Here is a 144179-nt window from a genome sequence, read left to right as displayed (position 1 = left end):
AGCCTGGGGCTGCACATCCTCAACAGATGCTGCAGAGTTCTAGAACCTTTCTTTTCCTTTTTTTAATAAAAAGCAAGCAATCAGGGCTGCAGTCATACTATGTTTTCATTTCAACCAATTTATCTAAGTTAAATTAGCTGTTATGCACTTGAATAGGAAATAACACTGACACCATAAAAAGTGCAAAATAACTAGAGAATGTGGGACGATAATAGCAGCAAGCAGTTTGTGTGGGGCTGGAATTCATAGTTACTGAAACAGTGAAATAGCAACTGACTAACTAAAATCTGTCAGCAAATCACAGACTAGGTAATTTCCTATTGTTTTATTTACCATGTCTGGGTGCAATTTACTGTGGTAGCACTATTCATTTGTAATCAGCATGCCATACTTATTATACATAAAGCCTTGCCAAACATTCTGCCTTGTGAAAGCAGAATAGTTGCTCTTTTGAGGCTAAAAAATAAACTATGAGGAAAATGCACCTCTTCCCAGGTGTGAGATGCGGTTGGCTGTGGGCCTGCCATCATAATGCTTATTTCAGATACACGGCAGGTTTTTTAATACACTTACTTTAATACATGGAGAGGTAGGATCCAGAGGAGAAAGAGTTCAAGTTCAAACAAAACTCTTAGCCTAAAACCAAAACCCAAACCCCACACAATTATGAATGCCCTCAGCTGAAATAGTTCAAAATATTTCCCCCACACATACACTCGAAGCCACAAAAGAAGGTCCTGAGCACACACCAGGGTGTTCATTGCTAATGGTACTTGCGTTCCGACAAGCTGAATACCCCAAGCACAGCTCTGGGCCTCGCACGCCCACGGTGCATGGACGTGAGCTGAGGACCGTATACCCTGTTCAAAGTTACCTCAAAGCTGAAACCAAGCCAGAGAAAAGCCTCTTCCACCCCACAGCTCACCACAGCTACGCACTGCGTGCGCCACTTCAGACACAGCCAGACGAGTCTCAGAGGGCTCCCTGTTTACAGGGAAATGGCAAAGTTCAGAAGGTTCCTCATCCCACACACACCTATAATTATCCTGTTTTCTGCAGTGTGGTCAGATGAGGGAGGAATGTTAGTGCTTTCCCGCAGTGCTATTTTCATCCTAGCATCATGTTTTGGCAGTAAAATATGTCAAAATTGGAAACCACCCTGTGTCAGATGACATCTAACTCGCCCTAAACAAAGGAGAGGAGAACTCGTTCACCTTTCCCGCTTGCTTCTGCACGTCTTGTCCTCACAAAGGCTCAAGAGCACAGAGCTGTGCTCGCTGGCATTAGCTGAGGATCCAGCCCAGAAGATTCACCTCCTCACCTCCCGTTCCACCTGAGCACTGAGCCAAACACTGAAAGACAGACACATCCTGGAGACGAGACCCTTTTGCAAGCAATCCTGCCTTTTTTTTTTAATACAGAAGGAATAATACCCCATTTTCTTGGGGCAAGAAGAATGTCTCCTGTTTCATTTCTGAAAGGCATGTTCCCAACGGTGGCAATGCTTGTTCTGACCATCTCCTCAGCTCTTCTGGTCCTGCTTCCTCCTCTCAAGATACACTTCTCATCTCCAGCGCCCAATCTCAGTTTGCTCTGTTAGCCCAAGGAAACGTCTCAAGCCCCCAGACCAAAACCTTCGCTGTGCTTCGCCATTTTGTGCTTTTGGCAGCAGCCGCTATTGTTTCAGCCCTCACTAACGAAGACATTTGTAACTGCTCCCTCATTTAGCTTGAATGGAATTGAGTTGTTATGCCCACCAGTCTGAAAGAGGCTCACAGCAATATTCACATTTATTAGCTGGAACGAATAACAAACGAAACACTTGTCATTTTGTACTGCAGCTCTGAAGTGATTTTCCTCCTTCCTGAAAGAGGCTATTAAAAAAACCAAAAATCAGGTGTTCGAAAGAAAAGTTCAGTAATGGCTCGTAATAGTGATGTCCACAAAGGCCTTTTCCAACCCAAATGATTCCATGTTTTTATTACAGGAGATACTTCGTTCTGTGTTCGTGCTTCTCTGTGTGGGTTTTCGGTCGATTTTGTGTTGTGGTTTTTTTGGTTGTTCTTCCTTGGTTGGTGTTTTTGGTTTGTTTTATTTTTCTGCGCACACCTTTTCTCACTCTCACTGAAACGGCTGACTGCTTTTTCATGGCTTTAATTGATTTTTTATTAATTTCTCAGATGTCCCTCAGAATGCACGTGGGGCGCTGCCAAACCACAAAGGAAACCGGCAGCAGAAAACAAAAAGGCCATATCCCAGAAAAGGCCACGGGGGCTCAAAAACCCCAGAGCAGCCCCCTCAGCCCCTGCTCCGCCAACGCCTCGACACTGACCCCGGGCCGGGCGCATCATCCCCCGGCTCCGTCAGCCCGTGGGTATCACCCGCTCCTGCTGCACAGTCTGGCCGCACAAGAAAGCAACCGAAACTCCTGGGGCAGGAAGAGCAGAGAGCTCAGCCATATTCAGAAGTACCATATGTCTGTCTTGTGAACCTGCCCCACAGATCGCCACATCAAAATGGAAAGGTTTGGCATTTGTATCCTCATTTTGAGAACTGATTTGCCGTTTCTCTGCTAACTTTGTGCTGCGGGAGAAGCAGGGCAGGGTAGGGAACACATCTCCTGCAACTCAAAACTGGCACGGGAGCTAAAAGCCAAGAGAAAAACTCAAATAACTGATGTAAAGGTAGATTTTAAAAATTCTTCCTTCATCTCACATGTTCCAGAAAAAACAGTTTTTCTTTTAATTGATGCATTTCCTTCCTTTATTTTTCCCTTTCTTTTCACCTGTGAAGTTGGCAGAACTGGGAATACTTCTGAGGAACTGTCCGAATGCCTCCCAGAAGTATTGAGAGCAAGAAATACTAACCATTCATTTGTTTTGTTTAGTCAGGCATGAGAGAAATATTCCTAGTTTGATGTATTGTATTTGTTCTCGTGGAAAAGAGGCTGCTCTGGAAACAGCAAACAGGATGGTTGTTCCTTAGGCACTAAAGGCAAATACACCCTCGCTGACGTGCTGAAGTCCGCGCTGCGGCCTGGCGGGCGCTCTGCGGCGCCCGACGAAACAAGCAGCCAACGGGAAACGAAACAGCAGTCAGAAAATAAACGTTCTTCCCGAGCGGTAGCATGTACTTCAGTAAACCACGTAATGATATAGATGTGAAGATGAGGAAAGCCCGGGGTAAGAACAGGCCAAGAGTGTGGGATAATTGGCAGCCTGAGGGATATGTGGCACATAGAAAAAGGGTTCAATAAAAAAGGCGATTTGCAGACCTCATCCTTCAAACGCTAGCACTGCCTTTCGCCTGTGAAAGGCTGTTTATGCACACTCTCGCACACCGAAAGCGCCTGTGCTTGCACGTATTAGCATCCATGCGTGAACCAGCACTTGTTCCTTAAAACAGGATTAGACCTTGCACCATCAGAACTTTCAAGTCTCAACACACCCCTTTGATTCAGCTCAGATTCACACGTGCACAACAGACCACAGAAAGCAACGACTGCGTTCCAGGCAGGAACAGACAGACACGCAGGTTCCTCTGCATGTATACCTGCATGGACCCCTGCACGGAGCCTGGAAAGAGGGCTGGATAAAAGTTTACCAGCAAACAGGCAACATTTTTAAGCATTTTCAGTCCACACTGAAAAATGACTGTGGAAGTGTTAATAGTAACCTCCCTATAGCTAAGTCGCACTGTCTTAGGTATTTCTGAGGGATCTATTACACTGGTACCTAAGCACCAGCAATGAAAACACCAATTTCAAATAACATGAAACATTTTAAAGCTCATTTTCTTGTCTGTTGTACAGCTAATGAATATTTTTCTACAGAGCCCATAGGAAAAAGGGACTCTTGCCAAAGGACTCTTGCCTCCTGCACACAAAAGGAGCCGCTCATATCCCGACAGCCAGTCAGAGAGTCTAACAGGAGAGAAAGAAATTCAAAAATAAAATAATAACTAAAAAATCAACTCCTATGTGCTGCGTTTCTGCTGCAGGTGGGAGGTTTCTCTCGAGCAGTGGACGATTTGCCCGCTGCCCCTGCCCGAGCGCTGCCAGCAGCACCCAGCCAGCCTGACTGCCCAGGCCACAGCACGCCCAGCGTCACCAGAACAGCCACATCAACCTGCAGCGCATTCCCTGTTGCTCCCTGAGGAAAAGAACACAGCTCTTCAAGCAGCACTGTGGTCTCACCGTCAGGTCACAGCACATAAATTGCTGCATTTACGAGCAAACCACTCAAACAGGTGGCCATTCCAAATGTTAACCCTAGACTGGCTCGCAGACGATGGACCACTGGACATCCCTGAAGTGAAAGAGGCAGCAAGAGGCCCTCACAGGAAAATACAGGCTTGTGAAACCTTATCAGAGTCAGGCTGAGCTGACTCTCACGGTCAAACTGGCAGTTCTGCAACCTCCATGCTTTATTCTGGGTCTTAAATAAAAACCGAACTGGGTGTGAACTGGATGTGTTCACAATGTAGCATTCACTTTGGTCCCCAGCAGGGCATCTTGAGGACTTCTGTCTGCTCTCTCCCTAAGCTGTCACAGCTGTTCATTTAAAGGAATGCATTTTGAACTACTGTGTCTGGAAACATGTGACACAGATGAAGCCAGAACACAGCCCGCCAGCTGGCCAGAAACCACCTAACTGACCTGCTGCCTCAGCCACCGTGCCGACACCATCTCAGCACCTCTTGCCATAGGACGCAGGCACAAAACCAGAGGAGTGAAACCAGTAGCATCCTTCGTATCTCTCAACTTGCCCTCTGGCAAGAGGCAGCGAAAGCACGTGCTGGGGTCTGCTCAGCCCCTCTCCAAAGCCGGGCAGGGCCCCGGCAGCCAGCGAGAGCAGCGCCGGGACGCGGGCGGCCGCCCTGCGCGCTGCAGTAACACCGTCTGCGCTCCCAACGCGCGGCGGGCCGGCTCGGCCGCGCGGAAGGCGTGAGCTCATCTGTTCTCATGGCCGCCGGGCCAAGGACACTTGGCTGGGAGGCGGCGGGAAAGGAGGCGAACACAAAAAGGAGGAGAGAACTGCATGGAGATTACCATTAGTACACGGAGGAACCGATTTTGTAAGGTGTTTTGTCATGTGTCTGAGGTTCGGAACAGCTGCTCAGCTAATAGCATTATACAGGATCATGACAGAAAAGAGCATTACCAATATTGTAGTGTAGGAAGGAAAAGAATTATGGGCGGCATATTTTTTCCCAAAGATTAATACAATGAAAAGGGTTCTGCTGAAGCCACTAAGGCACCCTTCAAATCACAGATACTATAAATCAGCAAAGCCCCGAGGCATCATGTTTATATAGACACTTAAATTTAAAATAAAAATACTCAATCTTCATTTCTGAGTAGAGATTCAATTACTTTGAGCTTTAGAGTCTGAATAATATGAAGCATAAAACTAAGTTTTATCCCCAAGGTATCTCTCACTTGTGGACCATTTAAATCACCTCGTTGCATGAAGCAGACAAAACAAATTAAGCCAAGAAAAGCAACAAAATTAGTCTTCTGTCTGTGAAATCTGATACAAACTGTGAAATAGAGAAACATGCAGTACTGGGGGTATCACGAACCCATCGCGAAGCCCTTGTCAACTGTCCTTCTCTACCTTTGCCCTAATTCTATACAGCTCTCCACAGAAAAGCAGGAAATATTTTATTGCTGCAACTGTTTGACAAGCTGATCTTAATACCCTCACACTGCTCAGGTGAATCAGTGCCAGAATAGAGCATAATGAAATTTCAAACGTAATGCAATAGAGGTTATTACGATAACAGCTAGAAAGTTCATTGAGACTGTTCGGTAACTGCAAATCTTTTTTCCTTTTCTTTTTTCTTCTTTTCCTTTTCGTAATCCAATCAGAAATTGGCCGCTAAAGCCTTGACTCTAGAGCTGAGCAGCACGCAGGGCTGCCCCCGGGGAGCTCCGCTGAGCTCAGCGCAGCATGCTGCACCACAGCGAGTAACAAAAGGAGCCAAAGGACCCGAACGTCCCAGGAGTCCAGGCTGGCAGACCTGGGGCTGCTCCCGGCCCTGTCCGATGCTGCTGTATCAGCGTGGCATAAATCCAGCTGCTCTCTTACCCAGCCCTTTTGCAGCAAATGCTCAACTACTGCACTGTCATACCAGGCAACCCCGCTACACTTGTGCGAGTACCTTCTGGAGGGAGAGGAAAATGGTAGAACTTGTTTCATGAGTAACACTGAACCAGGTAAAATCTGGTACCTGAGCTCCTAAATCCCAAGGCTACCCTAAGAACAATAACCGTTCTCTGCCTGCTTTGCCCCATGCTGTTATCCCATGGACTTCACACAATACCAAGCAGTCCCCCAAGGTCATGAGGGCAAACCGAGGTAAAAACTGGATACTTCAAAGTGTTTCCCCTTCAACCTCAGTTGCAGTTTGGCAGGTGAAATATTGAGATTCCTAAAGAAAACAATGCACTAAATACAAACTGCCATCTGAGGTAAGGAAAACATAACGTCAGGTACAGCTGCTGTATAAAAAGTCCAAATTCTCACTGGTTTGTCTTAGGATGATGATGTGTGGGTTTTTATTTTAGTGATGCCATTAAATACAATCCCGAAGCAAAACACCAGACTACAGCACACAACCAGTTCACAGGTACTGAGTCCATCTCTCTGTGTCCTAAAACGTCAGGAATGAAAAAAAGGATATTAACTTTGGTTTAATCAGGATTCCAGACATGACACAAAGAAGCTGTTGGTTGCACATGTGCACACTCAGCTCTGGAATTTCTGAGAGCTGTCTGGATCCTTTAATCCCTGTTGGAAAGTTCTCTTCAGCAGCTGGACCCGGACCGCACTCCCTACAGATTTGTTTCTGCTGGGGACAGGTCACCCCATTCAGATCCTTCACTCGCTCCTCCCGCCATATGGGGAAGAAGAGGAGCTCTCTGATACCAGAGAACGCAACGGCCAAACTCCAGAGCCGGGGGTCTCACAAAGCCTTATGAAACACCCGACCAACGGCTATTGTCACCCTGCCGTCACACACAACAGATACTGCCTTATTTGTTGAGTAGTGCTCTCTCTTTCATGGCGACACGTGAAATAAAACAGTGTGCAGGCACGTAGAGGCTCTTCTGCACAAAGCAACCTGCCATTATAGGAGCAGATTTCTAAACAGAAGCAGGACAATCAGTCTCCAGAAGGCAATTGCCTCTATGATTAAAACCAAACTTTGGTCAGTATTCCTGTCTATACTACATCAACCATAAGAACTGTGTCTGTGTACAGAAATGCCTACAAGTGCTGCAGCTTAATCATCTCAAAAAAAACCACAGTTCAAAACACGCCTGGTTAAATGAAGTGGGGCAGAACATCAAATATCCTTCACCCACTTCCTTTGGTCAGTCCCGGAACAGATGAGCAGCAGAGCTGTAACAGCCACAGGCCACTTCCTCTGCCCCAGGTTTTGCTGTCAGCTCTCCTGACCATGCAGAGAGCCACCACGTTATGTGCATACGTCTACTTACGTCTATCTTTGGAAATAATAAACTAGAGCTCAGTTGATTAGACTGTTCCTCACAAAGACCATAATCAGGCTCAGACCTATTTCCTGGCTTTGACAGATGCAGTACATGGCATGTCTGAAAGCAACAGCTACAAAACAACCATGGTCACAGTTTACTAAAAGTGCCTCAGAGGAAAATGACATTGCCAACTACCAAATGGAAATGATACAGGCCTGATTTGTCTCTCAGCTGGAAACATTTAATGGGAGAAGTGAGTGGATTTTTAACTAGAGACTCCATTTGTGGTGAACACAAGGGAGAAGTGGGACTACAAGAATAGTTCATGCAAACAACGAACCAAAAGCTACTGGTACAAAGCAGCGATAGAGCAACAACAAACACCAGAAGAGCAGTAGACACCACCTCCTGCCAGATGACAGATGAAGAGTGTGGTAGGTTTGACATTCCTGTGTAGTCACTGCACAGTTAGTAAGTCAATAGGCTGATCTACAGAGGCCAGTGTGACAGGGGACCCAGTCCAGGGACTGACAGTCCTGCTCTGCCCGTTCTCCCCGCAAACCACATTACGTCGACGTTAGGTACAGTGGTTTGCACCTTCAGAGTCTGGAAAACTATGCATAGTTTCTGAACTCTCAGAAATTCAGACTATCACCCTTGCAATCTGAAGGCACAACCCACCACACTTACACACATAAGCAAGCCCTCGCTTCCACGGCTTGCCCCAAAGGAGTAAAGGGAGCTGGATGACAGAAGACAGGCCTGAGTCCTAGATCATGCACAGCCCAGCGGAGACAGCTTTTAACTTCTCAAGTGTCGCAAGGGTGAAAAGAAACATCCCTTCTGTGCAGACAAGAAGCAGAAGGTTATAAACTGTTCTGTTATACAACTACAATCAACACACATCAGATGCGTGAAGCAGAGTGGCACTTCTCATAACAATTAGCTCAATGGTGACTGCAAATATTGCATTTGCCAGAACAGGAACAATAGTGAGTCAGAGCTCCTACTGCTGTGTATCGGCAGCTGGTACTCCCAGCGCAGACCGACAGACGTAATGATACGCTCTCAAACCTGCAGCCGTGTGTGGCTGTCGCTCTTACCTCCTTTAGGACGTCTACACACTCAGGACTGTGGGGTTGCTGGCTTGTCAGATACACGTCCCACCAAGCTCTGCTGACACACAGGAAGGACAGCCAGGCAGGCGATGCGACCTGCATGTGCCACAGTGCGACTCAGAATCCACCAGAGTGGATCCAGGAGTATGAGGACTGGTAATAAGTGGGATGTGACCGCCACAGGACAGACAAGAGAAACACACTGTGGATTAAATCCCGCACTGTTCCTACCGCCAGCACTGAATACGTCTCCACTGGGGATAAGGCTAACCTTCAGGCCTTTCTTAATCTCTCTCCTAGGTCTCTGCCTGCTGAAGAGGAAAATTCTCTCCTGCTGGGAGATTACATTACAGAAAAGAATCCTCTCTAGTCTCTTTGCCTCTTGAATACCAGTGGGACAGAGAAGAAGGCTGAGGCACAGACTTGAAAATCTTTGGTCTGTTACTCCGTTTCATTTTGCAAATTCCTCTTGTTGCACAGTTACTTTTCAGTTCTCTGAAGCGATAAATAGCCCCACACTAAGGCCTGGATTTGCACAAGGCCTGCGCATCCACAACTTGGGTCAGGTATTTGGAAACAATAGTTTTGATAGCCTTGACAGCCAAAACATTGCAGCCCATTACCAAATTCCATTAACGAGCTAGGTCTGTAGGTTCTCGGCTCTTGCTTACTGCTTCAGTTGAACCGGTAACTGTACCTCCTGAACAAAATTCCGCCTCCTGCACTCCAGGCAGGAAGTTCCCTCCTGGAAGGAGATTTGAATAGCAAGATCTCACACAAAGTCCTGAACCTGCAGGTGTACCTGGAAATATCTCGACCCAGACACTTTACAGAATGCTATGAACATGATCACCCGGAGACAGCTGATGTTACCACGGCAGCGCTGGCCCATTTGCTACTTCTCATTCTTTCTGTCCTCTAGCCTGGACATGGAATTTGTCATTTCCTTCCTCCCTTTCCACTTCCCCACATTAGCACACACTACATATTTCAAGACCAGATGGGCATTTAGTGCAAGCACTGGTTTCAAAGAAGCAAGTGTGACTCGCTAGCTGGTACAACATATTTTACACCCTGTTTTTAAGTATCCGGCACACCAGGGAGTGCTCAATGCTGGGAATCTGATTCACTAAGACTGCTTCTGATTTGAGAGAAAGAACAACGACAACCTTGTGAGAAGATTTTGTTTCTTTATCTTCTGTTCATGTGCCTTCCACAAAAGGAAGAGCCTTGTATTCTCAGACAGTACAAGGCTAATGACTGCTGCTGCCTTGCATTATTCAACAGGAAGTACACAATTACATTCTTATGTTCAATTTGGTATTCGCATTAGCACCAGGTTATCACAAAATATAATTATGTGAAGATGTAAATATGTGCTCATCTTGCTGACAACCGAGGGCAGCGCTGGCATTTCAGAAGGGTCGCAGCTCCCTAACAAAGCACATCAAACTCCTGCTTAAGCAAGTTCCCAGGGCATGTTCGCAGCTGGGGGGAGCTGAAAAATATCTGTAACACCCCATAGAAAAGGGACTGCAACAGGCCACCTTTGAGCAGCGAGGAACAACGGAGTAGCACACAATACGACACACGTTGCAACAACACAGCTTATTTCCTAGCAAGTGAGCGTGAGGACAAGACAAGGAAGGAGCCTTCGCCCTTTATAGAATGCCCTGGGCCAGAGACGGGCACTCGGTGCCTCGGCACCCGGCTCCTCACAGTAATCCTCGTCAGCTCACATCATCCTTTTCTAAATCAGGTTGTCCACCTGTGAAATTAGTGACACGGTGACACTGTTTGAAAACACTGAGTCTGACCACTGAAAGGTGATGATGAGAGTGAGTCCTTAGCAGCTCATCACAGGTCTGGGGTTTAAGTTTGGCCAGACAGCCTCTCTGCCCTCGCGGATCACTCAGATCGCATCTCCTTGTATGGTCTTCCTCCCTGATGATAAAACAGCATCTACCTCCCCCTTGTGGCCCACTGAACAGAACAGCCCAGCAACACAAGTCCCAGGAGAGACTGTCCAACTTGCTATCACATGCCAAGAATAGAAAGGAACAAAACCATGAAACAGAAACACTGCCCCATCGGATTCAGAACACGTTACCCACCTCCATGGTTTTGAGATGTAGGTGAATGAGCAGAGCTAATAAGAGGATAGAAGCGAGGAAGCGGCTTTTCCATATACATCATTTATGTAGCACTTTCCTCCCAATGTGTCACTCTGCAGATTCTATACAGTCAGAGCGTGTAAACACCTCCTCCTCAGAGACTCCATCCACGACTACTGAAGGTCCTGAAGGCCACCTCCCATCACAACCAGGCTGCTGAATCCAGAGCCGACCAGAGCACTGAGGAGCTTTCCACCTGCACAGCAATAGCAGAGACCCACCGAGATGCACCTCCTGCTTTTCCTTCTTTTGAGGACAAAAACTTCCTGGGAATGAAGTCTTACACACTGTGGATTAAATCCCGCACTGTTCCTACAGCTCTGCCATCGGCCCGCACTGGACAACGGCCAGGATCCCATTCTCACCGCCCAACATGAGCACACTGGAACCACTGAGAGCCTCCTGCTTATCCCAGCATGTTCGGCCTCAAGTCCCTAACAATTTGCTTTGTACTAATTGTCTTGCAGAGGCACGTTTGAGTTCAGCTCTGAACAGCACGTAATAAATCGCGGAAGTCCGATTCTTCTAGCAAATTCTCCAAGGCTATTTAAAGAATGTTCTCTGATTTTCTTTATTGTTGCAAGTTCCAGAAAAGAAGAGAGCCTAATAAATACTATATTTAAAATCCATACTTCCTCTTCACTATAAGACATTGAAAACAAATAAGAGTTCTTCAATATCTTCGATTAAGAAAAATGAGACTTTTTCTTCTCTCCACTCAGGTCATTGAAGTATATTAAACTGATTTTATTGAGCCAAATTCCAGAAAGGACTTTTTAGATTGTTTTCAAATTTTCACAGGCTTTGACTATTTAATATAGTTGAAAATATTCTTTTGTGTGACTTCAACTGCTCTCTTGCTGCCTTCGGTGTAACTTCACCAGTCATTTCATAACTAGGGCACTGGGCATTTGTAGACTCTGTAAACTTAATGCACCAAAATCTCGATTCAGAAAATGTTTATGTGCACAAGTTCAAGCAAACGTTTAAGTTGAAGCAGCAGAACATCATTTCCTTACTTAGCTCTTTAGGAGGTGAAGTCTTGCCGCAGATACCAGCAGGCGCTTTGAGAACACTGCAGTAAGCACGCGTTTGGCACTCACAGCATTGGTTTCTGAGTGAAAATTGAAAAAAGTTGAGATAATAGTTAAGCAAGAGCCTATTGAGCACCTATAGCATTTCCTACAGAGCCGGCAACAGGAAGAAACCCCAGCAGTACTTTAATCGCTTATATGATTAAATATGCAAAGCAGACATTCTCATCAATTCAGTAATGAATGGCAAAATGGATGATAAGAGAGTGTAGACACCAGCCTATTTTTCTATTACTCCAGCTTTCCTTTTTAAAACAGATAGGACAGACCAACTGATTAAAATCCCTTTAATTTCCTCTTCTTTTAATGTCAATTAAACTACTCTGACATGAAGGGAACATAGGGAAAGGCACAAAGCAACAATGCAATACTAATTACCTAGCAAGGGAACAAGATGATAATGATTAACCATGAAATTTTTTATCTCGAACAAAAGGATTCTGAACGAAAGAGCATTTTGATTTGCCTGTGTGTGCGGCTTACGGCCGCAGACCAGAGGGGTCCTGCCCAGACACCCAGCTTGCAGGTGCTCCTGTGGCACTGTTGCACAATTCCAGCTTCTCACCACACAGAACTCCTGTTTTCTGGTTGGTTGTATGCCTGATCTGCATAACTGTCCCACAGCCAGGCAGAGCTGCACACTCTGAGCAACTGACAGCAACATTCAACCTAAGGTCAATTATCTCCTTTAATTATTGTAATTTTCTCTTTCCAGTCAGCCACATCCCCTGTGGTTCTCTGCTCTCCCTGCTGGAACGGATACGCTTCCCCAGCTTACAATCTAAAAACACCTAGGACAACCCTGGGCAAATACTCTTGAAATGACCCTAACCGTCCAAAGGCACACAGGAGAAGGAAATGCACAGAGAAAGAAGGAAGAGTTCAGCTAACCCATTTCCACGCGGTTCTGTTCTCCCCGCCCTGCCTACCAGCATCCCCATGCCCAGGCCCCCTGCAGCGGCCGCGGAGCACTGAGCGCACACTGCCGGCTGCTGCACAACTTCCCACAGCAGAGAGGAACCTCTCAGGTTTCCCTCTCGCTCTTTCCTCTAGAACAGTCCTTAACAGAGAAGAGCACTGAGTGGCTGCTATTCTGGAAGCTCTGCTTCTCTTGAACTCGCAGATTATAGAGTTCTCCCTTGAGAGCCATTCTCCTCCTGTAGCAGCCGGGAGTCTTCCCCCAGCAAACAAACAACATCTCATCATACCTTCCCTTTGCTGGGCCATGGTACCCAGTTTAGCACCGGGAGGGTTCCTGCCTGTGAGGTGACAGCAGATGGGACCTAGAGGGAGGTAAATGCATTTCCCAGCTCTACCACCTCCCATGTGCGTTCCCATTTGGAGATCCCAGCATAGCCCAGATGGGTGCTGTGAGAAGCAGCTTCCCCCTCGTGCTCTACACAGAAATCATGAGGGCTCCCGCGGAGGGGCAGCGTGCTGGGACAGGCAGGCGGAGAGAGTTTTCTCTCTTGGAATTTATTCAACCCAGGATACACTTATTATTTCCTCGACAGGAAGCCCCTTCCAGTTATCATTATAATAATGTGTGTCTCCATGGATACATAACTTCCCTTATAGTAATTCACCCATGGAAAGGCAAGAAAAACAGACAGAGAAAGCACTGAGCTCTCTTATTTTTGTTTCAGTCTCAGCAAATAGGAATTCACTTCATGTTTCAGGAGTCATTAGGAGCCTAAAGACTATAGCAGCTTTTAAAAAATTGACCACTTAAATCTGAGTTGCAGTGACATGGCTGGTGAGACCGAGTAAAGGTGGCTCTGCATAAGAATGAGCGAGTCCCCTCCCAGAGGTAACCATGCAGCAAGCACAACGAGGCAAAGCAGAAACGTCCACCTCGCGCTCACCGCGCGGGCAATGCGCTCAATGTGTCCAGGTACCCCCGCGCTGCTCCAGCCAGCGGGGTCCCCGTGCTGGGGGCAGATGCTGTGTCCATGCTCCACAGCGCAGCAACTCATGTCCACAGGAGACAGGCAGCTGAGCTGGCCAGACACCATCTTCCTTCTTTCTCCCGAATGCAAATCCAGAGAAGAAACAGCTGTGTATAACATAAACCAACTCAAAATCTGCTCAGATTTGCAAAGGCTGCTACAGAGTCAGAGGTCTGACTCGCCAATAAATGTGCTAGGGAGAGAAAGCCAATAATCCAGGAGAACCCATGCCTGCAGATGACAGATTTTTAAAACGCCCCCAGAACCATTCCCCACTCCGGCCCTGCAATCACCTCTAGATTTCTTGACTTCAGAGAGCAGATCCAATTCCTTTTCAAACTCTAATTAACCAGGCCCATCTTCTAATACATAACAAATTCTCTCACTGCAGCTCTTCCAAACGGCTGTTACAGTACAGGCACTTTGAAGTGGGAACCCCACGAAGAACTAAAGGAGCAGGATGTCAAATAACATTATTTTACATGAGGCAGTAGTTTCACATACACTTTACGCTGGCTCAAGCTAGGAGAGGCTCCAGGAGAGGCGGTCCTGCCCTCCCCTAGGCTCCAGTCACTTGTTCCAGCTCCTCGCCTTCACCCGCGCGGCCATGTGGCAAAGTCCATCAGGCAACTTATCTGAATGAAAACAATGTAGGTCACCAAAGGGGTCAATTCTGGGATGGGAAAAAGCAGCCAAGGGCGTAGGGAGGTTTGAACTGCTACTCTTGGCAGTAGCATCTACTTATGCTGGCTCAAAGTGCATGTGAAACAACACTTACTATCATTTAGACAATTAATGGTATTGTTACAGAAATACAAGCTCCTGGGCAAAACCCCTCCGTCCTGACTGCTCCCCCATCGAATCAGTGCAACAGTTATCCCCTGAAAGCTATTCTGAAATATGCAGGTTCTTGAATGATGCAAACCCGACGGTGAATTCAGGACCAGAAAGCAGTGACAGGAAGGCAGGTGCTGTATCATAAGGAAAATTCTTTAATTAGGGTCAGTAAAAAACTTTTAGCTGGAGGAGACAGATGAGCTTCGTTTCTACATGTGTTCGTAGGTCTGGGGACAACACAAGCAGCTGGGTGGGCTGCAAAGTCCCTGCTGTGTCACAGGAGCAGGAATTAACGGGGCGGTTACAGAGTGTCTGCTCAGCCTGTTTGCCGGTTCATCTGCTCTCGCTGCACACATCCACAGCGCCAAAGCAGAGATCCGCGCAAATGAAAGATCGGCTTCCAACCACAGCCTGAGCAGAGCTAATGAGGGCTTTGATCCTACAATTGGATCCATGCAAACATGCTTCATCCATGCCCAGAGGTCTGTTACACACAAAAGCAGTTGGACTTTCACCACAGGCAACCACTACAAGAGCTTGGGCTTCATCCAAATGGCCGTCGGGAATCTCCATGGGTCTATGCCAGGGAAAGAGTGTTTCTCATCCTAATTGATATATTAGGGTTAGTTTCTAAAGCTCAGCAGACCAGGGAGGAATCGAAATACCAAGTTTTCTAAAGTCAGAAAAGAAGGGAACGTGCACTACTGAAAACAACCTGCACAGAACTGGACCAGGGCAAGGAGGAAGACTTGGTTTCTGTTGATTTCTCACAAGTTTCTCTTATTTAGCTAAATCAATATTAAGAGTGGTACAGTTGCTATCCATTCTCTTCAAATTTCAAATTCAAGTATTTCCAGAAGTCAGAGTTCAACGGATTTCAGAGGATCCTATTTGGACACTGACATGTCAAACTGAAACATTTTGGAAAATAACTTGATGTGAGCCCCTGCATCTTTGAATGGGAAGAGGAACTTTCAAAAAATGAAACCACACGACAGAGCTTTCTGGGGCTGCACATCACTCAAGCAACACAAGGCAGCAAAAGACCGGGCAGATAAAGCTACATACCTTCTAAGTTCAGATATTGAAAGAAGGTGCTTAACACATAGGAAAAATGAGCCAGGAGAAACTTTTAATTTGAGGTGTATCAAAAGCATTTTATTAACTAAGGAGAAGTTGAAAGGACATTCTAGAACCAAGGTACAGACACAGCATGTTACAGAGTGCTGCTTACCGAGCGCACTGTTAGCGGCTGGCGCAGTCTGAGACTGCTGCATGAGAAAGTCTCTTACGCAAGATGCTGATGGCCTAAATAAATTATCCAGGTTAGGAGCTAAACTTTGGAATCCAGCAAGGTACCTAATGAGCTACTGGCTCTCTGGATGACTGGAACACCAATGGAGACAAAAGAACAAAAAGCCACGAACCTAAAAGAAACCAGTACAAACCAGGAATGAAAAGCCAAAAAGTTCTTACGGAACTCACAAAAAGAACCGTTTCCCATGGACACGCTGTAACAGCCCTGATACAGCTGGAGATGATTGGCACCACAGTAATAACACTACCTAGAGCTGCTATCCTTCATCCCCAACGACCCAAAGCAGCTTCATTTATTACAGAATTTTCACAGAAGAATAGATCCAAGCCTGCTGCAATCAATGGAACTATTTCCAAGAGCTCGAGAGGGCTTTGAATCAGGCTCATATTTCACACCAAGTACAGGCCTTTGCTTTATCAGATTCACAAATACAGTTTCTGGCTGACTCAGAAAACACTCCCCTAGAGTAAACCAGAACTCACCAAAAAGACAATGAAAACTCAGCAAATAAAGAGCTGTTCTGTTACGGTGTGACGTTTCCTGAGGGAAATCAACGCAGCAGGATGATCTGTGGCTGTTCACCTGCACCGCAGGGAGCGGCGGCGCAGGGACGCTCGCTGGCAGCAGCCGGGGGACGGGCACAGGCGGGACATGGGCACAGGCGGGACACGGGCACAGGGACCGCACGGCACAGCACAGCGCGGCACGTGTTCCACGGCCTGCGGCACTGGCACCTCTGCTCACGGCCCCGCGTCTGCAGCGTGACAGCCTGGGGTCAGGCCTCCCTTGGCCACGCACACACAGCCTCTGAGGTAAGCATTTCTCACCAAGAGTTAAACTGCGAATAGCGCTACTCAGAAAAACTCTTATGGCTTTAGATAGGGGAAAAACTATCTTTTTCTTTACTGGAATCACTTGCCCAACTCTGGAATGTGGACTGAATTCTTGCAGATGTAAAAGAAATTCGCCCTGAATTTATTCTTACAGCATAACCACAAATTGGTCTCTTCCACATCTCATTAATGCACCAAATACTGCTCCCCACAGAGTAAGCTCCTGCTTGGGCCACAGCTCAAGGGGGAAAAACAGGCACAGCCAACAGGCACAGCCAACAGGCACAGCCAACAGGCACAGCCAACAGGCACAGCCAACAGGCACAGCCAACAGGCACAGCCAACAGGCACAGCCAACAGGCTCCTTTTGGTGCACTGCGAACACAAACCTGGGCCTGGAGGAAGCGACTCCCGTCCCTCTAAGGTCTGCACAGCTCTAGTCATTTTCTCTACACGTGCATTCTTTTTTTTTCTTTCTACAACATTAAAAACACACTCGTCTTCCAGCCCAAGAAACACACAAATGAACACAACACTTGATTCCAAAGAGAGGAGGTTTCCAAAGCCAGCAGCATCAGCGTCATTTTGGGTGCATTTCATAATTACACACTAAACAAACTTCTGCTGGAGTTAAATGACCTGTTTTCAATCACTCTGATATGTAGGACTAAAGAGCATAATCTCTTATTAGTATGCAGACATGTCCAATGCTTTTAAGAGAAAGATCCCTCTCATAAATTGAATCCCAGCAGAATGTTTACCTGAAACAAACACATGGGTACAGTTTAGCTATTCATATCTTGTACTTATGTAAGAAAAATAATCCTTTAAAACATCAGTAATAAGCTTAAAGCATCACTGTGCACCGACCTTATTTCTTCCTATTCAACACAACATAAAATTCTATGTGCAATAATAATGCAAGACGGGGAAGCATTTGAGCTCTGCAGTTATATGTTGTGACAGCAATCCTACAGCTGGTTGGAAAAACTTCTGCACACAACTGTGTTTTCCTTCTCATTACTCAAAAACCATTATGGCACTTTCTGACACACTCTGTACACATGGATGTACAATATAGGTAGAATGATCACTTTAGCCAAAGTGCAGAAAAAGCTACAGGGAAGAAAAGGAAATGCTCTGATCTGCAGAAAGTCTTTTCATAGCCCCAGTGACTGAACTGGCTAGTAACTGGTATCCACAGAGTCCTCTGCAGGAATCTACTCTTACCTTTCCCCATAAGCTGCACTGCGAACAATATTTCTTTGATGGCATCGGTGACAATGACATGCCAGCCCGATGCCACATACTGGGTGAGAAGAACAGGTCAGCTTTCTGGGGCTGACACAATATTGCTGAAGGCTTTTGTGCCACTTTGAAGAGGAGCCAGTAGGGGCTAACGTAAATTAATTCAGAAATAAAACCAAACTTGGTTTGTATCGTTTCCTCTCAAATGTCTTAGTTCAGTGCTCAGCTTGAAACACTGGCAATGCAGGGCAGGACTGCATGGAAAAGTCATTAATAAAATTAAACTTATTAGAAGTGATAACCAAGGGGTACAACTTTACCCTGCACAGGGCTGCACAAATTGTATTACAAAGGACCTCTTTAAGGGGTAAGAGACAAGTCTTGGCTCTTTCTCTCTGGGGACCACCGACTTTTAGATCTCTTTGGTCTACACACACCACCACTTTTAAAAAATAACCTTTAATATATCTGAGAGCAAATAAGGATTTTGCAATAGACTGAAATGCCTTGGTGTTTTCTAGAATCTGAAAGCATGGTGAAGAGCAAAGAGCCAGATGGAAACAGGAGGCAGGTGGAGAACCCAAGAGGCATCACCCTTTCTGCGCCCCAGGAACGCGCTCTCCACGCGCAGCTCGCCCTGGCTCCCCGCTGCTCTGGGTCGTGTCCTCCAAGAGCGACAACCTCACAAGCGCCTGAGCAGCAGCCAGCTGGCTTGTCCACATCGCTGCTCGCCTCCACCCACAGGAATTCCCCCAACAGACCAAGGGTCATGTTCAACATCCATTCACATCAGTGAAACTCCAGTGATTTTGGGTGAGTGGAGAAATTTGTTCATATAACAACTTTACACCCAAGATCAAGGCAACTATAAATAGGCTTCCTGGGTATCTGATTAATGGTAGGTACCATCTGATCTTAATTAAGAGTCAATCTGTTAACTCTATGTATTGAGAGGCTTACCACCTTCCCTTGGTTTGACATATGCACCATATGGTTCATTTTCCAACTGGGAAACCTGCTCTATAAACCGATAGCAGTTCTCCCAGGTGAAATACTGTGTTTACGATTCTATGACATAACACAGCTAAATTACTTACATGATCAAACACTGAATATGGAGAAAGCTTTCCATCTATCTTCAGGTGTGCACAGCCTATTTTGTCAATTCTGCATTATCTTTTTCAGCAGGCATTTCAATCTGTTAACCTGCTCACCAGTGTTCAGACACACACACAGAATAAGAAGTTTTCCCACCTCCCTCCTTTCTAAACGCTAAAACACAGGTAAACAAGCTCAGGGTGGAATTCGGTCTTAAAAGTCATCGTATTGCAAAGTTCTTGTTGCCGATTAAATGAAAACAAGGTTTACGAAACATTCCTGTCATTTTTCGTGCTAAATACAAATCACTGTCTAATTTTGGGCATCCACATTTAGTCTCTATCACAACTTCTGAACTTCAGAAAGTTCCCAAAATGCCAAAACTCTCTTCCTGTCCCCCTGTTCGGAAGTGTGTATTCGTGTATACATACATGAGAGAACAAACTTTTAAAAATACTTCAACACTTCAACACTGAAAGGAGAACTGAAACACTGCTTCCAGAACAACGTACCTGTCTGCTTTTCTGAGCACTACTACCGTGATTCCACTGGGCTAGGACAGAAATAAATCCCATCTTCATCTTCTACTCCAGGTGAACCTGCTTTAGGAGGTGGGTTGGACCAGATGATCTGCAGGTCCCTTCCAACCCCAACCATTCTGTCATTCTGTGATTCATCTCTATACTAGTACTGTTATCGAGATTGTTAATTAGCGAGTAATTCGCAGTATGGATGTTTCTCTCCAGAAACTACATAGAAACAATCAAACATCTAATTCAAACTATTCAGCACTTGTACAAATCTTTGTTTATCTTCAGGAGTATTACTACTCAGTGTAAGGAAGAGCAGCGGTATCTCTCTCCAAAGCACCGACCCCTCCGCATACAGTGAAACAACACATCGCGAGATGAATTTGTCAAACAGGCTACAATGGCTTCGAGTTGGCATTCCCAACTACCCTATAGACATTTAGGATCTTTAAGGACCTCCTATGTCAGGTGAAAGAGACAAATTACCAGCACATACCCCTCTCCCCTGTGTAGCGCGGAGGCAGAGACTGCAGCCAGCATTCCCCAGATGAGCTGGGTTATTCTGCGTTACTGAGGGGTTTTGTGTTCAGGTGATAAACTGTGCTCAGTGACATTTTCTGTCATGGTCGTTTGCACTAAACTGAGCTCTGAAGAAATCAGCTCAGCAGTAGCATTTGGAAGAGCGTAAGCTGTACAGAGAGTGAAGACACAAATTACAGCTGAAACGCTTGTATCTGTAAGTACCTGTCTATACCTGCAAAGCTGCAGAGAAGTTGACCAGCTGCCTCAAAATAGGCACCAGGACACGTTACCTATAAACCACAGTGTCACGGGGGTGTGCGAATCAGGGAGTACTGAGAAGGAAAAAATATGTTCAAGGTTCTGTCTTTGGTACAAGCTTCCTGCTCTACCTGCAGTTTTATCACGTGTTTTTCTCTCAGTCTTTCAGTGATATTCCTTAATTACACAGCACAGTAATGAAATACACTCAAAATCAGTTGGAAATCTACAAAGCAAATAGACTGTGTACAGCACATGGGGAGAAGGGAATCAGCTCAGCTCACACTATTCAAACAAAAACCCAGGCGCTTCCAGGAGCCCGAACACTCCAGGCTGCAGCACGGCGAGGTTTAAAGTTAAATCACTGCATAATACGATGGTAATGGGTTTCTCAGCAATCATTATGTCTCTGTCAGATGGTAATAAAATAGAGTATTTGTCTCTGTTCTTGGTGAGCTTGGAGAATATGCAGATATGCCAGTCCTCATTATATCTTGATAGAAACAAAACCCATTAGCACAGGTGCTATACGTTTTAACGAGGGAGACATGTAGAAACTAATCCAGGTCAATTACAATGAAATGGTTACACCTAGCTGAAACTGATAAAAATCTAATTATGTCCATATCAATGGACTGTTTCACAGATGCACAGTGTTGATCTACACATGGCAGGAATGTATAATGGGCTTTCAATTAAATGATTCCAGGTAATTGGTAGGTAAGGAATGATGTTTGTATGTAAGTGCCGTTTTTCAAGTGTGTATCAATTTGGATTAGAAGATTAATCCTTCAGGAAAAAGTATTGTCAAACTGCTTTGTTCCTCACACTCTAAAAGGAGAGGCTTCCAAGAAAAAGACAAATCTTACTCTGTTGATAAGTTATAATAGAAACAGTTTGCAGCTTTATGCACATCATCGATCCTTAAAGGTAAGAGTCATAACCAAAATAATAATTACAATTTTCAGGACTAGATCACAGAATTCTAGAGATACACAGATATCAATGTATCCACTCTTTTCAACCGCACTACAAAAAATCCAGCAAACGCCACATTTTGCCTTTGTTCTAAGCCACCCTGCCATGCCAAGCCCACCCAGGGCTTGGCTGTCCCAAGCCACATTTGGGACAGGCTGGAGAGCAGGTAGCTGTGGAACACAAGATATGGACAGTGAGCTCAGTCCCGGCAGGAGGGATACAACAGAACAAGTTCCTATGCTACATCAACCCACTCATGGCACTCCCCATGTGGGCAGGAACCCCCAATTTAAAGAACCTCTTTCTCAAAGCTTAAGGATTCTGCCCTCAGCAGCCATCCCTGTCACTAGCACCAGGCTCGCCTGGCCCTATTTCCCAGCTTTGTCTTCGCAGGCCCTGCAAGCTGCTGAAGCATCAGCCCAAGACGACCAGGCCGGGAGGATAAGCGTCTCCAGGCTAAGCACGTTAGCCTCCATGAGCAGCAATCGGAGTACGCTTTGTCTTGAGCGGGTGATGTGGAGGGGTGAAATGGCTGCCTAATTCTTTCTTCTGTTAACGACTTCCATCCTGAAAGGAAACACAAGCTCTGCTAGGAGACTGCGCCAAATGAACTCCAGATGAAATCTCCACTGGCCCAAATTCCCACCGACTTCGGTGGATGCTTTGAACGTGCACAAAGAATGAGAGTCTGATAGCTCTGCGCTTGAAAACGTATTCACAGATGGCTGCCCATTTGTTCCTAAGTCACTGAGAGCAGTGGAATTGCTTCCATGTTAGAGATGTGTGCAAGCATTTTTCCAGATCACAGTCATAAAGCACTAGATAAAAATACTTGTAGAGCCTCATATCTTTGACAGTTGTCTGTACTAGATGATTCACAGAAGTACCTTCCTCCAGTTATTCATTTACGTACTTCCTTTACCTGCTTTAATACTTCTTTCCTTCTTTTTGCCTTAAGAGAAGTTGCTTTAAATTTGTATTTTCATCTCTTTTGCTTGCTATGCTTCAGAGAGTTACAACATTAAAAAATATATATTCTTCCCACTTATCCTACAAGCCTATACCTGATACCAAATGGCACCAGATTTATTTCTGCCATTTATAAATCATCCAAATACATCCCCTTTCCTTCTGCAGCATAACTGGCAGTTTACTAAGAAGGCCTTCAGGTTTCTCCAGGCATACCACGTACTACTTGCCTAAAGGATAATGATGGGGAAAAGAATTGCAATCAAGTTTACGTATTTCTTTGGAAATGGGTTATTTAGAATTCAAATTCACATTAAATTATAACTGTTAGAGTAATAAAAATTCCCTTTTGCATAAGGAAATTTCCTAAACAGAGATTTTAAAGTCATTTTTCAAGGCAGCTACAAATAAGAGTTTCAAGGAAGCATGTGTATTTTCTCACAGACTAGGATTCTCATTTACTCCCACTGGAATCTTACAGCTTGTTTTTAGAAAGCCTGTCTTCATCTTAGAAGACGTGTCCTCATCCCACCCCGCAGGAGTGCCTGCAGCTCACTGGGGGACAACTCAGACCCCCGGAGCGGCTCCGCAGCAGCTGCGCGGGCAAACAGAGCAGCGGGTCACGGCCGTCCCGTCCCGCGCGGAACAGCCCGGGCACACCGTGCTCAGCCCTTCCCATCATCACAGTGCAACTCCCCCTGCGATGGCTCCGCTGTAATTCATTTGGCATTAGCACAACACCCTCTATGTGCTCTGCTTCATGCTCAAAGAAACACAAAGTTATCAGGAAGGATAGGGAGGCTTTAGCTGCTCTCATTTCACAGTCCCCTGACATATTCCCAGCAATTTGCACATTCTCGGCTGCTGAGTTTGTCTTAGTGCATCAAATGTGAGAACTGCAGAGAAGCTGAGCTAGTGCAGCAGGGAATCTATCCCGAGCCTTTTCACATGATGCAACAAGAGAACAAGAATGAAGGAGCAGAAAAATGGAGGGGAATAACCACAGAGGTGGAGATACATCCAACACCCAGTGACTCAATAGCAGAGCCAGCATTTAAATGGGTGCTGTACTTGCAACCAGAGGCAAAACCCACATGTTCCTCACACTGTGGGCAGTTATAATCCCACTCTCACAGAAACAGACAGGTTGACCAAGAGCTTGTCATGTTACCTCTCTGACCCAAATTTTTCTTGCTTTCAGGTGTTATACAGGGGCCATACCACAGGAGCAACAGGTTAATTAAATCTTAGCTGTGCTTAACATGAACGTGGTGCCATTTGGGTGTGCAGTCAACAGAAGAGGATGAAAATCACAGCATACATTAAACAAATTCCTCTTCTCTGAAATATTAACCTTCATTTGCTCAGTAGTGATCACAGTTGTAACAATCCTTTCTCTGTGTTTTTGTGTTTCAAGCTGCTAAAACCACCAGAAGAAGACAGAAGCAGACTCTTGGCAACAGTGGAACACGCAGCCAAACTCCTGCCACAACATGAACACGAAAAACGTTACAGTACAAGACTTCATGTTGCCAACAGCAAACAGAGCTATAGGTGAGCCAGAAGCGACACCACGTTTGCTGCTTGTATATGCTCGTTTGCTGCTTATGTAGTCTCTCAAACTAAGAGAGAATCTGTGAATGGGTTACTGCTTATTATATTGGTTTGCAATTTAAAAACCAGACCCAGGGCTCCGCACGTCACTGTGATTAGATCATGTCATTGCATAATACCTGACAGTCTTTGCAGAGCCGGGTCTGCAGTGGCAAGCTTAGCACAACACTGATTAAAAGATCATTTATAGATTTCAACAATCGGTAAATAGCCTTACAGATTTACTCAATACTTTATTTTCTCCAGCACAGCCAACCCATACATAAATTACAGAGGTTCTTGTCTTTTTCGCTATTATTATTTACTTTAAAAAGAGCTTATTTAGAAGTTATCAAGAATCCACACACACTTATTCACCAGTGTAATTGCCTGGAAACTTTTCAGCCGTTCTGGTATGACATTTTTCACCTTGAAAGGGACATTTGCATTGAGAGTTGAAAACAACTTTAAAACTCAAGGCTGAGAACACCTAGGATTGCTATTACTCATCTTTACCAAGCACTGACAGTTTCAAAGCTCCTGAGTACGGAGATAGCTGTGTAATTTCCCAAGGGAGTCAACTATTGTGCCACACCATTGTTTTCATGTGATAGCACTTTGAAATCGTTAGTCCGCAGACTTCTACACGCACCTGTAAACAGGTAAGATTTATAGCTTGTAGGATGGAAAAATCAGACTGAAAATATCACATTTTAACAACAAAAAATTGCACTAAAAATCCCCTCTGGATTTCTGAGGAAAATGCATCATCACTTTACTGTTTATACTATTTATCGCACATATAAGCTATCAATAGCATAGTATTTGCTCGCAGTTTTCAACAATAAAAATATATGGTTTCGTATTAAGCTGACATGGAACGCTTGTAAAGCTGAGAACATCCCAACTGCACTCCATCAAAAAGTCACAGTTCACTTTGTGTCTGGTTTAAAGTTTGGAAAAAAAAATGAAATTAATTTTATTTGAAATGGTTAAAAAAGAACAACCATTATATTGTTTTCTGAAAATAATCCCATAAAATGTGAATGAACTAATGAAATGCTTTGATGTTGGTGGCTCCGTATCTCTCAGCAGGTTCTGCTGACATTGTACACGCTGAACTGCGCAGGGTCAGGACACTGAAGTTATCAAGTGGACATTCACTTTAAAGAGCAGAGCTTCAGAAAAATACATTAGCCCCTATCAATAACAAAACTCTCTGAAATACTTATCACACTCGAGAAATCACTGATGACAAATTGAGCCATGGTGTATTCTGCTAATAACAGTGCCATAACCCAAAGATTAGTTTGTCTAAAGGACAGGGCTTATTCTGTCAAACCTCAACCAGTCTTTTTCTTATTTATCCTACCTAAAGCAGCAGAAGAAAAAATATCCCCCTCTGCTGCATTAATCAAAGCGATTATGTTTCACATCAAAAACATTTATTTACTGCATGGATTAAAGGATTAAATTGTATAGGAGTACTTTGTACAACATTTTGTGCTTGTGCTAGAATTCCACTGCCCTTAATCTCCACAGAACTGACACAGTATATTGATAAAATGGTTTTCCCGTTACGGCTAGCTTGTTTGTGATGTATACAGTTTCCAAAGGCTAAAGCAAGAGCAACACATCTCACACAGGATGCATGTAGCTACGCATCTGGAAACCAGATACAGCCTGCAAGACTAATTCATCTGACTCTTACTTTTCCTATTGTGATCTTGCCATCTTCTATATTATCTGTGTATGTCCACACATTCAGTCTTGGCTAGTTGTTGCGAGGCACGTGCAGTAAAAGGGAGAAGAGGATAAAGGGTCTTTGGGAGATCATATAGTTTTGGACACTCTCACAAATGCTGCAAAAGTCCTTTAATCCCAAGAAAATTGAGTTTGGACCTCCCAGATTGCAGTATCTTAACGAGAAACATTATTTGAACTGAGAGCAGCGCTCTTCACCCATGGGTTACAAAGCAAATATGTTTTACACCCACTCCCCAAAGTATCCAAAGTACAAAATCTTCTTTTCCCCACACTTACTTCATATTTAGAACGTAAATCACGTGCAGAGTCAGACCGGGAGTCTGAAGTCCCCAGTGTCGGTCCTGTGCAGAATCTCGGACAGCACTCCCTTCACGCTCATACTGAAAGAAAACAATGAAGGATATTGCATGAGATGCTAAAAAAAATAGCTTTTATAATAATGCACGTGCTTAACTTACAGAATTTTACTATGGCATCTTCCTCTACTTGATAATGGCTATTTTTTATTATAGAAAGGAATGGGGACATCTATTACACAATGAAACAACATTTAAGCAACACGACCAGACCCCAATTAAAAGTTCTGTGCCACTTGTACTGCTCCAAGGGATGGTTAAGCAATACTGACCCACTGTAAAGTGGTTTATGAATTGCTACTGATGGGAACTCTCGCTGAATAAGCAGAATAGATTATTTAATGCCAGCTTCTTACAAACAGCAGCAAGGACTGAAGTGAAACAATAATTAATGCGTTAGTATCAGAGAAACAAAGCGCTTGCAAAGGTCTCTGTCCTTTCCCAGACACAGACTGAGAAGGCTCCACACAGCGGGTCCTGTCCCAGCCCACAGAGGCTGCACTGAGGCAGCACTGAGGCAGCGCTGAGGCTGCACCTGAGAGCACCTTAGAGCCCGCAAAAATACCCTTTCCTAAAAAAATTCCAATAGGCCATAGGCAGGAAGTGAGGCCCGGTATTAGGGCGTAGGGCACATAAATTTTAAAAGTCAAAGCAAATATAACTTCTAATATAACAAATATCTCTACCATGTAGTGGAGCACAAGAATCAGGTGGGTTGGAAAAGGGCTTTTATCAGCACTTCGTTATGACAGCTGATTTCTGGGGCAGTTACCTGTTCTTCAAAGAAATCCGACCACCACTGATAAAACGGCGAGATACATATTTATACAAAGCGCTAATGAGGTTCACATTGTTGAACACGAGAAATAAACAGCTTCTGCCCTCGCAAATCCAAAAGAGTCCACTGCCAAAACATGGCGCACAGCTGCTGCTTCCCCTGGAAACACGGCCAGCACCTGAAACTCCACCGTGACTGCAAGACGCGCACTGCACTTCTTACAAGCTCGGGACAAGTTTTATTGCTCCCTCAAGAAAGATTTCCCAAGAGCATGTTAACCACCTGCAGAACCTCAGTGCAGCCGGAGGGAAAAGCACCAGACAACGAAGAAAAAAGGAAAAGAAAAAAAAAAAAGAAGCAATTGCTTTTTGTAGCATCGAAATCTCCCTTAATGAGCTTCCATGACAATGTTTCCAAAGTCCTGGCTGTACAAGATCCAGCCATCAAAATTACCCCAGCTAGAAACATTTGCCAGGCTGCTTACTGTCAGCAGCAGAACTGGGGGCATTTCACTCAATTTAATTTATTGCAAATTAAAATAAAACTTTAATTACTGACTCAGTTATTGAGAGACAAACAAGGAAACAAACCCGTGGGAAGCACCTTCCCTCCCCTCCGCCAGGCTCGGCCGCTCCCGCCGCGGGCTCCCTGCCGGCCGCGGGCCCTCAGCCCGCCCGTCCCCGGGCGCTCCCCTCACGGGGTCCGGGCGCTCCCCTCACGGTGTCCGGGCGCTCCCCTCACGGTGTCCGTGCGCTCCCCTCAAGGGGTCCATGCCCTCACCTCATGGGGTCCGTGCGCTCCCCTCACGGTGTCCAGGCGCTCCCCTCACGGTGTCCGTGCCCTCACCTCATGGGGTCCGTGCGCTCCCCTCAAGGGGTCCGTGCCCTCACCTCACGGTGTCCGTGCGCTCCCCTCAAGGTGTCCGTGCCCTCACCTCATGGGGTCCGTGCGCTCCCCTCAAGGGGTCCGTGCCCTCCCCTCACGGGGTCCGTGCCCTCCCCTCACCGGGTCCATCAGCCCTTCCCTGCCCCTTCCTCCCCGTCTCCACAGCTCTCGCCTGCTCCCGCGCCCCTGCCCTGCAGGGGTCACCCAGCCGGCCCCGGCACCGCTGCCGCTTCCGCCCTGCGGCGCCAGGTGCTCCGGAGCGCCCCGAACCGGCCGGAACCGGCTGGAACCGGCCCTGCAGGGCCGCCTTGCAGCCCCTCTCACAGGAGCCCAGACCCGGGCGTTTACACACAGACGTGGTGTTGGCTGTGGGGTAACTCCAAGAAATGAAGGATTTATGCAATAAAGTATTAGATTTTAAGTGGGAAGGGAGAAGTTTGAAAGCGGCGAGCGGAGGCAACATGGCTGACACAGAAGCAGCATTTCCTCTGCTCCTTTCTTGAAACGCTCAGGGAAAAGCGGTGCTGATTTAGAGCAAATGCAAAGGCCTCAGTCAAGAGATGAAATTCTGAAGTTAACAACTTCACACCTTTTTGTTTGTTAGTGTTTCCCGCGTTTGCAGCAGCTCCTTCGGCGGCCATGCCGCGCAGCGCCAGAGGAGCCCGCGGCGCCGCGGACGCGAGAGCGCACGAGCACCGCGCGCACGAGCACCATGAGCACCACGAGCACCACGCGCATGAGCACGAGCACCGCGCGCGCCGCTTCGCACGTGCGCTCGCGAACCCCTTGAACGTGAAACGCACCCACACTGAGCTGATTAAAAGCTCCTGTGAGTGTGAATTCTTCTCCCTGAATAGGTTTCTGCACCACAAAAGAACATTTAATACATCATATTTGAAACAGATAGCAGCCTTAAAAGCAACATTATTCTACTGCCATTATGAAACAGAGCTTTCATTGTCTGCTGCTGAAATGCTTTGAGTCATCTTCTTCCAGTAATAACTAATCTCTCACTTGTTCCCTTTGTATCTGACAGTTCATGGACAGCCCAATTACAGGAGAGGGAAGCGGCACACCAGTTTCAGAGGGTGGACTCAAATACCCAACTAAAGTCAAATGATTTTGTTTTGGAGCATAATTCACTTAAATGAATTCTGATCATTTACTTTGAGAGCAGACTGTAATAATAAATGGTTAAATTGCAGCAGCAGCATCTAATCAAGATGGAGCCAAACATGTTTACAAAAATCAGGAGACTGAAATAATACAGTATAATTTGAGAAACCTGGCAACTATTTATTCTCCACATAAAACCCACAGCTCACATTTTTGTCTACAGTTTTTCCACGCCAAATCTGCTTCTTAGTTACTGAAATTTCTGTCACTCAGGTTACATACCATAAAGCCCATTTCATACCAATAGAGGTACGTGTGCGAAACTCCACCGACATGTATAGCTCTACACATTTCATACTGACTTAAAATCAGGCTGGCACAACTTGGGTGTCACGGGCTGGTCACCAGTTACCCTCGGGAAGATGCAGCCACATCTGCCCAGGACTCAGAGGGAAGAGGAGAACAAAATCCAACCAGCCAAAGAAACCAGCCTGGAGGAATTTTAGGAATGACATAATGCCCATGCACACGATTTCAGAGACAGTTTTAAATTTGATCTCTTTTAATTCTCAAGCATTTGATTTTACAAAGTAATAACATGGGGATTTTTTGTGTAATATCTAATCTGAAGGAGGAAACCTTAAAGGGAATACTTAGAGTGAATCGACAATTAATGTATTTCACTTTCAAGTATCTGCTCAGCAAGATGCATATTGAGCATATATCTGAACTAATGAGACAGAGGAAAACCTTATCTACAATCATAAAAAATTGAAAGCAGCTAAGATATATGGCACATGTTTGTGAAGATAATCAGGAACTTCATATACTCTACGACATCAAACCACTTACCTGCTAATGGACGCTGCTGCTGATACAAGATACATCAGAAGATTTCCTCCAGACTCTGAGCATGTTCATGTATAACGAGAAGCTTTCAGGATTTAACTCCTTGGAGGCAGTGGTAAAACTCTGGGGTAAGACTCTGTAAATCCATAGCATATATTCATGAATAAGGGAACCAAGTATTAACATTTGCACATTAACGCTGTCAGGGACCTCATTAAAATAACTCTTTTCCCTCTTAGCTCTGCTCCCTCAGCCCCCAGGTTTTCTTTCAGGAGTACATTTGAATAGATAAGAGAGATGCCACAAATCTAAAACCAACAAAATTTGTCTCTTTTAACTTGAATTCTCATTTTTCCATTATGATTTCCATCATGAACAGCCAAGCGGCTCAGTTATCTGATGATTTCCTGTCAGGGAATGCTGTCATCTCCCAGGATCGGACATATCTAAGACATGCAAATGATTAAGGAAAAAATACCACAGCTCCTCTGATGCAGCATGTGTCATATTCACAGCTACAAACGTTACAGTCTCTAATAAAAGGAAGCCAACAATTCCCCCCATGAAAGCACTAAGCTTCGTTGTGAATGACTGCGTGCAGACGGTGTTGTGACACATGCAGGAAGCGTTTTGTTTTATAAGAAGTTCAGATTCTTCTTGCCAACATGATTTCAATAAGGAAGCGAGTCTTTGCCAAATACAAAAAAGAAGATATGTTGGTTTTCTAAATCCTTATATAGTCCTTATCATTCAGGTATTTGAGCTTCCACTTGTATATACTAAGTACAGCATGACTATCATCCTCTCTTCGATATAGAAGCATAGCAATAAAGGGGCCATGATTAATTCATCATACAGGGAAAAAGAACCATAATCTAGAAGAAAATGTGTCCAGTGAGAAGTAATAAAATCTTCCTCCCAGCCAAATCCCACGGCAAATCCTTTGATTCATGCAGGAACTGCCGGAAGCAGATCGGCTTCAGCCCCTTGCTCTAAATGCCGGCATCTCAAGCCCACGAAGTGACCAGCCTGACCTGTCACCACGTGGCCACGAGCAGCTGGCTGCCACTCTTTTGTAAACTTTAGAGGAGTAAATGCTTACGATGCGTCTGCTGGAGCTCAGCGAGTACCGGCTGTACCGTCGTACAGTCAAAACCTATTTAACACTTGGCCTTCAAGGGTTTTAATTCATCAACTTAATAAAACGATTTTAGTTCACGTTGCAGTGATGGCTGCAAACCGTCTGTGTACTTACATATATACTTGTATAGACAGACATACATACATTGCAGGTGCAGCAGGTTCCGCGCCGCTCGTGGCGTTGGCAGAACTGTCGAACGCGATGACCCGCAGCGGGACGTGTCCCCCGCGCCCTGCTGACGCTCGGGTTCCTTCTCCATCCACTGCTCCTGCTGGTGGCTGCAAGGATGAAAGGAACAGGTCTTTTTGCAACTCTGTAAGAGGCCTGTGGAAAGTAAATGATGCTTTGCGTTTGCGTAACGACTTGACTACAGCCACACTTACGCAAGCTGCAGGTAACCAGAGTTAGATGCTGTTCCTCTGATAACGTGCAGCTGAGCTCACCCAGCCAGGAAAAGTCACCAGATTGTCTATAGAAACTCCCCTGGTCTGACGGACAGCACAGTGCTGGACGGTGCTCATTGACTTCAAGTATGCCCCTCGTGTTGTTCTGAAACCTCTAAAGAACCTGTTGACCCGTTATTAATAAAACATTTAAAAGACAGAGAGCCCATCCTTTGGCAGGGCAACCAAGATAACCGTCGTTTCTGTGGGAAGAGCAGAATCCCCTAACAGAGTTCACCTGCAGGTATCATCTTGACTTCTGAACAATTGCTTAAAAGCTGAGTTTCTTGTAGATGCAAAACAGATTATTCTGTTTAAAGCAAGACTTCTAGAAAACAGCCGGTTAACACATTAATTGACCAGCTAGAAAGAAAGACTGTACGCTGAATGAAGAAATTCTTGTCATATACATACCTCCTGTGTGCAGTTCCTCTGCAAACAAATTCAACGTCGTACATGAGAACATGACGCCACATCTCATCAATACAGTCATCACCTTTAACACACAGGCTGCTTTCATTAGTAAAGGTTGCACTTGCTTTGGAGACTTTTCTGTTTGGTCCATAGTATTAAAAATACTCTCAATAAAATAAATACTGTTGAGTTTTACAAAATATTTATTTTGGAAAAAAATCACTCTGTACAAATTTAACATTCTCAACACCGACGTTTTATAAAAATTGCTAACACAACAGAACAACGAGTGAAACATTAAAATGATATTTTCTTAAGTTCCAATGAAACAGACTCCTGCTAAAGAAGCTGTTGCAACTCTAAACATTAAAAGAGAGAGAGAACTTTGTAAGAGTGACTCTTACCTATTACAGCCAGGTACACGTATCAAAGGATGACTTGTTCCATTCTTTTTACAAGCTTCCCCCCCGCCAAACACTGTCCACAACTAAAGCAAATACTCCCTGGTTTACACTTCCACTGTACACAGCTCGTGCTCCAAGAAAAGCACCGTTTGATCATCGTTTTCCCAGTGACGACAAAAAGTCACCTCTATACATTGGGTACAAAATTCTCTGTACAAACCAACTTTGCACATGTAAATTTGCAGCAAACTTAAAGGAAGAGTATTTATTTGTGCCTTCAATTTGGTGTAATGAAGGGGCAAGGATTAACTAAAATTTCACAAAATTCAGTAACTGGGAATACTTTTTTCTTTTAAATAATTACTATTGTATAAAAAATTTATATACTGCAGGTTATCAAGAATGGCAGAGCCCAAATCTAACAGTGCTAGTTTGATAGTCCTCATCATAAAATAAGATTTCTCTGTACACTATTTAAGTTTCCTCTCCTCATTTTGAGCTATTTGTGAAAGCTGCTGTTGCATATTTAACAACATTTCTTAAACGGGAGCAAATGTCCCCTCCTGAAATTAAAACTGTCACGTTACTGTAAACAGGACTGAAAGGACCGACAGGCGCGGTGTGACGGTAACTGTGGTCTGGCAAGCGTTGTTCACATTTTCTTAACACAATATACGGCCCACACCACAAAGAGCAGCAAAAGGAGCTATGGAGAAGTGTCAGGTCACAGCCAGGGGTGCCAGGCAGGGTCCATCCGGCACAGGTTGTCCAGGCTGTTGGCAGCTGCCACCAGAGTGTTCACCTTGCTTTCGCCCCCCTCGAACTGCGCGAGGTTATGCAGGCGCGTCATGATGGCCGTCACGGCTTTCTGCACCAGCGACACCAGCTGCTGGCTGTCCATGTTCTCCGGCTGCCCGGCCGCCGAGAGCGGCGACGACGTGTCCTCCTGCGTCTTCTTGTGCCACGCGATGATCTCATCCCGCAGCACGGTTTTTAGGATGCCGTCCACCTACATGAAGGAGAACAATCAGACTAGTTACTTAATCCAAAGAACCAACAGATTATAGAACTGTAAGCAGATTTTAGCAAACAGCATTCTGACGCTTTTGCTCCCACTCAGCAGTTTCGGTCTTTTCGAAACGTGTGGTGCCCAACTGTCTTCACTATTTCCTCTCTTTTCATAAAGAGCTCTCATGAAAACACAACACAATGACTTCTACAGAAATGAAAAACGACATAAACTATGACATCTATTAAGATCTTCATGGAAAAATACAGTCATGTATATTCTATTTTTAAAGGACTCTTCTATGTTTACGACTTTCCCCACACATTCACAGAACTCTTGTGCAAAGTGCTTTGCAAAACTCTTTTGTTTGGGGTTCTTTTGGTTGTGTTTTGTTTTTTCAGAACAACTATGCTCTCAGAGAATAGAGCTTTCTGCCAAATAGGGAAAGACTGCAACATATATACATATGTATGTAATATGCATACATACATATGTAAATATAGGCCAGTTCTATCCTTGGATGAATAAGCAATGCCTGCAACAAATGGTTTCCTGGTTTTTCTCCTCACTGAGTTATGTTACTGACACTGCTCTGTCAGCTCCAGCAGCCGTGACCTTCTAGAACAAACGTTTAGACACCCAGTCTGGGTCAAATTCAACGTTTGAACATAAAAAATAAAACATCTTATAACACATCTAAGTATGAGGCCATAAACACTACATAAACACTTATTAAATATACGCCACACTGGGCATACGTCGTTCAGATTTTGAAACGCCAGGTGATGTCAGCAAATTCATTTGCATGTCTATGCACGGCTTCGTAAGGGAAGATGATACTTCATTAAAGAACAGTCTAACACGGCTTTCTGTGTTACAGATAAAGAGAAAATCACTTCAGGATATTCTCCATCCTTTGAAAAGGAACTGGCTCACACCGCAGCCACGGTACATTATGTGCAACGTCTTTCTGGTGCAAATCGCTTGCTTAAGTGCAAGATGCCTCATTTTTGGAAAGCCTTAGAATTGAAAAGGAAGGTAGACAATTCCTTTAGAAAACTACGCTCTGCTAAGAGCCAGAATCCATCAAGCAACAGCATATCTTCAGCATTCTATTCCGCTGACAAAGGGCCAAGATGCACTTCTAGTCACAGATTATTATGAAGATTCTAGATGATGTTGCATTTGTCGTTCTACTATTTCCCACTGCCAGCATTTGTACTGACTGGAGGCCAGAGCACTGAAACAGTCAGCCTGAGTACACACGTTTGGACAAAGAATTGAATTACACCCATCTTCCTCCAGTTCTTTCCCAAAGGCAAACTGCAGGCGTTCCACCTGGGTTCTGCCGTGGCCTTAACCAAGAAAGCGCTGCTTAGTTTATAAAATGTCAGATTTCACAAGCCTGCAAACAACCTTTGGCAAGATAAGCAAACCTTGAAGTTGGGCTGAGCGAAGCAGCGAGCCACCGCAATCATGGACGCGGTCAGGGGCCCGGACACCCCGATGGTGGTGAGGAACTCGGAGATGTTCGGGGTGAGCCGGAACGGGACCGGGCGATTGGCATCCAGATCCCCGGTAGCATCGTTAATGTCAAAGCGAAAGTACGCTACGTTCAGCTTGCCGGTATCCTGGGGTTAAAAGGAACCGTTTTTCATTAGTGAAAATAAAAGAGGTTGGGTTTTTGTTCACTGTTCATACTCAGAGCACCGATAATACTTCAACAGCTTTTTACTCCTTCCGCCAAACATTTTTTTGAGCAAAAACGTTAACATTGAAGTCATGCACAAAGCCGGGTGTTCTCCCAAAAACTGCGTCCAAACCCCCTTACTAAATACGAATTATTGCAATATCAAACTTAAGGAACAGATTCTCGTGTAGCATGGTCTATAGGGATCATGCAAACAGACAGATCTCTGCCCACTCTGGGTAAGCAGCTGAAGACTCATCTAGAGGGACTAAAGAATCCTAATCACTATATGAAGTACAGCCCTCCATGCATTAAAATGGCATTAAGACTTTAATATATACCACCTCTGCCCTGCTAAGGTGGCAAACCTCATTTTACATGTTAAACAGAAAAATCACTATTAATAGGAGTTGCAGCTTGACGTGACGGCAATGCTGAAAAGGGAACAGCATTTGAACAAGGGTATTTCCCTTTACGAAAATGAAGTTCTAATTTGTTTTAAATCTGTTTGACACAGATATATTCAAAGAAGGACTAAAAAGAGACCTATCAGTCATTTACACGAACAATTCCAAAATCTAAGAACTATTTTGCAGACAAAGTTCTAAACTCCTAGCACAGAAGCTGGAGCTGACGTCCACAGGGACGGCAGTTTAAATGACTACCTCCATGATGTGCAATCACAGTCACAGATAATGAAGAGCCTGCTGAAATGCTCTGTTAATTATGTACGTCGAATTACCGTTTTGACTCATTATTCAAAAGTACAGTCAAATTTCCATTGGTGACAGATGCCAGTACACATCTAGAACAAACTAAATCCTACCTGGGCAATCTGCAGCATTTCAGGGTTGAGTCTGTTTAAATGAAAGATGAATTCTGCGAAGCCGATTAAGGCCAACTGGATGGTGAACATCTTCCGGAAGGTCCAGTAATCCGTGGCATTGGGGAAGGTATGCAAAGCCCACTCCTTCAGCATGCTGCGCGGCACCATGTTACTCTGCACCTCCTTGAGTATGTCTCTGAGAACCTACGTGTGAGCGGCAGGAGTAGAAAGGTCATTCTGAGTGCGCTTCCTAGCGACAGACAGCTCTGCCAAGGCAGCGGCAGAGCGCTCAGCTGCCGCGTCCCGCTCTGGACAAGCATCCTGAACCTGGGACGCTTTCACTCCTACATTGTTTCCTGACATCTTGGGCAAAACACGCATAATATTTGTTAGCCCATCCTCTGCACAGCTAGAAAGTATTTTTTATATGAAAAGACTAGATTTTTAATAAAACCATGTAAGCATGGGAACTGCAAACAGGCCTGTCAGAAAACCTGTGTCTGGAACATTGTATAACCTGATCTGAAATATCTCCTATTCAAGATTTAGAAGAAAACAGATGTGAAATGTTGTTTCTCATGTTATCAATTAATGATTTTCAAAGCACTATCTGGAGTGGCCAAAAAGCAATCAGCGCCTTGTCTGTTTGCAGGTGCAGTTACTCAAAAAGCCCACAGTAAAACCAATATAGGTTATTTTTAGCTTTCCAAGATAATCTAAAACACCAAGGAGATGTAAGAGTTCCCAAGAAAACATTGAGCAAAACCAAAACCACACAAAAACCCCAAAATACCCCTTCTGCAAAATACACGTCTCACATCAAGTGAGAGGCGCGGGGCCGGGGGGGGACTGGCCGCGGCAGGAGCCAGAGGCAAAGCTCCCGCCGCACGCTCCTACCTGGTGGCTGGCCTGCGTGCCCCGGGCCTGCACCGTCGCCAGCCGGTCGTAGTAGCGGGAAATGGGGTTGTCGTGCTCAATGCCCTTCTTGGCACAGCGCTGCTTGTAGATCTCCACCAGCGACAGCGAGGAGGGGTTGTCCTCCACCAGGCGCATCTGCGGGGAAACCGCCACAACGCGGGGCACTGCGGGCGGGAATGGGGCGCGGGGTGCACAGACAGAGCAGACAAAGGACACCGTTAAACCATAACCCAGACACCAACAGAGAACCAGCATGCAAGTATCAGCCCTTGAAACACGACTGTGATAAGCAACCAAAGTGTGCCAAGAGAAAATTCTTATTCCTACACTCATAACTAATTCACAAGCTCAGTTAAAAAGACAGCAAGTATGACAGCAATTTTATAACCTCAACAGAAACATCTCCATTATCTTTGCAAAAAGGCCCCGAGAAGTCGTTATACTTCCTACTTTTCTTTATCTGCAGAAAAGAGGGTAATATTTTGTTGAGATGCAAACTGGTTTGTAGTATCTGATTACATGACATTATGTCAATAGTAATGACTCTGAAGAGCAAAACTACTGAACTCCACAGCGTATTTAAAGTGAAAAACTGGAGGAAAAAAATCTTAATATAGTTGAGGAATATACGTTTAAATGACACTATTTGAAAATAACATTAGGAAGACACAAGGAGGTATTCAGTAGTAATAACACTTAAACCACTGAGCTTTTCCTGATGAGTAGTGAAGTGGCAGAAACCCTGTTTGCAGTGTGATGGTGCTCAAGAGCTGTTGGACCGTCCCGAGTGCTCCACACGTCCCCACCTCCACGCACACGGGGATCACCCAGGCCCCTGCGCGGCCCCTCCACAGACACTGGCACAGACGCCGCAGCCACACCAGAGCCGTCCTCTGCTCAGCTCGCTCGGGAGCAACAATGATTAACCTCAGAAATACAGGGAAAAGTCGCTCAAATGCATTTAAGTTGTTTGATGTGATTTCTTCAAAATACATTCTGCAGAAGGACGGGCTCCTAATGAGCTGTTTCTTCTGCTCTGCTCCCATTAGCCTCTGGCAGCACAGAATGAATGCTCTTTAGGTTCTTTCAAATAGTATCAGACCACAAGGTACAGAATTCTCCCCAAAAACGCCAGAGCTGAAAAACTGCTCTTTGAAAGAAAATGTGTGACATTACTAATAATGTTATACAGAGGATGTATTTCTGTGCATCCTCTGCCTTATGTGCGTTATTCACAACTGAACTTCATACCATAAGTGATTTGTGTCACCTCTCCTAAAAACAGCCTCGGATCACATGCAATCGGCTGCTTCAGAGGTGCTGCCATGCCACAAAAGACTCATTACCCAGACAGACGTGATTTACCTTCTGAATGCTCCACAACTTCAGCATCAGTGATTAGTAGCTTGCAAAAACTTTAGCAATTCTTATCTTTGAGAATAACACGTATTTTAAAAGAATCTAAAATGTCCCTTTTGAGTACCTGTAAAGAACAAATGTCTCTTTGTGGTCTCCTTCCTCTTCTCCAAGCAGGGGTTGAGCAGGCGCAGCAGCTGCAGCACCCGCTCCTCCCTGCGCGACTCCGTCAGACACGCGTCGTTCATGACCAGGTAGGGGTAGATCTTGCCGTTGTGGCCGCGGATGTACAGCCGCCTGGCCGCCGTGTTGTGCTTCTGAACGATCTCCACTCTGGGCATAAACCTGGGAGGAAGACAAGGGTACCAAAGCACCTGAGCTGACTCCTCTGATACCAGATCCTGACGGAAGAGCAAAACAACCACCCACAACCAACCAACAACCCAAAACGACCAAACAACAACAAAACCAGCACAACAGTATTACCAGGTACAACTCTTACCCAGCAAGCACACAGTTTCTATTTTGTAGTAAAAAAGCTATTCTGTTTGATTCTGTTTATTTGTTTCTAAGCAAACACAGTTCTTGCACAACATTAATCATCAGGTCAGGCCTTTATCACCATTTTGAAGATTGGTACCACTACTGACTACAACAGGAGAACTAATCTCAACTTATAGCAACAGAAAACCCAACATACTCTTGATATAACAGCACGGTTGCTCAGGCAATGTACAGTTACCGGAGGAGGAGGAAAGAAAAAAATAAAGGCATATACCAAAGTACGTCTCCACATATGCAATTTAAATATGTGAAATGTACACAACATCTGCTTTAACGGAGCGGATGGATGGATGGATGGATGGATGGATGGATAGGGGAGGTTTTCATTTTCTCTCTGTTTGCAGAATGACAACCCCCCCAGGGTATTTCCGGTTACCTTGCGATCTTGATGTAGTAATGTGTTGGCTTTGGCATGAGGAATTCTCCGGGTATCTCTACTTCTGCAGTTTGAGCTGAAAAATTGCTCAGAAAGCGGCACTTTTCCTCTATGAGGAAGAACTTCGGTAGCTGTTTGGTTTTTGCCTCCAGAATTTTGATCCACTTCTTCAGTTTAGAGATAAGATTGTGAAGTTTCATTGACCCTGGTACACTGAAGTCAAAGTCTAAAAGAGAAAAAAGAAATATACATCTATATCTCTACATCCTCAGTGTTTCCAATTGGATATCATGTATTTAGCTATGAGTGTCTGAAGTTTGCACTTTCAAAGAGGCTCTTTGAGCCACGCGCCCTCAGGCAAAATGCTTTGAGGAGTCCCGGAGCACGGCAGCTGCTCTGCGGAGCGGTGCAGAGGTGGGTGCAGTGTGGTGTCGCAGAGCAGCGTCGCCCTGTCCCCAGGCACTAAACGGACAAAAAAAGGAAGAAAACAAAGAAAACCACACACAAAACCCCAAACAAAACAAACAGAACACCCGACCAAACCCACACCTTCAAACCAAGACTCACCAACCAACAAAAAGCCTTCTAATCAACTGGCAGAAAACAGCTCCAATCAGTGAAAACTAACAGGCAACCAAAGCTTCTAGAGCAAGCAACAGCTCATCTGCAAGATTGTAAAGATGCTTCTGACCATAAACAAAGTCTGATTACACTTAGAGTTCACAACCCCAAGATCTGCACCTGCAAAGCCAGGACTCCCATCATGTCAGATGCCACTTAGGGCTGAAAGGTAAGCTTGGCTTTGCAGAGCCGTTCAAATCCTTCACACACGTGCTACTGAAGAAGATGCAGGCATTCTCCGAGAGAAGACCTGTCTTGCTTTTGACATGGTGATTCAGACAGTTATAAACTCTGGACTTTCTCACAAGAACTTTGGGAAGCACCAACAAACATGAAAAATGTCAGTGCCAAGCAAGCGGAGACACAGAGCAGGACTCGGGTGTATCCTCAGCTCTGGAAAACCAGGGCTGCAGAGACAAGACCAAGGTCAAATATGGTCAAATATGATGACGGCAATTCTTCATCTGGATCTTCTGGGTGAAGTCCTGTTAGATAAAACTCCAAAGGGAAGTAAAGAAGGAGCGGCCCAGTGCTGCTGTGCTTGCTCTGAGAACTAAAAACCCTTAGAAAAGCTGCAAATGAATACCAGAGCTCTTCTGTCTGCCCTTTGCCCACACTTCAGAGAACAGCAGCACTTAAGAAGCCTCCCTGTGATTACAGTTTCCATTCGCAGTGCAGAATTCATTGTGCCAGGTGCCAAAACTCTCAAGAAAATTATCTTGCCCTTTCAGGGTATATTTTGGAATTTTCCGCTCTCATTTGGCTGTGGTGGAGGGACGGCCGCAGAGAGCAGCACGGTCCAAACTCGCTGTCATCTGCCCACAGAAAACAATGGAGGCAGCTCCCGCAGCTCCGAGCGCGCCCACGGGGAGCAGCGTCAGCACCCGCCTGCTCTTTGATGTCAAAGGTTTAGCAGAACAGGAGAGAGGCAACAGAGAACAGATGGGCGAGGAGCTGTGCGTTTGAAGTGCCGGGAAAATATTCAAAGAGGAATTTGGTTTTAAAATATCTAATGTTGGGATGGGCAAAGATGACCTATCAAAGCTCCAGCGGCGCAGACGGCTGCAGATGAAGCACTGAGCAGGTAAGAAACGCTGTGAGAGTCCCCAGCGGCTCCAAACAGGAATCGAGAGGCAACTCAGATGTTGGTGGAGGAGCTTATGCAACCCAACAGTTGAAAGTGTCTGTAAAACAGAGCTGTCAGCATTAGTCTGGAAATAACTGCAGAAAACAGTTTCCTCCAAGCCAGCTCCTTGCCTTGGACGCTTCTGAAACGAGGCAACCGCTGTATTATCTGTCCATCGTCTCAACGCAACCGGTACTGAGCATCACCACCACACACAGCGTGCCGGTGTGACAAAGGACACGGCAGGCGTGATTACAAACGCTTCCTCACGTGTTCAAACACCCTTTCGTATCTTAGTACAGTCATTACAATCCTGTTCATTCAGGTACATTTTACTATCCTTACAAAACTAATAAAAAACTTGGCTTGTTTTTTCAGCATAATGAATTAAATACAAAAATGCATAAGTATATTGATCAGTTTAACCTGTTAAACTCTGCAAAAGCTCTGTAGCTGTGTTGACCTCAGATAGTTGTAACTTAAAGGCAACTTTATGTAACTTAGGATTCTAAAAAGAATACCTTTTCAATGCCAGGTTCACTGTTGCAGAGGAACCAGCTTGACGTGGAAAGGGGACGTTTGTTAAGTCACTATAACAGTTCAGATGATAGTTTTAACTCATGCCAGAATCATCTAAGCCGGTCCCAGCAGGGTGAACAGAACAGCACATCAGACAAGGATGAAAACCCAGCTCTCCACAAACATTCTGTCTGTCCAGTTCTGAACAACTACCGAGTCTGAATTATGCGGTTAAAACCAACCAACCAACCCACCCCACCATGCCACCACCATCCACACCCAGTTGTTCCTTCTCCTCTAATTCTACAGTTAACCCTAAGGAAAGGCAGATGTAGTTCAGAGAGATACATGCAAACCTCAAAATCCTGACAATCCACACACTGATGCCGCTCAATGTCACCTTCTGCCGTACAAGCTGCGTGACACTGACGCTTTGCAGAACACGCAGCAACAACGTGCTCTGCTGTGCACAAGCTCTCCTCAGAATTTCAAATCAACATGAGATACTTCAACATGCAACTCCACCGGAACAGAAAACAAATCAGGGAAAGAAACTACTTCCCTTAAGTATCTTTTTTATTAGTTCTGATTAAAGTTATTGATTCAATTTACCTAACAATGATGTAAATTCATGTAATAGGATCTTTATAATCTAGTTATCCAGAACACAACAGTAATGCTGTTCATCAGAAGCAGACTGTTTTGGAAGACTTGACACCATATTTCGGTTTGGAGTTGCGGGGGGGATATTTCATTAGATCTGGCAGCACCCCAGGACAGGGATGGCGACGGCCCCTCACCTGCGGCCGGCGGCTCGACGCAATCTGCAAAACTGTTGCAGTGAAGTCATCTAATTTATCGTTAAACACATGCGATCTGACCACAGTTTTAGGTAATAAAACTACAACAATATACTCATTCTCTATAGCAAGGTCTCTTCTTCACTTGAATCATTGTTACTACTCCACACAAGACTGGAACAAACTATTTCAGGTGTGGTGAATGACAGAAAGGTGCTATTTTCTGAAATTTCTCTCAGGAAAAATATTGGAAGAAGAATGAAAAAGCAGAACGTTTTCACAGCTGAGCTGAAGGGAGGAACTTTCTCTGAAGATTAGAAGTAACACTTAAAACTCCTTTTCAACATTTACCTGTGGTAAATTGCCCTTTTAACTTCTGGAAGACGGGATCCTGAGCCGTGGCCTGTGCTCTGCGAGCCAGCGACTCGGAGGCCGCGCTGGAAAACATGGTGGACACGTTGGAGACGTTCTCGAGCCCCACGCCGAACGTGCTCACCAGCTTCTTGACAAAGTTCAGCGTGTGAGGAGTGATCTTGGCGTCTGAAACGGCTCCACTTTTCTCAAAGGCAACCGAATAGCACTTTGCCAAGCCCTGCTGCAGCTGCCTAAGAACCTGAGGATTTAAAAACCACACAGAACAGTCAGCAAGATTAGGCCTTCTGATTCGACACCAAGTATTTATTCCTCCCCTGCATTTTATATAGGAAATGTATCCTCTCTGAAATATTTATTTAAAACTGTATTTTTAAAGTGCATCAGAGGCTCGGTCACAATGACAGTCCTGACTCCTCTTCACCTGCAAGTGACCAGAGGGAGCAGCGGAAAAGCTGCATCGAAGTGCACCGTGCTCTTTAGACCACAGCTAAGTTCTAGATTTCATATTTTATGATATATTAGAAAATTGTGTGATATGAGGAATCCTTCTTCGAACAAACACTGTTCCAGGTAGACAGAACAGAACAGCCCGAGATTCAAGAGGTGGGTATTAGAGCAGGAGTGGAGCGGCACGTCCATCTGCTCCAGTGCAACTCCAGCTCAGAGAACAATCACCGCCTGTCACTGACACCAGGCCAAGGAGGAAACGGCCACCTCCGAAACATGGTGCAACAACATCAGTGTTCAGTTAGTGCAAGCGACAGCGTATACCCTCGAGGCCTTCATCAAACTGATCGTTTTGGGAAAGCTCTGTATTTCTTCCAGAAATAACCAAGCTCCTTAAAACTCCAATCAGCACAATCAGTTCTACAAATAAATCAGTTTACCAATCAAAACAAATAGTTATGTTTTAATGTGTAAAAAGCATTCTAGATAAATATTTTGCAGTTAACTTTTCCTCGGACGATACGTATTATACATATGAAAGCGTATTCAAGCCAAATACCTCTTCGTGCCAGTTCTCCCTGAACCAGACCATCTGGTCCACGATGCCCTCCAGGGAGGACAGGAGCGTCGGGTGCAATTCCCGCTGCATGTGCATGATCCTGCTGCAGCGCCACATGGGCGCGGTGGCCCTGATGGGCCCGGGGTCCGATGCGGAGTGCGACTGGTTGCCAACCGAGCTCGGCTGCTGCTGCCCCGAGTCTGCAACGCGACATTTAAAAGTATTAGAATCACCTTTCAGCAACTTGGGAGATGCCTGCACGAAATAAATTGATCCAAGAATTTGCTCTGGATTTGCTTTAAGTATTAGTCATGTTTTACCTACTGAATTTCAAAACAATTGAGAAAAATTGTGTAGTTTAGAAAGAATTATTTTTTTGAAAGCAGACACTCTGCTCCGAATGCCGCTCAAGGGTCCAGACTTCAAACTCAGAGCAACAGAAACACTGTGTACAAACACGTGGGAGGTGCAGCCTTGGTTTTCACACCGCCAAACCACGCTCCAGAAGTAGCTGACGTGGTTCAACACAGGATCAAATTATCTACATCATGGGCGTTTTGCTCCCCTCCTTTTGGGGAGACCTGTCACACCTGACTGCAGGATGAACATGCTGGTGCAACACACACATCATGGCCGGGTGTCACTTCAGTACAAGTTCCTCGGTGACCCAGCCAAGTTGTGCTCTCCGAGGACACCCCCTGCCTGCACAGAGACCCCCGTCACTGGACGTGAGCGCAGTGAAGTGCTGGGGCACACGGGCACCTCCTGCTGCTCCAAAGGAGCATCCTGTCCCGTCCCGTCCCGTCCCGTCCATCACTGTGCTCTGGATCAGCTCCGAGGGGGCTGCACGTTTTTCACAACACGCTTTATCGCAGCTCGGCTGGAGTTCTCCGAGCCGCTCTCCTGGGACGCCCCGGAAATCACGCACGACAAAAGGAGAATTTAACTCTGGGGAATCATTGACATAACAATTCTAAATAGGATTCTACTTACTTGCAAATTCACCATAAGAAGTTATTGTGGAGAAGTACAGAGTATTCACCTTGTGTTAAATTATTTTTAAAAGTTTGACAGCCTTGGAAAGAAATTGAATATCCCATGGTTTGTGCTTTTAATCCAAATTAGACTGGAACATCTTAGAACACTATGATGCTCTTCCGTACCGGTAATCCAGGAATTTTCTACCTCTCCACCAATTTTTAAAGGTGAGAATCCAGTAAAGAACATGTGATTCTCAATAAATAAGGTGATATAAGAATGAAGGAGATTAAACTATTGGTGAATATTTAATTCAAGACAGCTCAAGCCATCTGTAGATCTAATTTCATAGGAACAGCCGAATGCAAACAAAGTTCATCAATATTTCTTTCCTTGGCCTCGGTAAGTTGGTACCATTTCTAGAGAAACCGTGTTCCCAGGAAAATGAGGTGAAAGCCCAAGTCCCACGTCCCCAGGAGCCTGAGGAGTGGCTGGGCAGAGGCTCACCGCTCTTGTAGCGCTCCCGCTGCTCGATCTTCAGCGTCAGGTACAGGGTCCTGATGGGGAAGTACACGGCCTGCGGATAGACCCGGCCCACCTGTGCGGGATACACACGGACACGGCTCTCAGGACGGGAACCTGACCGCGGATCGGAGCCGCGCACACGGCGCCCCTTTGGAAATGAGCGCAGTGCAGTGATAACAGCTCCTTGTGCTACAGAATAGCTTATGGAAAACTAAGAAATTAAGGATTCCTTCAGTAACAGAAACCCGAAGAGGATTAAATGGTAACTCCCTGCACACACTGCTAAGGCATTAACTAATTAGGGCTTCCAGATCATATTGCCTAATAAAGCTGACAGCAGCATAATGCCAGAGGACCAGCTGGGCAGGCTCCAGGATTTACTCGCGCAGAATGGCAGAAAACGGACATGATGACGGCGGTCAGGCTTTCCGTGAGGCCACGGCTCCCAGCGAGCCCCGCCATATTGATAACAAGGCCCATTAGAGAGTAACTTTACTCCTAAATGTGGCACTTAATGTACGAGGACACCAATTTCACCCCAAAACAAAACACATTTGATGGCTTCCATTAAAAAGAAAAGAGAGATATTAACATTCCGCATCCCCTTTAAAATCTGCACATCTCAGTATCTACTACAGAAACCACGTGTCTAAGTACCACCCGGGATAGCGCACATCTCAGACGTGATCAGAGGTTTCTGCAGCCACAGTTCCCTAAAGCATTGATTCCTCCTCCACCCCAATGGGGCTGGGAAGCAGCAGAGATTCTGCAGTGGCACCTCAGTGCTCAGTAATGTGGTATTTCTGGCAGATTACTGGCCTGACACACAAGCTTCATGCTGCAAGCCAAGAGTCAATTATTTGAGGAGAATTGTAAGGTGTAGGTTCTAGTACTTCTGCACACTGAAGTTCTAAGTTAGTAACACAGAAAATGTCATGGGTTTTTCTTTCATATTCCTTCACGGACTTGAAGTTTAAAGGCAAGATAAACAAAACTATCTGTGCTCCCAATGAGCGTGGGCCCCAACGACAGCAGGACTGCCAAGCTTCCAATCATCTCTAAAAACTGTGTACAGACCTCAACAAATGAAAGTGTCTACGGCTCCTTGAGATCAGTTTTTGCTGTCGGCTGTCAGGAGACAGGTGAGCAGACTGCTGTTCTAAACCAGTACCAAGCCACATACACCAGAAATGCAGCCACAGATAGTTTGCTCTGGTAAGCTGCTCAGGTGCACCGGCTCTCCTTCCAAGTTTCATTTTAATTTTATGGAGCGAGAGGGAAGGAAACATGTGGACATGTGCACACACATACTCATCTGGATTTATGTACACAGCAAACACAGGTGCATAATCTCTCTCTACAGAAATACACGTTCTCAGAGATTTGAAAGGGACAGTATAAAAGAAGCTGGTATCACAGAATCATAGAATATCCCGAGTTGGAAGGGACCCACACAGCTGATCGGGTCCACATCTCGAAATGCAGGAGTGGAAGGAAAGAGGAAGAATGACCAGATGAAGGGAGCACGGCCACTGCCCCGGCCTGCAAAAAGCCCCTGGCAAAGATTCCTGACGGGGACAGACAGCGCCTTGCTTTTTAAAATCAAGTCCAATAAAAAACAAAGCCCTAATGAAATAGTTTGCCCTTTAGTCACTAAAGCTAACAATTATTTATCCCTACTCCTACATTACAAGCATTTAACTATATATTTCTAAATGTGCTCTATAATGTTCATAAATATGTAATACACAGAATTCCAGAGGGAAAGCTATAACGCCCCATGCACATATGGCACACAATTTCACTGGATTTAATCTCATTAAGCAACGCTCACTTTGAAATTTATAATATTCTACTGATCATTTTTAAACTCCTCAACAGCTGCAATCAATAGTATTTTTCTTAATTTGCTTTGAAAAATATTTGTGGCTCATTTTGAAAACAAAGCTTAGGGCCAAGGAAGAGGAGCGCCCAGCTGCGCACCTGGCTGATGAGGTTCAGCAGCAGCTTGCCCTCCGAGCCCACCAGGCACGTCAGCAGCTGCGGGATCCAGGCCAGCCACTGGATGGGCGGCACGCCGATGCAGTACTTGTCCACCGCGTCCGCCAGCGTGTTCTTGTCGTCATCGAAACTCAGCAGCCAAAGCACCTGAGGAGAACCAAGAGGACATCTCAGGCCTTACGTTCAAGACACATCAATCAGCACGATGCACAAACATCGCAGGTGTTTTATTAATGTGGTAGTGGAGTCCTTGCACGTGCTCAAGTTGCCTCTGACACAAGAGCTTACATTCGCTATGCCCGGCCAACGCCATTCCTTCCCTTAAAAATCATATTTAAAGGATGTGAGAAATAAATCTAAGTTTACTACTTGCTAGGAAAGAAGCCAGAAGAAAGGCAGTGAACATAAAAGCATTCCACAAATTCTTCAAGCTTTTGGTTGGGGGGTGGGTGGAAAATGAGGCATGTTTGTAGAACCTAAAGTCTGCTATGCAGATAAATTAACTCTGACGCAAGAACTTGAGTATTTCTTTGAGTGTTTTTCATTATTTTAACTGTCCACCCCAATTATATCTTTTCTACAATTTAATTTAAATGCAAATCTATTAAGTGCTGACTTAAAATGACTAACAGTTTTGCAAGCAGACAAGGATAACAATACACTTTAGAGCGCTATGGACGCCACCTCTGCTGTCCTTCATATTTGAAATAGATTGTATTGCAGAGTCTGCTATCATTTTTAAACTTCCATCATGAGAGATATTAAAGTAAATATCCCCAAACTGACAAATACATAAAACAAAGAGCTTTGGCTGAAATTCTCCTGAATTAGAGTAAAAATTTACAGAAAAGGCTCATTTGGAGTATAATACAATACTGAAGTAAAAGTTACTATGAATTATCCATAGTATGATAAACAGACATCAAGTTATGTTAAAGCACCAAAGGATGCGACGCCTTCCTGCAGCTATTTCCCTGCATCATGCAGTCCGAGTGCTGGATGGCGTTTGACCCCTTTTCTCCCACAAAGTGGTTCCAAACCTACAGAAAACTCCCCGAGGAGTTACACGTAGCCGTATGCAAACCTCCCACCCCCATCACAGTTTTCCATCAGTCGCTGCACCGGTCTGGGCACCGGATACCATCCCAGCCTTTTCCGAAGCAGTGGAGCTGCGGCTCTTTCTCAACATGGAGATGTTACCTTTGCCAGGTACTTCCGGGACTTGCTCTCGTTCTGGTGGCGGCAGGCGTGCAGGTAGCAGGTGATGGCGGAGACGCCCAGGTGCAGCTGCCGCTCCTTCACAAAGATGTTCTCCAGGTAATCGCCCCACATGGCCCACGCTTTCACCAGCACGTCGTGCATCTGCACCGCTGCCGAAAACGCCTTGTTCGCTTCTTCAGACCTGCAGTGCGACCGGGAGAAATATCACTCTTATACTGACAAAAAGTTACTAAATTATTTGAGAGTCACATTTCTGACAGGGCACTCAATGACTTTCTTAATACTCAATGGCATTTTTCCACTAAGTTCTCCAGAAAGGCCTCTGGTGATGTTTTTGTCTTAGTTTTCCTTAAGTTCAGCACCCATGAAACCAAATGCTTCATAATGGGAACAACTGCGTAAATGTCCAAGATCTCCAGATTCTCCCTGAAAAACCCACTAAAAACCCCTTCCAGCACGCTGCAAGTGCAACGCAGGGAGGACACTGCGATAAGAACACACGGAACACAAGAACAACAGAAGCAAATGCATTAAAAAGTGCTTCCCCGCTGAGCAGAAAAGGGAGGAAGCAAAAGCGCCATTGGGCAAGTGTTCCAGCTGCTGCCTTTTAAAGGACTGTTCTCCCACCAAAGCCATGAAAAAATCTGCAGCCAACAGGATCTGGAAGAAGCTGGTTCCTCATCCCCACAGCTTTAACAGTTTATTTTTCAGCAGGAAAACGGAAGGAATATTAAGGTGAATCTCACAGTTCTTGGTAACCAGACAATTATTGGTTAGAGCCTTCTGTGTTCTCTGGGTTTCCTCAAGTGATCCTGGCCCAGGATTCGGCACAACTCACCCTGATATACATACGGCCCTTGAGTCTGCGTAACTTTGCAAGATGAGAAAACTCACTTTACTGAAATGAAGAAATATAAACGTTCCAAGATTCCTTATTAACAGGCAGTGCCTCACTTCTCGCTTACAGAATAAGCATTGAGATGAACCACACTGAAGTAACACAACGCTTGTCTGACTGAGGGTTTTTTAAGTCTGTCACAGTTTGCATTAGATTTAATGGCACACAAACATGTTACTCGCCCTCAGAGGCTTTCTGCACCCTAGATGGAGGTTTTGAAGTGACCTCCGCAGCAGCAGCCTCCTGGATGACTTTGTATCTCTCCTTCCCTTTTAGGAAAAGGGGACATTTGCGCTGGTTCTCGGTTCTCGCTCTCTGCAATCCATCATTCCTGACGCCCGTGATGACTTCTCAACGGTTCCTATCCCTGCGCCGCAGACGGGCAGCGCGGGAGCAGGGGGACCTCTCACTTCGCGTATCGGGTTCAAGAGTGTTCCTAAGGGCGACCTCCCCGCCTCCTGCCCGCGCTGCCCTGCTTACCCTGCACGCGTGCTTTGGTAAGACTAACAAGCTGTAAGTACAACAGAACCACGCTTTAAATAGAAGCCTTTACGCATTCTATCTTCAAAGAAGTAATAGAGATAGTTGAGTTGCCTTTTATTTCATCTGCAGGAATTTAAAAATAAATCATAAAAAAAGACGGGGCCAGGTACACTTCCCTCTCTTTACACCTCAGCTGAAACTAAGCTTGCTTATGGCCAAAAAAAATAGTCCATTGTGCTTTCCATCAAAGTAATTACATTCTGCCTATTTAAAATTCTCTCTTGTAACCACAGAAGAAGATATTCATCATTTCCTGACTTAAATTGCTACGTGAGGTTGCTGTGTACAGCTTACCAGCTGATGGATTGCATTCCCTAAGTGTCCACAATGTAGCGGCAAAGAAATAATTCCACCCATACATAACAGGCAGCTATACTGCCATTAAATACCACCTGTACTAAAAGCTGTGGAAATCTGAAAAGGGTTTTTTTGGCCTCATTGAACAAAATTTGACAGCTGAGATGGCTTTTTTTACTGAATTAAAGAGAGATCTTCCTCCAAACGGTGAGTTGCCTGCCAGCATACAGCAGAACTCTGAGAGCAGTAGGTATGTGAAGGCAAGGCTTGCACCTCGGTGCTGAACCACTCAGCACAAGATGTCTCCAGCACACAGCACACCAGCCTTTTCAATCCAGCTGTCCGACCAGTGCTGCTTCCCGCACAGCAGGACACGCCAGAGCTGCGCCAGCACCGCGGACCGTGCCGGCACCACGGACCGTGCCAGCGCTCGCCCTCCTGCGCCAGCACTGCGGATCGTGCCAGCGCTCGCCCTCCTGCGCCAGCACTGCAGACCGTGCCGGCACCACGGACCGTGCCAGCGCTCGCCCTCCTGCGCCAGCACTGCAGACCGTGCCGGCACCACAGACCGTGCCAGCGCTCGCCCTCCTGCGCCAGCACTGCGGATCGTGCCAGCGCTCGCCCTCCTGTGCCTGCCCAGCTGCAGCTACACATGCCACATATACAGTGAGCAACGAAACAAATCAGAGACAAAAAGGGCAGCTAATGCTGGAGCAGCGCTGAGCTTCTAGACTGAACTTTCATTTTCTGTGCTTTTCTATGTGATATTTACATTAAGAATACAACTAAAGACACCTCCGTTTGACAGTTACACGAGGACATCAGTCGGACATCAGTTTGTTGAACTAAATGCTCACGGAACCAAGGCAGGAAAAAAAGAAGTATCTTAATCTGCAAGCTTTGGCCAAGCCTGTTCTCCCTGTCCCTTCCTGTCCCACCCTTCAGATATCACACTTTTTTCACAAGAACTGGCGCAACATTTGCTTTAACTAGCTTTTTTCTACAATACTTGGGAATATGAGTAGCCATTACCTCTTCAAACTGCAAAGAAATTCTCACGTGTACCTTCTCTTTCTTATAGGGTTGTGACAATTCTAGGCTGGTACAAACATGTGGAAGAGCTTTCCTGCTCGAGTACTGGGGTGAAAACTTCAGCTGCACCTGCGAGCAGCAGGCGGTGCCAGGCAGCGTACTCACTTGTTGATCTGGGCCAAGAACATCCCCTTCAACGCATAGAACTCCGCGGTCATCTCCTTGGTGAAGTACTTCAGATTGGTTGATTCAATGACCTCAAGGCCCTGTTAAATACACCTCAGTGAGAAAAGCCTTCTACAATGGAAGCTTTCATTAAAACAAAAGTGCCATAAAAATAGGCAAAATATTATCCTGACATTTAAATAACGTTTCTAGCATTTAATTTTCATTTAAAAAAAATCCGGACTGACAACAATTTTACGTTTCCACTGGTCTACGCAAAATCACTAGATACTATAGGCAATATTCATCAGGTGGTGGGTTATCTTTTCCACCTTGTCTTTTATGTTATATTATGTTTCATTATAAGGTCCCAGTTTGCTGGCCTTACAATCACACGTCAGTGGGGTTTGCCTACAGCCACGTTTTTATCTTTCCTTGTGACACAGGATTCCAGTTCAGTGCGCCAGCATCCTGCGCCGAGTCACGCTCCAAAGTGCCTTACAGCGCCGTTTAGTCTTGCAACAGTATCATTTCTTCCTATTGTAAATCATATCATCTTCCAAGTTCCTCCCATTTACCTATCTTGTAAAATTTAAAAAACCCACATATTTCCACTTTGGTTTCTATCCAGCTAATTTGTCAGATATTCAGCCCAAAGAGGACAAAGACTGCTTTTGACTGACAGCACTGCTTAAAGCAACATTCTGGGCACGGTGTAACACGGGCAGCAAATCTCAGAGCCTGCTGTGTACACAGGCAGTTCACTGGAATCACGTATCTGGCGGCCCCTGTGACGCTCCAGGTTCCACCACGACCCTCGGCCGGCGCTGCCGTACCTGCATGCACTCGTTCTTGCCCATGACTCCAGCCAGCTGAAGGTAACATTTCACTTGCTGGCGAATCTTCTGGAAGCAATCCACAATGGGCACGGTTGGAATCGTATGAATACGACTCAGAATATCCAGAGCCACGTTCACCAGCCCCTGTTTCCGAGCGATCTTTCCATACTGGATAATTGCCGATGCAGAAGCATGAACTCCCAACATCGCGTTATTGGAACTGGGATCATGCTGAGAGCTATTTTCATATGCAGTTACAATGGCTAGAAACAACACATGAAACGTCTGTCATTGTAAATGAAATTATATATTCAGCAATATCTTGCACAGCAATACATATGAAATGATGACTTAAGATAATGAAACACTTGAATGGAAATAGAATAAAAAACAAATGCTTGTCAAAATCAATAGCATCTTTGTATGTTTAAATAAAAAGAATAACAACTTATTTCAAACTACGTGTTGTCTGGAAAATTACATGATGAATGCATGCTGGACCAGGCGGTTTTACCCTGGTAATGATGTTGTCTCCACATGAAAATGCTGCTCCAGTGGGATAAATCGTCCGACACGATGGGTAACCTGTTCCTCCACGTCTTCACAACAGTCTTCATATCATGCAAGCTGTTGTTCCTCCCCAGGTTTGTTGGTTGCAATCCTGCATTTATTTGGGCTGCTTCTTGAAGTTCAATTATTTGCTGTGCTGCCTAGAAACCATTAAACAATATAAATTCTCATGAAGGATAGCATAACAAACTGGCCCATTTCACTGTTAGGAAAAGATCTCTATGAATGATGCCACCTTTAAATGATGAAGATGAAACTATTTATGCTGGTTTAGGGACCTCTCTATTAGTTGCACAAATGACCTTTAGCCAGTCTAATCAACGACAAAATAGGAAACACTTTAGTCATTAACTGAAATGGTGAATCCATCCACAGAATTTACACCAATGAGTTGCTAGTCTTAATAAACAAACCAATTATTAAAAAAGCACTAAGGGTGCCAAGAGGTCCTTCCTCACACGCGTGCACAAGTCCCTGCGCCACCTGAGCTCCCGGCTCTCCAGGGGTGGGTACAGGTATCATCCCACACAGGCCTCGCTCCGACAAAACCTGGACACCCAACATCGTTTGCTTGCAATCAGACATTACCGTGTTCTTCCTATAATGCTACGGGTTTGCTTGCTAAATTTAGCTTGCAACTAAGATATATATACTGTCAAGGAACGACATGTCAATCCTTACCCCCACACACTTCTAAATAAAACCACAAGTTAGAATTCAACTCTAGCATACAGCTTTGAACTTACTACGTCAACCCTAACCACAGGAAAGCACAAGTAAACATATATACGGTGTGATAAAGACAAGGATCAAGTAAATATATGGACCTTAAACAAAACTTTTAACAGAACTTTGGAGAAATACAAATCAAAGCTTTTAACAGAAGTTCCTAGTCTCAATGCCCTGGGCCCGATCCAAATCCTTGACAGAAACCCGAGTGTACAGAAATAGAGCGTGTGCTCCGGGAGGCGCGAGGATGCTCTGCGAACACCTCCGCTCCCAGAAGTTCTCGAGGTCAGGACGGTCTCCAGCGCCGTGCACCACGCTCCAGGGAAGGAGCGAACCACGGGGCAGCAGCCACTGCTGAACAGCCACCCATAGAACGGGCCCGGAAACTCACACGGAATTCAATTACCTGGAGCACAATAAAAGCACTGCAGTATTCTCTAAGCTACCCCTTGGCAGATAACAGCTGTATGCATTGTTCATCAGCCAAATAAGATAACTATTTGGAGGGGAAAAAAAAAAGAGGCAGTCCAAATTTACAGCGTGAAATCTCTGGAAACAAAACGAATTAAACACTGTAATATTTTCCTCCAATCATCTCAGTATCAGCTCTCACAACAGCTTCACCTTCATCCTGCACCCATTCATCACAGAAACTTAATTTTCTCACAGGTATTTAATCACATACTATCTGATATTAAAAAAAGTAATTACTGCAGTGCAAATTCATGGCTGCATTTGTACCTCCGTCAGTCACGGACTGATTCATCATTTCTTCAGGAAGGATATATATATATTAGATTATTTGTAAAGCTTGTTTTAATTGATATCTGACAGCATTTAAACACTTTATTTCGCAGTACCAATGCTTTCCTGCTGCAGACACTGCCGGTCTGGGGGAGGAAAAACGTGAAATATCAGTGAAACCCGAGCAGGAAGAATTCATTTCATGGAGAAGCCTGCGAGTGGTAGAGCTCCAACAAACCAAACATTGTACCTATTCAATGGACAACTCTCCATTTGAAGTGAACTTCCACCTCCATTCGCTTCACCTGATGCATCAACTTATATTGTAAAACAGCAGTTCTGGGCCGGTGCCTGAGCTGTGCACACGGGGCCGGCCGCTCCGGCAGAGGCACCTCGGCCCGCGCGGATCCGGTTACCCGTGACCCACGCCGGGCACGGCACGCCGGGCGCAATGCTGATCCCAACAGAGGTACAGAAGGCACTACACCACACACAGCTCGGAAAGCCAGGGCCCCTGCGCTCCTGCAGGCGAGGGCCATGCAGAGCCCTGCGAGCAGCGCATCACTGAACGCATCCCTCTCAAGGAACGGCAGCTCGCGTTGCACTCGGCTGCTCCGGAACTCCTGCCTGGAGACGAAGGGCTCCCTCAGCAGTGACCGCAGCTCATCTCCACCGGGCGCACGTCCACCAGGACACCTGAGCAAGGACACGGCCTAAAGGACAAGCGAGCGATGCTGTCCAGACCCCACACTGACGCCGCTCCCGCCCGGCCCGCTGCCACGCTCTGGCTGCAGCCGTCCAACACACATCAGAGCACACAAGGCTCAGTCTCCAGAAGCTTCTGGAAGCATCTCGAGGCCGAAAAGTTTAAAACAATACAGGAGTACATTGGAGTTGACAAAATTCCATACCACATGTAACACATTTAACTGAGAAGAACACTTAGGTGGTTATTTCAACACTTCTGCAAGTAACATAATGTAGTAATATATCCATCCAAAATGGACTTCACTTCAAAACCCACTGAATGTTCAAGGTCTCCAAGTACTGCAGTGCATCATGCATTAGCCCACAAAAAAGGCTGAGCCACCTGATCAATATTTAAAGAGCTACCTCAGTATGCCACAAACAGAATGGATTCAGGTAAACTACAAACACTTTAAAAGGAATCCAAATCAAAATGCACACTCTGCAACTTTTACCATAAAAATGCCACTACAAAAAACCAATCAGTACCGTGCAGTAAAGTATTTTATGCTCACAGTTACTGGAAGTCCTGAAAACTGCTCTGGAAGATAACTGGCAATAAACCACTTTAGGTTCTCACCTGGAGAAGCGGCGTGTGAACGTGCGAGACCACGTGCGGCAGGCGCCGCCACTCCCGGATGGCCAAGCTGCTCGCCATCTCCACCAGGCGCTCGATGAAGTTCAGCTGCTGCTCCTCAGGGTGGCAGATGGCCAGGTACCCTCGGTACATGTTCACCTTCCACGCCATCTCCTTCGGACAGCTCAGCTCCACCTGCAAGGGGACGGGCAGCAGCCTGGTAGAGATTATTCACACTCTAACACAGACTTTAGAAAACTAAACAAACACCGCAAACCCACTCGCCCCGCGTCAATAAAGAAGGTGCTTCTCTACAGATGAGGCGCACTGCCTCCAGAATCAGGTCATGCCAACTTCTCCCCTGGAAGGTTCCTGTCCCTTTATGTCAGCACGCTGTGCTGGCACTGCAGTTCCTAACTGCCCGCTCTGGGACACTACGAAGTTTATGGGAATAAACAGTTAATAATTTTTAAGCCATCTACATCCGACCGTCCCATTTATGTCGAGGTAACTCCTGAGACAGGTGCAAAGCAAGGTCACAGTGCTAAAATCAGGTACAAAATAATCTTACACCGTTTTCTTCAAATCCACAAACAGTAGAAATACAGCAACTAGAAACTGCAAAGTGCCTCCAACAACCATGTTCAGGGAGCATTGCACAGCGAACCCGCACCAACGCTCACCAGCTGACCCTGCAGGCCTCCGCTCTGGAAGTCGCTCACTTCTTTCTGCTGTTTACATCAAACCCTTTACGGATGACACAGGGCACAGCGATCCCTCTGCGCTATCCCCTCGTTGATACGCTGTACCTTACCGCCAATTGTTAGTTCTGTTACCCTCAACTGACTTCTACGCCTGAGCCAGCAAAGAGAAACTGCCAGGTAGCACTTCCCATTTACACTGTGAAAATCATCTCTGTCTTTATTACATTATCTCCTGGATCGTTAACCACAATGGCCATGTGAGCAAATGGAAATGAGTCCTGGGTGCTCTCAAAGGCCACTTGCTATGTTAATAGCTCAACTTTATTAGGTAGATTATTAAAAATGTTTCACTAAGATTTACGAAAACTGATACACATTTGCTGTCTTTTCTGACCTCTCTTGTGAATCAGCCATAGAACCTGATAAAACCCAGTCACATTAAAGAATACCAATAAAACTGAAGTAGCAAGTATAGCAGCAGAGAATCAATTTTCTTTCATATCTTAATATTTATGCAAATGTGTCCTGACACCGTTACAAGAATGTGAGTAGAGCCGCGAAAGCTCCGTGTAGGGCGGCAGCACCTTCTCCGCAGCCGCTCGGCGCGGCTCTCGTTGCTGAGCACGCACGTCGCGGCGCCCTCGCGCGCGGCAGCAGCGACGCGTGCTGTCACCTGCAGGCCTCCACACCCAGGGCCTGCCACGCGCCATCTGTTTCCTTTGGTTTGAACTCGGGGTTTATCATTCACTGCACAAGACATTCCTTGGTTTAGGCTTTACAAGGCTTCTCAAATAATATTACTTCTATAAGGAGCCATTGAAGTTGCATACATAAATAGGAGGCAAAACCACCAATTGTTGTAAGAACAAAAGAAGTTAATGTAAATATAGCCTATAATTTTGGTAGCATATGCAGCTTGCTACTTACACATTTGGCCACATATGGGCTGAAAAAATGATAAAATCCATCTTTAGAGACACCTACTTAATTTGAACCATCAGTGTTACTAATAGTTAAAAATTCCATTTGCAGTGTAACTTATTAAACAACTTTCACCGTTTGCATAAATTGGCTTTTAAAGCTAAGCACACTGACTGTATCCACCTATTATCCCCTCTGACAACACGAAGCGTTACAGAAGAACAAACACGCTGCATTAAAAACATGTAATGCTCAGGCTGATTTTGAGGAAGAGATATATAACGCACCATATTTATCATGTGAGACTAAGCTGTCACAATGAAGCACGCTGTCAGGATATTCTGTATACAGGAACTTAATCCTGCAAGGTGTTTGAATTAAGGGATTCTCAGCATTTTTTATAATCATGTTTTATCTTTTGCAAATATTATGAAACTAAACAGTCAGTGTCAACTTGACACATTTTACTTTTAACTGGTAGATAGTGGTTCAAAACTTAAACACTCCTGATGAAACAATAAGCCCCAATTGAGCCAGGCACTAATTCTTTCAGCTCGCTCTCTGTAATATGAAAAAACTGGCTCTACCCAGAGCTTTGTCAGTTCCACTTTATTTTAAATATGCAATTCGCCTCCTCATTCCAAACTCTGGCACCTTCAACAGAACAATTCCAGTCATGTCACACTACGCAGCAATGGTGCCAGGAAGATCAGCAGCCTCCTTTCCACTTGTGATTTAGTGCAGTATTGTCACCTTTCAGATTTCAGTTCTGCATCTGGTTTATGTTTCTACATTAACTGATCACAGGTGAACAACTTTACTTACCATGAAAAAAAAAAGGCTATGGAAGAGTAAGAGAGGCAATGGCCGCCTGTCTGTTTACACTCAGAAGCACCGTTACATTTCCCACAGACAGGGAGATGATAACAGATATATTTTCTTACTTTACTCCTTTTCACAAAAGGGAAATTTGTTCCTGTAAAGGTGTTAAATACAAAAACAGTCCCTCCTCAATATCGAATTATTTTAAGTAATCCCATATACATGCAAGGGTCCCATTTTAAGTCTCTGCGTACCGGGCCGGCACACACTCCCGTGGCAAGCATTTGTTTCTGTTTCATGTCTTGTCAGCACGCACCATGTCTCTCACCTGTCCTGGCTGCGTTCCTTACACAGTACAGCTTTATACAGAGACAGAAAAGAGAGCCAAGCTCATCTGCTGAAAGCACGTGCGCCTCACCGGCCAAACCACCCAGCTGAGCTGGGACAGCTGAGAAAAGCTTCCGAAGAGCAGCTCACTGTGTGTGCACAACGAACCGTGACTCCGACTGGTGAAAACGGCAGCGGTCAGACCGACAAAGACGCCGAACAGGAGCGTAAGACGCCCTCGCTCACCTGCACCAGGGCCTCCTTCATGGCAGTCCAGTTGGAGACCCTCCACGCGCACTCCAGGACCAGGTAAGGATTTATGTGACCTTTGGACTGGCCGTATTCTGTCAAAGGTTCCCATTGATTCAGTTCTTTGGAGCAACTGAGAAAATCAGAACCAGTGTCAATTCAGTGACGAAAAACAAAAATTTCAATAAAAGTGACTACAGATGTTGTGTATTGGAATATTATCTGCATATCTGTTTGTCTATGAACAGCTTTGCAAGCACTGCAGAACTTTTATCCAGATGGGAAGATTTCCTATTTGAACTTTTTCCCAGTTCCAGCACAGAGATCTGTGAACAGGGAAGAGCTGCATTTCGGGGCTCCCAGAACAGCCATTTCAAATCGGAAAAACAAACTTTAGCTCCAGTTCCACCAATAGCAAATTACATTTGTACAGCACTTCAGGCAGATCGCTTCTCAGGGTCTGCTAAGGGAGTACAGAATAGCGGGCTTTATTCCTTTAAGTTGCCCTCATATCTGAGCTAAGTCCCGAGCACGTTTATTCCCGTAACCAATGCTTTAAACCAGCAGAGCATTTTACTTCAGTTGCAGGGTTTACACTTGTTCTACGTGAGCCTTAGAGCCTTACCGAATCCAGTGATCTTCCCAGAGCTGGTACTCGGGGAAGATGGAAGGGGAAGCGTTGTTCCGTTCGTGCTCTTTTTTAGCCTTTTCCATTGCTTTTTCGTAAGTTTCCTGTGCCTAAACAAAATCCAAACCACTTTATTCTTCCACTTGCTATAGCCACATTAACTGAACATTCTTTAATTTAAAAATAAACTCTTTATATAAATTCTTTTATAAATTCAAAGTTTAGGAAAAAAAAGTGAAGCGTGTTAAGTCATTCCTTAATATTGTCAATATTTGGCAGCTTTAGAGCTGTAACGAACAACTGATGGACGTGCTCTAAACTCTCACCTTATCCGGGTATGACACAGCCTTAAACTAATTTAGCCAGTGAAGCAGCTGGGGCACTATGTTAAAAGACTAAGTTGTTTATTAATATTCAGAATATTTTCTTGCTGACCAGAACATTCATCCTGACAGCAGAACTGCTCAAACGGTTTCTAACATCGCTGGCGTTACCTGTTCGAAAAAGCCATGCTGCTCATAGGCAATAGCTGTTGCCGTCTCCGGGAATTTACAGCGTTTCTGCCACAGCCCGGCCCACATGTCCTCCTCCTGCAACAACGAGTAGAGCTCGGCGAGGGAATCCAGGATTTCCTACAATGTGAAGCACACAGATTTCTCCAGTCAAGCTGTCCTTATAAAGCACAGCAGGTAGCAAAACCACGTTCTACACTGCAGAAAATTGAGAAAGACATGGAAATAGCAAAGTGTTGATAGGAACTCTTTTAAAAAAAATCTAGAAAGCAGGCAACTAGTGACAGGTGCTGTTCAGCCTGGAGAGAAGGAGGCTGAGGAGAGACCTTCTTGCTCTCTGTAAGCACCCAAAAGGAGGTGGGTAGTGAGGTGGGGTCAGTGTCCCCAGATAACAAGCAGTAGGACAAGAGGCAACAGCCTCAAGTTGTGCCAGGGGAGGCTTAGATTGGATATCTGGAACAATTTCTTGACAGAAGGGTTGCCAGGCACTGGCACAGGCTGCCCGGGGATGTGCTGGAGCCACCACCAGTGAGCGTGTTGAAAAAACACGCAGCCGTGGCGCTCAGGGACGTGCTTTAGTGGTGGACTTCGCAGTGTCGGGTCTGTGGTTGGACTCAAGGATCTTAAGGGTCTTCTCCAACCTAAACGGTTCTATGATATTATCGTCCTATACTGTCACTGCGTGTTTTCTCTTCACATTTCATAAGGCATTTCAATCAACAGAACGCTACCTGTTGAGGAGGAGTTATGCTTTCCTGCTCGTAAAATTCTGTTGTCTGTTTAGGCTTGATCTGCAGACTCAGTCCTTTTTCAAAGGCTTGATGTTCCAGCATCAGCGTAGAACGGAACCACAGATTGTGGGTTTTACCCAAGTACTTCAGGACGCAGGGTCTGATGGGAATGGGGGGAACGCACTGCGACATGGCCTCCACAAAGCAGTTGAGGGCGCTGGGCTGGCAGTCGCGCTGCACCTGGTGGCTGCCGCTGCACAGGAAAGGGCTGATCTCACCCGCCAGAGCCTACAGGGAAACACATCACCATTGCTCATGCTGATTCTTCAATTAGAGAGTTTTGATTAAAAATCTCGTTAATGCAGGGAACAATCACTTGATAAGTGTATTTGTTTAAAGTGAAGGGTCCTGTTTCCTTCCAAAGGTGTACCGACAGAGGCACACAGCATTCGCCGCTCACAAAGAACGGCAAACTTCTCAAAGCAAGTGAACGCATCATTGATCACACAAACACATTTTCCTGAACACGAGTCATTCACAAAGCGAATCTGTGAGGAGCCTCTTACATGTTGTTGTCTGTCAGACAGGATTTTCCAAAGTCGTGAGAACAGCTGAATCCAGGTCTTCTCTGCTAACGGTGTAGAAATATGACACAGCTGCACAAAGGCGCTCAGCAATGCTCCCGTCTGGAGACAGAGATGTAAATCAACGGGAAAATACAATTAATACTACGGAAAAACAGTTCACAGTTATACAGTTGTTGATGCAGAAATGCAAATGCCTTTTCCAACCAACAGATGAAAAAAAAGTTTCCTTCAGCAATACAATTGACTGTAACAAGAACTTAATGGTATTTTCACATGGATCGAGACTGAATCAGTACTGTAACCATTTAAAAAAAAATGGATAGAACTGTTACTACCCTGAGATTTCAACATGGCTTTCAGCTAAAATTATCTTCTTGTGAATTATTTAATCCTAAGATACCATACACTTTTTTGATCCTATACCTGGTCTTTGCCATCATTGTTTCCTTAACTGAACGGTTATAACACACAGGTGGAACGGGATACAGTAACAACCAGCAATTAGGTGAAGGCTTAAGAATTTTTCACTTTATGCAGTAAGAACTCACAGGAGATCACGAGAGACGTCGCCGTTAACAAGAATTAAAAAAATATCTGAAGTGTGAGATGAAAAAGGAAAAAACAAAAGCCCGCCCGGTTGTTTGAAGGCGGAGGGAGGATCACCCCATCACCCTGGAGTCAGGAACAACCCGCCCGTACCCACCTTCACCTCCCGAAGGGAGTCCAGGAACTTGTCGTGCCGGTTGGTCAGCATGTGCAGCTGGTTGCCAATGTCCTTCTCGGAAAGCTCCTTCGTTTTGGGTGTACTGGTCTGATCCCCCGGAGCCAACTCGATGTCTATTTCGACATCCTGTGCAGAAGCAAACAACGCAGAGCGGGCACATTTTTCCCAAGCACTTGTGCTTTTTTCCAAACACACACAAAATACCCTTCCAATCAACATTTCAGATCTCACTATTTATTTCTGCTAGTTCCTCAGGTTCAGATATAGAATTGCTATAGTTCTGTAGTAAAGGTCAGCTCAAATGAAGGAAGTTCTGAGAAACCCACGCCTGGCTAAACTACAATGTATTAAACACAAGATACACAGAATAATCTGTGCACATCAGCTCAAGACATAGCCTCCAGAATGACTTGATGAGAACCCAGGAAGAGCTGTATTCCATCAAAAGGTCTCTGTAAGTACAGTATTTTCTGTACGTTACCTCCTCCTTGGATTCGCTGTTCTCCCTTTCGCGAGGCTCCTGTTTGACGTGGGTGACCATGGCGAACGCTGCTCTGTCGTGACTGTCAGCCAGGTTGATGACGTTGGTGATGGAGGGCAGCATAGCGCCCTGGCAGCTCGTCCCTATCGTTGTATTCCTCTCGCACACTGCCAGCAGCAGCTAAGGCGTTGAAAAGCAATAAGAGTTGTTAAATATACGTTTTACTGTAGTATTTCAAGGAAAACACCACTATCGTTTAATATTTGTCAACCACTGGAAGTATCTGAGGCAACAGATTTGGTATTTTTAGCTTTGATACAGATAATACACGTTACAAGATGCAAATTGCATAATGCTTTTAAACATGGCCATGGAAAATGGGGAATAAAATATACTTGTCAAATTACAATTGTATTTCTGATACAAATAATTTCCCTACCTCGATGCACTGTTTTATCCAGAAGTGATTGCCCATCGCTTCCCAGTTCTGAGAACAGGTCACGTAAAGCAGCCGCTCGTAAACGCGCCGTTTCATGGAATTGTCGAAGACCTCAAAGAACTTGGCTCGTATGAGCGGCTGGGCACAGCGCAGACCCGACAGGAACGCCGGCTCCAGCTTCGCAGTCAGCTCGCTGCCAGAGAGACTCTCATCCCTGAAACGGATAGAAACCAAGTGCCAGACACGTTAGACAGAGAAACTTTCCGGGTTTCGTACACAATCAGCAAAATGCAAAGAGGTGAAGCTCTGGAGCAGCCCGGCTGGGGCGCCACGCACCCCCGGCAGCCCTTCGGAGAAACAGCACATACCGGTGCTTCGTGAACACTTCCCCAGAACTACTGCAAAAAACTCTTTCAGGATAAAATCTTATCATAATCGTGAACCAAATTCAGCCGCACCCGTATCCTGCTGGGAATGCCAAACGACATTCACTGATTAAACCTTCTGACCATGTCCATACGAAGGTTTGACACAGCTAACCAGAAAACTAACAGCAGCAACTGGGAACTCAAAATAACGTGAGTCATCAGCACAAGATTAAATATCTGGCATTTTTTAATACGGTAACTATTCTCATTATTTCATCCTTTACAAAACCTGCCAGTTTAGCTAGCAAAGTCTCCTCAAAGTATAATTTACAGTCAGTTTTACAAACGGAAGTCTTAATAGGCTACAGCTGTCAAAAGACGGTCAGATTCCAGCTGCCCCCGCAGCTTTTCGGATGCGAGCAGCTGCAAGGACACCCTGGTACCTCGGGAAAGGACCAGGCTGCTACTCTGGAGATACTTTAGCGGAGCCAAAACCAAAACCCCTTCTAAGGGACTTGTGTTTTCACACTGTCTTCCGTAAATACCACAAACACCGAATTCAGACCTAAAAAGACTGATGGCACGTTACAAAGGTCATATATGATACAAACTATGAACCAATAAGCTGCAATAAATGATTAATTGCCATAATTACCTATAGACATAGTTAACAAGGTCTAAGAACTGGGCATTTAATTCAAGGTCTTCTGGAAAACGCTTTTCAATGTAAGTCATCATTTTCACTAGCAAAATGGACTTTTCCCGCAGAGTAGGCGTCTGTGTTAAAAGAAGACATGATTAATTTTGTCAATTCATCTTAAAACACGCAGAGAACTGGCACATCCAAAGCCCAGCTCAGCCTGCCTTTGTGTCGCTCCTTTGTTCTCAATACTGAAAAATAGCTTGATAAAGGGGTCAGAGCTCTTAAAAACAAACTAATCCTTCCAATATATGCCAGAGATTTTTAAAATCATTACTATAAACAGGTTTAAGTTGTAGATTACAAAAAAGAGTAGGTTTTTTTTATACAGCTCTAGGTTGTCAAGTACTCAACTCTAACAGAAAATAGGGCAAATTGAGGCCACAAGATGTTCCATGAATAACATGATTTAGACCAGCATTAGCCATGTTCTTCCTGAAGGATCTCTCCAGCCAGCTTCATCTGAAATGGATTTGAAAATCTTTACTTCAAAACAAGATCTCAGCAAAGCAGCATCTGAGACCAAACATCTAACATAAGCCTAAAAAACACCAAGCCCCTCCAGCTACCTTCCCAGGGGATGCAAAACATTCCAAACCTCATCGGGGCATCTACACATATACAACAGACTCTTCGATGCCTCACTGTCAGAAACCGATGAATTGTAACAGTGGTTTACATGTATTTAGTATTTGAGTGCAATAATGATTTTGTCTTCTCAATGTACCTGATTAGCTGCCATTGGGGAATTGTTCTTCACCCACTCTTCCACTATTTTTACCACTGCACGCAGAATTTTGGCATCCGTTGATTTTTCAATGAGAGATGTTAGAATAGCTTGTATAAAATTCTTCCTCATTTCCATGCTCATCACGGCCAGGCGAGTTTTCACCAGGTCCAGGCTCAGCATCACCAGCTCACTCGTACCTGCTATGGATGCAGGAGGGGGATTAGCATTGTATATATGTGTGTATATATATATATATATATGTATATATGACTACCAAACACCTAGTAAAGACATTTTCAAGATAAGCTACTGTAATTTATAAACAGCTACAACAATCACAGAATCATTTAGGTTGGAAAAGACCTTTAAGACCATCAAGTCCAACCGTTAAGCCAGCGCTGCCCAGTCCAGCACTAAACCCATCCCTGAGCACCACAGCTCCCACCTTTTCCCTACACCCGGGGGTCACCCACAGTATCTCCTACCTGGACATATATATCTAGCAACAACCGTTTCAGAAGCACTACTTTCCATTCCTAAAGCAGTGCGACAGACTCCTTCCAAAGCACCCAGATCCATTCAGAACCCTAAAGCAAACCTGTGGGCTTTCATTTCAGTAAATCTTTGGTAAGAGATATCGTGAAATCCCAGTGCTGAAAAACTGCAATTAAACTTGTGAAAGAAATATCATATGATGCAGCACATCTATTCTGTTCTCTTCATTTCCTGACTTGCTTATCTGTCAAGCTGAATAATTTTCCAATTCTTTCGCAGTGTTAATAAAATTTCCAAGGTTCTCATTTACCTAATTAAAATATGAGCTCAGAATCTAACAGCAGCAATTCTTTCAGAGTATTTTCTTCAGCAGCTTATTCATTAATAAATTGCAGCCGTCTTTACTAGCACGGGATTCTTTTTCTAAAAGAACATCTGATTAGTTTTGCAACGACTCGTGACCCAGGTCATTTGCTTAGAGAGAATTGTACAGACACGAAAACAAAAGCATCAGCTCTACCAAGGTAATTTCACAAACTGTTGTTCCAGTATTAACAAATAGTCTATTAAAGCGATACCTGTATTTGCTTCTGCTGCTCCGGCTGTCGCCTGTGGGTTTAAGTGTTCCCTGACCATCTTCTGCAGAGATCGCATGAAAACTGAAATCAGCCTGTCGATATAGCTGGGGTTGTTACTGCATGCAGACTTCAAAATCATTAAAGTACCTGGGGATAAAAAACAATACTTATGTAAAACCTCTACTGAGCGTGACACAAGCAAGAGAGGAAATGTTCCACCTGTGTCCTGTCCGGCCATGAAAGCAGCACGGGCCTACCCAGGTCACAAAGACTAGAAACCTGGGTAGACTTGAAGAAAACCTTTCAGTCTCAACTTTAGTCTAAAGTTTAATTTCTGCAATAAGCAAAATATTGGGAAGTTCTGTATCTATGTGTGTGATGGATGGACAAGGGGGAGAAAGAGAGGAGAGAAAGAGAGGAATGGAGAGCAGATACTGCTCCAAGGCCTCACAACAACAAATAGTTAACCAGGCAAAGTGAAACTAACTCCTAACATTGCATCTTTGCATTAGTGGCAAAAACTAGCAAAACTTTTACATGAATAGGATTGGGTTTAGTAATTAAAAATTTAAAAAGGTCAAAGTTACACAGTCTTGGTTTTCTAAAGTTTCGTAGGTCCATTACTGTAGAGTGAAAAAGCGAACACTATTGAAACAGGTACTTCTGGCAGCTCACGAACGCACGATGCCCACGAGACCACGCTCCCTTCAACCGACACAGCTGTGGGCAGCCTGTCCACATCCACGCAAACCAATCCGTTTTAGCAGCATCTCTGTTTTCAAGTACTGAACTGTTTTTAAAAGTACAAACATCCTGTCAAACTGCACCCTTCACAAAGCCCGCAGCCATTGCTTTCCTTGCTGCAGCCCCACCGCTCGAGAGGCGCACAGCAACGTTCACAGAGCGCGCTCTGTTCATTGAACGGCTGCTTCCCAAGCTGTCCAGACGTCACAGAACGCGGCACACGCAGCGCAGCCTCTCAAGCACACATTTAGTAAGTTGTGCACCAGCTGACAGTGTGATTGTGCCGATGCTCTTCAGTGGGACTCTGGACGCAGCGTAAGAAACACCTTTCTTGGTTAGTCTGTTGTAAGGCACCGCCTGACACCTGAGATACAGGCGATTCCCCAGGCGGAATCACAGCTGCCTGCACAGGTCACAGAGTACAACACTGAAGGTCATTTGCCATTTAAAGCAACAAGTTTTCCAAAATGGTGCCATTTCAAGTCCGTATTACCAATACAACCACTTCTGGGCCGAACAGCATTATCCAATATATCTTTGTAATCATAGTATGTAGCTGAGTTCCCTACCACTTAATTAAGTACAAAGAACAAGAACATAAAATTTCAGGTCTTCAGAATGGCATATGCTAAAAATTCAGACTTGCTCAATCAAGAAAAAATAGTACTTTTGTAATTTCTGCTTACTGAGAACTCAAGATTTATAAATACATAAATCTTCCTACACTACCTACATCAGCCAATAAAAGTGGCTTTAAAGACAACTGAAAAATGAAGTATAAGGGAATACCACCTGTTTGCCCAGATCCCTTGAAATACTCTACTATACCTCAGAGTAGTACCCACAGGATTCTGGTTTTTCCACGTAACAAGTTTCCAGTAACTTTTACTCTGTATTTTGGTTAATCTGAGTGCTGCATCTTTTTCCTATGCACTTTGAGTACAAAAGGCTCCCACCCAGCACAGCTGGAGCTCCCCACTGCCAGTAAGCGCTGCCACGGCACCTGCCAGGAACAGAGCAGAATGAGCCTCCGTCCCTCTCTTCCCAGAGAACAGACATCCTGAGCCTGTCTTGAGTCAGCTCCAAACGCCTCCCGCAGCGCCTCTGCACGACGGATGCCGCACTGCAAGCTCCTCACCAACAAGAAAAGCTCCTGACAAAGCCCACGCTCGTTAGGGGGCACTGCACTATGGCTGCTGCAGATGCGAGGCTTACCAAAGAGCTGAGAAGGGTTCGCATTGGTGGCCTTTTCATAATTGGTAAGTCCTTCATAAATGACCTTTCCAACCGCAGCATAAAGGCACTCCAGCTCCTCATACTTGGAAGCGACACTTGAGGTACCTGCAGAGGTTGGAGAGTCGTGTTTAACTCTGGTAACGTCAGGCACAGAGCAAGGAACAGTTACACTGCCAACACACGCTCACCCACCCCATCGCGGGAACTTCATCTCGCTAATAAGCCAGGGTGACACCAGAGATCCTTCACTTATATAAACCTCTTTATTATACAACCAGTATGTTTCTATAGTGTGCCACTACCTCTAAATAATTCATATGGATGAGAAGCCTTACATTACTGATGTGTTTAATAAAGATTATCTAGATCAGTTTATATTAAGACATAGCACATTACCTATTGTCTTTCTTTTTCACACTCTCCCTTCCTTGTTGTAGCAAAACAGAAAAGCTTAACAACTAAAAGAAATTGCACTTCTTAAGCTGAAATAAGATAATTGCAAAAATACATTAAATTTATAGCATGCATTTCTTGAACTGAAGTTATGACAGCCACAGGTTATTAAGTTTTTATGTCAATGGATAATGATGTATTCCACATGATTACTTATTTCAGCTTTACTTTTTTAAGCAGAGGTTCAAAGTGCAAGCTAAAATGGACCATTAAATGCAGGAATCATAAACCAGAATATTAACACATTCCAAAGAGTGTCTTCACCCTGCCCTTAATCACTGAAGTTATGCAGCAATAAAGGATAAAAGGAGGAAGAAAATAGCACGTACTTGGTTCTGTAGGAAAAATCCCCATCAGGCGAGAGAGCAAACTGTGCACTGCCCTCAGAACCTTGGTGTTGCCGCAGGTCATGCAGGCGGCCACGCCGCGCTGCAGCGGCTTGAAGCTGCTGAGCACGGCGGGCGGCTGCAGCACACTCAGCAGGAAGCTCAGCACCTCCAGCCCCGTGCAGATGTTGGCAAAGTTGGCCTGGTTGGGTTGTTCCTGCAGAGAGCACACACACAAATGCAGCCAGCGGGGGAAACCACGCAGCAGCAAGTTCAGAACAAACCTGCTGACAACCTGTAATAAAGCTGAGGTTTCTACACTAGCCAAGTTTCACATCAATCTTTTGGATGTCACGCAATATAAAACGGTAAAATACCAGGTGCTATGAAATCTTTACCCATAAAAATGTTACTTAAGCATTTACAGTATGTTCCTCAGTTTTGAAAGCTGTTCACAAGCTCGCTGGCTCTAAATGTTTGCTGGAGATGATAATCTGTTTGTCAGCAATTTCCAGACACAGGCCTTCCATGAAGATCTAAAGCAGCACATTCTACCAGCAGTAATACTTAAAGGTAAGAAAAGGGGCTATTTGGAACTAGAAAAAAAAAAACACAACAGGAAATACAATATTCCTAGACATATGATTCTAAAGCTACAAAATTACCACTAAGATTGTTAGTTTGTTTGCCGCAGAAGCATTTTTCTTCTTCCTGAACCTCCTGGATATTACTATTCACCAAATATGTGAGAGAGAAACCTAAAGACCTATAGGCCTAGAATGGTACTTACCACAGTCATTAGCAGCTTATCAAACCACTGCAACTTCAGTTCTGATTTTGGCCACATGTCTGGTCGCAAAGCCGTTTTCAGGAGGTTGACACAGCGGCGAGACAGTAATTCCCCAGGAGAACCCGCCGTGTTTGAGTTGTCATTTACCTAGCAATTCATCAGAGGTCACAAGTGAGACCCTTTTGTAGCCAACTCATTAATTTATTATCCATTCCAGGCAAGCACATAATTTCTTATTTCTGAAATGGGTGAGCTTAAGTAGTTTTATCAGTATAGTCACAGGGCATTTAACTGCACAAAAAGCTGACAACTAGTAGTAAATATCAAAACTGGCGTCTAAACCGCTAGCTAATTTATACAGGACTTGTTGAAAAGAGAAAGTAACGAAGAAGCAAAGTGCACGGTCCCTGCATCAGCTATAAACAAATAACGCCAACAATAAGAAGCTAAAACCCACCTCATCTATAACATCCATCAGGTGTGAAATGAAAACATGCAGAAACTGATTATCAAATTCAATTTCTTTCCTCCTTAAAACACTTTTTTACAGTTCTGCACTCAAGTTTCTAACCTTTCAGCAAAACAAAGTCCACAAATACTGGGATAATCCAAGCACAAAAGGACTCCTATGGAAAGAGGGGTTTCTGGTTGTGGCTACTAATGCCACATTGGTACTTGCTTATCAGAATAACCGCTACCTGGCAAGCGATCCTAATCAGGAAATTGACGACTGTATCTGTGTGCTGCTTGTCAATCGGCTTGGAGAGCAGCGCGTCCGCTCCGGGCAGGGATTGGCTGCGCCCAAACACCTGCACGGCACAAAACACAAACCACACTGAAAAACGGTAACAACAACAGATTGAAAGTGTTCTCTAGAAGTATAACATTCAATTCACAGGTTATAATTTCAGAGTCTATGAACAAAATCTGAGTTTTTCTCACAGCACTTATTGCTCCCGTAGCTGTCCTGAACCGTTTCACTTCTTGGCCAGAATCAACAGACAATCCTCTTTTAACAGCAGACGAGGCAGAACTTGGTCCATCTCCACTTGCACTTGAATCCATATCTGAATCGGGCTGCAATACCAGTGACGTGCATGTTAAGAAAGCATTTAACTGCACAGCAGCTCAATCTTCACCAGTCTGTCCAGACTTCCTACCTGCTGGTCTTTAATCCTTTGCAATTCCCATTTAATAACTACTTCGGCAAGATCCACCGCCAGTTTCCTCTGCTCGATGGTGACGCTGGGAGTGAAGCCCAGTCTCTGCATGGCACTAACCATGTGCTGGACCAGGTGATGTCTCACTGGATAATAAACCTGAAACGACGGTTTCACAGTCATGGTAGGCCGTTCACCAATAGAATTCTACAGAAAAACTAACACCAAAGTAAAATGGTAACACAGTTTTTAATCCACAAGCTTGCTAAATCTCTACCATGCTCGAATTTTTCAATCCAGAAAAGTAACTGGTGCTTTGAAAATAAAACTTTGGCTACAATTTTCAGCGGGGACTACTGATTGCACTTACCTGCATTAAGGTGTTTTTTTTAAGATACATAATTTTTCTCAAGGAACCGTAATTCCAGCTTTTTGCTGACCCTTTGGAGAGCTACAACTCACATTTGAACGGGCAGATTTGTTTTTCAAACAACAGCGAAGCTCCAATTCTTGAAAAGCGGCTGCAGAGCGGATCAGCCGGCGGCCACCGGGGATCCTGTTCTAATGAGCGCTCCCAAAACCACCCCCACATCGACACTGTGCAGCACCCCCACCTGTTCAGTGCTGCAGTTACCTGGTTCATCCCACAGAACACACAGTCAAACAAACAAGGACTGCAGGAGGATGGAAAAGAACACGGTTCTGCACTTGTTTAAACAACTCTTACAGAATCTTCACAGCTCGGCAGTGAATCAATCCTGCCGACTTTCACCTAACATTCTGAGCTCAAACTTCAATGGAGATAAAGCTTAGTAAGTGGTTTGCTATTTAATTTTAATAGTTGTTTTCAGTTTTAAATAAATATCTTGGCAGACAGCTGATGCCTTTTGAAACTAAACCGTATATTGAACTGCAGTTTATCTCCATGATATCTGAGATACGGTGACTACCAGGATAATTGGTACCAGTACCTTGAAATGTTGTACGATCAGGTGCAAAATATGCACCAGCTGGGGAACCGTGTGCCCCTCTTCCACAATGATCTTCCGCGTCCAGTGAGTCAGCATCTGGTGCCCGTCCTCCATCCGGGCCGGCACCGCCGGGGTCAGAATGGCCATCGCCTGCCGGACAATGGCGCGGGCCTCCATCGCATGGGCCTTCAGCAGGCTGTGAAACACCTAACAGCAAAGTTGCTGACCAACGTTAATATCACACATATTTGCAGAAATAAAGTATTTACAAAGAAAGAGAAAGTACAACATGCTTTTCCTAAACAACACCATTTTTTCCTAAAGGCCCATAATTTGATAAATATATGATGATACTTTGTCATCAGAAGTCTACAGCTTATGCTTCTGTCTCCCTTAGGTTCCCTTTTTCTTCCTCCCTGTCCACAGGCCCATTTGAAGTCTTCCCATGGTTCCCACTTTGTCCCAACTGAAACGTCTGTCTCTTTGAAATGAAGAAACATTACCAATTTTGTTAATCCAACCAAGGACTTTCAATTGTCCCATCACCCTTCTCTGTTTTCACTTATCTTCAAACTTCTTTCTGTACTCTCCTATCCCCAAATAAATTTGTATTAATATTTGGGTTCCTGCTTCTGTATTTCTTTGTTGCGTATGAATTTAACTGTTACTTGCATACTAAGTCTCCAAAACTACTGTCCACCCTCCACTCTGCATTTTAAACTACAAGCACAGCACAGAACCTATCAGCACCGCTTCAATGTGTGAAAGCAGCTCCCAGCCAATACCTGCAGAACTATCTTCTTGTGGATGGCAAATTTCGCAATGATGTGCGCCAAAAGCAAGTGCCCGCTGTATTTGCAGGCCGGGTCCACGCAGGCCTTGGACAGGAGGCACGGCCAAGCGAACGTCATGAGGCGGCGCAGCTTGCTGTTGCGGTTCTTGTTGTTGTCGTGGATGTGGTGCGGAGCGTGCTCCACCAGAAGTGTGGCAAACTGCAGGAGGTAGATCCTGAGGGAATCCAGCATATCCGCCTGCTTTTCCGGATCCAGCACCTGCTCCCAGGGACGATCGAAGAGGAGCGGAGGGAGATGAGAAAAACACAACAGGAAAACCCAACTTTATTATCTATAAAAGTCCTAGTTGGTTTTTTTTTCCTTTTTGAGTGTTTTTTTAAGAAAACTAATAACTAACACCACATGTTTGATTCAGTTTAATACCCACTAAACAACCTCCTGAGGTGAGATATCTAGATATTTTAAATACGTGCACATCTAGGAACTTCCAAAGCTACTAAAAAAAATTAAAAACCCAACCCTTATGTTCAACATCTATTTTTTAACTGCAAACTGGTTCAATGAAACTGCAGTGAATTCTAAAGAGACCGGTGTTCCACCATGGCCAGCTTTGCTCAGGAAAAGGGCCAGAAACAGGCCTTGTAGGGCTGCAGCCCAAAGACAGACGCTCGAGTCAGAGATCAGAAACTGAAAAGCGCAGCCCAGTCCTGACCGACGGATCCCACAACAATTCACGTTATGACAGATTTGACACAACTATCACAGTATTTAGAAACAGCATAATGCATTCAAATCAGGATTAAAAAGCCAACGAGAGGAACAACTTTTTGTTTCAATTTTCAAACGTGTTGATGTAAACAAGGGTTGTCACCTTTGTTATAAAAACGCTTGTGATGCTTTCTGGATTATCGCCCTCTGGGTTTGGGGGTCCCAACAGCTGTTCACCTTCCCCCTTCTCAAAACTGTGCAGGAACGCAGGATTCAGGATATGCTGCAGCACCTGGAGAACAGCAACAAGAACCCAGTTAGTCAGCCAGCGGATCCTTCCAAAGGTAAGCAACACGCACGGAACTCCTGCAACCTGCCCGTGGGAACGCGCAGGGCATCACGAGAGGAAGCTGTAACTAAAACCTTCACAAACACACACACACAGACTTTTTTCCTCTTCTTTCCCTCCTCTAAGGGCAAAGATTCTCCAAAAGTGCAAACTAAAGAAGTGAGCACCGAAAGCAAGATGAATTGCTGCCTCTGTTTATTAGCACTGCTCTTCAGGTGTGATATTTTCACCTAAATGGCTCTGCCAATTATCCAGCTTGTTGACATTTAAGTAAGCGAGTTTTGTTGCCCTAGTTCCCAAGAAGAAAATTAAACCTAAATATCAGGCTCCTTTGATTTAATTGCTTTAGTTACCTTGGCTTTGAGCTCGTCTCCAAAGTTTGGGTCGTTGAAGTCTACAAACCGGAAGAACAAAGCCCGTTTTTGGGGAATGCTGTAGTTTTTGGGGATCTCTTCTTCCATGTATTCCTTTAGGAAAGTCATATTGCAGAGGAATCGACCCGTAAAAGCCCGAAGCAGCTGGAAGAGCAACTCTATATCACCATAATTCCTTCTGGAAACACACAAAACATGAAAAGCTTCTGTGAAAAAACACCCAACCAAACTACTACACTGATGAACTGGTGAAGAAAGTAGTCTTGGTTTTAAATGAACAGAGTGCCAAGAGCAGGCACTGCTTCAGAGCTAACGGGAGCATTATGAAATGCATTAAACTTCCTCTTCAATAACTCCGAACTCCTTTCAGCACCTCTGTATACCTTGACAATATTTTCAAAATTTAAAAACAAGAGAAGAAAAAGGTACCCAAGCCAGAGGAAATAAACGTTCTTACGTACTTGCAGTAATTCAGTAGGCAATAAGCCAACAGCTTCGGTTCTTTCCAGTTTGTCGCAGCCATGTTCTCCTTACGGTGTCTCTCTTGAAACGCTTCGCTCACCCACACGCGCTTCAGCTGGTTCACCAAGGAGTGTTGGTTTGCTAACCAGCACTCATCATTCTTAACTATTATACTTATGATCTGTCAAAAGCAAACCAGGATGAACGCGCAGTCAGCATGCAGCAGGTCTGCAGCAGAACCAGTAACATAGAAGCACTTCTTTAAGGGCAACTGAGGTTTCTAAAACATTTTTTTAAAAAGTCAAATAAAACCTAGTTTAGACCAATTTTAGAAGGAATTAAAAAATCTTTCTGTTGCCATGTTTTCCTCTTATATCTTATTTGATTAAAAAAGTATAGTTCATCTGAGTCTCATTTCCCTTCCTAGAGTGACTCTTTCCATTTTCCCGAGTGTTTCTGTAGGGGCTATAGTACATATACACACACACTCGGAAGCCTGTACGGACTGTAACTAAAGAGTTTTTAACTATCTAGTGCAGAGACAAACAAGAATAAACTGGCACCTTAATAGCCTGAAACTGAAGGTCAAGCCGCATTGTGGTCGTGCTTGGAGAACCAGGCCTAACAGCCGCTTGGGTGCCAACGGGTAAGAGCAGCGTGATGAACCGGTTCGGATTGGCTGCCAGGACATCTCGCAGGGGTTTGGCATCTTTATGTTTCAAGAAACTCTGAAAAAGGGGAAGAAATAATTTTAACAACCACCTTTAAAAGCGAAGATACCGAAAGGCTATATCATCCCGAGCTTTTATATTCCTCACTGAAGGTGCAGAGGTTATATCTCACATATAAAAATAACCTCTACAACTTCAGCAATAATCCTACACGATCAGGAAAGGTATAAAATCAACAGCTCAGAACAAGCAAATACAGAAGGGAGAGCGGGCACCCTGCAGCCAGAGCGAAGCCGTGACTGAGGACTACAGGGTCACACACGGAAAAAAAGGACGGAGAAGACGAAGCAGCTTTCCTTGCCCTGCTCTGTGAGGTGAGGGCTCCCGGCTCCCCGCCCAGCGTACCATGAACATCCTGCTCCACTGGGGATCGTTCAGAGTGGCCTCCATCATGAACAGCTCCACGGTCTGCGAGGGGTGCCGGGTCAGAAACTTGATGAGCGGTTCCCGGAAGGGGCTGCCAGCCTGGAAGGTTCAGAGAGCTCGGATTCAAAACGCACAGCTCAGAGTATTAGCTCAGAGTATTCTCTACTAATTACAGGCACTCAGGGAAATACATGTGACTTGGCATTTCTGCAGATGCAAAGTGTTCAGGACTTCTATGATGAGAATTTATTGACAATTTCAAAACTTCACTTTTAAGACTCTAAGACAAATGTTAACACCTCCCAAAAGGCTTGAAGAGCGTATTTATTATACCAAATGTCCCCACATCTTGTTTAAAATATTATAATTATTATATACTAACGTTTACAAATACTATAAAGCAAAAATATCAGCAAGGTTAACTTCCACCTTTACCTCAATTAACATCGCGCGTTCTGTTTTCATAACGACCTCCAGCAGAGGTTTCACCAGCGTCTGCGGGGCAGCTGGGATCAGGTGGAACAGATTTATAATTGCTGAACAAATCTTCATTTCCTGCAGATAAACAGAAACACGATTAAATCAATACCACCAGCTAAACACCATTAAATCAATACCACCAGCTAAATGTATAAAACCAGCATCACACATCCCACCTTTTTTTTTCTCTCTACATTAGTATAGTCAGCAACCAAACACAAAGACTTAACATACATACAGCATCTACTTACCATGATGTAAAGAAAACTGCCCTTGTGGAAGTCTGCATTCCTCGCTAACATCATGGTTTGATTTGATTTTGTCAGCACAGTGGTGTTTTACAGACGAGAGCTGAACGGCGTGTAACGACAGTGCTGACGGGAGAGCTGCGGAGCACGCACTGCACCCACCCAGCAGCGCGTGCATTAGAAAGCCTTTCTAATTCATGAAGGCCTTGGAACTACTCTGCCTTGAATAAAATGTGTTTAACCGAACAGGTTTGAAGTTTAAACGTCTGAAATGAATTCCACTCCATTAAAGAACACCTCCATGAAACAGAGAGCAGTGACTGAATGCAGATGTAAAAGCTCTCTCTGCAATGACAGGGAACAGTAATGAAAAGCCATTAAGCCCTTGTCATGTTTTGAGGGAAATAGGAACCCAATCTGATTTCATTCTGATTCGAAAACCAAAAAAGTTAATAAAATTCCCCCCAATTTTTTCCTAGTTGCAATAATATATCTCAGCACTTAATCTAAGTTATTAATAAAATGTTAATGGAATTACAGGATTTCTGGCAATCTACAGGAAGCGACATTGCCGCGGGAATCCCCTTCGGCGCGGTGCTGCTGAGAGCACACAGCGCACTCGTTATGCTGCACAACTGCCCCGTTATGAGAAAACTGATCAGCTTTCCACAGTTCAGCACTGAGGCCGTTAGTTCGGATGGGAGAGAGATATTAACGTGATCTCAACTGCTAAACATCGACCTTCATTTAAATACCATTTGTGAAAAACAACAGGGATTATATTATTATTATTCTGTATAATTTTCAAAAGCCTACGTTATGTTATGAATATCAAACATATCCATGAACACAGAGGGATTAAGCTGCTGAGCTCATCAGCCACTCCAGTGCAGAAGGGATTTCTAAGGAGAAAATCCGGAGAAGAGGAATAAAGTCAATGAGCTATTCCCATCCTAACCGGTACAGTAGAGGCTGTAAAGCAAACGCCGTCAGCAGATAAGAAGCTTCTCTTACTAAGATGTGTAACAAATATTCAATATACATATAAGTTCATTAGCCTGTAACAAAATATCAGTGCATAATCAGTTATGGCAACATTTACAACTAAATTAGTTCTGTAATCCCAAAGCATTAATACTATATATTTCTTGTCTTCCTGTATAAAAGCATTCATTAACTCACATTTCCATCGCTCCGTTGTCCACCTTTGTGTGTAATAACTACAACTTCCATCCATTTACGAAGGTGTTGCTATAAAGAGAGGATAATTAGTGTTACTCTTCTAATTACACTGTTCCATTTTAGCAAATGACAGCATATGCTACAAGAAAAGCAAGAGGCAGAGATTGTTTTTCCCTTTGTTTCCTTCAAACAACAATTGGTTACTTTCATTCCCTCAGTGAAGAGTTCACTGCTGAACGTCCCGCCCATGCTCAAGAGGGCAGGGGTTACAACACATACGTTAAAGGCACAGGAATCTCAAGACTGATAAGCTTCCACTCGCGTAATGATTTCCTTGATACAAATGCATTTAAATATTTAAATATCCACTGCAAAAGGCTAAAGGACTCACATACACGGTTTAAAAACTGCAAATAAGGGCAATACCTTCCACCGCTTTATAAACCAAGAAAACAACAAAACAGACTTAGCCCACTAGGAAGCAGTGGCTGTTCCAAAAAGGTGGACCGGACGTGTTACAATCACATTAAACAGTTTGTAAATTTTTGTAAGTTATCAAGTTTTAGTAACCTTTTAATAAATGCTCTGTGTTCCCTCCACCCGCTGTACAGCCTGTAAGAGGCTGCAGAGATACGGTCATTTCAAACTGAGTCCATCTTTCTGAAACATCCTGTATTTTCAAGGGTTTCCTTAGCACATTGTGCTGCTGGCATTTGGCTTAAGGAGAAATTTGTCCAAGCAGACCTTAGCATAACTAGGTATGTCTTCCCTACAAAAGAACCTCTCCGAACCTTCTGGTTTAATAGCTCTTCAGGAATTAACTCAAAATGGTGAAACAAAAATCTTTTACTTCCAATATATACTTTGAGTCACTACTGAACTGTTCTTTGACGTTTCAACAATACAAATGTTAGCTAAGCTAAAGAGAAGTGCAATGGGCTTACCATCATCTGATCACAGAATTTATCATTAAAGGAGTTTGGAAAAAGTCTAGTGACAGATGTCAGTCGATTCACAACGTTCAGCGTCAGACTCCGATAGTCTCCCAACATCATCAGCAGCGGCCTCATGTGCGTATGGATTTGGTCAACTTCTATGGTAGCTCCTTCCAAGAACTGCAAGAAAGCAGAGGATGAAGATGCACATGGGGAGGGGAAAGACTTCTGTGCAAGTCCCTTTGATTTTTAAAACAAATTCTGCTGACTTGATTTTCCTTGTATTTTGTTCTTTCTGAACGCAATAGCTTAAACAATATTTATTGCTTGAAAAAGATACAGTGACAAGATGGATTCGGGAAGTATGTATTTCTGACGCACAGTAGGATACTCCATAAAGTAATCAAGCAGGAGATGTTAATTACAGACAGACTGAAGAACTGCCACAGCTATAAATTAAAAAGGCAGCTATGGACAAACCCTTAGATGCTGTTTTATTAAGAACTGCGCGTGAATCTGGCCAAAGCCAATAGAGCGGGTTTCTATGTTACAGTCTGGGTGCATCCTAAGTAACATAAAAGCTCAAGAGAATCTGGGGTAGGCAGCCAAAGAGAATATTTACTGCCATAACTGAACCTCTGTGGGCATGGGCTGATCACAGGAACAAAATCAGAAAAAACATGTATCAAATGCATAGGCCAGAACAAGGCTCATCTGCCCCCCCTTACCTCTCAGCCCAGCTGCACTGGCAGCAGCCAGGAATGACAAGTACAGTCCCTCTCACGGCTCAAGTGACATGAAAACCCTAAACAAACGCAAACCACCCGTATCACTACGGTTACATCCCCTGTTACATGCCAGTCAATCCGCACATCATTACAAAGAAACTATTGTTATTACCACTTTCTATATTTAGAAGAATGGTATTAAAATCTTGCTGAATCAGAACTAGGCATATCTACTGGACTGCAAATCACGACGAGAGAATATCCATTTCCCTGCCCTTCCAGCTCTTTTACTTGACAGCCTGGAGCCCGCCGAGCAGCCAGCGCAGCAGCAGCAGGCACGGACAGCAGCCCCGACCTCGGCCCGCTCCTCGGGAGCTGCCAGCCCCGCACGCACAGCCCGGCTCTGCTCCGCTGCGCTGTGCCAAAGCCAGCCCTGGGGTCTCTACCACATCTCTCAGCAACAGAGACATGAGAAAAGCTGGTCCAATAGAGCCAGGCACGCACACTTGCGAAACTGCTGGGAAGTACTGACACTGTTTATTTAGGAGCTATCTTCACAAAGAACAGACAGGCAAAAGACCAGACAGACAGACAGACAGAAAGACTTGCCATGGTCCTTGGCAAAGAGCTTATAACACGTAATTTCAACCAGAAGAAATTTTTATGGCTAAGTTCAAAACCCCAAAAAGCACATCTGAGAGAAACATAATTACATTGGTGTCACTAACAAAAACTGAGCAGAGCCGCCGTTATCTTCTGTGGAGAACTTCCCAAGCAGCTTTGTAACAAGGAAGTTCAGCAGAGACAAACAGCGTGGAGAGCAACACTGGAACCCACTCACCTTCCTCATGCACGCTTCTCCTGCCTCCTGCAGCTCGTTATTTGTTGAATTAAGTGCCTTGAAAAGTGCAGCAATGATTTTCTCTCTTGACTGAGGCAAGTAATTGCAGGCAGCTAGAGCATCTGCAAATATCAAAGGAAATTGGTTCTCTTTGTTAACTCCATTTCAAAGGAGAGGGGAAAAACCTAATTCTACATTTCTGCTCTTCAAGTTTCTTTTATTTCATCTTAAATTACAGATGCTTTGCCAAAAGCAACAGGCACCATAAACCAGTAAAAGAATGGAAAATCTATGAACAGCCTTCTAAAGTTCTCCTAATGCTATATAACGTAATTAGACTAAAAATATTTCGGGTTCATTTCAGAAACTAAACCCTAGTCATTAAGAAGCAGCAATGTTTTCCCATTATTCCCCGTTAAGCTGTGACCTCTAGAGCAGCGCCAGCCTCCACGCGGCCAGGCTGCCTGCTGCTCTCGGCCACGAGACCACCCGCTGCTCGCAGGGACACCCACCCACCTCACGTTTTGTTTAGGAAGCTCTACGTACTTAAGGCTGCAATCCGAAGAGGCACCAGTGACGGAAGACTCTTGTAACACGGTAGTTTCATTAAGGCGGTATCTTCAGCCTCACACAAATTCAGCAACTAGGGGAAAAAAATCAGCGATCATTTTAGCACAGCATCGTGAAGGATGTTTGAAACGGTGTTATCAGTGACCTTCCGAGTGCTGTTTTCTCAAAGAGCCAACTTTATGCGGCACACCAGCCAACCTCCAAATTCCACCAACAGGCAAAATTTCTACTCAAAATTAGCGTCTAAGCTCCCACGGAGAGCAGTGGTCAGTCAGAGGCAAGAGAGCCCATTAGCACTGCCACCGAAGAAAAGCCATGCAAAAATTAACCATTTTGCATTTTATTGGCCAATATCTATCTGGTCTATTTGCAAACAGGCTGCTCATACGATAGAAAAAAGTCTACAGAGAAGCTTGCTGCCTGAATGGCAGCGACAACACTGAAATTATCGAGGGAAGAGGGAAAAGAACAGGCAGAGATTAATATGGAAAAAATGTGCTGAAAATGTCAATGATTCTAATGCTCACGAGTCTCTTCCCAGGGGAACAACTCTTTCCTACAGAGCTCTCCTCTTTAACGCTGAGTATTTTCACTGCATCTATATGGGTTTTGTTTGACAACACCGAACAGGTTGAAACAAAGTTCTGTGAGTTAATACTGTCCAGATTGCACCTATACGCTAGTAAGACCTTCGCAATGCCAACACGTCACTCCCACCTCTACAGACATCTTGGATCTACAGCACTTTGGTTTGTCCTAAGGAAAGAAACAGAGGATCCTCTGCATTGACAACTATACCCCACCCCTGCCTCGGAATCACAACTACTGTTGCTATCAAACACCTTCAGCACTTACAGTTGGACAAGACAGGCAGGAAACTAAGGAACTGGACAGTTCCTCTACATTAAATCTACACGCTTATTTCATACCTGATTTTACTCAAACTGTTAGGGACTCAAAAATTTAGCAAACAATATTTACGTTTTGGTGGTAAAGAAATTTATTAACAGATACATTGTGCACTAAATAAGAAAGTCAGGCCTACTAAACCAGGAGTAGACTACCAAAGCTCATTTAATATGCTTCAAACACATTGGAATATTCTGCTGAGCTCGGAGCTCTTAGGCGGGAGGTAAAGGCAGACCGCAGCTCGCATTTCAGAGCTAAGTTCTCACATTGTGGTGAAAGTTTAAATTGCACACAGAAAATGTGCACTTTCAACAATGAGAGTTCCAACGCCATCACTACTTAAGTAGCTACGTTCAAATACAACAATATTGAAAAGAAAGTACCTCTGTGTAGAAAACCTTGTGTTCCACGACATTTAGATCCATTGTAAACAAGCGGGGCTGCAGGGTTGTGCAAAATGTATTTCCCTCCATCAGGCCAATCTGTGCGTTTGCAGGTTGGTGTCTAAGCAAATGCTTTTTAGGAGGAACCATGTCTTGGAGAACCTACACAATGTAATTTAGATTTCTTAATTAGCAGCCTATTCAAATGACCCCACAGAGCTGGTCACTAAGACATCATCAGTCATTGCCGCACGTTCCTGTCCGTACATCTTTGCACATCACTAAGCAAGAACAGGATTTCTCTGAACTGATTTAATTCACAAGCAGTTAGCACATCAACTCAGTATCTGTAATTTTTACATATTATCTATGATATTTAGTAACTTCACATCATGTTTCTTTGTCTTTCAAGAGAATGAACGCTACAAGCTCTAAGGAGTAACGTGCAAAAAGCTATTTCAAGCACCTTTGATCTTTAAAGTCTCTTTCTAGATAGGGAAAGGCATAGCAACATGCCTCATATTTAGAGAATAACACAAAGATGAGGTTCAAAATGCATTGTCTACCTGGCCTAGCCTATGTGTGACTGGTGGTAGAATGATCAGCCAGTTTCAAAGTAAACCAAGCTGCAGACACTATAAATACTGGCTAAGCAGTCAGGCACAGCCTCTATGAACCTCTACAGCACTCCAGCCACAGTGTATTTCAGAACAACAGAACCAGCCGATGACAAATATGTGCTATCAAAGCACTAAGAAGTTAATTCATTCATGTGGGAAACTGTACTTGGAAAAGCATTTTGCAAATCCAAACTGGTAAACAACTTTAAACTCGCTTTCCGTAAATATTTCTGCTCACCTCCTTATGTGGCTCCATAATGACCGTGACACTTTTTCCTGTGACCTGTGCAAGCACCTGCAAGGAATGCATGGCCTGTTTCCTCACAGTGGAGTTCGGGGAGGTCACTTCTCGAACCAGGTCGTGCGTGACGTGGTGGAAAGACTTCTCCTGCGCTGCCAGAATTTCTTCTGTTTTTTCTTCATCTTTTAGAGGCGTTGCGCATCTAATCAGAAGCTGTTCTAACGTGGTCTTTGCCATAGCAACTGCTCCATTGGAAACCTAAGGTATCATAGATGATTTTTATGAAATGAAGATCACAAATTACACGCTACCCATCAACAAACTGAGCACTTGATGTGGATGAACTGCAGATATGATACATTCTGAAGCTAAGCAGCATCAAGATTAGCAAGAGTACAATCTGCGTCGATTTAAGAACACAAATTGATTTCCCTCACGCTATTTGATATAATCCATTCATTAAATACCTCTCCAGTTAGATCCATCATGACAAAGAGAAGCGCCTTCAGGAAAGTCTGCTGGTTCTGGAGGACCCAAATTAGTGGCAGTCGTTCCATAAGAAATTTAATCGACACGACACCTCCTAGCTTGGCATACCAGGCCTGTTCATAACAGCAAGCACACAAACGTTCCACGATGTACGAAAACAAAGGAAGCTGGCAAGCCTGGAAACAAAGGAACGTATCAGTTTGCTGGTTTCAGCTCAGTGGTAGACTCCAACATTTTAGAAGCAAAGTTGCATTGGCTGAACTAGATGATTTAAATATATTTTTAAAAGAAAAAAAAATTAAAAAAATATATATATATTACCCTTTCCTTCGAACCCAAGATAATGCTCGCAACATCAAATATCACTGCCAGAGCCACCTCTCCTATTTTGCAGAGCTCCTTCTCCTCGTACGCCATGCAGATGGCTATGGCGTCAATAAGCACCAAGGGGTCCATGCCTTTCGACCCGTTTTCTTCGCTGTGGAACATGGCTGTGCTGGGCTGGCTGCCCACCTGATAGCACTGCAGCAAGAACGGACCTGCAATCCGTGGTGAAGAGGAAAGGAGAGGGGAAACAACATAAAACAAGGGATATTTCAACAAACATATTTCAATCAGATTTTACTGCTCCTCTGACTAGCTCATGGCAAAACCAGTAAGCACGGTGTCTATTTGTATACAAACGGATTTAAGGCATTCTTCACTCTTCGAAGAAAAAAAGATTACATCTACTTGCATATTTCCTTCTATGCACTAGACTATGCACTGCAAGAAGTTTTAATTAAAATGAAGAATCGTAAAAAATCAAGTTCCATTAATGTGACAAGGAAGAGTGACACACTTATAGTGTGCCTGTTCCCACACTTGTCATACAGTCCAACCCCAAACAAGAGATTTTCTTCATAGACAGAAGACACCGCAGTGCTCTGGTGTCTCCTCAGCTCCCCTGATGGTCCTTCAGAACCACGAGGGGAACCAAACAAATTCAATAGGATCTGCAAAAAGAACTGTGTCTATCGAGCCACAAAAATGCTCTGGAAATATAAACTGTCCCAAGCTGTAATTATTTCATTGGCTGTAGCACTTATAAAGTATTATAAGGTGATCGATTGTTTTTCAACACTTGCTCCATAATTTTTCACTGCTCAAAAGAATTAAAACTTAAGTCAGCCATCAAACAAAACCCAACCCATCTAGCCAGAAGCAAGCGCAGTACCATGACTTTCATAAAACAAATGACTACTAGAAGCACACAAAGCTCCCCGCGCCCTCGTGCTGCGCCGCACTCACCGCACTGCTGAGCCACGGCCACCATGGTGTAGTGGCGGATCAGGCTGGCCACGAAGGGCAGCGCGCTGGGCCGCAGGTCTTTGATGACGGCCGACATGAACGCGCCCGTCAGCGCCTGCTCAAACGTCTTCCGGGCCGGAGTGTCCTGAGCTTTGTACCGATGCGAGATAATCACGCTGGGAATGGACTTCTCAGTAAAGCTGAAAGACAAAGTTCATTATAATCCGTAGCTGCAGTACCAGCTCCTCAGCCATGAGCACTGTCAAGTACTTGATTTAAAGTTTGCTGTGGATGTCTAACTCCTCCTCCCGCTCCTGTTTCCCCCTCACTTCAACAGAGCTACACCAGTTCACTCGGTCCATACTAATTTTGTCAACCCCTGGTCTCAGCCATGATGGATAGCTCCATTTCATCGGGAACATTTAAAGCCAGTGGCTCACAAGAAGCCACATACATTACAAATAACAGGCACACAGGCATCACGTGCAACTCAATTACAGAATGTCATTTTCAATATTTTAACATTTTCCCCCTTTTTTAAAATGACATTTGATTTTAACCTCGAAAGATTGAAACATTATTTATCAAATCACTGCCCAACAAAACCTATTCATGGCAAAGCTATACTTACGTTCGGTCTAACAAGTCCATATTATAAAAGCTACAATACTCTTTAGCTACATTTACTATGCCGAAGTTGTCTAGAAGCGATACACCCATTACGTACCAATGACTGACACTGTAAAAGATGTGAAACTTATCAACAGAAAGCCCCCACGCTGAGACAAAGGCGGGTTACGTGTGTGACTATGCTCTAGTGCAGTCGCTAAATGAAACTCAACTTAGTATCTCACTTTAGTAAAAAGTCAGATGTACATACAAAAATCACAATCTAAGTTCATCTTCAAAATACAATGAAGCACCAAAACATTCCAACTACTTAAATATACTAAACTAAAAGTAATTTTTAAAATGTCTGATTATATGTAACAGATTATACATTGGACTGCTATTAGGAAAAGCGAAAGTATGAAAAATGAACACGTCACTGGCATCAAATAATATGATGACCAAATTCCTCTTCCTGGAAAGTCTTGCATCAATTTAAAAGAAAGCAGGATAAACCAGTAGGTAAAACACCCCATGAAGAATACATTGCCAGACAAACCATTGGCTCTAAATTAGGTTGTTCTGAAAACACTATAAATTTTACATACACATTTATGTTTAAAGAATTGTCATACTTGGGATGTGCAAGAAGTTGGTATAACGCATGTTTGTTGTCATCCAGGCTCATCATAGCTACTAAAAAACACTTGATCACTTCCCACGCTTGCCTCCGGTAATAGGGCTCCGTGTTGGCGCTCTTCAAACAGTCCAGAGCAGTCTCGATCGCCTAGAATGAAAAAAAGACGGCAACCAAACACTTCTTGCTCTTCATATTCACAATAAGGTGACTAATCAAGGGAACAGTATCTTTAACACATATTAAAAGTAACTTTAAAAGTATGTACAATTTGAACTACCTAAATTAAGAAATACAGAGAAAGCCTGAGAGAGCAGACTTGAAACTGTTACGGTATTTTATAAATGCGAAGTTTTACAGCAGATACATTGATTTTCAGAGTCCGAAAGCAGCCGAAGCCCTGAGTGAGGTACAGCCCCATTCTCCCCTGAGTGAGGTACAGCCCCATTCTCTCCTCCCTCAAGGAAAGCTGCCTCACCTTCCTCTCCAGCAATAACCGCTATTGCTAGTCCCTAGATACCGCAGTTAGACCATGCATTTATACACATATCTAAATGGTACCCAAAATGCTCTTCCTAGCACAGCAAATAAGCTATGCCCTTACCTTTTCCATCGGGAGCTGAATGGATGCTTTACAGTCTGAAAATTCAATTGTAATACTGGGTCCTTGGATTTCCGTGACTACATACTGTAGTTTCTGTGACTCCTTTAGCATCTTCCTGTTACTTCCACCAAATTTACCAAGTACGCGATACGCCACGTGGGAAATGCTGTCTGCAGGATTGCGCAGCGTGCGCCACAGAGCCTGCAAGAGTTGTAAACGGTACGTGGTCTGACCAGCCGCACTTCAACATTTTTCCAGTTAGAATGTAAAAAAACGTCAAGGGAAAGACTCTTTCTTGTATCTCGGTAATCAGCCCTGCATAACTTCCAGAAATACTCACCTGCCCTGAATATAAGAAGTCTCAGTTTGCAATGGTTCTACTGCTTTGCAACAAAGTTGTCCTAAATGCAGTTTTAGATTAGATTAATGTGATCAGCTACAAAACCTTTGCCCCACTGCAATGTGATTTCATGGTTATGGCTCAGAGTAGATGAACATTAGGAATTAAAAATAGAAAAGGCCAGTTAAGGCTGAAGGGAATTAACCCCAAAGAGCTAGTTTGGAAATACAAAGAATAAATGTTACATTTAAAGGATAAAGTATCTGCAAGCACTGTATTAGGGGAAAAGGCTACACTAAAAACATGCTTCCAAATTTCAACCACACCATCTTCACTGTACACATAAGACTTCATGCAGCTGTCAGTCGTGATACGCTGAAGGCATTTAGTGTTCTTGTTTTGAAAAAGTTAACAAAGGTTAATCATTTTCTGTACTGATTCAACTTACACGTAGCAATATTCTTGCGACTGAGTCACAAATCTTAACTTTAACCCTTTGAGAGCGGGTACAGGAAAAGTGATTAAATCACTTTTAAATTTTTCAGAGGTTTCAGTTTAACAAGACACCACCAGCTGGCCTTTTACATACAAATCAGACGGGTATGGTTCTCATGACAGACTTTTCCAGCTTTTATAACCAAAAGGTTCACCTAAGTTTCTAGCAGTCCTTGGCAAATCAATGACCTCGTGCGGTCTGACGGGAAACAAGCCGTGTACCTGCATCAGCTCAGCTCGAACGGGCTGGATGTGATCGTACAGGAAGTCCGGCTGCAGGTTGTCCACGCACAGCTCCAGGGTGCGCAGGCCCTGGCTCACCAGGGTCTGGGAGCCATTGAGAGCCGACACCAGCGGGTCCATCAGCATGGGCAGGTAGGGCAGCAAGGAGCTCAGCCGCACCGGCACCGTCAGGCACAGCTCCACAAACAAGTCCTTCATGTGCTGTTTGTGAAGGCCGCTTTGCAGCATGTTCAGTCCTGAAAATCATCGACAAGTTACACAATGAAAGGCAAAAGTCTGCAGTTTGTTGATGAAAACTGCTATTTCCTAAATTCAGCATAACCTCACATTTTTTAATTCTGTAAAGTTTAGATCTCTGTAAATAACATATTTACAAAATATAATACTGTTCATAATGATATATCTACGGATTTTATGCAGTTAATGCTTTTGTAGGTACATGCATATCCAAAATAAAGAAACTAGCTATGCATATTCTCAAATTTAACGTAAGACTCAATAAAGCAGCATTTGAATACCAGAAAAAGATAATTTGACTCAAACCTCATCTTTGTATCAATAAAAAAAACCCTCCACACAGAACAAATGTTTTTTAAAATACCTGGAATCCTGAAAAGGAACATTAAATCAGTTCAAATATATTCACTCTCCCGTACAGACTAAACATACTCCTCAACTTCTTTTTCTCCCCATCAACATCTCATGTATTCCGTAAACACTTCTATGCTGACCTGTATTCCACACAATGATTTATAGACAGCATACATATCTGCTAACTACAACTAAAATTGCCCCTACGGCTGTAGATGGAAACACAGGATTCCACGTTTCTGGAATTGTTCCCATCAGCCTGTCCTTCGGTTCAAGTAGCTCTCCACGTTTCCTTGTTCATCCTCAGTATCTCTCGAACACAGTTCTTGCAGGCACAAATGTGCAATTAATCAAACTGATTGTTATTCCCATTTCTTTTTGCAAACTGACACCACTTGCGCTTGTATTTATCACACAGCTGCAGGTGCACACACGTGCCCTCAACTGCACGACCACCAGAGCTTCTCGGAAATGACAGTGATGGCCTGGCAACCTTCCTTCTCCTAGTCCTGTCCCTGGGCGCTTTAAGCTAACAAAGCTCCCCAGAGCCAAAAACAGCACGTGAAAGAAGCAAAAAACCTCCAACAGCCCCCAATGAAAAACAAACAGCAGAAATTGTGAAGCAGCCAAAACTATGGAGCCTGGAGCAGCTGGGAGAAAATTAAAATAACCCACATTAAAGATATTTCATCAACCGCTAAGCTCAAAATCAGAAGTTGCTTATCAGAGTCAGGGCTTTTGTTCGTTTTTCAAATGACATAACATAACCTCATTAGTACCATTTACATTAAAAGATGGGACACGGGCTGGAGAAGGAAGGCACTGTTCTACCTTGCAGCAGGTTCGGTAACAGCGGCAAGAACTCCTGATACAACAGATCGTGGCTGCCTCCCCCGATGGACCTGAACAGGGCTCTGAGCAGCAGGAAGTAGTTGTAGGGCTCTTTGGCAGTCTGTGCAAGTTCCATAGAGCTGTTCACAATCTTGTGCAAATGTGGCTATAAAAAAAAAAGCCTGACGATTAATAAAGTATCCATTTTATCATCATCATGTACAGGAGTTTAGCAAGTGACAAGAGGCTCAGATCAAAAACCTTCAGCTATTCCAAGTACCCTGATGCCACACTGATCTTATACCACCGCTCAAGAACTGTTCTAAAGTAAATCTGTATTGGAACAGTATCAGAACCCAGAGCATTCTTTGGTAATTAAACCCTGCTTCCATATTAGCCAAATGATGGAGTCTGCTTGCTGCTCCAAGCAGGAACTTGATCAAAACAAAAAACCTTCTACAAATTTGACACAAGGAAAAAAGCTTTTGCTCCGCAGAGCCCAGGATGAGTAGCAGAAATGACAAGTGTCAGAACCCCCAGAGACAGCTCACAACACTCTGTTCCTCCTGATCAGCTTCAGCACTCCTTCTTAGTTGCTGTGGGTGCCAAAATCTCACTTGTAAAGCAGACTTGTAAAAGCAGAAAACGGTTACAGCACTGGGGGCCTGTCTGGAGCAGAGGACACTACAGCTGGCAGGAATCCTTACAATTAGCTGATAAATACAAGGATTCCCACAGACCAGGGACAAACTAGGACACATTCTGCATTTTCTACATTGCTATGCAAACGCTGCAAATAGCCTTCATCATTCAGTTCTATTGTCTTCCCAAGGCCCACATCATCAGTCCTGCAGAAACAAAATCCTAACAGAAGCATGAAACCGTGCAGGTCGTAAATCACACTCTTTGAATTGGATCCCCAGCTTATGAAACCCAAAGGACCTTGATTCTGATGACAAATGAGAAGAATTTGAGCAAGATTATACGTATATTGCTTCATATCACTTACAAATATTACTTCATATCACTTTTATCTTTCAAAGAATCTCAAAAACTAGTAGGCCCTACTCTGTTCTACCCAGAAAACTGAGCGAACGCTGCTGCAGCAAGTAGTTAAGCACAGAAACCACTATCACACAGTCACCTCTATCAAACTGCTGTTTATTCACAGGTAGAAAGAAGATAAATGGAAAGAAATTAAGAGAGAAAAAGCAGCATTCAATCAATGCTTTTCTGGATATAGGCAGCTTTCACTTGGACGAGAAGAGCACACTCCTGCTTCAAGCTCACTGCTAAACCCACTGAATATTGAGATGATCTCATCAACAGAAATAGATCTTTGGAATACATAGACAACGTGCTGTCGGTAGGAAAACCTGCATTCCTTAACCCAGACGTGTCAAGGGCACAGAAACACCTAACTCAAGAGCTGCGTGCCACTGAATGTGACACAAACAAACAAGATTCAGCAACACACCAAAAAGTTATTCCAGCCTAAGCAAAAGTCTTAAATTAATATGGAAACAAGAGGAAAAATATGCAGAAGATATGCGTATCCTGAGCAAAGAGTGACACGGGTTCATGGCAGCTCTGATCAGACCACAAGCGCGCATCAGCCATTTATACTCAGAATTAGTACATCACTTTGTAGTTTCAAATATGAAGGAAACATTCACAGAAACCACTCTGATAAATAACGCAATGTGCTTGGCATTTGGAACAAATGGAGATGTATCACCAGTAGTGGTTCAAACACGAAAAGACTCCCAAATGTTAGCGTGAAACTCTCACATTTCTTCAGGCACCCAAAGAACGTACCAGGAGTCAAAACAGGTTTTTTTGGTTTTTAACACCAAGGACCTTTACCTTCAGCATTTGTTCATTTTCAGCTGCAAAGAGTGAAACTGAGCCAAAGACTAACTTGAACAGCTTGAGATACAGATTGGAGAGCTCCACGTTGGAGCCCATTTCTGGCAGCCGATCCAGAAGATACTCCACCAGAATCGTGGCGAAGAGGGCAGAGGTAGTTGGGTTTGCCAGGAAGGAATTGGCAACAATCTGAAAAAGGAAACCACAGAGTTACTGTTGCTGTAACAAAAAGAACAGAGGGAGAAACACGCTACCCATTTAAAACAAAACACTCAGACAAATTTCTTCCCCTATCTCCACTGCTACCCCAGCGGTTCAGCTTATCCTCAGCCGAAAACAACCATGCATATCATTTAAAATTAAACTTTAAACTTAAATACTTAAATGCATATTATAGGACTTGTCTTCCGGAAAACAGTAGAACATTAATGCAAGAACCTGAACAAAATAAGAACTCCACCATGTTCAATACTTTTCAAGAATAAAGCCCATTCACATATTCTAGACTGAAATGCTGGCGTTTGTGTTGCATCACTTTGGAAAGCTTTTGAAAAGCCATTTTTACAAAAGATTCTTATCAACTGCTTCAAATCTCGCATTCATTTCACCAGCATTATTTGTAATTCCACTCCAGCCTCAGGTACCTCAAGGCACAAGCTATTCCTACAAGCAGTTTACTATCAACTGAAAAAGTAAACCAACTCATAATACCTGAAGAGCGTAGTTCTTGGAGATTCTCTCCACCATATACGGAACAGTAGTTTGAAAGATTTCTTTAAAAGTTAAAGGATTCATCATTGTGAACACACCAGCGAAATGCTCCAGAACCTCCTTTTCCTCTTTCATTCTGACTGTCTGGCAGTTTGCTACTCGAACATACGTCTGTCCGTTCCCGGCTATCTGCACCTACAGCAAGTCAAAAAATGTGCCTATCGATTAAAGAACTCGAGCAATTTGATCACTATTCTTAAAGTACCTTTTGAAAAAAAACACCCGAGATTTTCACATGCAAGCCCCATACAATTCGAATTTGGGCACAAGAGCCAATAGTGACAACAAAAATATTAAAACAGAGTGTTTTCAGCATGGATTTTAGAACCATGAAGTCAGGAGTGGAAGAAGACAAGAGCAGGAGATATCACAGTGTATTTGTGAAGCTACTAGATTCCAAATCACACCAATTTACATTTCATTAGTATTTTGTGTAACTACAAATAATCTTTATTAAAATACCTAACACACAGTAACTGTATACATAAAAGTGCTATGTGGCCAGGTTACATACCTGATATATATCTAAAGCTTGCATTGCATATTTTACCAGTTTTATATAGATTTGAGTCTCCTTAGGTTGCAATTGCTTATTGGGAATAAATTGTGCTTCTGAAAGAAGAGAAAGAACAAGACATTTGTTAACCATTAAAAATACTATTTGCTTTCATGCTAGAGAGTTTTCATTGTAGAATCACAAAAAATAAATGCAAGTAAATATGACGCAGTTTTACCGCCAGGAGCTTTGCAGGATGTTATGCCCCATGTGATTGTCTTGACGCCACAGACCAAAGTCTTGACCAAGCTCCGGCAATCCGTGACCTGAAACGTCTGCTTATCCTCTTTCTCTTTATCGCCCTGCTTTTCAAACACGGGCACCGGCGCGGGGGCCACCGGCGTGGCTGGGGCGGGGGACGGAACCGCAACGGGCGCCGCGCTGGCCGCGGTGGGTACCCCAGGGAGCGCGGCGTCCGCAGCCCCGAGCTCAGACTGCGGCTTGCACTTCTTGAAAATGACAGACAGCTGGTACCGTGCTATGGTGTGGAACTTCAGAACAAAGACCTGCGGCACAAAGAGCAAAGGAAATGGAAGAGCGGGGATGGGGAAGAAAAGAGCAAGGACATTTCTTCTTCCAAAATTATTCTAAATTTAATAATACTAATACTTTGGCATACTGAGATCAATACAACGTACACCTAAGCATTTCCAAAGTCATCAAATGACAGTAAACATCTCAAGTGCAACACGAACTAGTTTGCTTACTTTTAACAAGCTCCAAAAGTCAAAATACTTGCTGAAACTTAGTAAAGACATGTTGCAAAAGGTTCCAGTCTAAAATTTTCTGTACTTCCCAGATTTTAAAGTCGAGATTTAATGGGCTTGCTCAGGTATTTCCCCACTAGCACTGGTTCTGTAAGCTCCCTTCTTGCCTAGATGTAGCTTCTCTGAATTAACATATTACTATAAACATTAATTTAATAAACGAATGATCGAACAACTGTGCTACAATACAGATCTTTTTTCAAAGTATCAAAAAAAAGCGTAAGTTGATTTGGAAGACAAACCCTACTAGAAAGCTGCTTCGGTTTGAGAAGTGTGGAATAAAGGACCCAATGCAATGCAGAACATGGACATTTTTCACTTGCACCACCACTTGTAATTGTATTTCGGATGAAAGCCATTCCCTGAACTACTGCTACCTTCAGAAATAAAAAAGTTCAGGGGTAACACCAAACAATCTGGAGATGATTAAAATGATCGAGCCTCTTCCCTGGTGCGTTCAGAACTACGGCAAACTGTCAGCGACACAAGAGTCACAGACGGAGGGACTGCGTCGCTCAGAACGTCTACATCTCCCTTTCCAAAACAAGCAGCCGTACGGCTTCCTCAGCTCTCTTCAAGTGTTAACACCAGCTCATTCAGATTTCAAGATGTGCTCTCACATCCAAATATGAGATCATTAAACCAGTGTTTACCCTAGAAGTGTTTTACCCTACAATTAAGTGCATCTTCACGTTGTGGCAGGAGGAACACTCGGAAACCTTTGTCTGTTAACAATGTGGTGACAGCAAGCAGGTGCTGTTTCACTCGTACTGTGCCACAGATGACAGATTTTAGGGTGCATCTCTGATTTTTCAAAACAACAACAAAAAGAGGACCCCCAAAAATCCTCAATTTAAACAAGATCCTTAAAAAGGACAAGTGGGTCTGGAAAATGCGGCTGTTTCGCACTTTACGGGTTGTGCTGGGCTACGCCAAGGACCCGCAACATAAACCTCTGTCGGGATTTGAAAACTTAAAACTAGAACCACCACACACAAACAGAAAAAAAACATAACGAGAAGGCATTAAAAAATACCATTCTTCCATACCCTTACGTGGGGTAAAAGGAGATTACAGCCAGAATTCAAAATTAAATTAAAAAACATAACAAGGGCTAAGCTGCCGCCAGCATCACAGCCACTCGGTCTCCTGCTCTGGGTCCAGGCACCAAATGAAAAGCCGAGCTGACAGCGCACCTCCCCACGGCCGAGCTCCCGCCCCAGCCGCACACCTTCTCAAAAGCCCTTCTCTGAAGCACTAACACAGCACCCAGTACGCAGACTGCTTCTGCATGTTCTCATTGCTAAAGACAGGAGAAAGCAAAACGTGACTGACAACATACTACAGAATAGGACATTCAACAACAAATCAATACCTCCAGCATTCTCATGAGAATATCTCTACCATTTCCATTTTCCTGTTCACTTTTAGAGCGGATACAATCTACCAAATTTAGCAGCAGCTTGCAAGACATCGTCTGGATACTGCTGGGCAACGACTCGTCATCAATGTTCTTGGCAAACAACTGGACAGCAAGGGAGAGATCATTGAGAGGCAAGTGCTGCCGGACGTGATGAACCAGGTCTGCCAGGGTGCTGTAGGCAAGCGGCCTGGCAGCGAAAACGAGAAACGAGAGAACACGCTGAGGACAATTATAATGGTTGTTAATTTAACTTAATCAATAATTACTGCCTGAAGCTATTTCCAAGACTAAATAAGTGTCTTCTATTTTTACATGTAAATCCAGAGTTCACAAGGTTCTCTCAATTACACAAGGGAATGACAACCCATATAATCGAACCGAAGATGCATTAATCTGTCCCACAGCACTAATTTTACCTCTCTGACCTTCCTTCCCACTGCTCAACATCCCCAGCACACACGTTCCTCTACATAAAGAGCAAATTTAGCATGTCTTAAGCCACATTTTAAGCAGTGTTGGTAAACTCTTTCACAATTAATCACTGATGACTCAGGATCTCAAAAGTAGTTATGAAAATTGATACATTTAAAAACTAATTTATTTTCAAATACCATGTTTAAGCACCTAGTAGACCAAATACTTCTAATTCATGTTGTCAATAAGGTACACTTGATAGTTAAGCAAGAGGAAATAATTCTGCTCATGCATGTATTTTAATTTGGTCAGCAAAAGCACTTCATGGACTATTGAAGAAAGTAAGCATTTTTTTCAGTTGTGAGGAAGTTTTAAGGCATGTAATGACAAAACAGTTGAAATTCCACTCGGAACTTGCACTGGACACAGGACTGAGGCTGTTCCATGCACTATTGTTAAGACATCGACCTGATTTCACCAGGAGCACTGGTTGTGCTCTGCAAGTCAAATGTAAATAGTTCCCATTCACCCACTTATCTAATTTTGCGCTATGCTCACACTACTATGCTGTGCCATCTGTGTTCAATAACGACTCTTTATGGCAGCAGCAGCTTTTCCAACATTGGAATCTAACAAAATGAGTTATTTAAAGTAAAGATTTAGGATCCTATACAGACGCTGTAAATATCACTAAACCTTGGAAGAAACCAGCCCTGACAGGCACTCGATAGCTGTTCCAAACTGTCCATCATACCTCAGTGTCTCTCGGGCAGTGTATCCAGAGCCAATTAGTATAGATTCATCAAACAGCTTGTCCATACATGGAATAAATTCTATAATTAAAAAAAAAAAAAAAAAACAAAGAGGGGAAAAAAAAGCTATATGTAGCGACTGGTAAAGGAAATAATCAAAATAAGATAGGTAAGCATTAAACTTAGGTATTTAGGCATAAGTCACAAGTGGTTTCATTCTAAAGTTCATTCCTGAAGCTCACAGAAGTCAGTGCTACCAGGACACTTTCAGATAACCTCTTAGGACGATAAACTGCACCGACACCTGCCCCTTGGGTAACACTGCAGGCCACAGTCACAGCCACAGCACCGACACAACAAAACCAGCTATCCATCTAATACTGATGTGCACACCACTTCGCTGACATGATGTGTGATATTAGACAAAGCCATCGTTACAATGATAATGGTGGAGAGAACGAGCGCAGTTTCATCTGCTCCCTCTCTCCTAGGAATCAGAAAAGTCCCACACAGACAAAATGCATCCCAGTAAGATATATGGCACCATTCGCCAACTCCCAATCATCAGTTTGAAAGATCATTTCACTGAGAACAATAATATTGACGGCAAAACACCCCAACACGAAGCACTTTCCTCAACACTCATTGTTCCACAGAAGTTGAACTGCACCAGCAGAACAACCAAACCCTTCTCTTCTGCAGATCTCCACATACATTTTATCCCAATTCTCCTCTTCCTCACACTCCCTATTCCTCCTGCGATCCCATGTTTCCTCTTCACCTTAATATTTCAAGCTATTTCCTCCTCCACATCCGCTCTGGGGCTGCCAGGGAGGCAGCAGAAGGGCTGGAGGGATGCGGTAGCAGCACGTCTGTCAATCCCCAGGCAGCTGCCCTGGGCTGTGAACCGCTCAGCTCCCGCCGCTGCTGCTCCCTCCAGCGGAGACACGATCTCGGGTCCTCCCCACCACCCAAACGCTGATGTTCACAAAGGATGCAGAACATCAGCTTTAAAACTTTGCTCCTCCACTGAATTTTGTTGAAATTGATCAAGTTCAGAAGTTATTGAGGAGAAGCTGAGAAACATAGAACAAGTAAGCTGATCTCTTCAGAAAAATAGCCAAGAAACAGCTTTCCATGTGACCACAATACTAAACTCCAGAGCTAGGAAACATGCTATTGTTTTTGTGATCTAATACCTCCAAGTCATCACGCTGCCCCATAACTACTGTGAGCTAAAGGTAAAGAAAGGGAGCACGTGGGAAAGATGAAAAGATAGAAGTAAATATTTTACAATGTACATTCATTTCCAATCTCGCAATTCTCCCAAGGCAGAACAAAAGCACCAAACCTAGTTAATGTGGGCAGACCAAAGGCAGCTTTCCTCTGTCAGAGGTGAATATCATGAGCTGAATCAAACATATGGCAACAGGTTTTGACAGAATCACTTCCATTCAAGTTAACAGACCGGTATTTTAAAGTACAACTGCAGGCACAATTACAAACCAACATGAATGTCGATGAACAACTGGTAATTACTTGGAACAACAGATACGTGTAAAGTTAGAAAAGCCACTTGTTCAGTACATCATCTTAATCAGGCTATTTTTTTAATGATAAAGAAAAAAGGCAAAACAAAAATCACATCCATTCTCAAGATAATCGGAAGTACGTAATAGTTCGAAATGAATAGTAAGCAATGTGTCTCTCAGATCCACAGAGATAGCTGAAATCTTTCCAATTGCCAGGTACATTTTTAGAAGCAGTACTCACGGCTCCTCAAGTCTGTCGTGAGGATGTGCTTGGCGGCAATGAGCAGCTCCTTGCGGAGGTGTGCCGTTTCCGCCGGGCAGTTGGACAGCAGCTGCAACATGCCTTTTACCATTTGCTGAGAATATTTAGCCACCAACTCCTATCACCAAAAAATAACACCAATACAACTATTATGACACTCTATTTTTAAGCTTTGCTTTACACTTGCAAAATAACATTCAATTCAAATTCTCTTGTTTCTCTTCAAGAAGCCTACTCGTAAAAATAAAACACCAGAGCCGTTCCCCAGAAGCCATGGGCAACAGCACTTTCCTTGCACTCCCAGAACACTTGTGAAAGGCCACAGTGCAGCCCCATCCCCAGCTTTCCTTCAGCAGCACCCCTGTCCAACCCCCGACCCCCCAGGAACTTCCCTGCCAGAGAGCAATTAGAGAGCTGCTGCACTAACCGAGCAACAAAAACGTAACCTACCTGGTAAATTCTTATGATGTAAGCCAAGAAAGACAATGTTTTAATTTGAGCAGCAATAAAATCGGCATACAATTCCTTGTTATAAAGTTTATGTTGCCTGAAATTAAATTGAACACTGGTTACGATTTTGTTCCTCGTCTTTAATACCTTAGTTCAGAAAATTCAAGGATGTCTCAAATCACATCATCTTGTGGTGAGGTTCTTGCTTCATTAGGCAACAAAATCATCAGGGGAGAGACCATTTTCTACAAGCTCTCTGCCATTCCAACTCTCAGCATCTTATGCTTTAAGCAGAAATGCACAACCCTGGGGCAGTCATACAATCGTCAGCTTTCTACCAAGAGCCAATGCATCAGCATCTTATCATGAGCATCAACCATTTTACTTATTCATAACCTCTGGGCAGACAGGGCAGGACAGGATGTGTCTCTGCTGCCCGCTCAACACCACTTGCTGCTCCTCAGAACAGCCCATCTACTGCACAACTCCAGATTTGATCCGTGACATAGAATGGGCATATTTAGATTTGCCAATTACTTCAGCTACAAAACTTTGGCAGTTTCCAGTCAAATAATCATTGCTACTTTTGAGATTAACAGCAGTAGCACTAGAGGAAAGAAAAAAAAAAAAAATCACAGGACTTAAGACAAAAACATCTGGGGAAATACTGAAGAGCAGGTTTAAGTAGTTTATCCCAAATATCATCAAAATACTGTTAAGATGTTCTTACCTTGCTTGAGCAGAAACCTGGATTATAATAGTGTTCATAATCAAGGGCACAAATTCAGCAACTACATTATGAATGTTCAGTTTGTAGAGCTTAAAAAAAGAGAAGAGCGTTATTAGAGAACTCTGGCTGTCACACTCAGTGTGACACTCACAACTTATTTGAGAGCTGAGCGGAAAAAACGAAGAAATCTCAGCAGTGTTAGACCATGTTTTAAATCTCAAAAATACATTACATCCATTTTTACTAATAAATCAGCCAGCAGAAGTTACACAAGCCGTTCAGTAACAAAAAGTATTGACATGCAAAGTACTAACCTGATACATGAGAACAACAATAATAGGTAGCTCAGCCAAGACCTTTAGAGATAAAGATCCTCTGGGAATTATAGAATGCTGAAAGAAAGAGTGCATGTTTTATGAACAGTTTAATCACTATTTCAAAAAAGTACTTGAAATACATTTTAAAGAAACTGCTCATTTTAATAGCAATATATTTAGTCATAAAAACATTTTAAAAGCACAAAACCATTTGGTATTCTTTTGAATTAAAGTCCTGTAACTACAGCTGCATAGAAAATATCTGAAAAGTTTCAATCAGCTTCCACAAATAAATCTTGATAAGAAAAACAGCCAAAAGAAAGCCTATTGCCTTTACCTGCCCTTACGACTGGGGTACAGTGATACAGGCGGTCTCACGGTTAGAGCAGTTCGAATACTCACTGTTCTCGTTTCACTGTCTTCTCGCTCGGGATTTACTTTCACCACGATTGTTGTAATCATGCCAACCATTTCAGGAGTAGGAACAGTGTTCTCCGGAATCACCTGAGGACTCTCAAAATACCGATTCTACAAGCAAAGAGCAGAAGAAAAATATAATCATGCTAGTGACAGTCAAAAGAACACTTATCTCATTACAATTCCTCTGTATTATTTTTCCCCACGACTTATTGCAGACACTTCTTTCCTGCACGGGACATGTACACTGCAGCATCTAGCGGGACCACACACAGGTCCCGCAATCGTCCACTCCTGCTACAGCACGAAGCAGAAAAGCATGCCCACCCAAGGTGCTGCTTCTGCCGAGGAAACCCACCAAGAAACCCACCCAGTCTGTCAGTGCGAAGAGCAGGAACGGCCCCCGCAGAGGCCACGCACACTGAACCCCGTCTGCGGAACCTGCGAAGTACCGCGTCTTACCTGCCCTCAGAAAAGGAAAGCACTGGGCTACCTGGACACCACTGCACTCAATCGACTAGGGCTTTATTATTCCAGCCTACCTTGGTTTCCTCACACCAGTAACACTGTGCTAGAAACAGGTTTTCTAGTCCAAAATCTAAATTTCTCCAGTTTAGATGTATTTTTGTTAAATATTTTTATTAAAACTATACTTACTTTGCATCACTAGATACAAAAGTAATTACGTTAATATATTTTAGAGTTAAAATTAAGACGTGAAAACTAGTTTTCTGACTATTACAAGGGCAATTTAAGAAACAAAAAGCTTACCACTACTTTTGGAAGTTCCTTGTAAATCTGTTTCACAAAGTCCAAAAAATGATGGATCTAGGAAAAAGTGGGTTTACCACAGAGATAACAAAATCACCATTTTAGAATCTCAGTATTAGCAGTACAATTACACCAAAGCTTTAGTCAACAATACAGTCTATTTTTCGTCATATTTAAGAAGAATCTGAAAGTGTTCTCCTATTTCCTTCAGTTTTGCCAATATAATTTAAACTGCGCTCAGAAAGAACATGATTTACTATTGCAGTTCCAGTACAGTATTATTAGAAATAACTACTATAAATCAACCAAGTATTCCTAGAAGAAAACCAAGGACATAAAACAACAGAATAAAAATACTCCTTCCTGAGTCACGGGAGAGAAGTAGGGGTGGGGGACACAATCATAATATTCCTTTTTCAGGATCTTCCCTTCACAAACTAAAAAGGTATCAGTTCTCTTCTATGGGGTTTTACTGCTTAGTCTAATCATACTGCCCATAAACACTTAAAGCACCAACAACCGGGCTGTAACAGTTCAGTTTTTTCCTGGGGTGCTACCACTACGCAATTCTCTTTTTAAAAATACTTTAAGGTTAAAAAAATAAATAGTAACATATGGTTACCACAACAGTTCAACCAACACAAAAGGACAGTAGGAAAAAACAAACCAACCAAGCATCCCACTTGAATAGAATAACAATTCTGAAGAGCACACGAGTAAGTTCTGTAACACACAGAAAGACTATGACCTACCTCTTGAGTGATTGCTGGTCGGAACTGTTTGTGCAATTCAATGATAATTCTTAAGCAAATCAGTACATTTTCTTCATTCTCTGTCTAAAAAAAAGAGAATCTTTAGTAGCCTACTGCTGCATTCTTCAGCTACTCCATAGGTACTTCCCATACATTATACTCATCTCAGAACCTACAAGTGCCCCGTTGACATGAATTTGCATGAGCAAGATGCCTTTCCTTGAATATAACTTCACCTTGCAGCCTTAAGAGTAGGCCTAAAATTAAATCCAGCCCATCGGATCAAAAACCAGAAGCTTCAACTGCTCTGTGCCATCAGGCCCATTCCTAATGCCCCACAGACAGACACGTGGGGCTATTCACTCACTAAGGCACCTCCACCAGCACAGGCTATTTTCCGTGGGCTTCGAATGACAATGTTTTCAGTTCCAAGCAAGAAACCAAACAAAGTTTCTAGAATATGGCACGTGTGCTCAGGTAAGGCGGAAAAGCGTTCATGAATGAAACCTTGTCTAGCGGGAGAACGGCTCCCTGCGTTTGTCAAACCCAAGTTTCTACAGGGCAGAGGAGAACATGCAGAAAACCTGCGGATAATAAGATATCACCGTGCTGAGGCCTAGCCAGAATGAAAGCTTGCACCCGTGCTCCAGGAGCACAGCTCGTTCAAATCCTCACCCCGGCGATTTGTGGAGATGAAGAAAGATGAGGAAAATCTTTCTGAAAATTCCAAACAGTCTCAAGAGAAAAAAGATACCTCTAGAAATCGAAACATCACAGACAGGATATTTTTGGTATGAAGGCGAAGATGTTCGTTTGTTGGTATTCTGTGAATTATTTCAAGCACTAGTTTTCGGAGTTGCTGGGGAAACAAAACAAAACATAAAGCTATGATAGAATTTTTTTTGAGGTCCACAAAAATCAACATTTGCTTGCAACAGTTTTTCAGCTTAATACTTCTGCACACTTAGAAAAAGTCATTTTACATCACGTAGACATAAAAACACATAATGCTTCCTACTACCCACATATGTGAATAAGGCAAACGTAACAAATCTACAGTTGAAAAATGAAAGTTATCAGATTTTAAAGAACTCAATTTAAGCATCTCACGACACAGTCAAGTCAGCAGTTTGCAATAGTGTGTGATATTTCAGTGAGAAAGCCAATCCTGCGGCACCTCGTTTTTCCTCATTCTCCATAGAAGCCTAGATTTGCCCACTTCATTAGCAACTTATTCAGGAACTAGACTTTTTCAATTTTACTCCAAATGACAGAACTACTCTTAACAACAAAGTCTATAGGTAAATCAGTTCATCAGGTAAATCGAGGGATTCGGTGAATGAGTAGTCTGGTGCGCACACTGCAAACAGGCAAGAGATGCTCCGTGGTTACCTGTGCCGGCTTCTCCTGCAGAAACTGGACTTCTCCGTCCTGCAGAAAGGTGAGAAACCTGGGGATGATGTGCTCCAGGAACGTGGAATACTGAGGGGACGATGTCACATTCTAGTTATGGAAAAAAAAGGGGGGAGACATGGAACAGACGTTACATAGATTATACTAATTTACATTCAAAGCCATTGTTAAACATTTTCAATAGCTTTTTAATCGATTCGGTGATTATGTACCTGCTGACACACTACAGATCACCATTAGTGAAACAAATTAAAGGGAATATAAATTAACCTCTTTCATCCAGTCCTAACGGACTGTAATATAACTTTTTCTATTTTAAAGGTCGCCTCACACAACACAAAATCGGCATGACATACGGCTATCTTAAACAGGAAAACAGAAAAACCAACACACACACAACCCTGCAGATGTTCCTGAACTCTTCGGAAGGTTGGGATTTCTGGTGGGGTTTTGTTGTTTGTGGGTTTTAAAATTTTATTTACCTCAAAATTCTCACTGACTTCTTGCATCATTTTCAACTTGGTTTCATCAGCTGAAAATGGAAATTAAAGGAAAAAAATTAAGTGCAAAACTACATCATGAAGAAAAATACCAGGCTCACTGACCAAAGAAGCAATCAGATCTTATCAGTTTAGCTATCACCGCCCAATTACAAGGCACACAACCCTCACAACCAACCGTCACACGCCTGCACACACACACCTCGCTCACTTTGGCTCATGCAAGTATTTCTCATCATTTTGCTTCTTCAAAAAATTAAAACTCAAACGAAATTTAAACTTCTTCAGCACACATTTATCAACTGTCTAAACAATATTACTATGTTTGTGAAACAAATTCTTGAAGAACTGTAACTTTCAGTAGAAAAAAAGTGTCTTACGTGTATTGACATCCGTCAGAGCAGCCACAAACTGAAGGTATTTTTTCATCAAAGTGGTTTGGTCCACCACCGTAGGCCCTTGTGCTGAAACAAATGCCATCTTGGAGGAAGAAGGATCAGCCTTCAATACATAAAATCAAGCCAAACACACCTACCAAAAAAAAAGTATTTGTCAGTTCACACAGGTGGTTAAAGCAGCTATCACATCACCTACATCCTACGTCCATTCTTTTGACGTAATGGACACCTGCAGATACAAGTGGTTCCTGGGCTCTTCACAGCACAGCGTGAACACGGCCACGTTCTGTGTGTTCGGTTTCTCCCAGGAGCAGCAGCAGGCTCAGGGATGCTCGGGGATGCTCCCAGCACCGCACACCTGTTATCTTGCCTTCCTCCTCAGCCGGACCCCAAACTTACAGCCACCCCTGTCCGCCCCCAGCAGGACTCGCTGTCTGCCGCCACGGGCTGCCTTCCTCCTTCTACAGAAACCTGAGATCAAACTCAGCCTGAAAGACGGCAGCCCTTCTCCTCCCCTCCCCTCGGCGCCCTCCTGTCAGCGCTGCCGCACACCCCGCTCGGCCGGGCCGGGCCGGGCCGGGCTGCCCCGCGATCAGCACCGCGCTGCCCCGCGATCAGCACCGCGCTGCCCCGCTGCCGCCCCGCTCCCCCCGGCTGCCCCGCTGCCCTCACGTTCCGCCGGTCGCTGCCCCGCTGCCCTCACCTCCCGCCGGTCGCTCCCCGCTGCCCTCACCTCCCGCCGGTCGCTCCCCGCCGCCAGGCCGCCGTCACGCCGACCCCATTGCCGCCGAGCCGCCCGCCCTGTGGACACAGGCACCGCCAAGGGCCGTGAGGCCGGTTCCCGCCGTTCCTCAGCCCCCCAGCTCCGCCCGGGGCCCGCGAGCGCCGCGCTGGGCTGCAGCTCCGGCCCCTTCCCCCCGCCGCACGCCGGTTCCGCCCTCAGGCTGCGCCGGGCCGGGCCTCGCCTGCCGCCGCCTCGCTTCCCCCGCACACCCCGGCCTGGGCGCCGCCGAAACGCCCCTGCCGCTGCTGCTGCCGCCGCCGCCGCCGCCGCCCCGGCGCTCCTCACCCCCGGCTCCCGGGCCCGGCGGCCCTGGCCCCCGAGCTCCTCCTTTGTTGCTCCGGAGGCCGGCGGCAGCGCATGGGCGCAACGGAAGCGCCCGAGCCCAGTTCCGGCCGCCTCCTCCCGCGCATCCCTCCGGGCGGCGGGGCGCGCTCGGGCCGCCGGGTTCCCCCAGCGCGGCCCGGACCCCGGACCCCCCTGCCCTGCGCACCTGCGAAGGGCGCCTGCCAGCGCCCGCCGGGCCGCACCGCCCGAGCCGAGGCTGGCCAGCGCCGCTGCCCCTCGGCCCCGGCTGCCCCCTCGGCCCCGACCCTCCGCTACCGCAGCGGCCGCCGGGCGCGGTGCCGCTGACAGCGGGCGGGAGTTCCCCGGGCAGGCGCGGCTCTGCCGGTCCCCGCCGCAGGCCCGGGCCCCTTCCGCCGCGGCCCCGCCCCGCCCCGCCGCGGCCTGGCGGCGCCGGGAGAGCGGCGAGGAGCGGCCCCGCCGCGCCGGCGAATCGGGAGCAAAGCCGGCAGAGGGGGCTCATCCCTCAAAACCAACACACAACACACACCACGGGAGCAAGAACAGCCTCGAATAAGTACTTCAAAATAGAATGTAAATGAAAAAAAGGAAAGGAAAGCATTGCGTTCGTGCGAGCCGCACCGAGCCGGGCCCCCGGCTCTGCCCCCAGCGCCCCGCTCCGCGGACGGGCAGCGTTTGTGCTCGGCACTTGTTCTTTCCAGTCCCGCGGTTGTGCATCAGCCCGTCACGCTGGCGGCACAACCGCAGGAACGTCCCCCGGGAGCGGCTGGTTGGGCGCTGCCGCGGGGGAGCGCCCCGGGGGCCGGGCGGGCGTGCCGCAGTCCCGCGGGCGGGCGCGGGGGCAGCGCAGCCAGAGCCGGCGCAGCCAGAGCCGGCGCAGCCAGAGCCGGCGCAGCCAGAGCCGGCGCAGCCAGAGCCGGCGCAGCCAGAGCCGGCGCAGCCAGAGCCGGCGCAGCCCGGGCCCAGCCCCGGCCCGGCGGTACCTGCCCGTGCCCGCGCCGAGCATGCAGCCGCTGACCTGCCTGCAGCCGCTGACCTGCCTGCTGCTGCTGCTCGGCCGCGCCGCCCCGCTGGCAGGTAAGGGCCCGGTGTGCGCCGGCACCGCCGCGGCGGGGGTGCGGGCGGCTGCGGCGGGCGGGGGGCAGCGCTCAGCCCTGAGCGGCTTCACTTGTGGGGACGGCGGGGGTGCCCTGCCGGGACCTGCGAGCCGTGACAGGGGATGGAGACGGCTCGGGCACCGTCTCGCCTCCCCAGGCTCATTCTCAGGCGCCGCGCCCTTGGCGCTGGCAGGGAAGCGGGGGCATCCCGCGCGCCAGGGCTCCGCTCCGCACTTGTGACCAGAAAGCTGCAGTTCTGCTGCCTCCGCTGGCCCGGTGCAGTGGCTCACAAGGCACCCGGGCAGCCTCTGCCCCTCGCTACGGCCCCCTCCCTGTGCTGCACTCTGCAGAGAGAGGTCGGAAAGGCAGAAGAAATCCCAGAATTTGATTAAATGCTTGTAAACATCTCATAAATATCTTCGGTATCTTATAAATATCTCAAGGGTGGGTGTCAAGAGGACGAGACCAGACTCTTTTCAGTGGTGCCCATCAATAGGATGAGGGGCAATGGGCACAGACAGAAGCACAGCAGGTTCCATCTAAACATGGGAGAAACTTCTTTACTTTGGGGGTGCCAGAGCTCTAGAACAGGCTGCCCAGAGAGATTGCGGAGTTTCCTTCTCTGGAGACATTGAAAACGCACCTGGACGCATCACCTACTCCAGGTGAACCTGCTAAAGCAGGTGGGGTGGACCAGATGATCTCCCGAGGTCCCTTCCAACCCCAACCATTTTGTGATTCTGTGAAATCTCTTGCTCCTGCAGTGACTCGCTGGGTGACCTTGGGTTGGCCACTTAATCTCTAACTGCTGCAGCTATTGGGCTTCAATATGGCCCTGTTTGGAAAGCACCGAGATAACCTCCAAGGAGAGTGCTAGATAAGCATGAGGTAGCTGGCTGGTTTTTTCCCCAAGTTCTGCTGAAACAAAGTGGAGCATAGCCTGAATCTTCTACAGACCCAAAACCTCTCTGTGACAGATTATATTGAATCACAAGCATTTCTCTACTAACTCAAAAGTCTGAACTCAGGGCCATTCCTTCTGCTGTGAAACAGGAACAGTGAAGTTTTTGCTCAGACAGTTACATTACAGTTATTTCTCGCAGTCCTTTTACATCCCGATTTGCTCAGCGCCTCTGATTTGTTGAATTAATTGTGGGCACGAAGTAGATGCTTCGAGTTCTCCTTCCAGCCCATCCCAAGCCGGTGGGGGCAGGAAAGGCAGCAGAGGGGTGAGCTGAGCCCAGCGCTCCCTCCACATGACAGGTCATGGACGAGTGAGAAATGCAGTTTATTAAGCTCCAAGATTCAGGTTAGCAATCTGGCGGCTGCTGGAAGAGAGGAGAAGGAAGGTCACCGGCATGAGAAGCTGCACAGCTCTGCTGCTGCGCCCAGCACCGCCCCGCTGCTCCCATGCAGAGCGCTGGGGCAGGGGGGAACGTGCTCCACGTGGGAGGCAACCAACCAGATCCTGCTGCCAGCTCTTCCCCAGTTCACAGCTTTCAGCAGTTACTGCCTTTCCTTTGGATTTGGGTTTGTTTGTTTTTAACATATGCAGGTCATTTAATCTTGTTGCGCTGTTATTTTTTGGAAAAATTGAATGTGTGCTTTCCATAAACCCACCCTCATTCACAGTCTGCCCGTTGCAGTGGTTGTAAGAGCTGAAGTGAGTAGCTTCTGTAAACAGGCAGGGACGATAACGGTGAGCGATCCGAGCAGCAGGGCCAGTTCAGTGTCACAGGCCCTGCACCTCTCATGCCTTGCTGTCTCACAGAATCACAGAATGGTTTGGGTTGGAAGGGACCTTCAAATGCCATCTAGTCCAACCCTCTGCAATAAGCAGGGACATCTTCAACCAGCTCAGGTTGCTCAGAGCCCTGTCCAGCCTGGCCTTGAATGTCTCCAGGGATGAGGCATCCACCACCTCTCTGGGCAACCTGGGCCAGCGTTTCACCACCCTCACTGTAAAAAATTCTTTCTTCTATCTAGTCTGAATCCACCCTTTTCTGGCTTGAAAGCATGACTTCTTGTCTTATTGCAACAAGGCCTCATTAAATGTCTGTCCCCATCTTTCTTCTAAGTAATGAAAGGGTGCAACGAGGTCTCCCCAGAGCCTTCTGCAGGCTGAACAACCCCACTCTCTCAGCCTGTCCTCACAGGAAAAGTGTTCCATCTCTCTGATCACTCTTGTGGCCTCCTGTGGCCCTTTCCCAACAGCTCCGTGTCTTTCCTGTACTGAGGACCCCAGAGCTGGACGCAGGACTCCAGGTGGGGTCTCGCCAGAGTGGAGCAGAGGGGCAGAATCACCTCCCTTGACCTGCTGGCCACGCTCCTTTTGATGTCACCCAAGAGACGATTTGCCTTCTGGGCTGCAAGCGCACATTGCCAGCTCAGTCCAGTTTTTATCCCCCAGTACCCGCAAGTCCATCTCTGCAGGGCTGCTCCCAACCTCTTAATCCCCAGCCTGTATTCGTACCGGGGGCTGCCCTGACCCCGGTGCAGGACCTTGCACTTGGCCTTGTTGAACCTCATAAGGTTCACATGGACCCACTTCTCCAGCTTGTCCAGGCCTCGCTGGATGGCAACTGCTCTGCCACTAGAGCACGGTACAAGTGTCATTTACACAGGGATTTTTGGTCCTTTCCTGGAAGAGAAAGTCAATGGTGGAGCACAGAGAAGCAGCAGCTGGCACTGAGGTTTTCTTGTTTAGTTAGGAGGAAGGTTGGGGAGACTCGTGGGTCAACAGGGCTGACAAAGGAACCCGAAGCATGAAATCTTACTGGAGTTTGAAAGTTCACTTTTCTAGGGCAGAGATGAGAGCTGCGCTGGACCTTCCAGCAGCTGGCAGGTCAGAGACTGTGTCAGCTCACCAGTGACACCGCCTGCGGCCGGTGCCCAGCTCTGCCTGCGAAACCTCACCCAAGCTTGCGTGAGGTTCTAGTCCGAAGCTCCCTTCTACTATTAACATTTCTAGGACCCAGTCTAACATGTTGTTTAATGCTACTTGTTTAAACTCCTATATAGATGCAACAGTTTCTGTTCCAGGTTTTTGAATGGTAGAAGAAAAAAGGTGGTAGAGCCTCTGTGGGAATGTCATTGTGAGTCACATAGCAGCAGCTGACCAGTTAAAACGTGGAAATAAAAAAATACAAAATGCAATACAATGAGGTTTGTTTTCCTTCTGATTTCCACAGGGGAGTATGGTCTGGAAATAACCAACAATGGTCCCATCACAACGGGAGCTCAAGCTACTGTTCACGCCAGCCTAAGTATGAAGAATGACAGCGCCCCATCAGATTTGTATCACTTTAACTGGATTTATGCTCCTCTGATTCTGATCCAGAAATCCGAGCAGCAGTTTAACTCCGTGATTAAAGTGACTGGTGAATTTCCTGGGACCTTCCCTGTATCTGTCTGGGTGACTCATAGAAACTGTTGGTTATGTCAGCCAGTTGCTAGAAATGTCACCGTGCTTCAGATTACAGGTAAGATGGCTTTACAGCTTCTGCATCTTCAGGAATTCAGTATACATCTAGACACTTGCTGCCTTTGCATCAGAAGAACGAAAGCCAGGCATCAGTGTGGCTTTTGCCACCAGTTTGATTTGTGTGGCGCTTTGCCTGGAGGTGGTTTTGGCTGGCACTGCACTCAGTGGGCCGTGCTGTAGCCTGCCTGCACCCAGAGCCATCCTGCCCATGCTCTCCTGCCTCTGCCACTTAGAGAAACTGAACTAGAAAGCAGATGCGTCAGCAGCTGCAGTTGACACACCAGCATTGTTCAGTGATGCCCAGACTCCTGAAACAATGGTGCTTGTACTGCTTCCCAGCATTTTTGGTGCTAAGATTAGGGTGGCTAGCAGCAGTGATCACTTACCGATTTTCCCTGTTGCACAACAGAGCAAAAGCTCAGGCCACCAGCAGAACAGGGCCGTTACATGTTCTTTTAAAGTTCTGACTGAGTGCACTGAAATAGGATGAGAAGTCATGTCTGCATTTCCAAATATTGCTAAATGCTACATTTTTTCCACCTTATTGTTTCACAGAATTTGTCACAGGGAACCTGACCATTGCCCAGATAGAAGACAGTAGACTTACCACGCGTGGTTCCAGTTCCTCCGCAGGGGCTGTGACCCGGATTTCCTTCTGTCTTCACGACCCAAGTAATTTCTTCAAGGCAGCATCATTTGTCTACAACTGGGATTTCGGAGATGGGTAGGTGTGGTTACTTTATTTGCTTTAACAAATATTCAGGATGGCTCCAATTCAGACACTCCTCTAGAGGAAAATCCTGATCGAGTCACAGGCTGAAGCGCACACCTTTGTGAGCAGCCAGGTGAATTACGGAAACCTTGGCACAGGCCACTGTGCACTCACAAAAACGTGATATTTTAAAGACCTACATTTCTTCTTCCAGTCCATGCGTAGGTGTATTACTGTGTGTGCAGTGAGCTGAACTGAATGAACTGGCAAAACTAATTTATTGTAAGTTGTGATTTTAAAACGTCATTATTTCATAATTTACCCTGGGTCTTATCCTGGTTGTAGTTGTGTTGGTAGTGCCGCAGACATTAATGCTCATTGTCACGGACACAAAGTAGAATTAGAATCACAGCCAACTGTAGCATTGTGCATAAAGAAAATATGTCAGAGCTTGTTCCATTTAAAATCAGGAATACACAAGGACTCAGTAAAAGGCAATTTTGAGTCTAAATCTCTTCATGTTGCACATAGAGTTTACCAGATCACCAAGGAGCCCTTTGTCTACTATAACTGCTCTGCCCCGGGGAACCGCACGGTGCACCTGAAAGTCATCGCCGAATGGGAGCAGATGGGAAGTGTCGTACACGAAAGAGAAACGGTGCAGAAAACCGGTGACTTTAGCACTGCTCTGGAGCTCTCCGGTAATTGTAGAACATTTTGCATACTCAAAACGGAACTTGCCGTGTATGCACAGATACAATCCAGCCTTCATGTGACAGTGCAACCTCAGTATTGCTTTGCACACAAGAACTAGTCAACGTTATTCAATGAAAGGTTTCCATTACAAAGCGAACTTTGCACTGTTCTAATACAGGAATAATGGGAGTAAACATTACATATAAAATCTTCTGGTTCTTTTTCATTTACCAGAAGTTTAACTGCCTTTTGTAAATGTCTCACACTTAAAACTTACAATAAAATGTTTAAAACATTCAGAAAACTTTCAAAACATTCAAAAAACATTCAGAAAACTTACAACTCTACTGGTAGGTTTCCTTTTGGGTATGAAGTGAGTATTACTGTCTGTGCAACTGATGGACCTAAAATGGGCAAAGGGTATTAAAACAAAGCTTGGCTGGCAAAGCAGCGGATCTGCAGTGTGCCCGTGGGGCCTGACCTGCTCTTGTCCCCTCGCAGATGCTGTGAGAAGCGTTAACGTCGTGGGCTCCAGAGAGACCCACGTCATGGAAAACTTGAGTTTGTCTCTTCACATCAACGGCACGTAAGTAGCAAACACAACTTCTTTCTCCAAAAAGCATTGTCTATTTAAGTGGTTTTCCCCCACTGTTTCCTTAAGGTAGCCAGCTGCACCCCACAGAACTGCTTCTTGAAACAGAAACAAAAGCTCCTTTGAACAAAGTGCTGTTGAATATTGCGTTTTCCTGACTTGAAATACCGGGAACTCCAAGAGCCTGGAAGAGCCCACACCTTTACAGCAAAGCAGAATCCTCATACGTGAAGCAAATCTTCATTTTAGATCTCTGTAAAGAGAATGCTAAAAGATAAAGAGCCAGAGGAAGAAAGTGGGGGAAAAAAAATCAGTTTAAAACTTCCCTTTCAGTTTTTCTCCTTGGCCAGTCTCCCCGCCATTAAACCATCCCCGCAGTCCTGTGCAAATGGGAGTGATGGGCTTAGGGAATAACTCTGGCAAAGTTCAGCTCACCACAGGATGACTGAGACAGACGCTCCATGCAGTGTGGATTGCAGGAGTACAGGAGGGTCAGGAGCACCTCGATCTCAGCACCAGCTCTCTCAGGCTGCCGCATTCAGAGCAGACCAGAGTTTGTTGTATGGCAGAAGCCTTTGAAATACCATTGAAACACTCAGGAAAGCTCCTTCACCACAAAAGCTCCAGGACCATAGAAGTCATTTATTCTTCATAAGAGTAACCCTCTCGTGTTCTGCTACTGCAGAACCCTATGTTTAGGTTAATGCCAGATTAAAAAAAAAGGAGAAAAGAGCAGGGCCGTTGGTATGGATGCAGCACCCCACACAGAGCCATTTGCCAAAGGCTTTAATGGTCCCAACAGACAGAGCAGCAGAGTTTGAACAGTCCATTGGCAGCAGGGGAAGCTGGAGCTGTGGAGGTGGTGCAGCAGGAAATACAAACAGCCAGAACCATTCTGGGCGAACATGAGATCCTGAAAGCAGGCTTGGACTTAGGATGGACAATGTTTGCCAGCCCTCCCCTCCCAGCCACAGGACTGGGACTCATGCAATGGGAGTTTGTGATAGAGAAGCAGTGACAAAGGCTGGAGAGATGGGTTATCAAAAACAAAGCTAGAAAACAAGCTAACCACATAAATGTGCTGCTTTCTTTAGCAGAGAAGGTCCTAAAGAGATAAGGAACAAAATACTAATAAGATGGGATAAAAAAAGCTCTACCTGTTGTCAGAACCAAAGTGCGCAGTGCCTAAGGTGAGTCCAGGAAGAATCAGAACAAGGCCCTGAAAATGTAAATAAAAGGCACAAAGCAGACATGGTGAGAAGACAGATAGTCACAAAGTGGAGTGCACCTAGATTGCTTGACAGCAGATAAAACCCTCTTTGTTATTGTAAGGGAGTAAGTGCTGTGATCCCTGCGATTTATTAACCTTTGCCAGCCACTAGTCCATTGTACCGAGCTCATCTTACATTCTTCCCTGTTTTGCTTGTGAGTTTTTTTGATCAGAAAAATCTTGGGTGTTCTCCAGTAGCACGGACAGTGGTTTCTTCTGTGTGAGAAGAACAAAGGAGAAACAACCTGTTCTCCCTTGGAAGTGCAGAAAGAAAAGATGCGTTTTCTCTGTACGGGAGGAGGGCCGCAGGGTCTCCTGCGCCAAGGCCTCCTGTGACCCGCAGGTATCTGCCCCTGCTCAGCAGCCGCCTCCTATAGCAGCACCACGGAGAGCTTTTTGAATCCACACATGCTACAGAGCAAACAATTGCGCAGTTAATTACATCGCTATTTGTATTTAGGTTAACTTCATTATTTTCAAATTATTATGCTATTTTTACCAAGTGATTCATCAGCTCTTTGCTGAAATTTTTGCAAAATTTTCACTGTTTTTTGGTTTTTTTTAATTTTTGCTCTCTCAATTCCAGCCCTCCGCTGGCCCTGTGCTGGCTGATAAAAGCCGAGTGCATCCCCCTGGACGGGGAGAAGTGCCATCCCGTGGTGGTGAACGGCTCCTGCTACAAGCTCAGCCACACGTTCAGCTACGCGGGGCAGTACTGCCTCAGCGTGCGCGTGCAGAACGGCGTGACCGCGCTGCAGACCTACCACCCGATCCGCGTGCGGCCGGCAGGTGAGGAGCGGCGGGGCTGAGCCGCCTGGGCACCCCCCGCCCAGGGACGGCTGTGGATTAACCAGCCTGCAGATGAGGCTTCTGGAATCTGGAATACATCTCTAAAAGCACGGGAAGAAGAGAGAGGGGAGGCTGTAACGTGCCTGCTGTGAGCTCTGAGCTCCCTGCATCCTGCTGAACCCTCAGTCTCCAGAGCATCTTGAAGCGAATGAGTTTCCTGGGAAGGCTGAGTTACTTAAATTACATATTTTTCAGTTGAAATAGTCTGGCTCTTGTAGTTAGAGACGATAACTAGGAAAATACATACATCTGCAACACTCCCTTAATTAAGCAGTCTCAACTCTTATTTTTGTTCATTTTAGTTATGATTTTTTTAAGATCTTTTCGAGGCCCCCATTTCATCAGAAGTTCCCGTCCCCGCAGCCGGGTCCCGCTGGCTGTCCCTGCACGACACGTCCCTCTGCGGGCCCTGGGGACGCTGAGGAAGCCGAGTGGCCAGTGGCCCAGTGAGCAGGGCACAGCCAGGCTGGGAACGGGACGGTCACACATCTCGCTGTACAGACACCCTGGGCCGTCAGGGCTCACACGAGTAACTGAGCGGGGCTTTTTATGCTGTTCAAGGGGAAAGAGGAGTAAAAAGGGAAAGACCCTCACAACCCCATATTCCCACTTCTGAGATTTCAGAAAGACGCGATCCGGGCTGAAAAACTGATTCCCTGTTACACACATGTCCCTTGTTCTAAAAATACAAGCACATCTAAAACCTAATTTCCTTCTCACCATCACCTCTTCCCAGCGTACTGTATCACTCCAGGAACGTGCCCTTGTGCTCTGTCCTAGGGATCCGCCCGGCTCTCTTCGTCCTGCTCTGCATTGCTGCGGTTTCAGTCGTGCTGGGGCTGGTGCTGTACACAACCTTTCGAAGTACCACACAACAGAAAGACCTCGTGGAGGTATTCGCTTTCTCTTACTTTGAGCTGGGATAGTAACGAGATGCCTTTCAGCCACGTCCCTTCTTTAATCCCCAGACAAACAGAGCGGGGGGAGCATTTCCCTGGTGTATCTGATACGGTCCATGGAAAAATCTGAACAGCGCAGGCAAACACTTGAGGCAACGCTCATGCTCTGGCTTGCTGCGGAGCACTATAACTATAACTCAAGTTGCCAGGGCTACCATGGGCTGCTTGTTAACATTCCCAAGCAGGTGCTTGCACTGAAATATCGCTCCAGAGGCTCTGCCTCGGAGTGCTTCCATGAAAGAAAGGGGGATAGTGAGAGGGGATACAGGACAGTAACAAAGAGTGCGTGTGTTACCCAAAGCAGCTCGAAATTGTCACCGGACCCTACTATGTGACCTTTATCTCCCCAGGACTCTCCATTTCTGGTGTAGCTTTCACTTGCTGTGTTATTGTATTTGTAATAAGCATGAGCTCCTAAATCAAAAGGAGCTTTCATGGCCCTTGGAAAGCACCTCCTACAGTTTACACCGTGGCACAATGTGAATAACAGAGCTGTAAGAGACTGCCCGTGAGCCGCGTGTGCACAGGTGTGAACCAGCAGGTTGCTTGAAGCTGGGGACCGACTGAAGCTGCTTGGGGACCAAGTGCCAGTTCTGGCCCAAAATATTCTCGCTGGACTCACTTGATCCAGTAGGACCTGAATTAAAACTGATCTCTTTGCTCTTTTTCCAGGTAGCTGACTTTGACTTTTCTCCACTGTCTGACAGAAACCTGTCTCCTCATCCGGAGTCAGGCTGTGGCCAAATATGCTGCAGATCATGTTTCTTTCAGTCATCTCAAGAAGCCGCCAGAGAGAGTCATGAACTTCTGCTTTCTTTTTACAAGCCAGTCAAAACGTACACGGTGTGAGGAACACAACTGCACCTTGGTTCCACGAGCCGCCGCCTTCTCACTCACCGGGTTAGAAGCCCCATGCTACGTGAATGGTTTGGGTTTGCCCATGCAACGAGGTTAAACACCTTTAGTCCAGCACCTGGGCGTTTCATTCACTGAACTAGAAGAGAGCAAGCCCTGAAACACAGTCCAAGTAGCTTTCTATTTTTAAATTATACGGGTGTATACATTTAGAGCTGTAAATGCAGCATTTTATTCTTATGAAAGTTGGTTTTATGTGCAGATTTGCTAACCTCACTACCTCTTGTAATTTCTCTGTTCCTTCTGCTGTCTGTTTTAAAGAAGAAAATGTTTAAGACACACATACCTCTCTTTCCTGTGTTAAAACAGTATTACTGGAAATGGAATTCACCCAAAATGCTGTTGCATGTGTATTTCTTCTGAAAGGGAACGGACATGTCCAGGCTGAGCGGTGTTCCGACGGTTAGAAGATACACCTGCGGTCTGTGGGGAGGGAGGAATACCCTGGTGATTCTTTACACAGACGGGTCCCCCTAATTTCGATGAGCACTTCTGCCCAGCCCTTTGTTACCCTGGTAAGTGGAACCACAGGGTAGGCTGGAATGTGTGTCCCCTCGGCCTACAAAGACACGACACACGAAAGATCACCAAGAAATGACACAAATTACTGTGGGGAGACTACACCACATGAACTGCGGTCAGGTCCTGGCCCTTAGTCCTCGACTTTCTGCGGGACGAAGCCTCATTCAGAATGAAACCTGCTCCAGAAGCTTTGGGCCCTTTCCCGTCTGTGCGGCCCCTTGCTTGCCCCTCCGCTTGCTGTGTCCCTCTCTGCTCTGTGGGAAGAGGGCACAGGTAGAATAATTCCTCCCTGCCTCACTACGACACCTTCAGAATCGCCCATCTCAGTGAACCCCGTTGCAGTTATCGGCCGGGTAGGAGGCTGTTCCTCCGCTCCGGGTTCACGCCAGCAGGCCCCAGAGGAGCCGAGGAGCAAACAGCTGCCCTGCAATGAGCGCTTGGCCTCTGGAGATGATTCGTACACATCTTGCCCAGATTTACAAGCCAAGGACACTTGTCGGTGTCCACGGGAGGTCAGTCTTGTGCCATGAAAACGGGGAGACCTGCGATTTCCAGCAGCCTCAGCCTCTAATCTGCCCCAAGAGGGAACCTGTCCGGCTCCTCGGTATTGACTATGATTTACATGTCTGTTTTCATCTCCTTTTTCCTTGCTAACATGTATCCAGTGGTCTGTTGCTGTATAAGCTCAGCAAACAACAAACAGACATGCTTTAAAAACGTATTTTGGAAAGGATGGCAAACATAAGCAAGCATTTGTGATGTAAGTTCAGTGGCCAAAAACCTTCCTAGCTGCACACATTCGTTCGGATCAGCTCGCAAGCCTCAAACAATACCAAAAACAGTGCAAGGCAATGCGATGGCTGGTTTCTGTGGGTTTTGTGTGTGTGTGGTTCTTTGCTTCTGTAAATACATCAGCAACAAAAGGGGTGCTAAGGAGACTGTGCACCCCCTGGGGGATGCGGGGAGGACACGGGACGGAGGACGGGGAAAGGCCGAGGCACCCAATGCCCCTTTGCCTCAGCCCTTAGCAGTGAAACCAGCTGTGCTTCAAGTGCACGCAGCCCTGAGCCGGGACACGGGGACGGGGAGCAGAATGCAGCCCCAATAGTGCGCTGTTCTCTCCCCAGTGCATCCAAGCTGAAATACAGCTCGCCATGCCAAACCTGGCTAAAGTGGGTATCAAACCCTCGTCAAAAACAAGAGGGACATGGAGCTAGTGATATGAAAGACAAGCCTAAGAAAATCCCCAGTTTCCTAATGACAAATCCAGAGCAAGTGTCCTTCAGAACAATATTGGCTCTTATTCTCGTCCTAAAATGAACAATGGATGGCAAAGGAGAAAATGATTCAGAAGGGTAGAAAAGATCAAGTGCTGCAAAGTGGAAAGTCAACACTATCAAACAGTGGATTATTCAGAGCAGATAGAAAAGAACAGAGGTTAGAAAGACATCTTTTGCAAAAAATAAGCACTGGTGAAAGGACACTTAAAAGGACCTGTCAAAAACCAAATTAACCAAGAAAATTTAAACAACCTTAACAAATTGAGGTATAAGTATGAGAAATATTCGCATTAACATGTTCCTGAATCCAATATGAAAGTGCTTCCTGCACAGAAGACTGATCTGTGGGTTCAATAAACGCCTCTGAAATTGAAGACAAAAGGTAATTGAGCAGTTCGGGATATAGCAGGAGATTAGTGGGATGCAACAAGGATCAGCAGGAGGATTCATTCTGCTACCCTTAGAAATCAATGACCTGGAAAAAGGAACGTTCAGCAAAGCGATGGAACTCACTGATTCGGAACAGGAGCCCAGTGAGTGCAGAGCCAGAGAGCGATTCAGTTCGGGTGATAAGCAAGAGCGCGAGCAGATAAGAAGTTTATGCAATGAGAACTATTTACAAGGAAATACACTTAAGGACAAAAATGTTCTGGAAAGACATAGTATAAAAACACACGGTAAAGCAAAAGAACTTCTGCTGTTTTGTAATTTGTCATACACACAATGGTACCAGTTTGTGGAGCAGATGTAGGTACAAATTAGCCTTTTATCTCAAGAGCAGAGCACAAGGCTCAGTGGCTGAATGGGTCAAGGCTGAATTCTTCCATCTCTGGAAAGCAGATTACACAGCCCAAGCTGTGAGACAGTTTGAATTCACAAGACCTCTATTGCATTTGCTGGCTGCTGTAGGAATGGAAATTGTTTCAGCAAGAGGAAGGTGAAGAACTCTGTATTTAAATGCTCAGCATCATTATTAGATAATCAGCCAATACTCCACCTTGATTTTGGAGAGTTGGCGGCAGTTTCCGTGGAAACGGAAGTGCTCTCCTGCAGCTGTCCCGGCTCTGAGCACACCCAGCACCACAAACGTGGGGCTTTAAATCGCAGCCAGCGCCGTGGGGAACGCAGAAGTTCCAAAACTTCTCTCAGCTCTGGATCTGCTCACCCAGCGTGCCTGATCCCCCCAGCAGGGCGCCCAAGGACGGCAGCGGCAGCACAAAGTGGGTTATATGCAACATCCCATAGCACAACAACTGACACAGCAGCAAGTTGTGCTAGAGCACTGGTGAAAAACCACCCCAACCAAATACATTTCTAATGCACTTACAGCAGTCCTGGGAGGCAGGGAAGTGATATCATCACCATTCGCAGGAGGCAAAAGGAGCCGTACAGAGATAGGGAGCTTGCTCGAGCAGAGGCAGCTGTAGACACCTGCATAAAATTCAAGATTCAAAAGATTAAATAATCATGCAGACCATTGGCCCAATCTTGGTTCTTTTGCAGTCCATGGGGTGAAGTGAGCCCGACATTCAGGTTGTCTTTCACATAAACCCACGTGAATATCACGCCCACCTGCCGCAGCTGTAACAAGGAGCCTGTGCGCGGCCCGCGCGGAGCTGCGGTTTGTGCGCTGCGCAGCAGGTGTCTCCCAAAGCACGGGAACGCTGCAGCGTGTCTCCATCCCCAGGCTCTCGGGTGGAGGTGCCGCCAATACTCGCAGGGAGTATTTTTGTGCACGCCTCGCTGTGGCCTCTACGCTAAATGCACACCCAGATTCGATAAAAGATGCATGTTACTCACAGCTCAGCTACCGCTGTGGGTGCCGCCCCGGGCAGCGTGAGAAGTGGCTCAGTGTGGATCACCCGCACAGAACGCCGGCCCTGCCAGGGTGGGCCCTGGGTGCCGATGGAGGGACAGACGGAGCAGGCTGTGCAGGCAGCAGCGCTCCTGGGATAGAGCTCTCTGTACTTTATTCAATGCACTCGACACGACAAAACCCCGTTCCATGGTCTCTTACATCAGTGGGACACGGCGTGAGTAGAAACTGGTGGGACGAGGCCCATTCGTGCGAGTGGAAGCAGCATCACCTTCCATAAAGGAGAGCAACTGGCAAGTTATCTTCAAGTAAGAAAAATGAAGAAGAAAGTAGCCCACAGTACAAAACACAACCGAGTGTAAATGCTTCTGGAAATCACCTGGAGATCCCTGTTGCTTCAGCGGAAGGTCCCAGAAACAGGGAAGCAGAAGCAGCAACAAACAGGCACATTCAGGTTTAACAGCTCCATACGCTCAGTCCTTCCTGGTGGTATAGATTAGGACTCTGTCATTTAAAGCATCTTTACAGCAACAACTTAGATACAAAATGAAAGCAGAGCACAGCAATAAAAGCTTTCTTATCCCATTAACAGCATGTACCTAACAGGAAAAAAAACATGCTGCAGGTTTTTAATGTCTTTTCAATTTCCTATCCTTAATCTACTTTCACTATCTTCAAAGGGCTTATTTTAATATTTTGAATTAAATAAATAAAAAAAGCTAAAAAATCCAAATGCACTCGATAATTAAGTAGCAATGCCCTTACTTTCATTCATCCAATCGTGATAAATGACAGTTCTCCCATACTAATTAACTTCAAGTTTAATGGATTTCTCTCACTACCCTGAGCTATGTAACAAAACCAGATGTTCAGTTTGACAAAAACGAGCCAACAAAGAGAGCGGCCGCTGACTCTGGTTCAGCAAAGCACCAACGCGTCTGGTGTGAACGGGAGCGGCGGCGGAGGAGCCGTGGGGCACGGGGCAGGCGAGCAGCCCGCGCGGCACGCACCCCGTCCCGGTCCCGGGACGAGCACCGCGCCGGGGAGCCCCTGTCTGATGCAAAACCCGTTGCTTCGCCCACCATCAGGCTTTTCCCATGTGCACTTCCCACCTGCAGCGAATCCTGAGTGTCCTCTGGGGTCAGGGCACCCCGGGCAGTCTCCCGACGGGCAGCGCGCTCCGCGCCAGCGCGGGCCAGTGCCCGTGCAGCAGCCACAGCGGCCGCGGTGCGTGCCCAGCGCGGCCCGGCCGCTCTCAGAGCAGCGCCCGGGAAGCTCCGTATTTGCATGTTAAAGTGTTCTGTTGAAGTAAGGTATTCCTGTCATTAAGTAATCTATACACTTGTGGCGTTGATCAAGGTCATAGAAAGTAAATTTGAATGACAACATTTTGGGAAAACGGGAGAGCTGCTAAGCGGGGCAGCAGCAGCCCCGGTCCTGGGGAAGAGAGCTGGGTCGACATGGTGCCCTGAGCCGCCGGGAGAGCCTTGGATTCTGGTCACAGCTTGAGTTTCAAATCGGAATTTATTCCAGGTAGATCTACGTGTGATATTTTGAGCTCTTGTGACTTTTTTCTTCTCCCCCTAACAGAAGGAGGATAGTAACGCTCTCCCTGTCAAACCACTGCAAGATTTCGCTTATGGATGAAATTATTCATAGGCGGTAAGATGAGTGTGTCACATCACAGGCCACCTCCACCGTTTCCCACAGATCTCACCAGGCAGGAGCTGCATTCTGAGGTGTCCTCAAGACTGATCCAGGCCAGGCGGCTTGCACGGGAGGGGGAACTGTCAGAGGCAAGTGGATGTACAAAGAGCCTTTATCTTAGTCAGGTTTTATTCTATCTTTTCTGTTTGCTTCTCTCCTTCCCCTTGACTTGGTAATAAGTAGTGGGGGAAACCTGCTTGCAGACATGAAGTATAATTACAGGTGAAGTATTGTATTTAGTTCCTTTTTCGTCGTACAGCATGTGAAGAATCAGGTAAGCAGTGCATACATATTTTATGAACAGGAGGACCCTCCACTATTGCTAAGGAAGTACAGAAAAAAAAGACAGGACGCGGTAGGGAAATATCATCCATTAAATGCCTCCCTGGGGATCAAATGACACTCAGAACTGAGAGACACTAACTGCCTCCTGCATTTCAGGTGGTACCAGCAGGACGCCTGTTTGTACGGGTTTGTGCTGCCTGCTCTCTGTTCGCGTAGGGTGCCACATAAATATTTTCTGACCTTTGCAGTAGATAGTATCTTTTCCTTTTCTTCCTCCGCAGACCAGCAGCCTGATTTTACTCTTTAAAGCCATTGATCCTGCTAAGAACGAGCAGAGGAGCAGCCTGTGAGCGTGGCCAGCGGACCTGCCGAGCGCGTGGCCTGAACGCCTTCTGATCAGGGCTCTAAATACATCGCTCCTTACAAGACTGCCGTGGCTCTTTTTGTAGAAGCATACCTGCCTTTTAGTAGGTACCTATCAACCACCAAAGATCAGAATGCTTTTGAAATATGTCCCCTAAGAAAAGCAAAAACATAAGAACTTAGGAATTCATTCATTTCCAAACCGATTAATCAAAGGCAGCTCTTTGATCAGTAAAGAAAGACCTCACTTCCAAGACAATGAGTGCTTTAATTGGCAACAATTACAGCTCTGCGGGTGTATCATCCCTGAGGCACATGTTGGGCTCCCGTGGGGGTCAGGGCTGGCCAGGACCCAGCGGCACTTCTGCTTCCATTGTGGTACCACCTGAAAACTCAGCAGCTCCATCCATGTATTAACTGCTGCCTCCATTTGCCTTGCTGGGGTGTGCACCTGCCACACCAAGCACACCGCGGAGCGCTCCTGACCCCTTGTCCTGTCCCTGTCCCTGCCACACCGAGCACACCGCGGAGCGCTCCTGACCCCTTGTCCTGTCCCTGTCCCTGTCCCTGCCGCACCGAGCACACCGCGGAGCGCTCCTGACCCCTTGTCCTGTCCCTGTCCCTGCCACACCGAGCACACCGTGGAGCGCTCCTGACCCCTTGTCCTGTCCCTGTCCCTGCTGCACCGAGCACACCGCGGAGCGCTCCTGACCCTCTTGTCCTGTCCCTGTCCCTGTCCCTGCCGCACCAAGCACACCGCGGAGCGCTCCTGACCCCTTGTCCTGTCCCTGTCCCTGCCGCACCAAGCACACCGCAGAGTGCTCCTGACCCCCGTGTCCTGTCCCTGTCCCTGCCGCACCGAGCACACCGCGGAGCGCTCCTGACCCCATTGTCCTGTCCCTGTCCCTGTCACACCGAGCACCCCACGGAGCGCTCCTAATTCCATCAGCCACGTCCCTGGGCTGGCTCACACCAACTGCGCGGCCGGTCTGCGCCAGCGCTACAGATGCTGCCTGAACCAAAGTTGTGCATCCTCACGCAAACCCTTTCTGCCAGCAAACAGAACGGGCAGCAGCCTCTGGCAGGGAAGCACCGAGGAGCATCTGGATCAATGGCATCTTCCATCAGCTCAGCTGGGCCTCCGAAAGAGCATCTGTCCAAGGCCTCACTGCACTTTCTGAATCACGTAAGCTGCTCCACACAAAGGAATTCAGGGCTTCAACTGATGTGCTGTTGGCTCACACCCTGGTTTACTCACAACTAATTGTTTACACAAGCTTACATAACCTTTCTGTTCTCTTCCCTCTCTCCCTAGAACATCAGCTTCACTGTCAGTAATCCAGGCAATACAGCATCTCCTGGGTACAATGAACATGCAGAGATCCCCCAGCAAACCCCGGGTGTGTGGCCACTGTGCTGTTTATTACAGCTACATCTTGCAGCACTGGAGCCACGATCAATGAACCCAATCATACAACCCTTTTTTTTTTCATCCATTGAGTTGTCTGTCCATCCAGAATGTAATATCCCTCACCAGATAGAGAAGGACCTGGAAGGCTGTTGGAAGCCTTGCTGAAGGGAGGGTAAATGCAGGGACACTCTTCCCTCATCCACAAGTCCTGCTGTTTTGTCACTGAAGGCAATCAGGTCGGTCAGGCACGTTCACTCTCGGTCAGCCTGTGCCGACTGCTCCCAGTGACCTTCTCCTGGTGCTCCAAGTGTGTCTCAAGAGGAACAGTCCCCTGATGCAAAGGCTATGGGAAGTTCAGATGGCACTGGATGTTCCCCTCCAGCAGCACCAACCACAGTCGAGTTTAGAAGTGTCTCCAGTGGAAGCATCCTTGTTTCAGAGCTGGTGCTATGCAGCAGATGGGCCATGGGCGGCTGGTGCCAGGGCTGGCCTGGCTGAGCGGGACCCGCCAGCTCACACGGCTCAGCCATGGGATGTGCTGAACACTTCTGCCAAAAATCAGACTCAAAAGTAGTTCATGATTCGCACTACAAGCTCAGTAGTTTTAGGCAATGAGTGTGTTTAACCAATCACTTCAAGAAGAGATATACAAAAGTTTTTTTAAATCTTCTGATATCCTAGAAATTGCTGTTTCTTCTACAACATCCCAAATTCTGATGTATGATGGGGCACATTCTTAGTGCTGTATAATTTCTGAAACAGATGGGGCTTATTTGGTTTCACAGCTCTTGAGTATGCCATTTTTAACTACAAATCCAGAAAACTTCCACCCAATGCATGCCACGAAGTCAACACGTCTTCACAGCAGCTGGATGTGCTTCCCTGACTCACACAGCCTGCGCGCACAGCCAGTACCGGCACACACATCTGTCTGCTGGGCGGACACAGGACCACGGGGCGCAAACGTGTCGCCCACCTGCGCGTGGGACAGCGCCGCTGCCTGCGCCAGGGTTCACTTGGGCTTTAGGGCAGACTGCGGCACTAAGGATTCACATTCACTTCTTTATCTATGCTGCACCTGTCACACTTTTGAAACTGTCGTAGAATTTTTTAAGAATTTACTTTCTTATTTTAAGCAAGACAATTTTTAATATTCCTGTAGCATTACGACCAAGCGCCTCAGTCCCATCTGTTGAATTACTCACACGGAGCCATAAAAGCATTCTAAAATAATCTAATACACCTTTTATTTGCTGGTGAGTGCCACAGTTTAAAATATTAGTAATTCAGATTTGACGTGGCAACTAATCAGCACTCGATACCAGAGGACAATGAGTATTTTCTCTTTCTAATGACCGGCAGCGCTGTAACTTTTCCAAAAGTCTGATGTATGTGTTACCAGCGCAGCACCGAGTCTCACAAGTCACGGAGTTCTGGAGCATGCCATTGCATTGTGCAGATGTGGGAGAGCTTGCAGAGCCGCAGCCACAACATTTTAAACGTGATATATTTTTTAGCCTAGCAATGCTGGAGATATATGTGGCTATATATTCTTTTATATTGCTTCCTTTCTTCTGAAAGGGAAGAAAGATTGTTAAGTGGTTTTATTGTGGAATCACATTGGCTCTGAGAGGAAACACCATTGCAATCAAAAAGCCCTCAAGAGTGCACCAAGGACCCAGCAAACCGCACTGAAACTCCTCGGCTTCCCCGGACCAGCTTTGGCGCCCTGGGGGAGCCAGAGACGCCACAGGGGAGGGTCCTCGCATTTCAACACCCAACAGCCAGTTTGCCTGCAAACACCATTTCAGGCTGTCCTTGCAGAGCTGGGGGACCGTGCGGCCCCTTGCAGAGGCCCGAGGAGCACACAGGAGCGCACAGGAGCGCACAGGAGCGCACAGGAGCAGGGAGCGCACAGGAGCGCACAGGAGCGCACAGGAGCACACAGGAGTGCACAGGAGCACACAGGAGTGCACAGGAGCGCACAGGAGCGCACAGGAGCAGGGAGCACACAGGAGCGCACAGGAGCGCACGGGAGCACACGGGAGCGCACAGGAGCGCACAGGAGCACACAGGAGCGCACAGGAGCAGGGAGCACACAGGAGCGCACAGGAGCACACAGGAGCGCACAGGAGCAGGGAGCACACAGGAGCGCACAGGAGCGCACAGGAGCACACAGGAGTGCACAGGAGCGCACAGGAGCGCACAGGAGCAGGGAGCACACAGGAGCGCACAGGAGCGCACGGGAGCACACGGGAGCACACAGGAGCACACAGGAGCGCACAGGAGCAGGGAGCACACAGGAGCGCACAGGAGCACACAGGAGCGCACAGGAGCGCACAGGAGCACACAGGAGCGCACAGGAGCGCACAGGAGCAGGGAGCACACAGGAGCGCACAGGAGCGCACAGGAGCAGGGAGCACACAGGAGCGCACAGGAGCGCACAGGAGCGCACAGGAGCGCACAGGAGCGCACAGGAGCAGGGAGCACACAGGAGCGCACGGGAGCGCACGGGAGCACACGGGAGCGCACGGGAGCGCACAGGAGCACACAGGAGCGCACGGGAGCACACGGGAGCGCACGGGAGCGCACAGGAGCGCACAGGAGCGCACGGGAGCACACGGGAGCGCACAGGAGCGCACAGGAGCACACAGGAGCAGGGAGCACACAGGAGCGCACAGGAGCGCACAGGAGCGCACAGGAGCGCACAGGAGCAGGGAGCACACAGGAGCGCACAGGAGCGCACAGGAGCACACGGGAGCGCACAGGAGCGCACAGGAGCACACAGGAGCGCACGGGAGCACACGGGAGCGCACGGGAGCGCACGGGAGCACACGGGAGCACACAGGAGCACACAGGAGCGCACAGGCTGCGGGTGCCGCTGGAAGCCGGCAGAGCAGGAGGGGCCCTGCCAGGAACAGCCCCGCTCTGCCTTCGGAAGCTGCCCGTTCGGGTTCCGCTCAGCAAGGCGGCTTCACAAAGGGACTGACCCAAGACTGCGTCACTGCCAAAATGTCACTGATCTTGAACACGCCTTCGCAGTTCTTTGTCCTTATTGGGACCTGTATACAACTCTGTTGCCAGAATACCATATCAGCTCTATCTTTTCAGGCATTTGAGAGCACCACAGGTCTGCCAGAACTCAGGACAGGTAGTAGAGATGCTCTTAGGTCACAAAGCTCTACAGACATTGAGTAACCAGGTATGTGCATCCAAACATGTATAGGCATATGATAAAGTGCATGTTCCACCCACCTCTGGCCCATCTCCATAAGCACTGCAGGTGAACCCTCCCAGTCTGTGTTCGAACATTCAAAGGAACACAAAGGTTTTTCTGCAATGCTGTAAATGAATATGAATTTCCAGCTTTCTACACACTCTGTGCAAAGTCTCCATCAAAAGTAGCCGCCTCAGGTCCCTCTGCCTCCTGTCCCCGGCTAACTCAGCTGTGCCACTGCCTCAGAAACCTGTAGGAGGGGTACGATGGATGCAGACATTACAGATGGAAATGGTAGCTAAGCAAAGCGCTTCACTTCAAACCTGCCTCATTGCACATGAAAACCCTGTGCAGACAATCCTTAGTCATCATTGTTTAAACCCAAGTCAGGGGTTTCCATACACTTCCTCCTCGCTCCCCCGTAGGTATTTTCCTGCAAAGCCCAGAACAGACAACATTTGACACATCACAGTAGTCACCCAGTTCCTAAATTGTCTTGTGAGGTTCAGGCAAAGTTAAATGTTCAGAACTCACACTGGTGTCAAAGGACACAAAAGAGTGGTCAGGAAGGAAAGCCCGGGATGCCAGGGGGATGGAGCTCGCATCCTGAACAGCAAGCTGCTGTACTGGTGCTGCACCACAGCCAGGAACCGCATCATCCCGAGAGGCATGAGTGCCAATGAGATGCAGTGGTCCTCAGCCCCTGCTTCCCTTGTCCGGCATCCCATGTGAGCCGGGAACTGCAACCCGCTGCGTCCCAGGGGCCAGATACTACGATGAGCCGGACCAGCCACATGTTGACTTCAGACTGGAAACATCTCCTGTTTATATCAGGTTTCTGCTACCATGCTTAATGCCACTTTGCACCAAAAAAAAAGTATATATATTCTGAAAGACTGTACTTGACAGGTTGCCAGCTCTTGCACTGAGGGATGCAATCCAGAAATCCAGAGCTGCTAGGCTCTGCGTGGCTTGCTCTCTCTCACACAAAAGGAGTGTTTCTCTTCAGAACAGAAGGTTCCTAGCGTATCTGCTATGGAAACCTGCCATCCCTCCTAGGGGTGCTGCTTCACGGAGAGCCGCAGCCTGGATCTGCACGCGGGCAGGTCACGCCGTGCGGGGCCGCGCGCGCCGCACCGCGGTGCTGCCGGGAGCTGCTGCGGACCACTGCCCCGGAGCAGGGCCCTGCCCGCTTCTCAGCGCGAAACGGACGGAGCCCCGGCCTCCCTGGTTAAACAACCGGCCTGTGCCGTCCCAGCTGCAAGAGGAATCCCAGCAGCTCAAACACAGGAGCGCGTTTCGCCTTTGCATTAACACAATGACAAAGATGAGGTTTTTCCATTGTTTGAAACCACTTACAAAGATGTTCCTCCACCCTAAACCTCCGCCTGTTTCCAGCACACCACCAACTTTGGTTTATAAGCTTGAAATGGCAGGAGATTTGCGTGCCTTTGCAGTTCTGTTCTCCGGTGGGAACGTGAGAAGTCGAAGCAGTGCTGAGCAGCGTGTCCGCTCAGGGCTTGCCGCCCGGGTTTGAGACTCGCGACATACAAAAGGACGAGAGAAGCTTTAGAGAAGCATCTGGACTTGGGGCTGCTCTCCTGAGCTGCACTCGGACACCAGCCCCTAAGGAGTTCACCCATCACTTTTAGAACCTTATTAACTAGAGCTTAAGGGAAACACCTATAGACTTGATTCAGCAGGGACATTCAGCCACATGGAATAATGCTCTCTGCATTCATTTCCTTTTCTGCAGCCTTTCAGTACTGTACGTCATTTAGGCATCACATCTGAACACAAATAATTGTATAATAAAAAACAGTGACTCAACAGGTTATTGCCACAATAATTCCTACATTTCCAGTGTGTATAGAGTTAGCTGGTTGTTTACCCGCTTAGGAAGCGGATGCAGGCAACACCATTCCCAGTCGCTGTGTGCCATTCATCAGCCACAAGGCAGAAGTGCACGTTGCTCAGTCCATGTGTTACTGAGACCATAGAACACGCTCCACACCGAAGGAGGGGAAAGGGAAAGCAGACGTCTGCTTATAACCATTATCAGATCCTTCCTATACCTCTCTCTAATGTTGCTTCTCCCATTCTTTAGTTTGCAATCAGATGCAGAGCTTCTGCAGGGAAGGCAGAGCAGCTGGAAGCACTTCCACCCCATCACACTCTTCACTGTTGTGTTTTCTTCTCCTTCAGGGCCCTCTTCCCTTTGACTGTGCCACAGCCAGAGGGATGTGGGCATCATCCCCCAGTCTTCCTTACTGATTTCTGGCAGATTCATGAAACTAAACAGGAGAAAAGGGAGAAGGAAACCATAGATGCATTGATAAAAACACGTTCCACCTACAAGTTTTCCACATGGGAGAAAGTAGACCCCAAACTCCACGAGAGCCTGTGCTTCTGAGGTTTGGAGAATTACAGAGCTTGACAGCCCCCTCCTCTGCCAATCCATGCAGCGTGATGGGAAATCACACAGCACTGCGCTACAGTTCCAGCTGTGTTAACACAGACGGGAAAGGACTGCTGTAAGACCAGGAAATACCCCAACGCCCTTCAGCAGAGTACCGCCACCTAACCCTCCTTCTGCTACAGCATCGAAGTCCGCAGCTTACAGGTACAGACAAAGAAGGAAAAAGCAGTGAGCGAGGGAGGTGGCTGCGTGCAGAGCACAGGGACGCCCCTCTCCCCCCAGACACCCCAGAGGTCCCTGCAAAGCCCCGGAGAATGGCACAGCCACGCAAAGGAGCAGGATCAAACAGCCCACGTGTACGGGCAGCGCAGGCATTGCTGGAATCGCTCTGCACAAAGCCACTTCTCTTCACCTGGCTTCTTAGCGCCTGTGCCTGCCCTTACAGGAACTCATTACAGCTCATTGCAGCAGCAGCCGCTCACCCTGTCACATCCCATCGCGCGCCAGAGGAGGCTGCCCTTTCATCTCTGTGGCTTTTTTAGGCTGAGCTTTAGCACATCAGGGGGAGCATCTTTGAAATCCTCACTGATTCCCACTGGAAACAGTGCCAAGTGAAAGAATCATTTCCCACAGACATTTTCTTTCCCCAGGGCCACAAACAGGCTCAGCTCAGCCTTGCTCACAGTGTCATCTTGAAGCAAAACAAGCCCCGAGCCCAGCTCTCCCTCTTCCTGCAATGTGTTCTGGGTCTGCCCGAAGGCAGAACACTCGCCCAAGCCAGGCTGGGCTGGCGGCGCGGTGCTGGCAGAGGGCAGCGGCTGAGCCACCAAGGCAGCTCTGACAGTTTTGGAAGCTCATTTAGCCCCAGATTGGACATTTCAGCCCCAATTCCATGCCGGAGAGGTTTATTGTGTGGTACTTGGGCTGGAGCGTCCTGGAGCAGACGCACACGGTGCCGCGGCCCCGGCGCAGCTCTGCGCAGCACTGCGGGCCGGCCCCGCGCTGGGACAGCCCCCCCCCCCCCTCCTGCTGCTTCTGTTCTGAAGCACCGTTGGGAAGGAATATCCAGGTACAGCAAGGAGCCTCATCTCATTATCTGTGTGGCCTTTTTGAATTATAAAGAGCTTCGTGCTGCTTGCTAAGCGTGTTACAGATGCCATGCCACAGGCAGAAGTTTTTGTATTCCCGTTTTAAGTGAAAGAAATATTTTCCAGAGGTTTGCTGTGAATTATAGAACGATCTTTATGCGGCATGGAGACTGGGTGCTGCTGCCAGTTCGCAAACACTCGTACAACACTCGTGCCAAGCATGTACATGGGAGTTCGTTCAGGAAATGCATGATCATTGTCTATCAAATCCACATAGCCTCGTAGTCAAACCTTGTCTTTTTTCAGTCTTTAATTTCTCCTCAAAACATCCCATGAGACATTTTATGGTGCCCTTTTTGCAAAGAGAAACTTTAAGATTCATGTGGATCACAAAGAGATTTAGGTACTTAAATAGAAAGTGGAAGCCTAAATCCCACTGAAATGAACCAGAGATAAGCCCTCAATAGGACTGAAATGCTTTAATACTTCACTACATTTCTGCCTAAGTGGTTTGCTCGAGACCACGCGGGACGGTCGGAAAACCAGCCCCCACCTCCACAGGTTGCTTAGCGATGACTCTCCCGGTGAGGGTGGAAATGTAGTGATTTTGCGAGGTCATTTTGGAAAACGAGCCGCGCGTGCTGTGCCAGCTAACCCCATGGGCAGTGGGGACCACAGCACCCGGCAACGCGACCGTTCTGCTGCCCAGCACAGGGCTGCTGTGCTCGCTCAGCACCACCCAAAGCAGGGCAGGGGCTGGAGCCAAAACCCCACGAGTTCCACCCAGGCCCTTAACCGCAGGGCGGCCCTCCCCACGTCACCCGCGTCCCTCTGGGGGTCAGGATCAACGAGCCGTGCCTTTCAAACACCACAGAGAGTCTTTGATGTGCTGGGGCCTGAACTGACTCTTTCAGAGTCCCTGAACCTCTTCTGTCCTCACAGAACAACAAAACCTTCAGCTTTCCAGGTTGCGGTGCCGACGCGGTGCTGCCGAGCTCCGAAGCAGCAGGAGCACACGGGAGGCTTTGTGCCGCCCTGGCTGCTGTCAGGCAGAGGGTGAATTATTTATGGAAGCGCTCCACGTGGTATCGTGGATTTAAGGAGACAGGAGCGATGGGAAGGAGAGTGGGAAAAGAAAAAGCACTGAACCCTGAATCTTTTAGTCTTGTTCAGGATTCACTCCCTGCTAAGACTGGTTGCAAAGAAGCATAACTCTGATCTCACCTATACTTACATGGACAATCCCATTCAATTCAGTGAAGATGCTCCTAATTGCCACTGATTTATACAGGATATGAATCAGGATTTGTCAAAAACCATCTCTGGTGCCAGCACTTCAGAACCGAGTGGGTGTTTGCGAACAAGACCCACTTTTCCTCCCACTGTCTAATCCACTCATAGCTTTTCATTCTCCATGCACAAGATTCCTCAATGCACTCCTCGAGCTGGCAGCAGCCAGCCAGCCCAACAGCCGCTGCTGCACAACATAAAACCACCCGAAACACTGAAATATTGTGCTGCTGCAGGAGCACTAATCCCAAATACTGGGATAAAACTGACAGCAGTATCTCAAAGCTTGCTGGCTGTCATTTCCAATCAAATCTTCCTGAGCGCTTGCGGCTTAGAACAAAGCCCATCATCTTATCCATCACCAAAGGTCTCAGCCTCTAAAAGCACACTAGAGGCAACTTTCTGAAAAGAACAGAGCAGAAGCCATTTCTTGAGGTCGCCCCCTCCACCGGTCTGGCACGGACAGTAATTCCGGCTGCAATGTCACGGGGGAGTGAAATGATGAAACACCTGGACAGCTTTCCCCATGCCAGGGCCAGCCCGCTGGAGACAAGGCACGAGCCTCACGCAACACGATACGAGCTTGTGCATAAACTTGCCCACGATTTCAGGAGAGCGCTCCAGGGAGCGGGCTCCTCTTTGCCCCATCCACAAGATAAATCTGTATTTCGAAGCAGGGGTTAGGTCCCTAAACGATATGCTTCTGCAGGACTCTCCGCCGGGGCCGCGGTCAAGCAGTGGGACGGTGCTCACAGCAGCACTGCAGACGTGCAGTGCCCCCAGCTCTGCGGAGGTTGCTGTGCCTTGCCTCCCTGCCACCGGCCTCATCCAAAAGCACTATTAAGATGTAGGGAAAGAAAAGAAGTTGGTATCACATGCAACATGTGGACCGGCCCCAACTTTAGGCTGTAAAACGCAGAGTCTGTGACATTTCACCTTGTTCAAACACAAGTTTGCTTCAAGGCTTTCCCGCAATGCAATTACTATATAATTATTCAGGGATCCTGAGGGCAGCCTGGAGACTGGCACCTTCCTTTGGTCACCAGCACCAGCACCAGCCAACGCCGCGCTGCTGAGGCACAGCATCCAGTTCTTCCTCCTCTACCGCCCACCCAACTGCCATAAGGCACATTTGGACACACTGGCAGAAATATGAAATTCCTACCGTAAAGGGATTTTTTTGTAACACAATAGCGGCTCATAACTGTAGAATTGCAATATAAATCCTATAAGAAATACTATTTTAATTTGAAAAATCACTGGCTTTAAAAATCAGATTCCTCCAGTTGATGTGCGTAGCTTTTTCTTCCCAGTTTCTGGATCCATTTAAGTAACACGGTGTTTATTTCCACTGCCGTGCTCAGACCCCGAATACAAAGCTCTTTACGTGCTTGCTCCTTTGTCTGTTTTTGAGCCACATAACGAATGTTACCGAACGCTCGTGCCGCCACCTCGGCAATAAGGCCGCACCGTTTCATGTCAGCACAAAAAACAACAAAGAGAAGTAGAAATAAACTTTCCTGTAACATTTCAGCAGCTGTTACCATAGTAATAATTTGTTTCACCAAGCCACCAATTATCATTTCAAGGATTTTTCCAAATGCTCATAGAAGAAGTGGCAGCCATCAATAGCCTTTTTCTATAAAGCCTCCCAAAATTGTCAGGGACCTTTCTATTGCATTTTTGCAAAAAAATTATTCACAAAAATAATTATTGCCCAGATAAATGAACTCGGGCAAGAGTCTCTAAAGTCCAAGCTAAGAGGCAAGAGCCAGGCTGTGCCGCTGGGGCTGCAGGAAAAGCCAGACAGAAACCCCAAACCATCTCAGCCGCTGACTCACACACACACGTCCAGCACGACATCCGGTGCAAATCAGCTACTCACGGGCACTTCTGCGTCCGTCTGACATTACTACTGTGAGACAGCACAGATTTTGTGCTACATTAAAGATATCGCATTAGACAGCAAGAAATAGTGTTTGTAAACTTGAAGGCAGCTTGTGTGCACTACTATTCTGCAGGAGATCTGTGTCAATCGTCCAGCTTCAGGATAAGGGACAAGAAAGTCTTCTACATATTCATTAGTGCTTAGCTTTCTTTGAAAAAAGGATCTTTCATAATGTGTCATGGTAATATGCCATAGCATTTTGAACATTATTGTTTTTATGCTTATTAGGCATATCCTGCTAGAAGCAAGCATTTTAAATTAGATTAAATCTTATACATGTTTAATGCTGTGTTCTCACCGTTTAAAATGCTACTCTATTACAATAGCAGAGAGAGAAATTGACTCACAGAATAAGAATGTGAAAAGAATAGATCATGGGTGAAATGAATAATAGATTAACTGAATAACCATATTACTACCTATATGAAGAGTATAAATCACAGCAATCTAATGCTGTCACAGCAGAAAAAGAGAGAGCGGGCTTTCCGGTCCATAACTATGTTAATTATCTAATACAAAAAGTAAGAGGTGTGATTAGTGTTAATGAGAGGCCATTTCATTGCAGCTGACGCCAAGTATCAATCCTAAAGCATGTTGGACAAGAATACTCTTCTGGAGATCCTCTTCCAGTCTGGGGAAAGTCTTTCCACCCTCATCCGTCCTCAAACAGCCCCGGCTCTGCCCTCAGCCGAACGGAAGAACAGCCCTTCCCGCCTCACCAGACAGTCACTCTCGGTACCACCGTCCAGAGTGCCTGACAGTCGCTCTCGGTACCACCGTCCAGAGTGCCTGACAGTCGCTCTTGGTACCACCGTCCAGAGCGGCCGCTGGGACTGACAGCCTGAACTGTTCATAGGAAGACATTAAGAAGCAAAACCAAAGGTGGAAAGATTCCCAAAGATTCAAAAGGGATTTGATTCAAACTGTAAGTCTCCATGCATATATTCACAAAACAGTTTTAAATCACCATATTTATATGTCTTTTTATAGATATATATTTTTGATTCATTCACTTATATAATTGCTATGAGTACCCATCTGAATCCATGCCTGAAGCACTAGGTTAGAGATTACAGTGATAATTAGATGAGAAGAGCCGTCATTCAAGTCATGACAAAGCAGGGCTCTTTCTCCCGCCTGTTATTCAAAACCAACACACCGGGGAGTGCGTTTTCCTCACTGTGCACAATACCCAACTTTAAGATACTTGGCCGAGTTCGAGTCCATAGCAAACTTCAATGGGCCTCAGCCAACAGAGGTTAGTGCAGGATGCTGAAGGTGCAGTACAGGAAAACTGGAATTACAGGATCTGGAACCAGCTCTCCTCCACGTGGAAGAAGTTTCTCTATAACAGCACAGCTCTGTGGACCAGCTGCAACCTGTTAATGATGCTCTCCATCCAGCCACCCAGCCACCTATCCATCCATCCATCCATCCATCCATCCATCCATCCATCCATCCACCCATCCACCCACCCATCCACCCACCCATCCACCCACCCACCCATCCATCCCGCGCTGATGTCCCCTGCTCTGCCACCTGATCCCTTCCTCCTCAAAGAGCAAAGAACAATCAGGGTCACTTGGAAAATGGAATTAAAAATTAAAAAACTAATTGCTATAAAAAAATAAGAAAAGCCAAACAACATGTGTGGAGAGACCTACTGGTTCTAATGCCGTTCACCACTCTGGCATCACTGGCTACTCTAACACGGAGCTTGCAGCAGAGAGAGCTGATTAAAATGGCAACTGGCATATACAAACCAGGAGCTGCCACCCAACAGGCTGTCTGTTAATGAGAAAGTAACATTTGTTCCATGTTTCTAAACTTGACCTTGTCGACATCAGACTGAAGGAAGAGGATACAAACCAGGAATAGCTGCTGGCATCACAGCTGATTGTCAGCTGAATTCAGCGTCAGAAGGGCTCGCAGTCAATCTGCTCCGTGCCCGCCGAGCGCTCTCGGTAGGATGTGTTTAGATATCTAGGGACACGCGTCTTTGAGAGAGGGAAGAGAGCAGGAAGAGACGCTGGGCAAATGCCGAGCAGAAGACAATATGAGCACAGCCAAGGAGGGCCAGATTCTGCCTTTCCAACTATGGGTCCACAGCAGGGAAAGGGAGGAGAGCAGCCCGGTGGCAGCAGAGCTCAGCCAGGGACACTCACTGACTCTGGGACTCGGGGTGTCCTGTGGCAGTGGGAGCTCTCTCAGGCGTTGAAAACCGCGTTGTGAACGCTCTGTAAGCCTGAGCTGGCTGTTGTCAGCCCCACGGCCACCGACTGTGCTTCAGGATCTCTTGTGCATAGGTTCATATCTCATGCAACGCAGCACAATGACCTTGCTTATATCTTGGGACCTACCAGATGTCCTCTGACGTGAAAAATGATGGTGTCCTCTCAAATCCCAGATAAGATGCTCAAGAGAGATACTTCTTGGTGTCGAGTCTGACCACGCTCAGGCACTAAAGCATCCACACGGCGCATGGCCAGGTGCAGTGCGGAGGCACCAGTGTCCCTGTGCAGATTGCTGCCGCTGGAGGAACGCTCCCAGTCCGCCTCCCGGAGCCAGGATCAGCACCAGGCCCCAGCGCCAGGCCTCACATCAGCTGCGTGGAAGATGCTTCCATCAACTAAGCAGGAGTGATTCACAGCCATGACAAGGCAAAGTGACTCAATACGGGACAGATGAGGAACGCAAACTCAAACTGCCACGTTCTTGCAAAACAGGGAATTTTTAGCTTTAGAGCCTGCTGCATAGCCTGCTGCATAGCTTGCTGCACACCCCTGCAACGAGAACAAGATCGTCCTGGCAGCCTGAGCTGCCAAATACGACCCAAAACTGCTGCCACGGCAGGAGCAAATGATTTCAGAGCAACTGGTGCCGCAGTGGCTCTGGATGCGGATCCAGGAGCACGCGCTGGTTTTGCAGCAGCTCTCGGCAGCTGCCAGCAGCGGCGCCCACAGCTCAGCACCGCAGACACGCGGGTTTGTCCCCGCGACAGCCGCTTCCACACAGGAAATTACCATCACACAAGTGTCTTCCTGATATTGGGAGACCTTGTTTAGCATAGACTTCTAAAAAAGGATTCTAATCAAACCCCATTTTCCAACAGTGCAGCTGTTGGAATCTAAGGATGCAAGCAAGGTTGGTAGGAGGAGGAATCTGTTTATTCTGCCAATTAATTTATGTAGAAAAGAGCCACAGACACAGCTTGAAGAACATGAGAACTTTTTCAAGGCTGAAATGGAAGCAACAAACTGAGAAAAAATTGCTTAGAGTTTACATTGTGTTAATTGAGAAACTGATAGAACAGCAAACAGTCTCTGCAGAGACTCTGAACCACAAACATATAGGACACGATTTTCCAAGTGCTGCTCAAATATATTGGTAAGACTGTTGCTGATCCAGACATTGCAGTTTAACATCATACCATGCAAAACATAATTTAAAACATATTATAAAATGAGGACAGAACGGAAAGAAGAGTAAATGTGACATGTAATTTTATATCCGAGGCTTCAAAAGGACTGTTGCCCAAAACCTCAAGAACATAAAATGTCCAAAAACTGATTGAAAAGAAAAAGTAGACACGCTGAGAATTGTGAGGTTTTGGCCAAAACCCCATGAAATGGCCAAGAGCCACATTACCACAATTAAGAAGAACAAGAAGTTTGGCTAAAAGCACATTCTCATTCAGTGCAAAGTGCAGGAGGCAATTAGGAACAAAAAGCCAGCACAAAATGACTGAAAAGGAGGAAATCAATAGGAATTACTGTAAACAGAATTAGAAAAGATGAAATATTTATTAGGAAAGTAAAAAGGACAGAGGAAAAGCCATTGCAGGCCTGGCTGAGGACAAAGAGTTTAAACAGCATAAGAGCTCCAGCAGCACAGCCGCCATACAGCTGGCAAAGCTTTCAGTGATCATACAGAAGAGGTAACGCTGTTCAATATGTATTTCTGTTCCATATATGAAAAGGGCAGCAGGAAAATTAAACGTCTTCCAACCCTTGAGTAACCAAAGAGGATGTTAAAGATGCAGGAACAAGCGTTTACAGGCGGTTAGGGAGCGACTGCACAGGGGAGCTGGAGCAGAGTCGGATGAGATCCTTTTAATTTTTAATAAACCTCGATATCTCAGGGAAATCCATTCATTCTCACCAGGTTCATTTAAAGCTATGTTTGCCATTGTCTATTTAGGAACAAGAAGTGCATGTAGGCACAGCTAGAGATGAAGGGACTATAACCCAGAAGATGATCCTTAGATGTATAAACAAGTAAATGACAAACAGGGAGGTAAGTTTGCTTCTGTTTGCAGCACTTGTGATGTTCTCATTCTCTGGTACTCTAACTCTAAAAAATAATGTTGAAAACCAGGAAAGGTGCAAAACCACAGCGTTTCTCAGAGGATCAGAGAACACGGCTGGTTCTGTAAGACAAACAGCTCAAAGACTAAGAGCTGCCTGATCTGCAGCGTACGGAGACCTCGGAGAAGGAGCGTGAGCGGCAGACGGAAGCGAGCAGGACACACAGGACTCCGCTGCTGCACGGCGTGCTGCGCGTTCACTCAGCCCTCGGCACCGCGGCCCCAGCGCCCATGCAGGTCTCTGCCCCCTGGAGCACGTTCTCCGCTTCTCACCAGCACCGGGCCCACAATACTGCTCCTTCTTACAGCTGCGTCACGTAAAAGCAACTCCATTAGGTCTAGTGCTGCTTTCTGTGAGACAAAGGCAACGAAAAGCCACCTGGCTGACTTACCCAAGACTAACGTGTGGAATTGGTCACAGGAAGGCAAAGGACCCCAATCGCTTGCCCTTACAAACAGGGAAACAGCTGGGCTGACTGAGCTCCTCGGGTGAGCACGTGAGCGCTGGATCCATTGAAGAACACACGCAGCCCAGCGGTGCGAGATGCAGCCCAGGCAGCAGCACCGAGTACCGGGCTGCCTGCGATGGAACAGCAAAAAGCAAGGAGAAAGCGTGTCGTTTGTGCATTGAAAATTACATTTCACATCTCGTTATTTATAGCAAAACTTTCTCACGTCCTGACAAATCTGCAGGGCATTTCTTAGCGCATTTTTTGCATGAGTTGGCTGGATTCTGCTGTATTAACACTGATACAATTACCCTTACATGGCCATCTCCCCAACAAACTCGGTCCAAGGATGAAAGACATGGCAGCTTTCAAATACTCTGCCTTGTAAAATTAAAGTTATTAGCAAATGTAATCACCCTCTCTCCAGCCTGTGTCTACGAGATACATTTACGCTCCCAAGAGGAGTTAAAACAACATTTTTAGCAGCTGCCTCGAAACACAAATCAAATCTTTGTGAGATGCTACATTGATTTGCATATTATTAAGCATGATCCTTCCCCTGCACCGCAGTTTTGGTTCCTAGTTCTGTTCCTGTGTGAAGGTTGCCACCAGCCGCACATGCGACACCGTCCCCTGTGTCCCCTGCGGCTGGCGCTGAGCTAATGAGTCCCAGGGAGACGGCGACGGAGCCGGAGTTGCCATTTCAGCTCTGGCAGAACGGGAAAGCACTAAAGTGCTTCTAGCAACTTTTGGATCTGCTCAGATTCAGTCAGTGGGGAATGTTTGCACAGTGTTAACACTGAACTGGGCAATTTCTGGCCCCAGCATGCCACACTGTTATGCAATCAGTTTTGCAGCACACGGTGCCTGACGGCGCGGAGCGCCAGGTCCTGGGCGTTGCTAAGTAGGGCATCGGGTGCCTCGTCTGCCACCTCCTCCCTCCGCCCCTCTGCAAAGAGCCCCCGCGGTATTTACCCGTACGACTCGGCTGGCTCTAAATAACGCCCGGCACAAGGCTGGGACGCCGGGCTGTGTCTCGGAGCGGGGCTGCCAGAGCGGTCACCTGGGGAGGACGGGCTCCGGCAGCGAGATGTGACAGCAAAGGGCTTCAGCTACAAGCCCAGGAGCATTTTTTCCTCCTGCTAGGAAACCAAGAGCATTGAAGGGAGCACACGAAGGGCTGACAAGCTGCACAGACTGCTGACGATTCGGCAGCGTGTGAACGGGGCGCAGGCTCAGCCCGGCGCGCGGGGCACGCGGCTGCTGCTCGAGCCTGTCACGGGGCCGAGCCCACACAGCGCCGTTTTCCCGCAGCCCAGGTACAAGGTCGCACTGCTGGAACGGGGAAAAGCTTCGTGTTGAGTGGGAACAAGAGGAGCTGTTCTGCATATCAAAAGCTGGATTCTAGTCTCATTTGGGGGGAAATCCAGAAGAACTCCCTGGCAGACAGACCATCGTGCTATTTCAGTCTACAGAGCTTTTCTATTACCGTAGTTAGGTTTCCTGCTGTAGTATGAACAGAGGTCCCAGCTGTGATGTGGGTGCCAATCTGCTGGCACAAAAGGCCGCCCAGCACCGGAAGGCTGGCCTCCACGTGCACACCCAGCCCCGGACACCGCGCTACCACCAGCCCGTTCCCGGGAGAGCAGGCCTGTGCCCCAGCTGTGTCTGGTCAGTGTTTACCCACCCCACAAAGCTGCTGCAAAGCTTAATGACCATTTGCACTGGAAAGTGCTGCAGGGCCGTCAGATGCCGGGCACCGCAGCAAGCAGTGTTCCCGTCGCAGCAGCTGGGCTCAGCATGGCAAGCTGTGCCGTGCACGCTGAACGTCGAGTAGTACAACGATTTTGCAAGGAGGAGCAATGAGATCTGTAGTTTATACGCACATATTACAGGACCATAAACTCAGCTTTTCTGTGCTGCTTGCAGGCTGATGCCTTGTGCTTTGTACATCTGCAAGAACTTTTCCGATATGGCTTCCTCAGTACCGAGTGTCAGTCCCTGCACGCCTGGCGCGAAGCCTGTTGAGTGCTCTGTAGCCGGAGGATGCTGCTGCCCCCAGCTCCCAATGCTGTAACAGCAACAGAAGTCACAGGTGCTTAACAGGTGCTTAACGCTACATTGGTTCAGAGCTGGAGAACTGTAGAGTTCTCCTCCAGTACCGCAAAGGACGGCACCAGCTGCCGAAAGGCACCTCTGGATGCATTTGAGAGGCCAGTATAGACCCTCATGGAAATAATTCTCAGAGCACAGAAATGGAGACTTCACATAGATTTCTCTGTTTCCCATCAAACCAGCAAAGGGAAGCACTTCCAGCAGGAGTCCCCTCTACACCACCACAGAACATTTTACTGATAAAAGCAAGTATCAGCATAGGCCCAAACCTGAAATCCCTACAAAGCCTGACATGTTTCTAGTTCAAACAAAAAGCCAACTTAAAAACCCAGAGATGGATTTGGTGAATCATGCATCTCTATACAGCACTGACGTGCAAAGTTGGACTTTTTTTCATGCTGGAGCTTTTTATCATCTTTTTTTTCCTTTCGGTCTTTTGAGAGGGAAAATGAAGAGCTGAGAGAGAGAAATGTGATTCATTTTTACTGGAGTGAAGCAATCAAGCTCTTGTAAAGTGTGGTCACCCCTGTGCTCCATTCCAGTAACAGCAATAACATCTAACCCGCTGCTCCTGCTGCCGCGCTCCTACCTTCACATGCTAAGCTCCTTATTTTTAATCACAGTCTCCTATCGCATTTATAAGGCCGTGGAAATTGTATTTTTTCTCTTTCTCTTTCTTTTGATCATTCGCTATGATAAAGTGAGAACCATTCATGAGTCATGGGTGGATCATCATCGCCCGTGTGCAGCAGGAAGCTGCCGCTGGGAGCCGTACCCCTGCAGGAGCAGCAGTCTGCCAGCTCTGCTCTGCAAAACCTATTGTACAATTCTCTTTTTCTAGCAACTTCTCATTTACCGTGCGTAAAAAGGAAGTGTTATATCAGTGCAATCGCTAGATAAGTCAGCAATACTGCTGTTTCGGTGTTGCGGGTGATCTGTAGCTGTGACAAGTAACTCCAGTGCACCCCTGCACCATCCTGCCGGGGTCCTCGTCCTCATCCGGCTGCAGAGCGAGCGTTGAGTGAACCCGGGGCTGTGGCCACCGGAGCAGCCGTTCCTGCTGGGTCCCTGCAGTCCCTGCGCCTGTCCCAGCCCAGCCAGGCTCCAGCACACCCCTGGCGTTCGGAGTCCCCTTCTAGGGATTCCTCTTGAGGACACAGAAGAGAAAGTATCTTTCTTATTCCTGTTACTTTACATCATATTGCACTTTCTTCTAATATTTTTCAGTCTTAACTAATCAATTTCTTACATAACTGGTATTCACGTATTTTTCGGGCAGCTTGAGCTCTGCGTATCCTGTGTCAGCTCCGCACCATCCTGGAGAGGTTTCCTCCCCACCGCCCCCGCCACCTGTCCCCTCCAATTAGTGTCAATTGCACTGAAAGTCTTTGTGATATTGAAACTATAATATGACACATGTACATCTGTTTCGAAAGGCGGATTTGCTTTCCGCAGGAAAAGCTGCCATTTCAAAATCGGGTTTTATTTTGAACTGAAATATAAAGTCAACGTTTTAATTTACCCGCAGAATGAGAATTCAGATTAAAATCAATGTTACCAAACAGAAATATTTTTAGAGTGTCAAAACTTTATAAAATAACATTACTGTTGATAAAGGTTCAAAGTACATATTCTATTATATTATTTAAAATATTAATTGGGATAAAATGCATGAAATCAAAATAACAAAAATCCAATCCATATTCATCCTGGTTTTTCCTCATCAGAATTCCTGGTTAAACATCAAGGTGTTCTGGTTAATCCCCAGCCAGCCCTCAAGCCGCGGTTCCTAGAGAAATGTTCCATATTTCACTCTTCTACAGAGCAAGATGAACCAGGAATGTCACACGCCACGCTGCATCACCCATTTTCCTAAGCACAGATAACTCACATAAGAAACAAAGTGCCCGTGAATATTTCATCCACTGCATATTGATTTCTGGATTTTCTACAGAGTTTTAGCACCTAAAAATTCAGGTGAATGAATTCCTGTCTGTTGAGAGTCATTCCTTCACTAAGAAATTAATGTAATGAGAAAAAGTGAGAAAGCTTTTAAGAAACGGTTAATTGAAAACCTAGTTACTACGACAATGAATTGCCTAATTAAAATATTATCATGCAGAGAACCACGGAAATGAGTTCATGCCAGCCTACAAAGACGCTTCCAGCTCCGATAGCTGTCCCTGCTGAGCAGGAGGAAGAGTCCTCCACTGTGCTCAATGCAACACGAGCAGCATCAACCTCTTTGAAAGCAGAAAGTCTGGAGAAGGCTCGTTCTCATACACAAATTCCCACCCATGTATCCCCAGTTAACGTTTAGACTGTGTCCATATTCTCTCGATAGTTTCCTTCATCTGCATAAACAACTAATTTAAGGTATTCTTTTCGGTAACACATTTCTGAAGAGCCCTGCAATGAACCAGTTACTCAGTAATGGGAAATCTAATCAACGTGCTACTTCAGAAACATTTGCAAACCATGCAAATTAATGTAATGTGAAACCTCCTGGTTTGCGCAGTGGTACCAGGGGACACACACATCCTACCAATGTTATTGAGGGTGTTTTTCCTTCTAAGAGCAAGAACAATCACAGCAGTAATTTGGGGCTCAGAAACAGAACTGAAACCATTTTCCTTTCTTCAGAATGTTCTTGTATTGCTCAGATTTTAAGACCTCGTATTTCAGAAAGAAGTGTTTGAAACACTTGCTGCTCAATTCAAGCTTCCTACTGAAGCTCAAAAAACTTCCATTCAGGAAAATGGGAGGACATCATTACTACTTTGTGGTTAACTTGTTCCTTTTAGTTCCTCCTCTTATTTAAGCCAGATGCTACCTATACGCAGAGCAAGAAGTGGTCCAGAGTTGGTTAACCAGAAGATAGATCTATTTGTAAGTATTTATCAGAGCAGAGAAGCACTAGAATTTTCTGCCAGATGCTCTGTGTGTCATACAACGAGCTGTTTTCAAGCCTCCTGTTCTTCCCTCCCAGACCTCACCAAGACGTACGGCTGTTACCACGACTGATGGACCCAGCAAACTTCCACCACCAAAACTGCTTAGAACTCTTGGTGAGTGTTTCAAAGAGCACTGGAAAAAGAAAAGTATTACTTCTATTATGCGCAAGGAAAGCCAAACTGGAAAAACAGACAAACAAACCAAAACCAAACCACAAACAAAAAACCCACACAAGCTGTACAACCCCCCAAAACATCACATTAGAAACGTGCAAGATGGTCTCAGGAAACAAGCTCAGACTCCTCTGCAGAGGAGCTGGCGCATGAGCTCGGGAGCCGCGGGCCGTGCGGACAGACGGACACGCTGCTGCTCCGAAAGCTCCGCTGTCCCTCCAACACGGCCACATCCTGCACGGCAGAGATCAGCAGCCCCCCAGCACCCGGAGGTTCCACATTATCACCTGGCACTCCGGCGCACGGCAATCTGAGAGCAGGAAACGACTGACCCCTCCGCTCCGAAGCGACAGAAAACAGTTACTGCCGGTGCCGATGGCGCCAGCCCGGCTGTGCCAACTGCCGCAGTGTCCGTATTACTCTGGCACCAGCCAAGCAGCCAGCATCTCGGCTGTTACGCGACCCTCTGCCAAGCACTCAGCCAGGCTCCCGTAGTAATTCATGAATATGCAGCAGCCAAATCTCTTTTTCCTTTGACATTATGAGGTGACAGCAAAGGAAAACAAGGGTTTGCTCTTATCAAAACACTCTTCACAGAAAAAATAGAACAGAATGCGAGATGTCCTTAGACAGGGTTGAAAATCCCATGAAATTTCATTTCTATTACAATTCAGTTACTAACAAATGAAAAAGAAACGAAAAAAAGAAGTTCCACCTTCTGTTAAAATGGAAATTAAAACTATTGTAGCGTGATGTATGCAAAGACATGCAGAAGCATGATCGCGTGGTGAAGGCACCAGACTGCACCGCAGAAAGCAGGATGAATTCCCTGCCCTGCGGACACTACGTGGATCACGGGGCACCTGATCCAGAACCCCCTGAGGACAGAGGAGCCTGTGTACCCAGCGGGACAGAACACGGCTGGGGGTTCCACCATTGCTCTTCTCCCTGCCCCGGGGCAAGTTCTTTCATCAGGGGGATGAAAGCATTGCAGTGTTACAAAAATACCGTACAAATAAAATTATGCTTTTTTTTTTGTTTTCCTGAGTAATTCTAAGTAAATGACGCGATCGTTCTCATTTGCTAATTGGTTAAAAAAAAAATCTCATTACAATGGCCCTTCTCTAATTCACATAATGTTCAGATAACCATCACAAATTACTTGCTCATTTGCAAAATCCAGCCAGGAAACTCACCCAAAAAAGCATCAGAAAATGTACTTGCTTCATTTAGAGTGTCAACTGTAGTTTATGGTTTCTTCAATTATTTACAGTGTGATAATACTTCCTATTATGCAAACTAATGTATCACATTACATTTTGCAAGAATAATGAAATCTTAATTCTGTAAGAAATTTCTGCTAGAAAGGCACTGTTAATAGGCAAAGAGAAAGAATTGCGTGTCGGCTGCAGTTTATGGGGGGATGTCACGTAGCACATCTTCAAATGGGATCCAACAAAGAACGTGAGGTCACAGTTTGAGGCTCGAAGGTATAACTTATTTACAATGAGGATGCTTAGCATGTTTTCATAAGCAGAACGTATTTGTAGATTCTCATCATCCAAGATGCAGCGCGAAACCTGACTGAACCTGGGATGTTTAATTATTGGGAAGAAAAGCACAGGACTCTGGAGAGAAACGTTGACTTACGAATCTACGACTGAAGTTGTTCATGCGCAAGTTGCTTAGAAACTTCATTCATCCTGAGAACTAATTATACAACTAGGGCCCGAACCACCAAAGCAAATTAAACCTCTGAATGGCAATAGACATATTCCCTTTATAATACCTGCATAGAAACATCATTTGCTGACCAGCCAGAGCAAACTCAAGATAGAGAAACAGATGTTTCATCTCCAGTTACGTACATTTGTATTTATTTCAGCCATCCCACAGCGCTCACACACATTTCATTGGAGACAATTATTTTACAGCTGACTCCCTGCACCTCTCACCACTGGTTTACCCAGAGGAAACATTTAGACTTTTCCCTTCTATTTGTCTGGCAAAAACTGTTTCCAAATATTTTTAGTAACCCAGACCCTGCATATAAACACTATTGGTAACTGGCATTCACCTCCTCTGCTGCCGCCGTGAGGGCGATGCGGTGGGAAGGACGACACGGTACGACAGGGACAGAAAACGTGACCCGACTTTGCTGCTCTTACAGGGGCTAGGACCAAAAAATGAGAATTATGGAAAACAGCAGAGCTGTATTTCTTTCCTTTTTCAAGCCTTAATTTGCATTAAGCAATGACAGCTTGAGAAATGCAGACAGCAAATGTCTCCCTAACCACATTTAACCAGGGAGCAACAGTGTGATAGCTCAGTAAGAAAAGACTTAACTAAAAGTTATGGGGTAGTAGAATTGTCATTTGCTTCCCTGGAGTAAGAACAGAGAATTTCAGATCCATAATATTGGAATAAAACTAAGAGACCAGACAGAAACGCAGTTACGGCTGATTTACCGACAAAACCCGGTGCTATAACAGAACCAGCTTGATTCTCCTACTACTCCAATGCAGTCCAAGATACTGACGGCTGTTTTGCAAAATGAGTGGTTAGCTTTTAACTTACATCAGTAAAAATTACATTAGTAAAATCTGAACATTAAACCTTTTCTCAGAAAATAAATATATATATATATATACAACTTGCACCAAAACAACATCAGGAAGGCCTGAAACTGCTTCGGTGCAGACGCGTCTGAATGCAAGTGCTGGACTGTGCTGAACCGCAAAGACTCAGGAAGCTTCCCCCGGGGGAAGCACAGAAATGCAGATTTGTAATGGAGCATCAAGTTAAATGAATCAATTTCCAAACGGTCACAGGTCTGTCAAGTTAAATGCATTTTCAGCACAGCCGAGGGCAATTCCTAACGGTTAGCATCATGTCTCCCTCTCAGAGCTTCTCCATCGTCAGGGACCCTCCTTTGGTTCGAGCATTCACAGAGCCCTCAGACAAGGAGAAAACCCACCCCTGGTGACCCATCTGCTGGGGGTGACTTTGAGCAGGGGAAAAACAAATAGATCAAAATTGAGAGGAGTCAGCAAGAGCTAATCAGAT

The 144179-nt window shown here is 45.9% G+C and overlaps 2 protein-coding genes across 2 annotated transcripts; one reads left to right on the top strand and one right to left on the bottom strand.

The window, feature by feature from the left end:
- Positions 1 to 31850: 31850 nt before the first annotated feature.
- On the bottom strand, positions 31851 to 102828 carry TRRAP (transformation/transcription domain associated protein). The gene is made up of 71 exons (XM_080354043.1): positions 102782 to 102828; positions 102031 to 102181; positions 101633 to 101682; positions 101130 to 101240; positions 100492 to 100596; positions 99738 to 99821; positions 98986 to 99042; positions 98200 to 98325; positions 97795 to 97872; positions 97481 to 97569; positions 96751 to 96847; positions 96280 to 96418; positions 94509 to 94587; positions 93293 to 93527; positions 91329 to 91656; positions 91109 to 91206; positions 90535 to 90729; positions 89821 to 90012; positions 87955 to 88120; positions 86512 to 86768; positions 85455 to 85655; positions 84849 to 85000; positions 83605 to 83804; positions 82636 to 82853; positions 82293 to 82490; positions 81823 to 82083; positions 80965 to 81126; positions 79649 to 79745; positions 79103 to 79224; positions 77543 to 77713; positions 76599 to 76667; positions 75124 to 75243; positions 74668 to 74787; positions 74155 to 74319; positions 73591 to 73772; positions 73109 to 73307; positions 72570 to 72698; positions 71690 to 71956; positions 70905 to 71111; positions 69934 to 70092; positions 69716 to 69850; positions 69472 to 69582; positions 68774 to 68920; positions 67987 to 68200; positions 67184 to 67309; positions 65225 to 65371; positions 64149 to 64348; positions 63377 to 63498; positions 62354 to 62567; positions 61915 to 62094; positions 61413 to 61559; positions 60689 to 60808; positions 60123 to 60410; positions 59374 to 59511; positions 58877 to 58989; positions 58249 to 58384; positions 55232 to 55423; positions 52376 to 52571; positions 51859 to 52124; positions 51023 to 51123; positions 48067 to 48268; positions 46849 to 47013; positions 44848 to 44938; positions 43363 to 43562; positions 42333 to 42594; positions 38916 to 39141; positions 38103 to 38320; positions 36599 to 36783; positions 35702 to 35905; positions 34622 to 34816; positions 31851 to 33185 (listed from the first exon to the last, which is right to left on the bottom strand). Exons 2-71 carry the CDS (start codon positions 102128 to 102130, stop codon positions 32901 to 32903), a joined length of 11511 nt encoding a protein of 3836 aa, XP_080210169.1. The 5' UTR covers positions 102131 to 102181; positions 102782 to 102828; the 3' UTR covers positions 31851 to 32900.
- A 1311-nt stretch (positions 102829 to 104139) lies between these two features.
- On the top strand, positions 104140 to 113643 carry TMEM130 (transmembrane protein 130; the record flags this gene model as incomplete). Its single annotated transcript, XM_080353941.1, has 8 exons — positions 104140 to 104212; positions 107424 to 107714; positions 108272 to 108440; positions 108960 to 109129; positions 109626 to 109710; positions 111573 to 111775; positions 112616 to 112728; positions 113467 to 113643. The coding sequence occupies 8 exons, from the start codon at positions 104140 to 104142 to the stop codon at positions 113641 to 113643; spliced, it is 1281 nt and encodes a 426-aa protein (XP_080210067.1).
- Positions 113644 to 144179: the final 30536 nt, after the last annotated feature.

Source organism: Nesoenas mayeri (assembly GCF_963082525.1).
Source record: "Nesoenas mayeri genome assembly, chromosome: 15".
NCBI lineage: Eukaryota > Metazoa > Chordata > Aves > Columbiformes > Columbidae > Nesoenas > Nesoenas mayeri.
The sequence above is the reverse complement of the archived record's forward strand: the minus strand, read 5'-3'. Positions and strand labels throughout refer to the sequence as shown.

Excerpts from the sequence above, each read along its gene's own strand:
- TRRAP (XM_080354043.1), bottom strand. The coding sequence starts at position 102,130 with ATGGCATTTGTTTCAGCACAAGGGCCTACGGTGGTGGACCAAACCACT. Across the intron at positions 74,788-75,123 it reads AACGCGCGATGTTAATTGAG|GCTGGCAGCCCCTTCCGGGA; the intron begins GTAAAGGTGGAA and ends TGAACCTTCCAG. Across the intron at positions 44,939-46,848 it reads TGCTGAACCTCATCAGCCAG|GTGGGCCGGGTCTATCCGCA; the intron begins GTGCGCAGCTGG and ends TATCCCGCACAG.